At 35.7% G+C, this 144,179-nt stretch overlaps 5 protein-coding genes and 2 non-coding genes across 15 annotated transcripts; 4 read left to right on the forward strand and 3 right to left on the reverse strand.

The window, feature by feature from the left end:
* Positions 1–368: 368 nt before the first annotated feature.
* LOC129947728 (ras guanine nucleotide exchange factor V) lies at positions 369–4,404 on the forward strand. Its single transcript, XM_056058392.1, has one exon. The coding sequence runs from the start codon at positions 684–686 to the stop codon at positions 4,326–4,328; it is 3,645 nt and encodes a 1,214-aa protein (XP_055914367.1). The 5' UTR covers positions 369–683; the 3' UTR covers positions 4,329–4,404.
* A 3,203-nt stretch (positions 4,405–7,607) lies between these two features.
* On the reverse strand, positions 7,608–10,395 carry LOC129946671 (protein mitoshell-like). The gene is made up of 7 exons (XM_056056932.1): positions 10,287–10,395; positions 9,984–10,130; positions 9,562–9,912; positions 9,436–9,496; positions 8,351–9,380; positions 8,157–8,300; positions 7,608–8,094 (listed from the first exon to the last, which is right to left on the reverse strand). Exons 1-7 carry the CDS (start codon positions 10,312–10,314, stop codon positions 7,945–7,947), a joined length of 1,911 nt encoding a protein of 636 aa, XP_055912907.1. The 5' UTR covers positions 10,315–10,395; the 3' UTR covers positions 7,608–7,944.
* A 2,293-nt stretch (positions 10,396–12,688) lies between these two features.
* LOC129947402 (leucine--tRNA ligase, mitochondrial) lies at positions 12,689–15,792 on the reverse strand. Its single transcript, XM_056057942.1, has 7 exons — positions 15,603–15,792; positions 15,084–15,539; positions 13,937–15,025; positions 13,674–13,878; positions 13,369–13,610; positions 13,071–13,304; positions 12,689–12,991 (listed from the first exon to the last, which is right to left on the reverse strand). Exons 1-7 carry the CDS (start codon positions 15,696–15,698, stop codon positions 12,746–12,748), a joined length of 2,568 nt encoding a protein of 855 aa, XP_055913917.1. The 5' UTR covers positions 15,699–15,792; the 3' UTR covers positions 12,689–12,745.
* Positions 15,793–20,561: 4,769 nt separating this feature from the next.
* On the forward strand, positions 20,562–55,937 carry LOC129945740 (dynein heavy chain, cytoplasmic). 9 transcript variants are annotated; one of them, XM_056055623.1, is made up of 24 exons: positions 20,562–20,940; positions 25,517–26,932; positions 26,997–27,196; positions 27,260–27,663; positions 27,734–27,839; positions 33,308–33,346; positions 33,642–33,797; positions 33,859–34,182; positions 34,252–34,637; positions 34,705–34,919; positions 34,980–36,934; positions 37,008–37,130; positions 37,186–38,238; positions 38,363–38,389; positions 38,593–39,365; positions 39,422–39,795; positions 39,857–41,130; positions 41,194–41,303; positions 41,370–42,094; positions 42,264–42,459; positions 48,607–48,724; positions 51,874–52,225; positions 52,299–55,273; positions 55,333–55,937. In XM_056055623.1, exons 1-24 carry the CDS (start codon positions 20,697–20,699, stop codon positions 55,765–55,767), a joined length of 13,980 nt encoding a protein of 4,659 aa, XP_055911598.1. In that variant the 5' UTR covers positions 20,562–20,696; the 3' UTR covers positions 55,768–55,937. The 9 variants fall into 9 exon arrangements, with proteins under 9 accessions (XP_055911598.1, XP_055911597.1, XP_055911599.1 ...); XM_056055622.1 differs by lacking the exon at positions 42,264–42,459 and adding an exon at positions 47,929–48,127; XM_056055624.1 differs by lacking the exon at positions 42,264–42,459 and adding an exon at positions 47,929–48,127 and having other exon boundaries at positions 25,520–26,932.
* A 1,589-nt stretch (positions 55,938–57,526) lies between these two features.
* On the forward strand, positions 57,527–57,598 carry Trnaq-cug (transfer RNA glutamine (anticodon CUG)). The gene has a single exon. It is a non-coding gene; the product is annotated as a tRNA-Gln (tRNA).
* A 518-nt stretch (positions 57,599–58,116) lies between these two features.
* Trnaq-cug (transfer RNA glutamine (anticodon CUG)) lies at positions 58,117–58,188 on the forward strand. Its single transcript has one exon. It is a non-coding gene; the product is annotated as a tRNA-Gln (tRNA).
* Positions 58,189–126,306: 68,118 nt separating this feature from the next.
* Positions 126,307–130,296, reverse strand: LOC129945183 (uncharacterized protein K02A2.6-like). Its single transcript, XM_056054842.1, has 3 exons — positions 129,730–130,296; positions 129,540–129,657; positions 126,307–129,098 (listed from the first exon to the last, which is right to left on the reverse strand). The coding sequence occupies exons 1-3, from the start codon at positions 130,294–130,296 to the stop codon at positions 126,307–126,309; spliced, it is 3,477 nt and encodes a 1,158-aa protein (XP_055910817.1).
* Positions 130,297–144,179: the final 13,883 nt, after the last annotated feature.

Below are 144,179 nucleotides of genomic sequence, written 5' to 3' on the forward strand. Positions count from 1 at the left end.
TATTAATATTTATCGAAAAAATAAGTTTTAAAATTTGTATGCTTTGTATTCCCAAACACTATGTTTCGTCTTTTAAACATGTCTTCAGGTGCATGTTTGTGTTAGGACATACAAAGAGATACGCTCGATCGATTCATGACATGTCACAAGTCCTTAAAGACGTCATAAACAAGAATTATCCTCATTTTTTTAAACCACCAACAGTTTATAATCTTCTATCTGCACAACAATAGATAAGAAGGAAACGTACATGCAGTATAATGATTACCCATTAGATTATGAACAACACAACCCTCTCGACACAGGGCAGAGTATTGACTTTATTATTATTTTATAGACGAACACTGGAATGTGTATATTTTCTTAATAGAAAACAACTCAAACGTTGCACGATGACTATAGCAACGGCGCATATAGCCTCAATAAACAAACCAATAAAATTAATTTAAAGTTAAAGAAAATGTAAGACTCTGGGTTAGGAAATTCTTTTCCTGTTGTCTTTAGATCGACCAACTAACTCTTGTTTGAACCTTTTTAGTTAAATTTGATAAATAAGTGAATTAAGGGACACAACTTATGTGTCTTTGTTTTCACCCCACTCCAAACTACCAATAAGTTCAAGTGTAGAATAATGTCAAGGGTGTTATGAAACCATCATCAGCTTTAATGACCGATTCACGTAAATGTCTATTTCGAAGCTGCGTGGTAAATCAGCCCTTGGAAGAACAAACTGTGAAAATACCACAACTAGCCATTGCACAACTTTAGCCAACAATAATAGCAACAACAGCAACAGCAACAATAACTCTAGTAACAACAATAAACTAACCAAGTCCTCCTACATACCTCAGACGTCACTGCTGAAAATCGAACCATTTGTTCCTAGTCTCAATGCGAGACTCCGCCGACCAATACACAGATCTTACAGCACTCTTAGTTCTAGTTACTTTAAGAAGCTCACAAATCAACAAAACCATCATCGTTTGAACGGACCAAATGCTGAAGCTTTAAAAGCACGAGGTAAAGAAGTCACATCATTCCAAAGGCAAAGATCTAAATCATCGGGTTCATCATCGTCTTTGGTTAATCAATCGGTGGCAGCAACTGTTGTTACCCAGCAACCGAATGGAGTGTGTCGAATTGTACGGAGTCCTAAGGAGCAAGAGAAACTCCCGGATCGCATCAACTACGACCGTCGTGGATTGGGAGCTATTCCCATCTTCGAGAACGAGCTAAATCTCAGGTTACTCTCGTTGCAGCATAATCTAATAAATGTTTTTCATATTCCACAGCAAGGCGGAAGTAGTGTAGATAAGCAACAGCAAGGCCAGCAGCCTGATGATGAAGGTGCAAGTGGAAAGCTGGACAAAGATACTAACGCTAACATTAATAACAACATCCCAAAGGCCAAATTATCAAATAATCCTCGCAACTCAATAAGCAAGAGATCTTCATCGCCACTGGTCAATGCCGTTCCTTTAAACTCAAATCCTCTCCATCCGACCAGGTTCAGCCCGTCGTCGCAAGGAAATGAAGGCATGAGATCCAATCGCTTGCTCATCAAAAACTCCATAATTCTGAATACTTCTTCGAACACAATAAACACTATGAAGAAGTCGAAGAGCTTCATCTCAAACTACTCTAAGCATCTGTCGAGCTTGAGGAAAAACCTTCATTCCAAATGTTCGGTGGCACGAGCTGTGGACAGCACTGTCCGACAGTCACCAGGTTCACTCGATGTGAGCCCTTGCGAGAGCCCCGTAGATATCCTCAATGTAAAAAACAACCAGTTGCTAACTTCGTATGGTGAAATATTCCAGAACTTGGTCTTTCTCGACCTCTATGACAACCAAATAGAGAAAATCTCTAACCTGGATGGACTGACCAATCTTACGGTTTTGCTTTTGGGTAAGAACCGCATCAACGATATGACGGGTCTGGCTTCTTTGAAGAATACCCTGCGAGTCCTTGATTTGCATGGCAATAGAATAACATCCATCGGAAACAAGATAAACTGCCTCCAAGAGCTGAAATCCTTGAATCTGGCCGGTAATCAAATCAGGCACATAAACCAGAACGACTTCATGGGCTTAATGAACCTTCGCGAGTTGAATTTGAAGCGTAACAAGATAAAACGAGTAAACGGGTTCAATCACTTGACCAGCCTTGAACGCCTATGGCTGTGCCACAACGATTTGCACAAGGTCGAGGACATGTCATCTATAGCCAAAGCCATAAACCTTCTCGAAGTCACCATCGAGAACAATCCGGTATCGCTGGCTGGAGATTGTGTCTCGTTTCTGGTGAGTTATTTGCCTAAGCTGCAAATGCTAAGCCAAATGCCAATAACCGAGCAGGTACGTCGCGCAGCCATGGCCTGGCGCCGAAACAAGGAACTCTCTGACAGCAACTATTCCAATCTGTCGTCAGATGTTTTTAGCAGTATTCGAAGAGAGGAGGTGATTTCAAATGCTCGAACTAACTGGGAACTGCTTCGTTCACAGCAGACCCTTCATAAGAATTTGACATCAATAGCAAATACCGTTCCAGTTTTAATTCCTCCACCTCAAGAGACTGTTTCCACTGCTGCGGTTGTGGCTGTGGAAATCCAACAGGAAGCTGTAAAACTCCCACCTATTCAAGGTCAAAAGCAAAATCCCTTCGGATCGAATGAGCCATCGGAAAAAACACACTCATCTGCTTCCAGTTTGGGACCAAACGTCGACTCATCTTCGAGCTATTTTAGCTCGGACAATGAAGATCGTGACTTGTCAACACGTTCCAAGGGAAAACGTCAACGAGAGAACGAGTATTATAACTCAAAGGAAACTAATACTGTAATAATGAACAAGGAAAACGAGGAAGAGAATAAGCCTACTGAGCACGAAGAAACGGTTGAACACCCAATGGAACCCACAATGAAAATAGTAGTGGATTCATCACCCACCACCATTCAAGATCCTTCTGTATTGATTCCTTTGCAATCGACTGTTAATAATGGCAGCAGCGTACTAAACACAGATAAATCATCAGCGCCGTTATCGTTGGGAACCACAGCAGCCTCTACCTTAGGAGCAGCAGTAGCAACATCTAAATCACAGCAACATAAAAACCCTTCGATGAACCTAGCGGTTCATGTCAACAATAATTCTGGCACTACAGCGAATCCAAATGTCACAACAAAACGCTACATGAATGGAAGTCTAATGAGATCCCAAACAACAAAGCCTGCTACAACCGTCACCGTTTCTGCCGCCAATCGGACACCTGCACAACTAATTCACAACAACTCGACAGCAAATAATGTAGTTGCAGCCTCCGGATCAGGTAATGGCAGTGGTTCTTCTTTGAATAACAACGGCAGTGGCGTAACATCGTCCTGCAACAATGGAACCTCCTCCAATGCCGGCGGAAGTAAAACATCGACAACAACTTCTGCTACCAATATAGCTTCTTCAACTTCTACAACAGGAACTACCAACGCTAAGCAGGCAGTGGAGCGAGAACGCGAACAGGGAGGCGATTACTTGATAGAGATATGCGGTCGTTATCTGAATGTGTACGGAACGGGAGCATTACGTTTTATTGACAAGCAATGGAGCGCTCAGAAAGCCGGTGATGTGCACACCCTAAATTTTAGCTACATTAACTTCAATAGCATAACAGCGGTGCTCGGAAGGGTCAAAGCTCGGTTTCCGCACGCGGAGCACTTTGTTTTCCGCGAAACGAATATCTCTTGCTTGGGCCAATTGAACGCAATGGCCGAACTGCAAGGCATCACTTCCCTGACCATTGATTCGGAAGGCAACCCCATTTGCGCCAAGGAATGGCGTCTTTATGCTATCTATCGATTGTCGCATTGGGGCTTAAAGACCATCAACGGACAAGAAGTGAACGAGGACGAGGTTAGCGCTGCACAGCAGTTGTATGTTGGCCTATCGGATTTGGTGTTGTGGTCGATGCCAGATGGGATGTTGCAGCCCTTACTGGGACGCCTCAGACTCGAGGAGAATTGCTCGTCGAGCAAGTTGACGCCCAAAGAATGGTTACTAAAAGCCGACAATGCGTTGAAGGTGGTTGTGGGAAAAGAGGCCTTACAATGGAAGAAACCACCGAGTGGAGACTTTGAGAATAGCACGACCAGGGAACGTGGCCGTATGCACTTTTCTCTAATGATTGAGAATACGTGCAATGCTGTGGAAAAACTGAATGCGTTGGAGGAATTGTGGCCTAGTTTATTGTTGGACATTGTTAGAAACACTTTGTTGGATTATTCACAACTGGATGTTTATTTGAAAAATTTGATGGCGGAGATTATGAATAAGTGAAAAAAATAATTGCAAAGCGGATTGTGTTCGTTAATAAAAAAGAGGGTGTGTAGAAAAGAAAGTTCGAAATAAAATTTGAATATTTGGTAGCATAATTGAAAAAAAAAATGTTGTTTTGATTTAGTTTGCCTTTAGAGACTTTTGAAAACTCCTTAGACGCATCTGAATTCATTTCTGTTAAATCAGTCAGTATTTTGCATTGTTTATCATAACCTACATGAAAGTTGTTCATAAGTTAAACATACTTACTTAAGTTTTATGGGACGCAATTAGAAGAGGAAGGTACATGTGTACATACGGATGTACCTTTAGGAGTTTGAAGTTTAATATATGGATTCCAACGTAAAAAATACCTTTTTCGAAAGGGTCATGCAATATCATTTACCTCTTCATCGATAGTTTCTGACACACGAATACTAGAATTTTTTAAGATTTCATATTGAACTTGGTTATCCATTTTGCAGTTTCAAGAGTAAACGTAAAATAAATCACATATAAAAAGATTTCTTTCATGATATTTCTTTTTTATAATAATGTTTGAACGTTGATATTATGTGTGCAACACTACATCATTGAAATGACCACCACGCGAACTGTTGCAAGCATCGAAACTTTTCAGATAGTTTTCGACCACTTTTTAACACATATTGGCGATATCTCAGCCGTAACTTGACGAATGTTGGTTTTCAAGTGCTGAACAGTAGTGCTGAAAAAAGTGCGTAGCCCCACAAAAAAATGTCCAGCATTGTCAAATCGCATGATCTTGTCGGCCAGTTGATATTTCCGAGACGAGAAATTACGCGGCCAGGAAATGTCTCTTGCAATATAGCCATATTCGCTCAAGTTGTGATTTATTAAAAAAAAAAACAAGTCGGTTATCATATGACCACCACGCTCCGAATTGACGGTAACAGTCGTTTCGTCGTCGTTTTCGAAGACGAAAGGTCCAATCACCCCTCCGGACCAAAGAGCGCACCAAACAGTGACTGTTTGTAGGGCGCCAGTTATAGCTATCATTGAATTCGATTCGGAAAAATTTTCGAATCGATATTTGATGGTGTTTCCCTTTGATTAGAAATACAAATTATACACTGATCGATCGGAAATCACACAAAGAATTTTGTATGGGAAAAAAGTATTGCTGCGCATTTATTTTTCTCTAAAAATGTATTACTCTATTTTCCGAACGGAAATTCATTTCCTGAACAGCTGATAATTTTATATTCAAAATTAAACGAATCGTTCCACTGATTTGTGTTCCAATTTCACATAATTCCAATGACAGATTTCTATCAGTAAAAATGTTTCGGTTTATATAGTTATAGTTATAACTGGAGCCTTAGGGCCCGGTTATAGCTATCAGTAAAATTTTTGTTTTTAGTTTTTGAACATGTTACAGCTTACAGATTTATTTCTAGCAAAAGATTAATGCAATAAGATGAATCCTATATTCAAGTATTTTTTTTTTTCAAAAAGAAACAATTCATTTAAAAGTTGTATTTAATTTATAAATCCGTTTTGATTTTTTAATGATGAAATTTCATTTTACTGAACAGCTGACTGCCAAAAGCCAAACAAAATTCTTTGTATATTTATTTGAATAGTACTATCATGCAACACAAAATTTTACAGAACGCGGACCATGGGGCGCTGCCTGTACGAAAATAAAGAGCCACTGGAAGCATACAAATATTGAAACAAATAAATAAAATTTTAAAAAATCAGTCGTTGCCAACGTTACCTCAGATTTTTTTATTCATGCCTATCAATGTATAGAAGGTATGCATATACAATACATTTTATTGTATGTGTTTTAGATTTGTTTTCAGAAAATTGTATTCATTTGAGTTTGGATTTTCTATTTTTGTGAAATCTCAACATTTAAAAGCAACATTTTCAAATTTAAGTTTTGATATAATGCTTCGTTACCACATTTTGAATTTTGCACAAAACAAATTCGATGTACATAGGTATTTTTTTAAATTTGTATTTTTTGAATTGCTATGGTAAAAAAATCACGCACTTAATTAGTTTGATGATTCTGCATTACTATCTGTATAACAAAATGTATTTGAAGTCAATATCCTACTTGGTTCTTGAGCTATGGACGATAAAAAGTCCCAGAATTTGCGGACTTATGGTAGCACGGACGTACGTTTACACACGCACACAGACATCTCTAAATTTTTTTTTTTAGTTAGACACAAGAGACCTTGAAGCGTCGAAAAATGTCAAAATGTTCAATTCGACAAATCGGACCAGTTACAATAATTTCCTATGGAAAGTTAATAACATTTGAATTTTCTTAAGAAATTTCTGAAGTTAGTGTACCTTGTATAAGTCATTCTTTTTATATTATTTATTCCTAAAAGAAAACTAAACAAAAAATGTTCGCACTATTATAAGCATGGTTTAAAATATTTGCCCCATTTTAAAATGATTCGAAAAACATTAATTTTTCTAACTGGCAACTACAAAAAGTGAAAGGATATTGTATAAATAATATTACTTACCACGACCAAATGTATTTCGAAATGAAATATTTGTTTTGGCCGCAGCCATCAGCTGTTTTGTTTACATTAATTTGAGCGCTGAATGTTTAGAAAGGTTTTTTTCTTTAGTTCAACTTTGAATTGCTACTAGTTTTCGACAGGTTTTATATAAAACTTAATGCTTACCAAAAATGTATGGGAAAACTTGAGTTTTCGATGTAGGTTTTCTGCCAAAACCGATAATTTCGCGAAAACCGGGTTTTGGACTTGGTGTGAAAAGCCTATTATTCAATCAATTGTTTCCGATTGAAATCAATCATATAACTGACTCCTTAATTTGTCGGATATATGTCTTACTTTCCCGGCTCTTTTTAATTATCAAATCAAAGTGACTCGCCTCAAAATTATCCAGTGTGAATTTCATCAAAGAAAATGTAGCGATTTCAATTCTAAATCAAACAAACACTTGCTCTTTCTCTACAAGAGAGTGACATACAATCAAAGTGAACAAAACGGACCTTAATATGCAAAATCGGAAATTTCAAATCGAACTAACCTAATCGTCTACAATTTTAAAATTCCGAGAATTCGTTTTTTTTAACAAAATTCAAAAATCATCTCGATTCCTTTTTCTATTTTACATTTAACAAACCGACAAAAACGAGGTAAAAGCATGTCGTTTCTTGCTTCTAGTTTTATTTCCAAAAATAATAATATTTTGCACATCTTATTAAATGTATTTCTTTTATTTTCCAAAGATATCAAACAAAAATACACAAATTACATTCGTTTTCTTGTTTTTGTTAACACTCAATAATAAATAGATATATGATTGTTTGTATATTAAAGATATAAAATTCATTTTCAAGACACATTTTGGGGTAAGATATTTTTGTTTTGTATAAAATACGAAAGAACAATTAATTCATATATTTAATATTTTCTTTTTTGGAATTTTTAAAGCAAACCTTAAAAAACTATTATTGAAAAATTATGTATGTATATAAAAATTATTGATATTAGACTGATTGCACAAATATACAACATAATAAAACTTATTATTTATATCCACTGAGAGATCATTTTGTAGGAGTAAATAAACATTTATAGGATTTTTAACTTTTTCAATACTTTCCACTGTTGTATAAAATTTCATTGGGGGCTCCCTTGATATGATCAAAATTATAATTTTCAAATGGTTCTTGGGCAAAGATCATTTCAACTTCCTCTTCGAACATATTTATGGCTTCAACCAGTTTTCCATTGAGATTTTTCTACAAGGATGTCATCAAAATTTAATTAAGTTAACTTACACTCAAAACAAGAGTTATTCTACCTTCAAATAGTCTTTGGTCTGATAAATAATAAGTCGTATATCATGAACAACCTCAAAGATATGTCCATAAGCTCCTGTTTGGCATTTCAAAATGATCTCACGCATGTCCATGAACTCGGGACATTGTGCTATGAAATCTGGGAACTAAAAAAAGACGAATTAGAATGAGATAAAAACAATGAACACCACTTTACATAATTCTGACAGAATTGTATCTTAAAAAAGATATTTCCATTCTTCATTTTCATCAAGCGCTCGATGAGAACATTCAACTTGTTCACCAGATCCTTGCCCAAGGGTTTCTCCACATTCGGATCAAAGTCATTCGAGAAGAGAGATAATTTGTTCTCCAACACTTGAATATCACAACTAAGTTTCTCATCATTCTGAGCCTTCAACGAAGGCAACAAATCATAGACAGACGAAATATTGGACAAAGTCTTAGCGAAGTTTTCATCGAAAAGTTGTTCTATACCCGTTGTCGTCGGGGTAAGACTTTCAGTTGAGCCCAATGACTCTCGTTTGATGAAGTTGTAAGTCCCAGTCTTAAAGTACGTCCCATTTACAGCGTTTTCCCGTTGAGTTAGATCCGAATCCTCAACCATGGTGTACATGTAATTTGTGTTTTGTGTTGCTGTTGGTTCCTTATTCAATCCCAAAAACTCATCCACAGAGGAGCTGGAGTAATCGAATGAATCATCATTACTTGCCTTCATAGGAGTTGAGTTGTTTGCTTTTTGGTAGACATTCTTTTGAGATTGCACCAAATTATCCAAGTTAATGAAAGACTGAATAAGATTATCCATAAAACTAACAGTTGTCTCCTGCCATGCTGTAAAACTGCGAACAAATTCTGGACTTAACGCCGATCGGACTTTATTCAAACCCTCGGGGGTATTGTACACGTAGCCCTTGATTATGATCCATGCATTCATAACTCGAGTGAATACAAATATAAAATCCTTCACAGCCCAAGCGATTCCTTGGGAATTGATATTCGGTAGAACACCATCGGGGCGGACTAGATCTTGTTTCAAACGGGCACACAGACTGTCGATCTTTTTGAAACATGGACGATTGCGGTGGGTGTAGGCGAGTTTCTCTGCGGTTTCGCTGCCCGAGAGAGCAAGTGACTTCAATATTTCAAATGTGTTTATAACTACATCAGTTGGGTCTCCTCCTCCTCCTCCGCCGCCAAGAATCGATGAATTTTCTTTGATGATTCTAAATTAAGTGATAGTAAATGATTTTTGAATTTCTTATCAGTTGAGCAACAAACCTCGAATCTTTGTTAGGATTTCGCATTGGAGCTGAAGGAGAACTTCGCAAATTGAAATCTTCTAAAAATTAATTAAATTTGTTTGCCATAGACTCAATTATGGTTCCTTGTGAATTAATTGCTCACCCTTAACTCCAGACTCTGATGGATCCACTTGAAGATTTATCTTCCCTGTACAGGCCGTCATGTCATTCATTGCATTGATGTTAATCGGATTGTTCTGATTGACGCATTGCACTCCAATTTGAATAGTCATTTTTCCAGGGTCTCTAGTGCCTATATTCTGTTGTTGCTGTTGTTGTTGTTGAGGATGGTTACCACCATTTGCCCCAACAGTTGGTCCATTGGCAATGGCTTGAGTAATAAATGGTAAGGCTGCATATTGAACGTTTGGAGCGAGTGCATATTGCAGAGCCATATTTGGCGCTGGCAATATTGGCGATAGAAAAGCTGCGTATGGCCAAATCGAAGGCAATTCTAAAGGAAGTCGCAGTACATATAGTTGAATGTTGGTTCTTCTTTTTACATAACTTTTTTCAAAAACCTACCCTGACTATTCACGCTTGGAAAACGCACACGATCCATAGAAGTAACCTGAAAAATTTTATCACGATTTTCGGAATAATTTAAATCAGATTTAGAAGGACAACTGGCTGCTGCGGAGAGTTTACTGTTCATTCCAAGGATTTTGCGAGCTTTTAACAGAAAACAAAACAAAAAAAGGAAAATTTTAAAATATCATGAATGTTTTTGTTGTTTGTTTTAAAAACAAGTGCTACTACAATCTATGAGAAATACAAAGTAGTATTTTTAAAATGATAGAGTAGGAATTTGTTTTAAATAAAACTTACGACGGGGTTGATCTTTAATATCATTCATAATCTTATAAAATTTAAGAACGTGCTTTAAGGAAAAAATAAATAGGTAGGTGGGAATGTATTTACGTTTCCAAAAGGAAAATAAACTAAAACTATGAAAAAGAAAGCATTGAAAAGTGGACTTTCTTTAGACAGAAAATGCAACGCCTACTGAGAATTGCATTAGAGATGTTCAAAATATTTATTTATACATAATGTGGGAACTGGGAAGGTACCTATATACTTTTTTTTTGTTAAAAAGGAAAAGGAAATGGCTATTGGAAATTTGAAATTATTTGCTTCGGCAGGGTTGCCAAATTCCGTTTTGACTTTTTAAAACCTTGATTTACTGATTGCTTTTGAAGTTTCAATACTATAGGAAATTACTGGCAGGTTTGGGCGACGTAAGGGACTTGAAAGTGAGGCAAGTTTCTAGTATCTGATTGGCCAGCTGTCAAAAAATTGACTTTCAATTGAGCCAACTTTATTGGAAAGTTGACTGGAAAGTTAGTCAAGAACAATCTCCCTAACTATTAAGTCAATTGAACTTATGTCACAATGACAATTGATGATGTTTTTTAATTCAACTGACAGCTGAACTTTATTTCTCCATGAAATATTTATTTTCTGCACAATTTCATTAAATCTTTTGTGTTAAAGGGTTCCTTGTCAATTTGGAAAAGAAATAGCTAGTATTTCTTTGGAATACAAAATACAAATCGTGATGGACTTGTAGCTTGCTTGAGGAGTTTTTGTGGACAATAATTTGTTTGGTACTTTTGTACTTAAAGTAGAGGTTTGTGAAGTAAAGTTCTGAATTTGAAATTCATGTTTTGTTTTTGATAGTTTTTGTACAATGAATTGAAGGTAGAGGTTAGTGAAGTAAAGTTCCAAGTTTGAAGATTATGACAGTTGAAAAACTAACTGGTTGCATTGGTCCAAATGTACGTTCAGAGAATGCAGTTGACTGCAAATGAAGTCTCTAATTTGTCTGAACATGCCCCTTTTTAATTGATCTGGAAGAAAAAACACCAAACAAATTCTATCCATTTTTAATCGCTTTCTTCACAGCGTATCGCTTTAGTCTGCTGAGGGGTTAAAAGTTTTGCCGTTTGTATTAATAAAGTTTGATTCATTAAAAAAATGATATTCCCTTGGGTGAGTGGAATTTTGCCTAGAAAATCTAAAATCAAATGAATACAATTTTCTGCTAACAAATCTAAAACACATACAATTAAATGTATTGCATGTATATGCATACATACATTCTATACATTGATAGGTATGAATAAAAAAAATCTCAGGTAACGTTGGCAACGACTGATTTTTGTTAACATTTGAGTAATTTATTTTATTTATTTATTTCAATATTATTATATTTCCAGTCGCTCTTAGATTCCACACTTAATTTTCGTACAGGCAGCGCCCCCATAGGCCGCCTTCCGCAACAAAATTTGTTGTGTCATGATAGTACTATTCAAATATATATACAAAGCAACATTGGGCAGGTTCAGACGACATAAGGTCGACGACAAAAGCTGCCAAAAAATATCCTTCCAATTAAGGAAACTTTATTGGAAAGTTATCTGGAAAATTAGTCAAGAAAAATCTCCCTAAATATTAAGTCAAGTCTATTTCTATCAAAATGACAGTTGATCATATTTTTTCCTTCAACTGAAAGCTGAACTTTATTACTCTATGATTTATTTATTTTCTGCACAACTTCATTTAATACTTTCTGTAAAAGGGTTCCTTGTCAATTTGGAAAAGAAATAGCTAGTATTTCTTTGGAATACAAAATACAAATCGTGATGGACTTGTAGCTTGCTTGAGGAGTTTTTGTGGACAATAATTTGTTTGGTACTTTTGTACTTAAAGTAGAGGTTTGTGAAGTAAAGTTCTGAATTTGAAATTCATGACACTTCAAAAAATGAAGTCCCTTATGTTGCCTGAACTTGCCTATTAAAACGAAACGGATTTTTTTGGGCTTTTGGCAGTCAGCTGTTCAGGAAAATGAAATTTCATCATTAAAACAATTAAAATGGATTTATAAATTAAATAAAACTTTAAATTAAATAAACTTAACTTGCATTGTTTCGTTTTTAAAAAAATACTAGAATATAGGATTCATCTTATTGCTTCAATCTTTTCATCTTTTCATCCGCATTAACAAGGTGCATGAGGATTCAATTCGAATTAATATTAAGTAGAATGAAGTTCAGTAAAAATTAAAGAAAAATGTATCCCGGTGAATTGCAGAAAAGGGCAAGCATGTTAGATTTGAGCAGCCGTTCGCTCTCTATAATCTATATGTTCTTATCGGGATGCCTCTACCTACAAGAGGTATTTCTGCCTTAACTCTGTAAAATCTTCAAATCCGAGAAAAAACATTCAGGTAATTTTATTAACTATACTTTTTTATTAAAAACAACATCACTACATTTTTTTCTTAACTAATCCTTCTTTGCTTTTATATCGGCTGTTCCCTCTTCCTTAGTTTGTGTTGCTTTATCTACATAAATATTCAATATCGCTTCAATGCCAGGGTACAACACAAAATTCGTGGTTCGAATCTTTTTGTCTGTTAAATAAGAAGTCACCGAATTTGTATTGAATGCAATGTCCATGGCATCACTGTGCGTGATTCTGTCGATATTGCTGCGTCGAATTTTAATCACAGCATTTTCAAAACCATTAACCTTTAAAAAGAAAAAAGAAAACGCAAATTTTTAAACATAAACGAATCATGGTAATCGAAAGAAAAAGAACAAATCCTACCTTTATAGTTAAGTCTAATTGATATTCACTATCTACATCGGGCCATCTCTGTTCGAGAACATCTTTGTCCCACTGAATGTCTTCTAATTTCTCGTTCAATCGATTCGGTGTTGAGATAAGTTTTGACCATAGTTCGGATGCAAAATGTGGAGCCATAGGTGCCAGCATTATAATCTGAGTGGCTAGGGCGCGTTCGAAATGCTTTCCATACTTTATCACATCTTTTGAAGCCCGCTACAAGGACCGACCAAATTTAAGTCAAAGCCTTTTGAAACCAAAATTAAAATCTAGCACTTACTCTTATGGAGTTTGTGAGTCCCTGCATTTTGGATATGGCGACACTCAGCTGATGAGTGTGTCTGTAGTTGAAGGTGGCACCAGCTACATAATAATTTCGAGCATCGAAGAGCACTGAATCCTCTTGGATGAATTTTTCATCAGTTGGGTTAAACTCGGGACTGGGTGGCTCCTGTCGCAGCTTGTGAAACGTGTCGATTGTTAGCCAAAGTCTTTTCTGCCAATTTAGGATTCCAGGAAAAGCTAGAAAAATTGAAGCGAATTACAGGAATAATTTCAGGAATATATAAGTGAATTCATTTTTACTTGTAGTTGACCAGTTTCTATGAGACGTTGGTGCCACATCCGCCAGAATTATCAGTCTTGTGGTATCAGTGCCATATTCGTTGATCATATCCGATGGATCGACTCCATTGAACTTGGATTTGGACATCTTCTCCCATGACATAACGACGGCTTCTTTGGTATCCTTCGTGATGGCTTTGTTTTTCTTCGCATCAACTATGTCAACCTGATGAGCAAGTCTTATTGAATTCACAATCTACTATCAAATTGCTTTAAGAACTTACCTGATCCTCTGTTAGATACTTTCCGCTTCCCTTCAACCGGAACGATCGTCCCATGACCATACCCTGCACTAGCAGTCGACTGAATGGCTCCGAACAGGGAACTAGTCCTTGAGAGTGAAGGAAATGATTCATAAATCTGGCATAGTACAAATGCAAGACTGCGTGTTCTTTGCCTCCAATGTACAAATCAACAGGCATACATTTGCTTATCAGATCTTTGTCAAAGATTCGATCTGGATTGTTTGCATCCAGATAGCGCAGATAGTACCAGGAGCTATCAACAAACGTGTCCATTGTGTCAGACTCCCTATGGGCATCACAATGTCCACACTTGGGACAATCCACTCTGAGCATTTCTTTCGTCTTCTCGGCAGGAAGCTGAATCGGGAGATCTTTCTCTGGCACTGCCACTGGTCCACATTCAGGGCAGTGAATTATTGGAATCGGAGTGCCCCAGTATCTCTGCCGGGAGATAAGCCAGTCTTGTAGTTTTGAACTCACCTTATACCCACCGATTTGAAGCTTTTTCGCTTTTTCCAGAATTGAATTCCGACACGCTTTGGAAGCCACATCTTTGGAAACATCGAGCTTTACATTTAGTTCCGTGAAAATATCTTTTTCGGATTCCATAAAACTAGGGGCAGCGAGGAAGACATCACACTTGGGGGCAAATTCAGCATCATCACTGTAGACAATAGGAATTGACTCCCCAGTGAAGGGATTCTTTACGAATTCAGGAGGATTTGGGGATTTTTTCAAATAGTGCGTAGTCTTGAGTATGAGATAGGCATTGGGATCCATTAAATGCTCAGGAGATTGCGTCCAAACGCGAAGCGGACCCAATTGAAATGCATAACCATCGCATTCGCCAATCCAATGGCGCTGTAGATTGATTATATCCCGCCAATCCTGCAACGTTGGATCATTCAAACCTTCTAGCAGCTCCTTGGCAAACTTTGTGGTTCGGATAAACCACTGTTTGAGGAGTTTTTTCTCGACTTTTGCTCCAGATCGCCATGAACAACCATTCGCGTCGACTTGTTCATCTGCAAGGACAGTTTTATCAACTGGATCCCAGTTGACCAGAGCCTGTAAGGAAAGAAGTTTTTTAAATGGGAAAGATGAGACATCGATTTTCATACATTACCTCATTCTGGTAAGCCAGACCCTGTTCGTGAAGCATCAGAAACAGTTTCTGTGTCCATTTGTAGTAGTCCGGACAGCAAGTCGATAATTCGTGGTTCCAGTCAAAGGAACAACCAAGTTTTTGAAGTTGATCCCGCATTTGTGTAATATTTTGATTTGTCCATGAGGCAGGTTCAATTCCCCTTTGAATGGCAGCGTTTTCAGCGGGAAGACCAAATGCATCCCACCCAATGGGATGAAAGACATTTTTCCCATTCATACGATGAAACCGTGCAACCGTGTCACTTATGGCATACACTCGAACATGACCCATATGAAGATTTCCCGATGGATAGGGGAACATCGATAGGACATAAAACTTATTCGAGGGAGCATTCTTATTGAACTGACCAGAACTAAGCTTCTGACGCCAATGTGATTCTATGTCACGTTTTACCGAGTTTGTGAGTTGATCCACCTGAAAAACAAATTAAATTCAGACCAAGTTCTTTCAGCGTTTTCTTTTTTCGTAAGAACGTACATCGAAACCAGTGCAACTTTGTGAGACTAGACGATATATTGTCGAAAGAGAGACACGTAATTTACTTGTTTGTGTATATTTTAAGAGGATTTGCATTTTATTTAATTAATATTTAAAGAATTTATTGAAATTGAAATCAGTTAATGAGCAGCACATTTCGAAATTAAAAAACTAGTCGGTGGTCAGTGTCACTGTCAAGTAAATGTCACTTTTCGCAGTTGCGTATTTTTCTTTGATCAACAGATGTTTTGCATTTTTAGTTCATACTGTACGTAAACATAATGCATTTTCGATGTTCTAGCAGTTTGAGATGAGCAGACCTCTAGTACAACTGGATAACGTAGAGATGTGTTTTCGAAATTTATCGATAAAGAGCGCTATCGTAGGGAAAATTTTAGATTTAATATGTGTAGTTAATGTTTTCATCAAATTCAAATCAAATATTTTTTTTCAGTACTATTCTTTTCAAACTGATTTATGATATAACTGTTATTTGAACCCCAAAAAAATATCTTTATTGGGAAGAAGTAAAAAAGCCTAAATTTATATTTAAAAAAATATATATAAACTTTTTTGAAAGATAACGAGTGTATTATTTGCCGTACTGCCTTGTTGCCAAACAAATCATTAATTAAAGCTTGATGATACTAACCATCATGTACCTTGAGTACAGTTAATACATACCACCAGCCCCAAAAAGCGTACCAATGAATAGGGAGAGATTTGTTAACAGTTCTTGTTGGCTATTCCGAGACCTTATAGCGGTAACTTATAAACATAGCCTCTGAATGGACATTGCAGATGATTTTTCGCATTTCATTATCGTATTCGTTGTTTCTGATTATCGAGTTCTTTAGTTTTCTTGTTACCAGATTTTAATTCTTTATGTGTAATAGCAGTGTAATATAATTCCTCTATGATTACGGTCTTGAGCAATATTCTCAGTTGTAAGTTACACCTGATTACGATTCTTGACATTACCCATGTTTATTTTGAGAACCAAGAAAACTTTGACTTTGAAATTATTTGGCTTACATTTCATTTGTATGATGCTCATTTTTTTCTGGTGAATAAATTATCAAACATTCCATTAGTGTTTAATTATACTAAGTAAAAAAGATATGTCAAATATATTAAAAAAAAAAACAGTCTAAGTAAAAAATAATTAAAGTTAATTCCAATAAATAGATCTAATACATTGGCATACTAAATATGTATGAATATTCATATTCCTCTTTAGTTATTCTTGCCCTTTTATAGGCTTGGGAAAAAAATAATAATTCATTTAATAACGCCATCTCTTGCTTCTATTTTTTCGAAGAAACTAAGATCTATTTTTATAAAGTTTGACAAAATAAACAAAATACAAAAATTAAATTCAAATGGTGTCTCCATATCTCAGCTGAACTAATGCGAAGTTGGCTATTAGTAGGTCATTGATGTAATCATTCTTTTCTATTTCATTTTTTAAAATTTGCTTCACAACGCGACGAACCAAAGTACTTAAGTGACTGTAACTGAAAATTTTCACTATATTTATAATTAATTTTGCATTTTTATTAATGGTGAAATTAATAATTGGTTAGTAGCAAAAAATGACAAAAAACGCTACATATAAAATCTATAATAATCTGATGGAAATAAACTACATAGGAAAAGCTGGGCAGCCGTTAAGGAAACTTTTCCTGTAAAGTTAAAGTAGGTGTAGATTCCGATACTGCTGAATTTTTTATTCATGGGTATTGCTAGGTGCCATTATTCTTCTCACACCATCTCTCGCCATATATATTAGGAATGATGTTGCATATTAACTTTACCACAATAAGGCTATTGTACCAACTCCCTTTTTAATTTTATGTGGTTAAAACTTTCTGTGAATAAGTACCTCTATTGTTTTCTTTATCGGAGCCCAAACCTAGAAAGAGTTTCAACTTCTCAGGAATTTGTTGACTCCATACAAAGAATTGTCTCCCTGTATCCTCACACTGAAATCGTTATTACGGGCGATTTGAATGTGCACATTTCTTCGTGGCTTCGCCATTCGGGAAAGACAACGCCCGATGGAATGTGTGCAGAGTTAAACCATCTTACTCAGCTTGTCGATGAGCCTACGCGTATATCAGACGTTAATAGCCGAGCAGAAAATACACTTGATTAGTTTCTCACTTCTGATTCTGATAAGTACACAATCAGTGTATTGACGCCTCTAAGCACATTGGACCACAGTGTCATATCTGGTAATTTCTCGTGTCAAACAAATCCAGTTAAAAAAAAACTCCAAAGAGAACCGTTTGGCAGTACGAGAAAGCCAACTGGGACGGTGTCAATAATTTCTTCAGTATATTTAACTGGTCGCTATGCTTCCTCGGTAGCAACGTAGTGCAGATATGATTTCTAGTATGATTCATTTGGGAATGGAAATGTTTATCCCTAATAGGGTTAAAAGTATTAAACCCAAGGTTAAATCATGGTTCGATTCGAACTCCAAAGAGGTTATCAAGGAGAAAGAGGTGAGCTGCCGGTGTTTTAAAGCCAACCCAACTGAGAAAAACCGGAGAAGGACCAAATTTGTACATGACCAAAAATTACGCCGAAAAATACATTTGTAAAAAATATGAAGAATTCTTTCTCTTCTTAGATGCCTACGCTTGTTGACAATGACTCTCCTTTACGTTATTGATAAAGCCAACTTATTTGCAAGGCAGTTCCCGAAAATTCATGACTCCCCAGTTTTTGAACGCGTGAATGATTCAATGGGACCAATCTTTTTTCGTACTCGAACTGTTGCGAGAGCTCTTAAAGATCTTTACATTCATAAATCCGCTGGCCCAGATGGTATCTCCGATATTATTCTAAAGAGGTGTTCTTCCACGCTAGCAAAACCAATGCGTAAGCTTTTCCATCTTTCCTTTTCTTCTGGACTCGTTCCGATTCGTGGGAAAACTGCATTTGTTCAGGCAATCGCAAATAAGGCGAATCTTCTTCTCCCACAAATTACCGACCGATACCACTAACGTCCCTTCTTTCTAAGGTCATGGAAACGCTGATTAATTATCAGCTTAAGAAATATTTTGAGGAACGGAAGCTTCTTAATGACCGGCAATACGGCTTTCGTAGCAATAGGTCCTAGGTGATCTCATGGTTTATCTCAACGAACAGTGGAACAAATCTTTACATCGTTTTGGAGAAAGTAAGATTATTGCACTTGATATTTCAAAGGCATTTGATAAAGTCTGGCATCTTGCTCTCTTATCGAAAATGTGTGCCTTCGGTATCGACCAATCTCTTCTTCTTTGGATTAGAAATTTTCTTTTGAACCGTTCAATACAAGTTGTTTTGAACGGATTCAAGTCTGAAACCCATAAAATAAATGCTGGTGTGCATTTTGACTCCGACCCTCTTCATCATTTTTATAAATGATCTCCTGTCTGCTACTTCTAATCCAATACATTGTTTCGCTGACGATAGCACTCTTAGCTTTTCATATTCGTTTCCAGACTCACAACTATCCTCTTCGTATGTGCAACAGCAAAATATGTTTAGCTCATTATATTGCGACCTATATGGCTGAATCACATACACGCTTCAGCTTCGGCTTCGCCTGACGTTTACGAGTTCAGTTCTAGGAATTCAATGCATGCTATCACAATGTAGCTTCGACCTCACGTTTTGTTTGACAATCGTAAGGAAAAGAATGTAATGTGACTCCAAACGGAAGCTCTATTTCAATTTTCTGAACATTTGCTTTGTCTGACAGCTCATCAGCAGGAAAAAAATGTCAACAAACAAAATATTTGCTCTTTGGAGGGATGAAATAATAGAAATGTCATTCAAAGCAACCTCGAAGCGGGCCTAACGTAATGGAGACTAAGCTGAAGCGTGTATGTGTTTCAGCCAATACAGTCAATCGTGTGGAATTGAATGCTTCGAAAACGCAATGCTCTCTTCTATCGTTAAAGCTAGATAAACATTCTTTGCCACTATCTATGAGTAGCACTTGCATCAACGAAACAGAAAATCTTGACATCCTCGGAATGTACATCAGCAACCACCTTTTGTGGAGCGAATACATAATGTTGCCAAAAATGCCGCAAGATGTCTAGTTTTTTCGAGACGTTGCAAAAAAATTTGTCTCTCCGTCTGATCTGGCTACAATCTACAAAACCTATATACGTCCTAACTTATTTAAGCTTCTAAGACAGTATTCAAAAAAGAGCTTTTAAAATGAGCTGACATTAACATCATCAACTCGTTTACGTCACTCGAACATCGACACAAGGTTTCTTGCCTCACCCTTTTTTACCGTTATTTTAACGGACTATGCTCTAGTGATTTGAAATAGCCAGTTTCATTCCTCCTCTTTAACAATTTAACCGTAATACCTGCGCTTCTAGGAATGCCCGTCCGTTTATCCTTGAGCCCAACTTCGGCCGTACTATGAAGTACAGAGAATATGGACACGAATGTGGAACGCCTTGCAACGCTCTATCTCTATCTATAGTGTTCGCTAATTATAAAAAAAAAAGAAAAACAAAAAATGGGAGTATTTTACGGAAAATCAAAATTTTAAAGCAAATCAATCGAAATATTTTATATGGTTATCTGCGTATCTACTGAAAAGCAACTAATCTAGCTCCGCCAGCAAAGAACGAATTTTGTATGCAATAGTTTCACACCTCAATTTTGTAGAACGTTTATTTTGAACGTAATTTCAGACCGATTTGTGTACAATTTTATCCGAAAAGGTCGAAAAAGTTGTAATTGTAATCATTTGGATTAACACAACTAAAAACAAATCAAACAAGACCCAAAAACAAGAAATCGATAGTTTTTTCACTAAAATCTAATATTGTACTAAATCGATTATAGCTTCTTTGGAGCGCACATCACTAACCTGACATTTCGATGCATTCATTTTCGGAATTTCTTTTTGTTCTCGTCATTCTGAATTCAAATTTCGCAGAGAGTAGACGTGTCGTCTGTGAATTCAGAACAGAACAAAAATTATTAAATTGTGTTCAAAAAATCAATAAATTCAAATAAAAAAAAAACTAACAAAGTGTGAATAAGAACAATTATAGTGAAAAAACGATAATGGGAGATTCCCTAGAGAACTCAGAAGCTCCCGTCGTGGACACCGTGAGTGTAACAATTGTCGATTATGGTGCTTTCGCCAATTACATCCGCAAAGCTGTGACCATTCTATTGCCTGAAGAAGATGTGGTTCCACCAGCATTGAATTTGGCTCTAGAAGACACCAATAACCAGGATTGTATTAAGAAATTCCTTAGTGATCCCCAGGTGCAGGCATTGTACATCCAAAGGAATTGCTTAAAAGGTAAAAAATGGATTTAAAAATTTGCAGAAAATAACTTTTCACCTTGCAACACGCCCAAGATGGCCGACTACAAAAATCGATTTCTCCCGAAAGAAGAACCCTTCTGTTAGGAAATTTCAATCTTTTTGCATTTTAATTTTTTTTCCTTATTGGGAATGGCTGAAATTTTCATTTAAATTTGAAAAAGTAGCAAACTTTTGAGTGGGGAAAGAAGAGAACATTTTTAGAATAAAATTTCTAATTAGAAAATTCGCATTGGGCTCCATTTTACACTTTTCTCTATACTTATTTGCTACTTGCCTTTCTGATGATGTCATCCGATGATACACCGTTTTGACAAGCGGCACATTGGTTTTTGACGTTTTCTTTTGAAATGCATTTCTGTTAAAACTACTGGAAAATACGACGTCATATTTTGGTTTGTTTTGTTTTCCATCTTTCGCCGGCTTTTTCTGGGGTTGATGTCTCCTTCACTATCTCTACCCGGCCAGCCGGTATGAAAGAGTCGTCACCGGCATAAACAAAACAATTACAGCTGGGTTTGTTTATATTTACATTGAAAATGACCTTTGTTGTGAACAAGTGATAAAAACAGAATAATTATTGATCATGCGTGTTATTTTAGCAAAAGAAATAAATACAATTAAACAGGTGCCGGCATAAATTGTTTACATAATATTTACATAATTGAAGGTTTACTTCAAAGAAGATGAATGTAGCACAGAGTTAATGTTTTCTGCTATTTGTAGGTCTTTTCCCATGCTACTAGTGCACTCATTGAATAATAAGGCAAACATACAAGTTTTTATTGAAAATGTAATAATATGATTGAGATCAACGTCTAGCGGCTCGTCCCAGCTTAGCATGGGTGGACATTATAATTGAAAATAATCATCATTATTATATACAGAAGTGCAAAACTTTTTCAACTATTACCGCCAAAACGAACATTCGTGTATATTAAAGTTGTTCGAATCAAATTATTTTTATTGCTCTAGACTATTTTAGGTGTCACCTTACTGTTCATAATCTTAAAGCACTGAACCACAAGCAAATTCTACAAATGCACTGTTTTTACAAAATCAATAATGATTTTCAGCTGTGCAAAACATTTGCAACTAGTGGCCATTTCTCTTTTCGTCTTATTTTGGATAAAAGTTAATCTAATTTATTTTGAGGTTGGTAAATTAATGCGTGTAGCATGATTTGTTTAGTTAGTTCTACGCGGGACTTTGATAGATAAAGAGGTTTTTTAAGGATAAATTGTTTTTAAATTGAAAAAAAAAGAAGATTTTTTTTTTTCACAAATTAACTATTTGTTCATACAGAAGGAAGGCCTCGAAACACCACAGCAAAATATGATTCAAAAGTAACAATTTTTTTCCGAAGAAACCCCACCGGATTGCGTGGTTTTCAGAGAGCAAAAGAGCCATTTAAAAAAAATATCGTTTGGCTTTTGCTAAAACTCATCTCAATTGGAGTCCCCAAAAATGGGACACGGTCTTGTTTTCTGACGAATCATCGTTCAATATGCGAGTATCGGGTGGAAAAAAACATGTCAACAGGCCGAGAGGTGAGAGGCTAAATCCAAAATACACTAAAGGGACGTTGAAACATGGTGGTGGTTCAATTTGGTCTTGGGCTGCTTCTCTGGCCAAGCAATCGGGCTAATTCGACAAGTGGAGGGCATAATAAAGTCTAAAGGCTATGTAGGCATCCTTTGTAACTCAATTCTGCCTTATGCCCATTGGAAAATAGACGTTCCAACACGATAATGATCCCAAACACAAATCGAAGTTGACTACAAAGCGGATTGCAGAAAAGAAGATTGAGGTTTTACCATGAAGAGCCCAATCCCCAGACATAAACCCAATAAAGGACCTGTGGGAAATTGTAAAGAGAAGAATTGGAAGCAACATTTTCCAGCACAAAAGTGACCTATTCGCTGGAATTCAAAATTAGTCGAATGACATTCCAAAAACGGTTGTTAATACCTTTTTATCTATGAAGCCCAGAAGATATACAGCCGTTAAAAAAAATAAAGGCTACGCAATTAAATGTTAACACTTCCTTGCCTTGAAATAAGAAAATAGTTTGGAATTTAGTTCTGAGGTCTAAGTTGCAGTGATTATAAATGCAATATCAAAACAAAATTTATAAAACTAAAGAAAGAATTTTGCTGATTGATTTTCTAAACAATTTTTTTTTTAATGAAAAATGTTGGAGGTTGGAGGAAATTACGTGTCACGATGTTTGTCCGCGATGGACTCCTAAACTAATTTACCGATTTAAATCAAATGTGTACACCGTGTGCATTTTGTTTCAACTCGAAAGATAGCTTACATCTCACGCAATATTATTTTATTGCAAATTTGTTGTCTATTATTTGATAGTCTCAAAAGATTCAAGCAAACGACAACATTAAGTAATTGTTATATAGATGGCACTATGTCAAGCTTCCAAAAGTTTCATATAAGCTACAATTTAATAGCATAACCATCATACCACATGTTCACATCTTGCTGAGGCCAAAGTGTATGTTTGAGTTTTACTTTTTCAATTTTGGGTGTTAGCAATTAAAGTGAATATATTACAACCAAATACGCAATGCATTAAACTGCCACACAATTTCTGCATCATCAGGAAAACAATGATTTGATACAGAGTATCTAGAGAGTTCTGGACATACAGAGTAATTACTCGAATCATAACTGGTTCGGTCATCGAACAGCCAAAAATGTTGATGTTGACGAAATAACTTACAGATACAATAGTTGTTACCAGGCGATCTGATGTCTTTTAAATCAATCGATACTGTTGTTAATGAAAATGATAGTGTACATTTTTAATTGAATTCACTAAATACATGTATCTGGAATGCCACAAAATAATATTCGTTTAAAGAATATGTGTACCTATTATTCTCCTGCGTAATTTGAATCCACCTCAATTATGCAACGGTACACGTTTGGTCATCAAAAAGATCACCGGGCAACCACTTTAACAGGAAAGTGTAAAGGAAAAGTGGTCCTGTTGCCACGTATTCCAATGATACCGTCTAATTGTACCATACCCTTCAGAAGGTCACAGTTTCTAATTCGTTTAGTTTTTGCCATGTCAATAAATAATCCTCAAGGGCGAACAATGTCCATTTGTGGTTTAGATATCGAAAATCCATATTTTCCTCATGGCAGCTATATATTTATTCACGTGTAGGAAAACCGTCGAACCTATTGGTGTTATCGAAAGATAGGTTAAGCACAAATATTGTGCGTCACTTTATTAAATTAAAATTAAAAGTATTTATAATACAACATAATAAATATTATTAGAAAATTGGAAACTATACGCCCTACCTACCTTCTTTATAAGTTTAACTATCGCATGTTATTTACTAAAAACTTTGTAATATACTTATTTGTTACAAACTTCAATAAAAATAATAAATTCTAATTTTAATGCTTTTGTATTGATTTTCTCTTTACGTTAACTATACGAACATTTTGATCAATTGTGTTCCAAGTCCTTCCCCTTGAAATCCCAAACCAGTAAATTTGTATACCAGCTTTAACGTGTCCTTCTTCGTTCGTAAACAATAATTTCATTGTTATAATAATTGGTAACGGTAGCAGAATATCAGTCATGAAGGTCTCGCCATGTTTTTTTACAAATGACATCTGTTTTAAAAAGCATGGTTAAGCCCATGTCTGATGTTCTCCTACCGTTCCCTTTAAATAGTTTACAACAAGTATTTGAGGTTATTTGTTATAGACTTACGAAAATTCAGGAAAAAAATTATCTCTTTATAATTTTTATAATTAAAAAAAACCTATTCCCATTAGTTTTAGGTTAATTTGCTACTATCGTGATTTAAAATTTTGTATAGAATGTTTTCCCGTCTTAAACTTTGGCACTTAAATGACGCTCAAAACTTTTCCAAGGAAATTGAGCTTTGATTGCATTGAATTTTTGTCCGAGGAACATTTTTTTGATGAATACAGGAGCCAATTCTGAGGGAAACAAGATTTGCAGGGAAATTCAGTCTTGAATTGAATCGGATTTTCGAATTTAAAAAATAATTAGATTCGGTGGGATTTTGCCACTTAAATACTTAAATTATTTAAAACTTTGTCGATGGCTTTGACTTTAGCTGAAGGATTCTTTGGATGGTATTTGCCTTAAGTGTTTGAGTTGTTAAAAAGAATCAAATCGCATCTGCAAAGCGGTCCACACGACCAAAGTGACTGTTGCGAATATCAATCTCGGGGTGGGTGCTTCATTTTGGCCAAAACTTTTTTTTGGAGAACATTTACTTTGGAAATGAGTTTTCAGTATTTTCCAACGCTGTTCACACGTAAAGCGTTGTTCCACGGATCTATAATAATTTTGTTAAGATTTCAATCGGGAAACAGTTTTCAGTGTCAAAAGTGACACTTGATTCTATGAGAAACCACTAGATGGCCCTCCGTGTAGACGTTGCTCTTTCTAGAATTCAAATATTATTCATGCTAAAAAATAACAAACTTTGAATTGAATAGAAATCTAATAATAAAAAACTTTCCCTTTTTTTACCTAGAAGATGAAAATGAACAACCTGCTGAGGGTGAAGAGGAGAAGGAGTCTGTTACTTATTACATTAGCAACGATGTCCACTTTAGTAACAGCCGAATGGCATCGTTGGCTTGTATTAAGCGTGGTACAGTCATCGAAGCGGACAAATCCATTCATTCGCAACTGCGATTGATAAACTTCTCGGAAGGCTCCCCATATGAAACTCTTCATGCCTTCATCAGCAAGTCTTTGGCTCCATTTTTCAAAAGTTATGTCAAAGAATCGGGACGTGCTGATCGTGATGGTGACAAAATGGCACCATCCGTGGAAAAGAAACTGGCCGAACTGGAAATGGGATTGTTGCATTTGCAGCAGAACATCGACATACCAGAGATAACACTCGCCGCTCACGGATCTGTAGCTTCTGTTATTCGAAAATGTGCCGAGGAGAATCGCAAGGCTAAAGTTGCTGATTTCGGCGACAAAGTCGATGACTCTACATTCCTCAATCAGCTGCAGAACGGCGTAAATCGTTGGATTAAGGAGATTAAAAAAGTCACTAAGTTAGACAGAGATCCGTCGTCGGGAACAGCTTTGCAGGAGATATCTTTCTGGCTGAATTTGGAAAGGGCTCTTTATAGGATTCAAGAGAAGCGGGAATCTCCAGAGGTTGCTTTGACTTTGGACATCCTGAAGCATGGTAAAAGATTCCATGCGACGGTGTCCTTTGATACCGATACGGGACTTAAGCAGGCCTTGGCCATGGTCGCTGATTACAACCCCCTTATGAAGGATTTTCCAATCAACGATCTCCTGTCTGCCACCGAGTTGGAGAAAATTCGTCCAGCTGTGCAGCAGATATTCTCGCATCTGCGTAAGGTTCGCAACACCAAGTATCCAATTCAACGGTGCTTGAAATTGATCGAAGCTATATCCCGCGATTTGAGTCAACAACTTCTGAAGGTACTCGGAACACGGCGTCTGATGCATATTCCCTTCGATGAGTTCGAGCGGGTTATGAATCAATGTTTTGAAATCTTCAAGTGTTGGGACGATGAATACGACAAGCTGCAGGGTCTGTTGCGTGATATTGTGAAGAAGAAGCGTGACGAGCACTTGAAAATGGTTTGGCGTGTTTCCCCAGCCCATAAGAAGCTGCAAGCTCGAATGGAACAGATGCGAGATTTCCGTCGTCAGCATGAACAATTGAGGACTGTTATTTTGCGTGTGTTGCGCCCAACCAAGCAACAACAAAGTTCCGCTCCAATTGATGCTCAACCGGAGGTTAAAACTTCCTACAGCTTGGAGGCAGCCGATGCTAATGCAATCGAAGAGGTTAATTTGGCCTATGAGAATGTTAAGGAAGTTGATTGCTTGGACATTACCAAGGAAGGTTCTGAGGCTTGGGAAGCTGCAGTCAAACGTTATAAAGAAAGAATTGGTAAGGGATTGTTTAGAAAACCCCAAAATCCTTAACTTAGGATTGTTTTTGTTTTGTTTTTAAGATCGTGTGGAAACTAGAATCACCGCTCATCTTCGTGATCAACTGGGAACGGCAAAGAATGCAAATGAGATGTTCCGGATCTTTTCTCGTTTCAACGCCCTGTTTGTCCGACCACACATCCGTGGGGCCATACGAGAATACCAGACCCAGTTGATACAGCGTGTAAAGGACGACATTGAAGCTTTGCATGAGAAATTCAAGGTACAAGCTTGTGACTTTGTTGAATTTGGGTGGGAAAAATATTAAATTTTCTGTGTTTTTTAGGTTCAATATCCACAAAGTAAATCATGTCGTTTGTCAGTGGTTCGAGATTTGCCACCTGTAGCTGGTTCCATTATCTGGGCTCGTCAAATCGATAACCAACTTACGATGTATCTAAAACGTGTCGAGGATGTGCTTGGCAAAGGCTGGGAATCGCACATCGATGGACAGAAATTGAAGGCAGATGGTGACAGTTTCCGAGCTAAGCTCTCCATCTCTGAAGTATTCCAAGATTGGGCAAGAAAAGTTCAGGAACGTAACTTTGGCATCAACGGACGTATCTTTACAATTGAGTCGGCTCGATCTCGCACTGGACGTGGAAACATTCTTAAGCTTCGTGTGAATTTCCTTCCCGAAATAATCACCCTGTCCAAGGAAGTCCGGAACATTAAGAATTTTGGATTTAGGTAAGGAGTTTTTATTTCTTCTTTTTCAAAAAGCAAAGCTAATTATTGCATTTGTTTTTTTTTTTTTTAGAGTTCCTTTGACAATCGTTAATAAGGCTCATCAGGCCAATCAAATTTACCCTTATGCTATATCTTTGATTGAAAGTGTCCGCACTTATGAACGAACTTTGGAAAAGGTAAGTTACAAATTCACGAATTTTAAAAGTTTCTTGTAGACTTTTTTTGATTTTCTAGTTTATTTTCTTTTATTAAATTATTTTCATCAGTTTTGTATACTAAAAACACATAATCAACAACATTTTGACACGATATTGAACCACGTTTGTTTTTTCAATTTTGTTTAGTCAAAAATAATTGGTCAGTTGTTTTCTTTTTACCTGCACCCAAGTGCTTGTTTATTTATTCCTTTCTTTCTGACATTTGTATATTTTCCTATTTTCGTTCTTAACCCAAGAAACACAAACCACTAATTTGATTTCCTTTTTTTAACTTGATGTAATGATCATATGAAATGCTCAGTGTTTTGTCTGGAAGACAGAATGTCTATTGGCATGACTTTTTTGTTTCAATTAGAAAGTTTAAACTTTTGAAGGCATTCATTTAGCAAGAAAAAAAATAAGAACGTGAATAGATTTTTTGCATTCAAAATTTATATTTTAATTGGCTGATTAGGAAAAATGCAATGCTTTTAATGTCGTAATAATTTCAATTTAGGAAAATTGCAAAACAAGATAAAACAAATTTTCATTCGATGAATGAAAAAATCGCCAGCATAAAAGGTAAATTATTTTAAAATCAAATTATACGGTATTTGTCATTTAAGAATTCACTGCATACAAATGAGGATGTTACAAAATTTTACCGAATCGAAAAATTGTCAAATATAATAACTTTAAACTTTAGATGTCATCGGAATATTTTATTATTCTTTTAAAAAGTCTTGTTGGGCATCCAAATTGTCCTATTCATCACTATTTTGCATAATCAAAGCTACGGGTTTTGTTGGCTTTTAAGGGGTGCTCTAGTTTGCAACTTATTTTTGTAGACATATGAAAACAGACAAAGAAAAAATCCAAAATTGTTTTTCACGTATCCATTCATGAAAACTACAGTCAATTTCATGCTTATGTTAAGGATATTTTCCCTACCCAATTTAATTTGACCCAGCAAATAATTTTTATTTTTGCAATTATTTCTATTCACATAGATTTTCTATGGAGTTTAGATCTGGAAACTATGCTGGCCATTGTAAAACGTCAATTAGTATTGGGCGTGTGCTTTGGGTCGTTGTCCGGATGAAGTATCCATTTCAGAGCCAATTGATCCTAAACGTTTGGCAGCATTAAATTTTGCAAAATGTCACGAACTCACGATACATAAAACGATCAATTGTACCATCTATTTGGTGAATCGGCCCCAGTCAATGCCCTGAAAAACATCCCCACACTATTACCTTATTTCCCCCGTATTTCACACTAGCTTTGGTGTAACGTGGGTTTAGTGCATCTTGTCTGGTCTGGAAAACGACGGAGACTATCGAAACACTTGAAATTGGATTTGAAATGTGTTGAAATGTATTACAACACAAGCAGTCATAATGATGAAGAAGCTAGAGAGCGAAATATTACAAAGGCTCAATTAATTGTACAAATAGGGCAGTGAAGCGTCGATCGGCATCTGCACTTGTAGCCTGAATTTGTTTTGACTTATGTATGTCCGGATCATGAAGACGTTGAAGTGGTTGGGAGCTGCGATACACCAATTACATTTCCACTCGGGTTAACCATCTGTTTATATTTAAGTAGATTTGCAACAGCACCATCAACCGCAGAAAGGATGTGCAATTGGTTTGGCCCTCCTCCATTTCCTTTCACTTCTTTTTTGTTGTTCTGAACAATTTTTTTTACTTTAAATTCAATGTCAGCCCAAACATGAAAAGGCAAATATTAAAAATGTGTTAGTGTAAATAGAATAAACTGATTCAAACCTTTTGCCAACCATCACCATCTCTTATTGGATGACCTTTGCTGTTGAGTTTATCAGCTATTACATTCCATTCTTTTTTAAAATCGGCTATGTTCATACATTTCAAAAATCCCCTAGCCAACTGCTCGTTGCTCTCCATCAGCTCGACGAGGGCCTGGAACTGGTTCTGATTTGTTAATTTCAACTGCAAATGTGAACAAATATTTTGTTTTTATTTATCGCAAATAAAGTATACTAATAAGTTCCATAAAATAAATTATTTAAAAAAGAAACTTAAAGCTTTGCGTACTTCCATTTCTTCGTCGTGAGCAAATTTTCAAACGAGGGATACCGTCGTTTTTTTTTTTTCATTGTCGTCGTTTCCTTTCGTCTTACAGAATACTAAATTAAAGCGTTCAACACACTTGACGTTTACACACGACAACAAAACGAGTGACAAAAGTTGAAACGACTCATGGAATGCAGATTGCGTCGTGTCGTATATTTTGCTATCGGTTACGACATCGGTAGTAGGGGTGATAATTTATTTAGTTTTAGTTGCCAATGTTTTGGCCATATAGAGCTAGCTTAGGCTGTACATAGAGCTAAAAATGAGGTTGGGTTGTGAAGAATTTTGGGACGTTTAATCTAAAATCATTGAAACGACATTCACGCTTGCAATAGGCTTAAGATTTACGGTAGTTGGGAAGATAAATTTCTCATATTTGTGTTCGAGTTATAGAAGATGGTGTTATCAAGAGTAAGGTAGTTAACAGAGCTTAGAAAGTAGCGATATATAAACACGATAACAGACTTCTGTCCACTTTATCCCAACGTTTTGAGATCATTATCCCATGTGACAGCCTGTATTTTAAGAATTTTTTTCAACGACCAGTAAATAGATACAACTTTATTATCATTTATTCACATAGTTCGTTATTTTGAATTAAATATATTGTAAAGAACACGATTTACACCAGTGTGAACAGCTCCACTAAACGGCCTTTTAATTTGAGTTTTGGGAGACATTTGAAAAAAAAGTCGCGAATTTTGCGTTTTTTTTTTTTGGTTCTATAAAAAAATCGACATTTTTGGAATTTTTGCTTGTCGATAGTTCATTCCATGTGTTTACATGTGCTGAATCCAACCCAACAAATTTCAAGTTATTCGGTCAAGCCGTTTTTGAGATACGATGTTCTGAGAAAAACTCGTTTAAAGATTCAAGTCCTCTTAACTATGAAAATATCAACTTACCTTTCAATCGGTGATGCCTGGTCCATATAGTATTCCTTCCACTTCTTCTATTTCAAACGGACTCACTTACGAGCCGCTTAGAACGTGAGATTCGATTTTCATCACGTTTCTCAACAAAAGTATGGGCTTCGAGGCCTATTACGCATCCCATAACCGACATTACTTTCAAATTAACTTCAAAACCTTCATTAAAGATTTCCTGAATAACTTTATCCGTAAGTTTACCTGGTCCTTTTCCACGGATTCCTTTATTTGTTGTATCTTTTTTAACAACACGAAGTCGTATTTTTAAATTTGAAAAATCCCTTTACTACCGTATTCTGGACATTAAACTAGCAATTTATGAAAAAATAAACAAACGATTTTTAGAACCCATCACATGGGATGACACCCTTAATTATTAAATTAACTATCTGAACAGGGTGATTTCTTGATTTCTTTAATGGACAAAAATCAGAGATATTACATATGTTAGTTGAGTTGTCGTTAGCTTAAAGTGAGATATTTAAAATACAAAAAAAGTCTTAAATTAAATACGCAATTTTGAAGACCAGTGATCGACAAGTGCCTATTTCGTGAATGGTAACACTTAGCTCATGACTGATTTGACAGATAATTAATTTTATCCTTCCGCTTAACGAATATGGTTGTTTATACGCTTGAACAACGCTTAGAAAAGATGCCGATTTTGCCTAAAAAATCATCTTTTATGATGAAGCTTGGCGGATATGTAAACAAGCAAAATTGTAGCTTTTGGGGCACAGAAAACCCTCACGAATATATTGAAAAGCCGGTACACCCAAAACAGCCCATTCTACCACTTTTGGCAAATGTAAATTATTGCTAATGCAAGACGCTATGAAGAAGGCAAAGACCAGGTGGAACAACATCACCACGTGTCAGGTCACAAAAAAAAAAACATCTGGTCAACACTAGATTTAAAGCGATCACGGTGCTTGCTATCTCTAAGCGGGTCACATATAAGCTCGATAATATGTGCCATAACCGGACACTGTCTAATAGGAACGCATGACACGCGGCTAGGCGTATTCTCAAATGACTTGCATAAGCTGTATGGACGAGGAAGAGGAGGAAACAGTTCTTCACTTCTCTGTAAATGCCCTGTCCTAGCTCTAAAATGCAAGAATTACCTAGGAGAATTCTTCTTTAACGATCTAAATCATATCAGCATAATCAGCCTCTCGTTTCGTAAAGGACTCAAACTGGTTCCATTGAGCTTAGGAGGAAGCCTCAAGATTCATGTGGTATCACTATGAGCCATTAAACTGGCCTAAGTGTTTCCGATTCCATCATGGACAACCACTTTAACCTAATCTAACCTAACATCTAAAACGAGTCACTGTTTGATGCGGATTTTGGTCCACAGGCATAATTGGGCCATTTTTCTTCGAAAATTAGCAAAGAGTTATCGGCCCCTGTTGAACGAATTTTTGTTCATACAAATTGAATAGGAGGATATTGAGAACATTTGGTTTCAACAGGATGGTGCAACGTGCCACACTGCCGAAGCTACACTCGATGATTTTATAGCATTTTCAAAACAAAAAAGAAGTTATTTGGCAGACCCTTTATATTGCCAGCTAAACATTGTTCATTCTACAATATTATATAATTTAGCATGTTCTCCGAAACAATGAATACACTTTTCTAACCGTTTCCAACAATTTTATAAACAGTTTTGTCACTTCGGCTAATATTAACTTCTTCTGGATTAGCAAATCTTTCATCAGACTTACATCAATGTCGGTTCGTTCTTATACCCTTCTTCGCTAAAGTACATTTTCTATAGGTTGTCGTTTTCCATATATTTAGAGGCTTTGATTAAGTTTAATGTTAAAAGACTCTCCTGGAATTGTTTCCAGTTCTTTGAGATTATACGTCGTATCTACCTAAGAGTTAAGATCGCGTGTGGAAAAGCGCTGGGAAATGCCATAGGAAGTGGTCAGTGTCTTTATGTTTCCGTCAAACAAATCCTTGTATACCGTCATCATATCATATCAGTGGCAATGTAAAAAATAGTCTAAAATACATCAATCAAGGGCAAAAATAAAAACAACAGCTTCCGTCCGTATTTATTGAATCAGTCGACTCAAATTTATTAATCTACTACACTATAAATAGTCCTCTTGGTAGGACGATCATATAATTCTGGTAACGCTATCTCCCGATCGTAACTACTGTGAAAAAACTGAAAAATCATTCAAAAATATCGTCAAAAAAACACCAAAAGAACCTAAGAGAAATAGAAAACTAAGCAAAAACATGATCATTACACACACACAATTCCATTCCGCAACATCCACATTATGAACTTTATTTATTTATTTATTTTTTCAATAATAATGCAAGCAAAAGAAAAAGGAAAAAAAGAACTACTTTTGTTTAAATAATTTTTTCCATGCAGCTAAATAATAGGAGTTTAGCACAAAATTCTGTATTCAAGGTAGATTTATATAAAAATTATAAAAAAAAGAAATTTTAAAAGATTAATTATCTCAAATGTCCTGCTTTGATTAAGTTTAATTCTTTTAAGTAGCAAAAAACGCTAGTTGTAGAAATTAAAAACCTAAAGAAAAAACAAATAATTGCATGCACTATGCCCATTTTTAATTTTAATAATAAATAAAAATCATCTTTCTCTGCAAAAATGTAAATTAAAAAAAGCAATGGCTGTGACTGTTAAATTATAAATCTTCCATAGGAACAATATACATTTTTAAACTTTTGTATTTACTTAGATTGAGGATCGTGTAAGTATTGTTCCTCTTGTTGCTGGTCTACGTAAAGATGTCCTGAATTTGATCTCCGAGGGCATTGCTTTGGTTTGGGAGAGCTACAAATTGGATCCATATGTCCAGCGATTGTCTGATTGTGTCACTCAATTCCAAGAAAAGGTTTGTTTTTGTCTTTTCTGAGGTAATGAAGAATCAACTAGAAGAGAAACTTCTTCTACAGGTTGAGGACTTGCTTGTTGTCGAAGAACAACTGGATGTTGATGTTCGATCTTTGGAAACTTGTCCGTATAGTGCTGCAACCTTTGCAGATATTTTGGAGAAGATCCAGCACGCAGTCGATGATCTATCACTGAGACAGTACTCCAACTTGAACGTCTGGGTAACTCGGCTCGATGAAGAAGTTGAAAAGAAATTGGCTCTACGTCTGCAAGCTGGTATCAATGCATGGACTGAGGCTCTTACCGGAAATAAGAAAGAAGTTGACTTGTCCATGGACACTGATGCTCCAGCTCAACCAACTCATAAACTTGGCGGTGAACCACAGGTAGACCTGAGTTTGCCTATCGTCGTACCCTATCCTCCTTAAATATGTTTATTTTTTTTTAACTTCCAGATCCTGAATGCAATTCACGAGATTCGTATAACCAACCAACAGATGTACTTGTATCCATCGATTGAAGAAGCTCGTTTCCAAATCATGCAGCAATTATTCGCCTGGCAGGCTATTGTAACATCTCAGGTCCGCTTGCAAAGCTCCAGATACCAAGTGGGTTTAGATAAGCCAGTATCTCAGACCTATCGCAATTTGTTGACCAAACTGCCCGAAGGCAAGATCCTCGAAAATGCCTACGGATCGATTGAGGATAAGATCAGTGAAGTAAGGAACTACGTCGATGAGTGGTTGCGTTACCAGAGTTTGTGGGATTTGCAAGCTGATACACTCTATGGACGTCTAGCTGAAGATGTCAACTTGTGGATCAAGTGTTTGAATGACATTAAGTAAGATCCTTAAAGCCTCGGAACATTTCTAAAAATAAAATTAAACTTTTGTAACATTTTTTTACAGAAAATCTCGAACAACATTTGACACATCGGACACTCGACGGGCTTACGGTCCAATTATCATTGACTATGCAAAGGTTCAAGCTAAGGTCACGTTGAAATATGATTCTTGGCATAAGGAGGCTCTTGGTAAATTCGGAACTTTGTTGGGTACAGAGATGACAACCTTCCATGGAAAAGTGTCCAAGTCTCGCAGTGATTTGGAGATGCAAAGCATTGGTATTATTGTCCTGTGAGTTTATTGCGTTCATTTTTATTAAACCTTAATTTTCTTTGTAGAAGCGGCTAGTACATCAGATGCCGTTTGTTTCATTACCTACGTGCAGTCTCTCAAGAAGGACATGCTCGTGTGGGAGAAACAGGTTGAAGTATTCCGTGAGGCTCAACGTATTTTGGAACGACAACGCTTCCAATTCCCCAACAATTGGCTTCATGTGGACAACATCGAGGGCGAGTGGTCGGCATTTAATGAGATTATCAAGCGCAAGGACACAGCAATCCAGACTCAAGTAGCCAGTCTGCAGGCTAAGATCGTTGCCGAAGACAAGGCTGTCGAAACTAGAACTGTTGATTTCCTTAACGACTGGGAAAAGAACAAACCAACAGGCGGCAAGACTCGTCCAGATGACGCCCTTCAACAATTGCAAATGTTCGAGAGTAAATACTCGCGTTTGAAGGAAGAGCGTGATAATGTGGCCAAGGCAAAGGAGGCCTTGGAACTGCAAGAATCTGCTATACCCAACAACAGTAGCGAACGCATGAATGTTGCCCTCGAAGAACTGCAGGACTTGCGTGGAGTGTGGAGTGAGTTGTCAAAGGTTTGGACTCAAATCGACGAAACCAGAGAGAAACCTTGGTTATCGGTGCAACCCAGAAAATTGCGTCAACAGCTTGAAGCTATGATGAACCAGTTGAAGGAGCTGCCCGCTCGTCTCCGCATGTACGAGAGCTATGAATATGTTAAGAAACTCATCCAAAGTAACATCAAGGTGAACATGCTGATCGTAGAGCTGAAGTCCGATGCCCTGAAAGAGCGTCACTGGAAACAACTGACAAAGCAATTGCGTGTAAACTGGGTTATCTCCGATTTAACTCTTGGTCAGGTTTGGGATGTAAATCTGCTGAAGAATGAAAACATCGTCAAGGACATCATTCTCGTGGCTCAGGGAGAAATGGCGCTTGAGGAATTCTTGAAGCAAGTCCGAGAATCCTGGCAAAACTACGAACTTGATTTGATAAATTACCAGAACAAGTGTCGCATCATTCGTGGCTGGGATGACTTGTTCAACAAAGTCAAGGAACATATCAACTCGGTTGCTGCTATGAAACTATCGCCTTATTACAAGGTCTTCGAGGAAGAAGCTCTCACTTGGGAAGAGAAGTTGAATCGGATCAATGCCCTGTTCGACGTGTGGATCGATGTTCAGCGTCGTTGGGTGTACTTGGAGGGCATATTCTCTGGCAGTGCAGACATTAAAACCCTTTTGCCTGTGGAGACTTCTCGTTTCCACAGCATTAGTTCTGAGTTCCTTGGACTCATGAAAAAGGTGACCAAATCCCCAAAGGTCATGGATGTCTTGAACATTCCAGCTGTGCAGAGATCATTGGAGCGTCTAGCTGATTTGCTCGGAAAGATTCAAAAGGCTCTGGGAGAGTACTTGGAAAGAGAACGTACTTCCTTCCCCAGATTCTACTTTGTTGGTGACGAGGATTTGTTGGAGATCATCGGAAACAGCAAGAACATTGCTCGTCTGCAGAAGCACTTCAAGAAAATGTTTGCTGGTGTTGCTGCGATCCTGTTGAACGAAGACAATACTGTTATTTTGGGTATTGCCTCAAGGGAGGGCGAGGAAGTGAAATTCATCAATCCCGTGTCGACTGTGGACCATCCAAAAATCAACGAGTGGTTAAGTTTGGTGGAGAAGCAGATGCGCTTTACGTTGGCTTCATTCTTGGCCCAGGCAGTTCAAGACATCAAACAGTTCCGCGATGGACAGATCGACTCACAAAAGTACATGGAATGGTGTGACAAATACCAAGCTCAGATTGTTGTTTTAGCTGCCCAAATCTTGTGGTCAGAAGATGTCGAAACTGCTCTCCAACAGGCCATGGAGAACAACAGCGGGAAGCCATTGAATACGGTACTTACCACTGTCGAGTCCACTTTGAATGTGCTAGCTGATTCGGTTCTACAGGAACAGCCGCCACTTAGGCGCAGGAAGTTGGAACATTTGGTAAGGTTTTTAGGCAAAATAAGACAGAACTAGAATTAATTGCGTATTTTCTGGTTTTTCTTCCTTTGCAAAGATCAACGAGTTTGTTCACAAGCGAACTGTGACTCGTCGTCTTATTTCTAATGGAGTCAACAACCCCAAGTCTTTCCATTGGCTCTGTGAGATGAGATTCTACTTCGATCCACGACAAACTGAGGTAAGTTTTGCTGGAGCTGACTGATTTTTTAATTCGGCATGAACTTCCCTTTTAGGTCCTAAAACAACTTACGATCCACATGGCTAATGCACGTTTCTACTACGGTTTCGAGTATCTCGGAGTTCAGGATCGTCTAGTACAGACACCGCTGACCGATCGTTGCTATTTAACCATGACCCAGGCCCTGGAATCCCGCTTGGGAGGATCTCCATTCGGTCCCGCTGGTACCGGTAAGACAGAATCGGTGAAAGCCCTCGGAAACCAGCTTGGTCGCTTCGTGTTGGTCTTCAATTGTGATGAAACCTTTGATTTCCAAGCCATGGGAAGAATCTTCGTTGGTTTATGCCAAGTCGGTGCATGGGGTTGCTTCGATGAGTTCAATCGTCTGGAGGAGCGTATGTTATCAGCTTGCTCCCAGCAAATTCAGACCATTCAAGAGGCACTAAAATACGACATGGACAGTAACAAGGAGAGCATAACAGTGGAGTTGGTTGGCAAGCAGGTCACCGTCTCGTCTGACATGGCCATCTTCATAACCATGAATCCTGGCTACGCTGGACGATCCAATCTGCCAGACAATTTGAAGAAACTTTTCCGCTCTTTGGCCATGACCACACCCGATCGTCAGCTTATCGCCGAAGTGATGTTGTTCAGTCAAGGGTTCCGACAGGCCGAAAAACTCGCCTGTAAGATTGTGCCCTTCTTCAAGCTGTGTGACGAACAACTGTCGAACCAGAGCCATTATGACTTTGGTTTGCGTGCCCTAAAATCGGTGCTGATCTCAGCGGGTAACGTGAAGCGTGATCGTATCATGAAAATCAAGGAAATGATGACTGCTCGTGGAGAACAAAACATCGACGAGGCTTCAGTTGCCGAGAATCTCCCCGAACAAGAGATTCTTATTCAGTCGGTGTGCGAGACAATGGTTCCGAAATTGGTTGCCGAGGATATTCCACTGCTCTTCTCGCTGCTTAGCGATGTCTTCCCGAACGTCGGATACACCCGTGCCGAGATGAGCGGTTTGAAAGAAGAAATTCGCAAGGTCTGCAACGAAGAGTATCTCGTTTGTGGAGAGGGCGACGAACAAGGTGCCGCCTGGATGGAAAAGGTAATTCCTGTGGCATTGCACAAAATGTCCCAATTTATAGTTAACCACAATTAGAAAACTAGTCCTAACCTCAATTAACGTTTTAATGCATTCGAATCTGTAACTGAAAACCATAATATAAAAGGGATTCGGTGAAACTTGGGTCGAAAAAGTAAGATCAGGCTGAGATATTTTTTGTTGTAGTTTTGTGATTTATTTTTGTGTGTTTTCTTCTTTTCTGTTGACAATCCTTCCATAAGAGAATGATAATAGTTTCCAATTGAGAGATTTCTTTCCTCATTTGGATTCTTTTAAGAGTCGAGTTCTTGACTTTTGGATATTTAATTTTAAATGTTGTGTCTGTTCTCCTCAAAGGTTCTGCAATTGTATCAAATCTCCAACCTTAATCATGGTTTGATGATGGTGGGTCCATCGGGATCTGGTAAATCCACCGCATGGCGAGTTCTTCTGAAGGCTCTTGAACGTTTCGAGGGGGTCGAGGGTGTTGCCCATCTCATTGATCCCAAGGCCATTTCCAAGGAGGCTCTGTATGGTGTAATGGATCAGAACACTCGTGAATGGACCGACGGATTGTTTACACACATTTTGAGGAAGATCATAGACAATGTGCGTGGTGAGATCAACAAACGGCAATGGATCATCTTCGACGGTGATGTGGATCCCGAATGGGTGGAAAACTTGAACTCCGTGTTGGATGACAATAAGTTGCTGACACTGCCCAACGGAGAGCGGTTGTCGCTGCCTCCAAATGTGAGAGTGATGTTTGAGGTGCAGGATCTTAAGTTCGCAACACTCGCTACGGTGTCTCGTTGTGGAATGGTTTGGTTCTCGGAGGATGTTCTCTCGACGGAAATGATCTTCGAAAACTATTTGTTACGTCTGAGGAATACTCCATTGGAGGATGGAGATGAAGAATTCGGCATGATCAAGAGTAAGGATAAGGAGGATGAGGTTTCACCTTCGTTGCAGACCCAGAGGGAAATCGCAATGCTGTTGCAACCATACTTTTCGGCTGATGGCATTGTTGTCCGTACGTTGGAGTATGCCATGGATCAGGAGCACATCATGGACTTTACGCGATTGAGAGCCCTCAGTTCGTTGTTCTCGATGTTGAATCAAGCTGCAAGGTGATCATCATAATACTCATTGCATTTTGGAATGTTTTAATTTTGTGGTTTTTCAGAAACATTTTGAATTTCAACGCCCAACATCCTGATTTCCCATTGAGCCTCGATCAACTGGAGCAGTATGTTCCCAAGGCTTTGGTGTATTCGGTTTTGTGGTCATTTGCCGGAGATGCTAAGCTCAAGGTACGTATCGACTTAGGCGACTTTGTCCGCAGTGTGACAACAATTCCGCTGCCTGGAGCTGCTGGAGCTCCGATTATCGATTACGAGGTTAATATGGCTGGCGAGTGGGTGCCATGGTCAAACAAGGTGCCTGTTATTGAAGTGGAGACTCATAAAGTTGCTTCGCCTGATATTGTTGTACCCACATTGGATACCGTTCGTCATGAGTCTTTGTTGTACACATGGTTGGCTGAACATAAGCCATTGGGTAAGAATTTTTAATTACTAAGACCTTAGGGTAATCCCTATTTCTCGATCCCTTCTTTCAGTTCTCTGTGGTCCCCCTGGTTCGGGTAAGACAATGACTTTGTTCTCGGCATTGCGAGCCCTTCCTGACATGGAAGTTGTTGGCTTGAATTTCTCATCGGCAACCACACCCGAATTGCTTCTGAAGACCTTCGATCATTATTGCGAATACCGTAAGACACCCAATGGTGTGGTATTGGCTCCAGTGCAGATTGGAAAATGGCTTGTATTGTTCTGTGATGAAATCAATTTGCCGGACATGGACATGTATGGTACTCAGCGTGTGATTTCATTCTTGAGGCAGCTGGTTGAGCATAGAGGATTCTACAGAGCCAGTGATCAAGCTTGGGTTTCGTTGGAACGCATTCAATTCGTTGGAGCGTGTAACCCACCTACTGACCCCGGACGTAAGCCGCTCAGTCACAGATTCTTGAGACACGTTCCCATAATATACGTGGATTATCCTGGAGAAACTTCATTGAAACAGATTTATGGAACCTTCAGTCGTGCGATGTTGCGTTTGGTGCCATCGCTTCGTCGCTATTCCGAACCTTTGACCAATGCTATGGTCGAGTTCTATTTATCGTCGCAGGATCGCTTCACTCAGGATATGCAACCGCATTATGTCTATTCTCCTCGTGAGATGACACGTTGGGTGCGCGGTATTTGTGAAGCCATTCGCCCGGTAGACACAATGTCAGTGGAGGGTTTGGTGCGTTTGTGGGCTCATGAAGCATTGCGTTTGTTCCAAGATCGTTTAGTGGAGGACAATGAACGTCGTTGGACCAACGAAAACATTGACAATGTCGCCATTAAGCACTTCCCAGGTGTGGACAGAGAAAAGGCATTGATGCGTCCAATTCTCTACAGCAACTGGCTTTCCAAGGACTACATGCCAGTTAACCGTGAAGAACTACGTGATTATGTTCGTGCTCGTTTGAAGGTCTTCTATGAAGAAGAACTGGATGTGCCTTTGGTACTTTTCGATGAAGTCCTTGAACATGTTTTGCGTATCGACCGAATCTTCCGGCAACCGCAAGGTCATTTGCTTCTCATTGGTGTATCTGGGGCTGGCAAAACAACTCTGTCACGTTTCGTGGCTTGGATGAATGGCTTGTCTATTTTCCAAATCAAAGTCCACAACAAATACACCAGCGAGGACTTTGACGAAGATTTGCGTTGTGTGCTGAGAAGATCCGGTTGTAAGGATGAAAAGATTGCATTCATTTTGGATGAGTCGAATGTATTGGATTCTGGATTCTTGGAAAGGATGAATACACTTTTGGCTAATGGAGAGGTTTGTTTTTAAAATCATATTCCAGGAGTAGGTTGTTAATTTGTTTGGTTCTTTTTCGGGTAGGTTCCTGGATTGTTTGAAGGCGATGAATATACCACTTTGATGACTCAATGCAAGGAGGGAGCTCAACGTGAAGGACTCATGCTTGACTCCAGTGATGAACTTTATAAATGGTAATTTTATACTTAAAACTGAGTCTAAGAGTGGTTTTGTAAAGAAAATTGTTTAATTTTGTTCAGGTTCACGCAACAAGTTATGCGCAATCTCCATGTAGTCTTCACAATGAATCCCTCAACTGATGGCCTAAAAGACCGTGCTGCAACTTCTCCGGCTTTGTTCAATCGCTGCGTGCTCAATTGGTTTGGTGACTGGTCTGACTCGGCGCTCTTCCAAGTGGGCAAGGAGTTCACAACTCGTGTCGATTTGGAGAAACCCACATGGTCGTCGCCCGACTTCTTCCCATCCGTATGCCCACTCGTACCAGCAACTCCATCCCACCGCGACGCTGTTATCAACAGTTGCGTCTATGTTCATCAAACATTGCATCAAGCCAACTGTCGTTTGGCTAAGCGTGGTGGTCGCACTATGGCCATAACCCCACGTCACTATCTCGACTTTATTCATCATTTCGTCAAGCTATACTCGGAGAAACGTAGCGAGTTGGAGGAACAACAGCTGCATCTGAATGTCGGTTTGAACAAAATCGCCGAGACAGTCGAACAAGTCGAGGAGATGCAAAAGTCCTTGGCCGTTAAATCACAAGAACTTCAAGCCAAAAACGAGGCAGCCAACGCTAAGCTAAAACAAATGTTCAAAGACCAACAAGAGGCCGAGAAGAAGAAGATTCACTCTCAAGAGCTGCAAATTATGTTGGCCGAGCAGACCATCAAAATAGAGGAGAAACGTAAATATGTCATGGCCGATTTGGCTCAGGTAGAACCGGCAGTTATTGAAGCTCAACAAGGTAAATGTTTTGTTATTCCATTCAATTTAACTCTATCTGCAGCCATCCAAAAATGCACCCTCAGATTTTGATTTTAATTTTCATTTCGTTTTTTTTTTTTAATTTTTTTTTTACCGTTACCACTCTTTATCTCTCTCTCTCTATTCCCTTGTACTCTCGATCCCATTAGCTGTGAGTTCGATCAAAAAGAAACAATTGGCTGAGTTGCGTTCGATGTCTAATCCACCAGCTGTGGTGAAATTAGCCGTAGAGTCGGTTTGTGAACTCCTTAATGAAAATGCAACCGATTGGAAGTCGATTCGAGGAATTATGGTTAAAGATGGCTTTATCTCGTCCATTGTTAATTTGGAAACGTCCAATATCACGTACGAACAAATTAAAAAAGAATATCTTATGAAAACAAACGAAAACATAATTTCAAAAAAAAAAAATCTGAAATCAAAAATCAAAATCATTTCATTAATCATATAAACACAACATAATCTCGCCTTCTAATAATTTTATTTTGTATTATTTTTTTTCCATTAAATGCATTTATTTTATGTTTAAAATTCTATTTTAATCAATCACACCAATCATTCAAATATCACTCACAAAATAAAGAACACTACAGTAACAGCAGCTAATTTGCAAATCCTAGATCCCAAAAACGTTATGAATCCTTAATAACTCCAAATCCTAAGCCTTAATCAATTTAATTTATTTATTATACACTTTTTTAAATTTATTATTTACTCGTATTTACTTACCTATGTTGTAAAATGTGTAACACAATGTTTATGAGATGTTAGGCGTGAATATTAACGAACGGTCTAGAGAGATGTTGTAAGTAACTAACAAAAAGCAAACCGAAGATGTCTAGCAGCGGATATCGGTCGGCAGCAAAGCATGGACCGATCAAAGTTCTTCTCTTTCTTTCTCTTTGGAAATTTTTCAATTTATTTTAAACAAGGGATAATCCTATTTTTATGGCTGCTGCTGTTGACCAAGATGAATTTTGTATCCTTTCGTTTTTCTTTTTTCTTCTTATGAAAATCACTTCATCAATCGAGCACAGCCTTCATTAATAATATTGGCCCATAGGGATGACGGGAAAAGGGCAGGTTTGGGGCTATTCTCTGTTCTGATTTCCTTTGCTTCTTGGTTAGCCATTTATTTAAATTCATTTACATATTTGTATTAAAAAAATATATCAATTTTCTTTTTTTTTCTTATTTTATTGGTTGGGGTTTAGAATTACTCTTTTTGTTTTGTAAATTCAACAATTTATATTAAGCTTTTGTCTTTAAAGCTCAACGATTATTTTTATTGAAACAAAATGTGTCTTAAATAAATTCAAATACTAGTTTTGTAAAATTTAATTTACTTTATTTCGTCACCTTTCCTAAATCCCAAACAAGACCATTTAAACCTCCGATTGCAGAGAAGCCTTAAAGCAAATAATTTAAATAAACAAAAATTATGAAAGGTTGAAATTTTTTTTACAAAAAAAAAACAACATTTTAAAATGGAGTAAACATGGTTTAAATTTTCAGTTTAAAAATTACCTTTACCATAAAATTGTTGTTCGGCTTTAATATAATTATTGTCCTAGTTCACACCACGATGCATGCGTCGCTGTTAGTTCGATCTATAAACAGCAAAATTCTTTGGATATTAAAACTTTAAGGACCTCAGATTTTTTTTAAAGGTTTACTTGTCATAATCGTCTTTTTAACGCCTTAGAAAATTTTGTTTATTTTTGTGGTACATCAGTCCGATCGTCTTATTGGTCAATTCGATTTCTTTAAAATCAGTTTTTCACTTGTAATATTTTGCTTATTTATAATTTTAGTAATGCATTTGTTTTACGTTTGTGTCTTTTTTTATGAGTAACAACCTAGGTTGCAAAGAAAAACATTTTCTTGAAAATTTCGCTCATTCACTTAAAGCCTTTCGTAACTCTTACAACTAAATGCAGAATTATTGTGTAAAAGTTTCATATTAATAGATTTATTTAATAGCAAGAACACCAATTTGTTTACTCATTCAAATGACGTAATCTCAGTTGTATAAGATGGTTTAGGAAGAAACTATTGATGAGTAGTTCTAGTACAAAAAACTTAATTTCGGAAATATAGGATTTTTTTTATATTTTTCAGATTATATTCAATTGAAAGCTTTAAACACGTTTTGTCCTTTTTTCTATTTATGAAAGTCTTCAAGAAAATATGCGACTTGTATTAATTTTCACGTAAAGGACCAAGAAAACTTGATTTCTTGATCCAATCCAATTAATTTTGTTGTTTACATTTGAAAGAAAAAGCCCAATAAAAAAAACTAACATGGACAAACAGAAACTCCTCATATGCCTTACTTAGCCATCCAATAATTCTATGCATGATTTCCTTTCGTATTATATTTAAAACAAATATTTAAACATTTTTCGGTGGATAATGTTTTCTGCTTTACTATTCCTCCTATCCGAAGAATGGTGTCCACTGTCCCAAATTTTCTCCATATTGCCTGGTTTTCCTAATCCAAAAAAACTATTTTTAGAACGTTTCTAAGGTTTTCTTGGATTAAGGTCAAGGCATTGGTCTGATCAACACCTTCTTTATTTTCAAATGCTCACACCATGTCATTGGTATATCTATACCAACTGGTATTTTCATGTGATTTCCTAAGAAGCCCGCTTGGCGAAGGGAGCTTGGATATAGGTACTTCACAATTTGGAAGGTATAAGCATTTTATAAAAATTGTAAACGAGCAGCGTTTAAATTTTCGCAACAACCAATCTAATGTCCCATAAGATCACCGGAACATCTTTCTAAATGTGTATTTTTATATATGTATGTATTTCGTTCATTATTTGGGTTTATTCTGGTTTAGTACGGAGAAAATTTAAATGTCTTGATAAACTTTATCTGGTAACCTAACAAAAAAATTGTCGGGTTCAGGCAACATAAGGGAATGCGATCTTCTTCTGACAAGCTAAAAGTCCAGCACGTAAAGTAATTTTACTAATTTCTCTACCAATTTGAGAAGGAACCCTTTTTTACAATACATTTAATGGAATTATTCAGAAAATAAATTATAAAATAATAAAGTTTAGCTTTCAGTTGAATGTATAAAACACGATCAACTGTCATTTTGACATAAGTAGAATTGACTTGATAGGGAGATTTTATTTGACTAACTTTCCATTAAAGTTGCTTTTAAGAAAATACTAGAAAATTGCCTTACTTTCAAGTCCCTTATATCGCCCGAATCTGGCCAATTTCTTTTTTTAAGTATACATTGGGCAGGTTCAGGCAACATAAGGGACTTCATTTGCAGTCAACTTCATTCTTTGAACGTACATTTTGACCAATGCAACTAGTTTGTTTTTTAACTGTCATAATCTTAAATCTTGGAACTTTACTTCACTAACCTCTACCTTCAGTTAATAGTACAAAAAGTACCAACACAATTACTGTCTTTAAAACACTCCTTAGGCGAGCTACAAGTCCACCACGATTTGTATGTTGTATTGTAAAGAAATATTAGTTATTTCTTTTCCAAATTGAGAAGGAACCCTAGAAAGGATTAAATAAATAAATCATAGAGTAATAAAGTTCAGCTTTCAGTTGAATTAAAAAAACTTTATCAACTGCCATTTTGATAGAAGTAGACTTGACTTGACAGTTAGTTAGATTTTTCTTGGCTAACTTTCCAGTCAACTTTCCAATAAAATTGCCTAAATTAGAAGGTAATTTTTTTGCTGGCCAATCAGATACTAGAAACTTGCCTAACTTTCAAGTCCCTTATGTTGTCCTGCGCAATTTGAGCTCGCATAAACAGAACTGCAGAAGTGAAGTAATGAAATATCCCATTTCCTCTGTTAATATCTTAGTGATCGAGGCCGAAAATTGAACCTAAAACTTTTACTAACTCCTCCCTCAATAATCGAAATAATAATAAATTGAGGATAAGTCATCACTTCTACATATGTTCTGATCCAATCTAAGAAGAAATTTTATAGTTTGCATTTAATCTCGAGTTGGATAGGCTATCCTGAATTTATACATTTTTAGATACATTATTGACCGTATCCTCGTTAAATTAGCTGGCACAATAACAGCTGGATCCAAGGCCCGATTTAGAGGCCTCGGGGCAATAAAGAAGCGGAGGCCACATAGCCCCAAATTATGTACAAAATAAAGTAATCCATTTTTATTCACTCGAGTTTTTCAATAAATAATTTATTGCACATATAAATACAAACGGAATACATATTACCAAGACTAGGCTCTTAATCATCCGGATACACTTTCAACAATGCCTCTGTTGCAGCGTGCAACTTTTCAGCATCCATCTTCTCGATGTGATTCAGGAATCCAAATCTCAAACCTACAGCTTCATAGGCATGCAATCTTTCAGTAAGAGAAACGGATAGCTGGTCAATCACTGGGATGAAGGCAGATTCAACCTCACATTTCTCGTTCTGGTGCGGGTGCGTGATTCTTCATTATTCTTCGTCATCAGATATTTTTTTGTGGCTGCTTTCTCGTATTTATCAAAATCATTTCGTTTGGATTCCACGAATGATTTCAATGATTCTAGTGCAGCATTGCCGATTCAAGAATCATTTTCGGGTCTTGCAAAATCTTGTTTCTACCGTTGAAACGCTCCAAGATATCGTTTTAAAATGTTGCAAACAAAGCGGTTTCAAGACCACTCATCTTCTGTAAAAGGTGCGTTGCTTCATTCCTTACGATGTCTTTTTGCTTTTAATTGGAAGATATGCTGGTTAGAGCTTCGATTTCCGAATAGCCGTTGACTTAGGCTTTTGTAGCTTCAACTCGACAAGACCAACGAGTGTAGCTAAACCCCGGTTGCCCTCCCCTGGCTGGATCAGCTGTTCTTTCAAATACAAAACAGTAATTTAATACTTTCTCTTTTACACGGATACCGTATCTGTAATTGAACACAACCTAAATCACTGCATCATTACGTCCTCCACAAACTGTCAACATCAGCACGTCTCTAATACATTGCAAATATGTTTTTAGAAAACGCTCTTCTTAGGTACCGTTTTTAATTTTTAAAACACAAATTGTTTCCGTGTGTTACTAATATATGTCGAAATTCCAATATTTGTAATATCTTTTTGTCTATATACAATTCCGATCTTCAGAATTCTAGGGAAAAGGCATGAAATATTGACATACATTAAAACGCATGTCAAAAAGGAGAACATGCTCTTTGTTCTGTAATAATGGTTTAAAGACCATACTTTATAACTTTTAAAGTAGTGGTTCTCGGGAATTGCAATGGAGAAATTTTGATCCATGTTCCTAATCAACCCGTTAACATTTTTTAGAAAAGTTACATATTTTCTGTCGATGTTGTTTTTTTTTCTAAATACTTTTTCTGGCCAACTTCTTTTACATTTTTGTATTCCTTTTCGAAACGAATTATTTAAAAAAAAACCTCATGAAATTGATCAGTTGCTTGTTTCTATAAAATTCAGAATATTGTTTAACAAAATGACTTCGTCAGTAAATACAAAACTTTTTATGTTATACAAAACTTGATATTGTTATCTTCCTAGCTTCAAAATAAATTCCACTCAATGTAACCGCATGGCTAATCAAGAAGTTTTGTTTTTGTAGCGTCAGTCCTCTTTTCGGCGGCGGAGAAATTCAATTTTTAATGAATCGTTCCTTTTTGATAAATTATAAGTTTCTTAGTTAAATTTAATTCCCACCTTTTTCGATTAAGTAAAAAAAAAGTAACATAATAAAAAAAAATAAAACAATTATTGAACAAACAAACAAAAATGAAATGAATTGAAAATCATTTTTCTTCAGCTGTAAAATCGATCAAAAAGCAACAACTCGTCGAGGTGCGAACAATGTCCAATCCACCAGCTGTGGTGAAATTGGCTTTAGAGTCAATATGTTTGCTCCTTGGAGAGAATGCGTCCGATTGGAAGTCAATTCGTGCTGTTATAATGAGAGAAAACTTTATAAATTCAATTGTATCTAACTTCGGTACTGAAGATATAACGTAAGCATGTTAACAAATTAATTAATTAATTAATAATAAATTGAACTTTACACCTTAATTATTTTTTGTATGTTATTTTAGTGTTTTTTTTTTTATTTAATTCTTCAAATTAATTTTGTTTTCAAAATATATAATATTGGTATTTTGCTTAAAGACAATTTTTATTTTTATTTTTGGTGAAGGAAAATTTCAACTAAATTGTAAATAATTATCGAAACTAAATTTTAAAAAATCAAGTGAAAAGCTTTATTTTGTGTTTTTCTTTGTACTTCTTCTATAAAATAAAATAACATCAAATTAAACAAAAACAAATAAAAAAATGAATATTCTTGTCAAATATTAAACTAAAAATAAAATAATCAATGCTTCTGCTTGTTTTCATCACGTTTTCGATTTTTTTTTAAATAATATATTATTTAGTTTTTTTTATTATTATAATATAAGGACTTTTTATTAATCATTTTTTTTAATTTCCTAAGCGATGAGGTACGTGAAAAGATGAAATCGAAGTACTTGAGCAATCCAGATTATAACTTTGAGAAAGTTAATCGCGCCAGTATGGCATGTGGTCCTATGGTTAAATGGGCTATTGCACAGGTAAGTTGTTGATTTTGATGCTTTTTTTCTGAAAATATAAATTGAAAATTATATATGAGGGATCTGGTTGTAATAATGGTTTCATTCATAAGTACTAAGGATGTTTTCATAAACGTCGAGTATCTGCGTTAGTACAACCGTGTTTCTGCTTTGTTGCATTAATGAACACACTTATTCTGTAGAACCTTTGTAGGCCTGCTTGAGTACGAATTTAAGAAGACACAGAATGTTCATAAACGTCACCCAAAAATCGAAAAAAAAAAATTTTGATAACCAAAATATCAAAGGAAAAAAATGTTTCAACTTTCTTAATTGACTTCTTCTTACGATTAAAAGTTAAATTTATTGAAGCAGCTTCTTTTTTCCCAATAAAACTTATATATTTCTCATATTCGACGAACCAAATTTTTGCATGATCAGAAATTAAGGCAAAACAATACTACAACATCCCAAAGGTAGTAAACATTTTTGGCCATTTGTAAAAAACGTACGAAACACCACGTCATCCTCGGTTCCAACGCTCGTCCACAATGACACTCCCTATATAAGCTCGATTGATAAAGCCAATTTGCTTGCAGCACAGTTTGCTGTTAATTCTACGCTACCGGAAAGTGTCATGAGTCCTCCTGTTCTTGAGAGCGTAAATGATTCTATGTGACGAATCTTCTTTCGCACTCGTGCAGTTGCAAGAGCACTGAAAGACCTTGACATACACAAATCCGCTGGCCCGGACAGTATCTCCCCAATTGTTCGGAAGAGGTGTTCTTCATCGCTGGCAAAATCACTGCGTAAACTTTTCAATCTTTCCTACTCTACAGGTCTCTTTCCGAGCAGATGGAAAATAGCATTTGTCCAGCCTGTCCCTAAAAAGGCGAATCCTCCTCTCCCACTAAATATCGTCCAATAGCAATCACGTCCCTTCTTTCCAAGGTCATGGAAACGCTGATTAATTATCAGCTCAAGAAATATCTTGAAGAACTGGAGCTTCTTAATGAGAGTTTGGCACCAAGTTCTCTTATCGAAAATTCGTGCTTTTGGTATCTCTTTGGTATCGAATCTCTTCTTCGTTGGATTAGAAATAACCTTTCTAACCGTTCTATACAAGTTGTATTGGATGGTTTCAAGTCTAAAATGCATAAAATAAATGCTGGTATCCCCCAGGGCTCCGTTTTGTATCCGACTCACTTCCTTATATTCATAAATGATCTTATGTCTGCCACTTCTAATCCATTGAACTGTTTCGCCGACTACAGTACCCTCAGCTTTTCATATTCGTTTCTAGATTCACATACTTGTCCTTCGTGAAACTTCAACGGCAGCGTATGAAAAGCTGATTAAATTCTGATCTTGACAGCATTGTCCAATGGGGAGTCAGAAACCGTGTAGAATTTAATGCTTCGAAAACTCAATGCTGTCTCCTGTCGTTAAAGCGTAACAAACCACCGATGCCACTATCTACGAATGGCACTTGCATTCAGGAAACTAATCAACTGTCAGTACTCGGTGTGTGTAACACAGATCACCTTTTATTTTATGTCTAACGCAGGTCTAAGTTAGGCAGACGTTTATAAAAACACCCTAAATCAGCAACTGTGGACTTAATGTGAAAGGACTCAAGACAAAAATATTATTTAAATGTCATAAATGCTGTATCCCTAAACAAAGCTTCCACAGTAAAATATGACAACTGTTCAAAAATTAAGTTGGAATTAAAATATTAAGCCTAATGTTTGACCAGAGGCCATCCAGTGGATGGACATACTAATGTACGCAAATATTGAGATAAGCACGTTTAATATTGTGGCCAGACTTAGAAAGGGAAACTTACTTTTAAAAAAAACACGAACAAAATTCAGAGATTAATATGTATTGAAGCGAATAATGCCATGACAACAACTCATACAGTAGCTCTCGAAACATTTCACTTACAAGCCCTACTCTATCTCTTCATAAAAAAAATGTTTACAAAGTATGGCTGACATTTTCAGACTTTTTTGAACCAGAATAGTACTATTACCATACTTAGCCATTTTGTTTTTCTTTGAAACTAAGAACAAAAATAGAACAGCTGCTGTAGCTAATCAGGACTCGAATGTCCCTTTTGGTTGGTATCCAAGGTGGCCTTTGAAAAACATTGTTCGATAATCTCTGTGATGATATCTCCCTTGCAACTAAAAAAATAAGATTTCTTACATAGTATCTATTTTTCTTTTCTTTTCCCGTTATGTTGAATAATTGAATATGTTGCTCAAGTTAAAAGTTTAGTCTTTAATAACAGGTTAACTTGGAATAACCATGTCGATACAGCTGTGTCAATAATTTGTGCTTCACTTAGAGGACTATCTGTTACTAGATCCGTACTACCTTCCCATATTAAATTACACTAGTAAAAGCACTTGTCCTACATATAGGAACATACGGTAGTGAGCTGTTTGCTAATCTTGATTCTCAATCAGCTCACACATTAAAGGTGGCATTTAATGCAATAGGTTTGTTTTAACCGGTAGCTTTCTTCAAATATCGTTGTTGTTATCTTAAAATTGAATGTTATCTCCAAGTTATCTATGTAACAGACTTAATTTTTGTGTGTCTAGCTGTTCCATTTTATGCTCTCGTCCATCTTTACGTGTTTGACATCGCGCGGGAAATTTTTCGTTAATGCTGTTGGTCTGTGGAATAACCTTCTCAGTCAAATGAGGTCTAGAATCGAAAACAGAAAGTTTAACTTGATGTAGAGCCGACATACAAATAAATAAATATCAAATATCGAATGAATTTCTCGAGAGTCATTCTAGCAAAGAAACTTTGCTTTCTGCTCTCCAAAATGTTGGCCCATTTGTCGTTAACAACGAATCATAGTCTCTAAATAGACTTGCCCACATTTTTTTATAAATTCATAGTTTGCTTTGTCTCTTTTAAAAAGAACCCGACAATTATTCTTAAATTTCTTGACGTTTCTACTCCGTTTTTTCCGGGTTGTTGTTGTCCTCTCTTCGAACTCTTAAGCCTTAATAGTGGAGGAAACATAATCTTTTACCATCTTCCTTTACTTTCTTTGGGCGTTATCGATCCCAAAAAAACACCAATATTTCTTATACAGTATCAAGATATCAATTTTATATATTTTTGTTTCTTATTCTTTTCATTAGATTGAATACGCTGATATGTTAAAACGTGTCGAGCCTCTGCGTGATGAATTGCAATCACTTGAAGACCAAGCTGCCCTCAATATGAAGCATGCTAAGGACACAAAGGATCTCGTTACCCAATTGGAGCAATCGATTGCCGCTTACAAGGAGGAATACGCCCAGCTTATTTCTCAAGCTCAGGCCATTAAAACCGATTTGGAAAATGTCCAAGCTAAGGTAGATCGTTCAATTGCTTTGCTCAAGAGTTTGAATATTGAACGTGAGCGTTGGGAAAGCACCAGTGAGACCTTCAAATCCCAGATGTCAACAATTATTGGTGATGTTTTGCTGTCCGCTGCTTTTATTGCTTATGGTAAGTGTTAGAAAACTTGATTGGATAAAATCAGTTCTCTTCAAATTGCTTTGTTTTGATCTGCCTCATTTAGGTGGTTACTTTGATCAGCATTACCGTCTGAACTTGTTCACAACTTGGTGTCAACATCTACAATCGGCAAATATACAATATCGACCGGATATCGCACGCACAGAGTATCTTTCCAATCCGGATGAACGTCTGCGCTGGCAAGCAAATGCTCTTCCTTCAGACGATCTATGCACAGAAAATGCAATTATGCTGAAGCGCTTCAACCGTTATCCTCTGATCATTGATCCATCGGGTCAAGCGACCACGTTCTTGTTGAACGAGTACGCCGGAAAGAAGATCACAAAGACCTCCTTCCTGGATGACTCGTTCCGTAAGAATCTCGAATCGGCGTTGCGTTTCGGAAACCCATTGTTGGTTCAGGACGTGGAGAACTACGATCCAATTTTGAATCCGGTCCTCAACAGAGAACTTCGCCGAACAGGTGGTCGTGTGTTGATCACTCTCGGTGATCAGGACATCGATTTGTCTCCATCATTCGTTATATTCCTCTCGACACGTGACCCGACTGTGGAATTCCCGCCTGACATTTGTTCGAGAGTGACATTTGTCAACTTCACCGTCACCAGGAGTTCATTGCAGTCGCAGTGCCTCAACCAAGTATTGAAGGCTGAACGTCCGGATATTGATGAAAAACGCTCTGACTTGCTGAAATTGCAAGGAGAGTTCCGTCTGAGGTTGAGGCAGCTCGAGAAGAGTTTGTTGCAGGCTCTGAATGATGCTAAGGGTAAGATTCTCGACGATGACTCAGTGATTACCACTCTGGAAACCCTCAAGAAGGAAGCCTTCGACATCAACATGAAGGTCGATGAAACCGACAAGGTTATAGCCGAAATCGAAACTGTGTCGCAACAGTATCTGCCTCTGTCAGTGGCATGTTCCAACATTTACTTTACCATGGACAGTCTCAACCAGGTGCACTTCCTTTACCAATACTCTCTTAAGATGTTCTTGGATATCTTTGGCACAGTTCTGTTTAACAACACGAAACTGGAAGGCAAAACTGATCACACAGTTCGCTTAACTATCATCACCAGGGATCTATTCCAGGTTTGCTACGATCGCGTGGCTCGAGGAATGCTTCATGCAGATCGCCTAACATTCGCACTGCTCATGTGCAAGATCCATCTGAAGGGAACATCCGAGGCTAATCTGGATTCTGAGTTCAACTTCTTCCTACGTAGCCGAGAAGGACTCCTGATGAATCCCACAACAGTTGACGGATTATCCAGTGAACAAATCGAGAGCGTCAACCGCTTGGCTACTCGTTTGCCCATCTTTAAGAAACTTATCGAAAAGTTGAAGTCTATGCCCGAAATCGGTGCCTGGCTGCAGCAGAGTTCTCCCGAGCAATGTGTTCCACAGCTGTGGGACGAATCGAAGGCCCTTTCTCCGGTTTCTTCGTCGGTTCATCAATTGCTGCTGATTCAAGCCTTCCGACCGGATCGTGTCATTGCCGCTGGACACAACGTCGTTAATACTGTCCTTGGAGATGATTTCATGTCGACAGCCGAGAAGGAATTGGACTTCGCTCAGGTGATTGAGAAGCAGTTGACCTGCAATACTCCAGCTTTGCTTTGCTCAGTTCCTGGATTCGACGCCTCAGGAAGAGTGGATGATTTGGCAGCTGAGCTTAATAAGAAGATCTCAAGTATTGCCATCGGTTCGGCTGAAGGTTTCAATCAAGCTGAACGAGCCATCAACATGGCTTGCAAGAGCGGAAAGTGGGTTCTCCTTAAGAACGTCCACTTGGCTCCGCAATGGTTGGTGCAATTGGAGAAGAAACTACACTCTCTTCAACCTCATTCTGGATTCAGGTTATTCTTGACCATGGAAATCAGTCCTCGAGTTCCAGTTAATCTACTTCGCGCTGGACGAATCTTCGTCTATGAACCACCACCAGGTATTCGTGCCAATCTTTTGAGAACATTCTCGACTGTTCCGGCCACACGAATGATGAAGAGTCCTGGCGAGCGAGCTCGATTGTACTTCTTGCTTGCTTGGTTCCATGCCATTGTACAAGAGCGTTTACGTTATGTTCCACTTGGTTGGTCTAAAAAGTATGAATTCAATGAGTCTGACTTGCGAGTAGCATGCGACACATTGGATACTTGGATTGACACCACTGCAATGGGACGCACAAATCTGCCTCCAGAGAAGGTTCCATGGGATGCTTTGGTGACACTTCTTTCTCAGAGCATCTATGGTGGCAAGATCGACAATGATTTCGATCAGAGATTATTGGCATCGTTCCTGTCGAAGCTCTTCACTGCACGCAGCTTTGAGGCTGACTTTGCTTTAGTGGCCAACGTAGATGGCGGCGCAGGTGGCCAGAGGCACATTACCATGCCTGATGGAACTCGTCGTGATCATTTCTTGAAATGGATCGAAAACTTGGCTGATCGCCAGACCCCATCATGGTTGGGATTGCCTAATAACGCTGAAAAGGTATTGTTGACTACTCGCGGAACTGATTTGGTAAGCAAGCTGTTGAAGATGCAACAGTTGGAGGATGATGATGAGTTGGCCTACAGCGTAGACGAGAACCAAGAAGCTGTACAGACGCGCAACGAGGATGGCAGACCATCGTGGATGAAGACATTGCACAATAGTGCCACCGCATGGTTAGAACTATTGCCAAAGAACTTGAATGTACTTAAACGTACTGTGGAGAACATCAAGGATCCTCTTTACCGATACTTCGAGAGAGAGGTGACGTCAGGAGCAAAGCTTTTGCAGACAGTTATTTCAGATCTTCAAGATGTTGTGTTGATCTGCCAGGGCGAGAAGAAACAAACGAACCATCATCGTTCCATGCTTTCAGAGTTGGTGCGTGGAATCATTCCGAAAGGCTGGAGACGTTATACTGTTCCAGTTGGATGCACAGTTATCCAGTGGATTACTGATTTCAGCAACCGTGTCCAGCAGCTGCAGAAAGTTTCTCAGTTGGTCTCGCAAGCTGGAGCTAAGGAATTACAGGTATGTTTCCATTAAAGATCGTTAATCGTGTGGTGTTCATAATTATTTTATGCTTCTAGGGTTTCCCTGTTTGGTTGGGTGGACTGTTGAATCCTGAAGCATACATCACAGCCACAAGGCAATGCGTGGCACAGGCAAACAGCTGGTCCTTGGAAGAACTTGCTTTGGAAGTGACCATAACTGAAGCTGGATCGAACTCAAATCAAAAGGACAGCAGCTTTGGTGTGACTGGATTGAAACTGCAAGGCGCACAATGCAAGAACAATGAACTTTTGCTTGCTTCAACCATCATGATGGATCTACCAGTAACTATTCTCAAATGGGTCAAGGCCAACAGTGACATTCGCGTTAGCAAGCTGACTTTGCCAGTTTATTTGAACTCAACTCGCACAGAATTATTGTTCACAGTCGATTTGGCAGTTGCTGCTGGACAGGAACAGCACAGTTTCTACGAGCGTGGTGTTGCAGTTCTCACCTCGACTGCTCTTAATTGAAATTAATTTGTAACTTGAATATAAGCTAAGCTTAGTATTCGTAGTCGCTCAAAGCGTTTTAAAGTATAATTATATTCCTTTTATTTAAGTCAATATTTTGGCATTCAATTATTACTATTCAAATATATTAATTAACAAAGTAAAACAATAAAATGTTATTAACCAATAAACTAGGTCTCTTGTTTATTATTATGGAAAAGTCTAGAAGGATTTAAAGCTCCTAGAAATACAAGCTTGGTGAAGATTTACTGTGACTTTAAACATAATCATTTGGGTTCAATGATAGATGTACAGACATAATAAAAGAAATGGAACTAATCATCAAATTAGGCCACGCCTACTAAATTAGTTATGTTTTTTTTTTATAAATTACGCCCACAAGTTAGGCCACGCCTTTTAAGTTTTTTTTTTATTTTAAATAAACCACGCCCAATTATACCATATCTATGAAATAAGCCACTCCCACAAAATAGGCCACGCCCACAAATAACGCCACACCCAAAATGGGCTACGCCCACGAACTAGTCCCCACCCAAACATTAAAGAAGCCAAAATAGGACACACCGCGTATACACAAATTTCAACGACCAAATAGCTGGAAATTTGTTCGATTTTCAGTTCAAACATTTTTAAAACACTTTTTTGAAGTCTGTGGTTGACGTACAATAATGTTTTACACACCAAAATGACCGTCAATTGGTTACAAATCTAATGAGATGTAAAGTTTGAAAATCGGTTCTAAAATAGACTTGAAAATCACCGTTTTCTGAAAAAGTTGACTTTTTTCCTTTTGCACCCCCTAACTCCATAAAATAATATAGACACATGTACATTTTTTGAGTTCAAATAACGCGTCAGCAATTTTCCTTTCGATATACATCTCCATTTTAAAAATCGGCTTCGTATTTTCCGATTTATAACAACTTTTATGCAGATGAAACGAAGAAAAATCACTTTTTCATACATTTACCTGCTAAAAAATCGAAGTTCAACGTTTGTAAAAAAACATGCAATAAAAGTTGTCCTAAGGGTAGTTTTTTGTAAGGAATTCAAATTTGTTAACTATTTTTCCCTATCAACTCTTGTTTTTATGTTTTTTGAAGAGAAAACTAGAAAACTAGCACTTCCAAAAATAGGCCACACCCAAACAGAAGTCACGTTCACAATTAAGCCACACCCACAAGCTAGTTCGTACTTGTAAAATAAAGCTCCAACAATCTTTAAAATTTTGTGATGTAAGAAACTTTAATAGGCATTATGTCTAAAATGTATGACCGTATGACGCACAAATAACATCCTGGGTGTTGTCCGCTAGCATACCAGTCTCACGGGCAAGTAACACAAAACTTGCTTACAATTGCAGAGCCCAAATATTCCAAAGAAATAATTTTTTTGGCATCGCTCCCCATTTTTTGGCAATAGTGTTCAATATTTCCTAACTTTTTGTAAGCGAAAAGCTAATTGTTCCGCGTAGGTATGATACTGATTTTCTGACAAGATTTAGAGTTTTACGTACGCTTAAAACTATAGGTCCCCTCCATCCCTGAAAGCATTACTAGCACACAGGAATAGTTTAGAGTTGTAGGTCACTAGGCCCTAGTTCTCAAAGGACTGCTGCGGCACCTAATTTATTTGTATGTATAAAGTACCAAACTTTCTTTAAATGTATAACCGGAAAAGACACTACTCTCAAAATCCTTGTACCATATCCTGAAAATAAACAATATGAAATTTTGTAATACAGTGAATCCTGTCAGTCGGTTCCATGGTGTAATGGTTAGCACTCTGGACTCTGAATCCAGCGATCCGAGTTCAAATCTCGGTGGAACCTTTTTTCTTGCCCCCAAACCAGCAACAGTCCCCAAAATCCCCAATCCTTACTCATGTATAGACATGTACCTACATAAGTCTGATAGTTATTGCGCCAGTTCGTTTTTTCTCTATACAAATTATAATTAATCGTGGAACCATAATATTCTCAGGCAGGAAAGCTTAAAAAAAGTATCCCAATCATGTATGTAGTCTTCAGGTCTGTTTGAGTCCCCCCACCCACACCTAGAAAAGCGAATAAAATTAAACAAATTAATCGAAAATACACTTGGTTACTACTTGCTACTTACAAATAAACATTTATTTTCTAAAATTAAAATATATTCAGAAACAGTTTCCGAAATAGAAGGTACCTAGCCCCATCTATAGCTTTCTTCTCACTGAACTTGATTTGATTCATCTCCCTTCTGAAAGTCTTTTGTTGCCAAAAAGTGCATCACTCTATTTATAGAACTTGCATTTTTTGAAAACATCAATGATTGGCTTTTAAGCTGGAAGTTTGACATCATTTTGAAACATGGTTCCATGGTGTAATGGTTAGCACTCTGGACTCTGAATCCAGCGATCCGAGTTCAAATCTCGGTGGAACCTTGATGGAATTTTTTAAAATTTATCTTGGTTGTATTTTGTAAATGGAAGTTGTTATAATTTATAAGAAGGTTTATTTTATGAATTAAGGAAAGTTAAGGACTGAATGGAAATAAAAATTAGCTAAAAAAGAAGTAAATTTAACTTTATTAAAGAGAGAAATAGTCGATCTCATAACCCGAGCTCGTAACTCCACGTTAAAAATTATACCTAGGTATTTGAAATTCATTTTATGGAACTTCACTGTTATTATATTTCTTAATATAGTTTAGCACTTAACTTGCTTCATAAGTCCAAGAGTTTAAAATTAATACAAACATTTTTTAAATACGAATCTCTCGTTTTTTGGTGAAATTTGCAATTTGTGAGTTAAGAGGTTTGATTTTGAGGCCGACAAAATGTGAAAAGAATTGAAGGGCGAAATGCAAGGGAGTTTTAACTTTGGAGAACTTGAGTTGTGAATTGCTAACACTTATATACAAAGAGTCTTAAGCTAACCATTAGTTTTCAACTTAATTACATACTTAAAGTGGCGCTACAGTCCTGTGTGAACTAGGGCCTCATCCAACAAACTTCTCCATCTAGCTCGGCCCCTAGCATCTAGTCTCCAGTTTCGCGCTCCAAGTTGGGTGTGGTTACTTTCCACTTTCTACTTCGTTGTCTTGTGGGTGTGGATTCAAAGACTTTCCGGGTCGGAGCATTAGTTTTCATGCGCTCTACGTGACCCAGCCCATTAGTTCTCAACTGGTCCTACTTTTATAAATTGACTAGCTGGCCCGGCAAACGTTATTCTTCTATTTTTGTATTTAAGGTAATTTGGTTCCAATAATTATAACGGCCACACTAAAGATGAAAAGGCATTTTTTTAAACATACACAGGATAATTTTTTACACATTTACACTATACCCGTTTTTGAAAGCGAACTTGTTTACGTCTTTTCTTTATAAAGGAGAAAAAAAAATCATAAAATTGGAATAAATTTGAAATTTTAAAATATTATTAAAAACATATATATGGATATAAAAAAGTGCTTCACTATATGATGAGGCCACATACAAAACTCAAGTTAGTGATATGTATTTAATATTTCTGGTTTTGAAAGATATACTTACAATTTTTTTCCAAATTTTCCTCCACTTTTTGATGTAACATCTAAAAACAGTTTTAAATAGATTCATAGTTTTTCAAGAATAGTAGTATGAAATTTGGTCCCAGGCATCGTTTATAGCTTCGATAAAGGTGTATTTTTCTTTACTTTGTATGCCGCCTTCATAAGCTTTTACAAGACACAAAGTGAATTATATTAGGTAAGTCCGGTGAAATGGATGGTCATTACAAAAAGTTCCACGTCTTCTGATTGATTGTATTTTCTAATATCTTGTTGAAAAATTCAAGTTAGAGGTCCCAGAAAGTTTAACGGGTTTGGAAATAATCGTTCCAACAAACATTTGTAGTTGTTTCCGTTTATTGTTGTGGACAAAAGCTTTAACCTCATGGCACCTTATGTAAGGCTGTAACTCCTTCGATAATAAGTTGGCTCTTTCTCAGATATGTAATAGGATTTATAATGGAGAACGTCAAAGTAGAACTTTGTTCTTATCCCAAAAAACAAGGCGTTTCCATTCACTGCTCCAAAAGATATGTTTTCTTGCAAAATTCATTCCATGCTACTTTTGCACTTTTTCAATATCCTCTTTTGGATTATACCTATCGCTTTTTCAAGTATTCTATGGACTGATTTTATGCTAGCTTATACTCCAGTTATGTCGGTATTGCTGCTGTTGTACTTCTTTTTTCCAATATTTTTGTGGTTCTAGAAAATAACTGTAATAATATCAAAAAAATTGCTTATGTTTAATAAAGCAACCAAATATTTACAACAACTTCGTCCTTACTCCTTATGATACACTTATATTATAAACTGCTCACCATTGACCTCTTGCTTTGAATGCTTAAAATGGACTACCCCAATCCCAATCTCAAAACTCAACATTTCGTCCTCGATCCTGCAGCTGTGGCCTGACTTTTGCTACTTTTCGGTCTACAAGCTTATCGACTCACTATGGAAAAGGGTGTGCCCTAAATCACACCATGTTGGTTGACCAATCCATTTGCTTCACGGTTGCAGGTAGCGCTCATCAATGCACTATGACGAGGTTGTCTATCGTGCAGCTGCGCACAAATTTGGTTTCCATCGGTTCGGTGGTGTTGCGGTCGCTTCCTAAACCATTTTTTGATCGAAAAGAAACTAGCTGGTGATTATGTGGTTCGGTTTTTTGTATGTTTTTGCTAACGTGAAAGTTTCTGATCGTTTGTAAAAAATTGTATATTTCAATTGAATATCTGACATTAATCTTACAGTTGAATGTGAAACTAATTTTCTTACAATCAATTCTGAGGATTGATATTTTTCGCTTACAGATCTAAAAATATTGTAAGATAGGTACACTGCCAACCACTAGGGTGAGGCCACACATTTTGGAATCGATTTATAGCTGGTGGAAGAGTTGTATACCCGGAAACTTTTACTACCTGTGAATAGGCACGTATGTATGTATTTCACCATAACCAATTCATAGAATTAGAAACGAGCATTGGAACTTGGAATTTCCCAATATCAAATAATGAACTACTAAAAAAAGCGTATAAAAAATGCTTCACTTGGATGAGGCCATTGAGAATATTTCTGTGTGGAGTTTTCTATTGCAAACTTTTTTAGAGAATACATACAGTTGTGTTAAAAAAAATAGGAGTGCCTGTTCTTTTTAGATTAAATCGTGACTCAAAAGTTGTAGGTATAATTTTTTAAATTTTGTTTTTCTTTTGTACAAAATCGGTCCAGTCTTTTATTATTATGCTTAACATGAATTTTATCAAAATAAAGCCAAAACGAATTGTTCAAAATAATAGAAGTAAACAAAATAAAGTATGAAAAACTAAAAAAAAAATATTCAATATTAAGATTTTGTTGTCAGTATTTTGTGGAAAATCCTTTGTTTTTATAATTGCTGCACATCTGCGTGGCATAGAGTTCAAAAGGGCCTGACAACACTCAATTGGAATTTGGTTCCATGTTTCCTCGACTGCGTCCCACAACTGCCTCGAATTCAAGGGTCTTCGTCGAGAAACACCCTTTTTCACATCTGCCCCTAAATTTTCTATGGGATTGAGGTCAGGTGAATGAGCTGGCCAGTCCATGACCTCAACCCCATTGACTCGAAACCATTCCTTGGCAGACTTACTGGTGTGTTTCGTGTCGTTGTCTTGTTGAAATACCCATTTAACCGGCATATTCCAACTCGCATAAGGCAGCATCACACTGGAATTATATCCACATAAACGCGCTGGTCCATCGTGCAAATGATTTGTTGTATGGGGCCAACACCAGCACATGAGAAACTGCTCCATGCCATCCCTTTAGCACCTCCATGCTTTACCGTGTTAATGGTGTACCGAGGCTTAAACTTGGAATTTTCTGGACGTCGGACGTATTGCCTAGAGTTCCACCGAATAAAACAATTTTGGTCTCGTCAGTCCACAAAATATTTCGCCATTTCTCTGCAGGCCAATTAGCATGGCTTCTTGCAAATTTCAAACAAGCGGCTACATGTTTTTTGTAAGCATCGGCACTTTTCGTGGACTGCGAGCGGAAAGATTGTGTTCCACCAATGGCCTTCTTATTTTTATGCTACTTACTGCCAGTCCTAGATCTTTCTGGACCATCTTAGAGGACGCAAAAGGATCCTTTCGGCTGTAGCGAGCAATACTACGATCGTCATTTTCACTCGTTTCTCGTTTCCGTCCCCGGGTTTCGACTTTATTTTCATATTTTACAGCATTGGCGATCATTTGGTCAGAGCACCTCAACATCAACTTTATATCCTTATACGTTTTTCCTTCATTTTGCAACTTTTTTATGATTTCCCGTTTTTCGTCGGTGCAGTGCTTTCCTCGGCCCACTAAATAACCAAACTTGTTTAGATATTCGATATTCCAACTATTTAATATTCCTATTTTAATTTAGTTACTTACTGTTTATTTTTTTAAGTTTTTGATTTTTTTTTTACGTACAATATAACTCACACTCCTATTATTTTGAATAGACTGATTGAGAGTAAAGATCATTTGATCACTGGTTACAAATGTAAACGGTTATGAATTGCAAACTAGTTCATTGTTTTATCATCTTTAACGTCCCGTTATACTTACCGGTAGAGAAATGGGCTGATTACGAGTACACACATGGTAAGAAAAACACTTGAGCAAATTTTGTAAAAGCACTCCTATTATTTTGAACACAGCTGTATGTATCTTTCTTAAAGAGTGTTGAAAACAAATGTTTAAATTTAATTTGAAACTTGTCTTAAATTCCACTCTACCAGTGACTAAAATAAGGGGCCCTACTCTGTATTTCGTTCCGAAAGTGAAAATTTCCGAAAACGAATACTTTGGACTCTCTATTCCTAAGGAGGAATTTTCGTACCTGGCAGCACGTTTTTAAACGTCAAAAGCATTCTAATACGGAAAATTTGTTCTACAGCTAATGTGATAACGAAATTGAGAAGGAAAGTCTTAAAATGTAATTTTTTTTTTGGAAAATCTGAGTTATAATAACAATTGAAGTAAATAAGTGAAATGTGCATACAAAGCAAAATCAATTTGAGATGTTGATGGAGTTTCTGTGTGCTCATCCTGATTTGGCCAAGGGACATTTGAAAACTCCGGACGCCAAGCAAACATCCAACAATTTGTGGCAGAGACTTTCGTCACAATTGAATGAAGAAGGACAACCGATGCGGGATGGAGTCGCCTGGAAAAAAGTAAGTTAAGTGCCAAAACTATCGTTGAAAATTAAAATTAATGAAATCAAAGATATTCGTAGGTATGGACAGATCATAAAGCTTATAAAAAGGCAAAGCTAAGGAAAAATAAAATTGGCATTTCAAGGACAGGTGGTGGACCTTCGAAGCACTGCTCGTTCACCCCTTCAGAGGAGCTGGTAATAACATTATTAAAAATAGACGAGTCCATAAGCGGAATATCGACAGCTCGGGTTTTCGGTGTCCACATGGACAATACTGACCGTTAACAAGTAGTAGCTGAATCAACCGAGCGAGTGGACATCGAGGAGCACGAGTCGGATATTCCAGTTCCAGTACTTGAAGGACGCAGAGTATCAACTCGGTCTACTCCCCGGGACAAGGAAAACCTTTTAAAAAAAACAAGTAGACAACTAAATGGGATAACAAAAAAAAATCATGTCGCATGTTTAAAGACATGAACGAAAATTTGGCAATAATTGCAAAATATCAAAAAAGGAATTATGATTTAAAATAAAAAAAGTACAAATTGGATAAGGACAAATTTGAGCACCGAAAAGAAAGGGGCAAAATCTAAGTATTAGCTAGAATGATAATTGTTTAAAGGATAATACAAACAAGTTATACTTTACAGAGAAGAAAACTAAAAAATAAAATGACGTGCCGTTGCACAGTGTTTGCACTACCGAACAAAGGCGGCCATAATTACCTAGTAACTCACTTGATAAAATCTAAAAATGATTGAATGATGAACTATCTCGTCATGACTTTGAGATACGTTCGGTTGAAGATGAGTTTAATATAGTTGTTTTATTTAAATATAATTTTTTCTTTCTTATTTGTACTTGTTATAGGATGCATGAGTTATTTTGTACATGAATGGCATTAGCCACTAGCTATTCATTAACCTGTTAGTTAAACGCAGAAACAACTCTAGGTACCGGCATTCAAATTTGAGTTTATTTATTTTTTTCAAATTAGTTTTAATTAAACAAATTTTTGTATACATAATAATACAAAAAGTAAATATTTATCAAAAATTATTTTTAAAATTAGAACCATTTCAATGTATTATTTTTTAAGTTAAAACAGGATATACACTGCCGCTCATCTGAATAGGTTCACAAATATTTTCACCTTATTGTTGGCCTCTCTTCATCTGTATTACAATATTACATCTTTTTTATGTATATACATATGTAATGAAAGAGCATCAATGTTCTTGTTTTTGGAGTACAAAATTTGTCTTAAAGCTTACCGTTATCCTCACGCGGTAGCTCTACTAAATGTATTCAAAAAAACAAGCAATAATTTTGGCTCATCTGAATACGTTCAACGGGTGAAATGGAATAAAACAATACAAATTATTTGAATTAAAAGATTTATTTTACCCTTTTGTATTGTATGGTTATTTAACAGAAGTTAAAAGTGAGTGTTGGCACCTCTTTTTAATATAGTCTCGTAAATTCGATATGGAATGGAGCTTTACAATTTTTCCAGGTATTGAAGCGAAATTTCTGACCATGCTTTTTTAATGGCTGCTATAAATGAATGTTTGTCTTCGAATTGCCACCCTGACTCGTATACATTACGTGAGAGAAGTTCCCACACATTCTCTATTATGTTAAGGTCAGGGGAGTATATGGGACACAGCATCTCTACATTTTGACTATCAATCCACTGCCTTACTGTCCTCGCTGTATGGAAAGGGGCATTATCATGTTGGAATGTCCACGATATTGGTCCAAACAGATCAGAAATCTGTGGGAAGGCCTTTTCTAGCACACCTTTATAAGAATTTGCACTCATTCTCGATGTAACAAATTGGAGTTCTAAGGCTCCGTAAGGAAATAGCTCCCATAACACCATAACACTGCCTTCACAGCTACAGCCGACTTAAAAAATGCTCCTCTTTTCGAAGGTCATGAAAGTAATAATCATAGCCATCAGGGCTCTGACTTCGACGACATGTATTTCTTACAGAATTGGAGACGAAATTCTTTTCTATATTCGTTAAGTGGTGGTTTTTACTGATTTATTTTTCTTTTCAAATGAGAAGCATTTTTAATCACGCGTTTTACCGTAGCTAAACTGCAATTGACACCAATTTGGTCTGAAAAAGGGTCGGAATGCCAAAGAAGCTGATGAAAAAGATCTGTATTGCAAACTATTCTTGACACTCTTCTTGTATGGTCTCGAATAAACAGTTTGAAGTTTTTGTTTGTAGCGTCTGAAGCCGCTTCAGTAAGTTCTCCTATTGGACAAAGAGCATGATCCATCCTGAATAATTTTTAACAAGAAGGCATCTTTTTCTTTTTCTATTTCTATTTCGTGTGGACTGTTTTCAGCTCATTTTAACCGTTTAATGTAATAATCGCTACAGCAGCTTTTTTAACTTCCCATAGGAAGTTATTGTAATGGATCCGATTTGTCAAATTGAAAATTTTGAAAATTTTGACATATCTCGACGTTTCAAGGTCCCTAGAGTCGAAATAAAAGATTTTTAGAAAGATGTCTGTGCGTGCGTGTACGTTCGTTCGTACGTCCATACGTTCGCTACGTTCTTTTCGTTGTCCATAGCTCAAGAACCAGAAGAGATATCGATTTTAAATAAATTTTGTTATACAGATAATAAGGCAGAAAGATGCAGAAACGGCTCTCAAGACAATTGCATGGGTGGTTTTTTTTACCATAGCAGTTGAAAAAAAGTTGAAAATTTTGGTTAACCCTAAATATCTTACGAACCAAAAACGCTAGAGACTTAAATTAAATTTTATATAATATATTGTAACGTGATATCAAAGAAATAAATTTTTTGAAAAAAATCCATTTAAAGGTTTTTTTATAAATCAAAAAAAAATTTGTCACCTCCAAAATTTTACGACTAAAATGTGATTTCATCTCCAAAACAATTTTGCGCAATGAAGAATAATGTTTTTGGCATCTGATAAAAATCGAATTGACAGTTTTTTTTTTATAAAAAATAAAAATCTAAAAAAAACATTACTCAAAGTTCGCAAAAATTGAATATCGATTCAAATATCTTTTCAAAAACTTGAAATTCAGGCTTAAAACTTATTTTTTCTTATAAGAAATATTGTCTTCAACATTCTGAAAAATATTGAAAAAAATCGAATTGACAGTTTTTTTACAAAAAATAAAAACTCTAAAAAAAATGTATAAAAGTTGGTTAAAATTGATTTTCCACTCAAATATCTTTTCAAAAATTGTAGATATTGGCTTTAAACTACTTTTATCTTTTTTTAATAAACTATTGTTGTTAACATTCAGTAAAATTTTGAAAAAAATCGAATTGGCAGTTTTTTTTACAAAAAATAAAACTAAAAAAAAAACAATACTAAAACTTAGTAAAAAATTACTTTCGACACAAATAGCTTTTCAAAAATTAAAAATATTTGCTTCAAACTTATTTTATTCCACAAAAAATATTGTTTTCGATATTCAGTAATTTTTATATAAAAATCCAACAGTCCGTTTTTTTACAAAAAATAAAATCTACAAAAAATAGTACGCAAATTTGGTAAAAATTGATACGAGTACATATAGACAAACTTTTAAGCAAGACAAATCGACAGACGGGATGTGAAGTTATCAGCGTGGTCGCATCCCAGCCTCTTTTTTTTTTATTTATTTTGCCATTTAAAGGCGTTACTGAATATTCTTGCTGATGTCTGGAATATTTTGGTAAGTTTTTATCTCCAAACGCAGTTTTTGAATACGTTTTCGAATTGTTTCGGTGCAGTGTCTTGACCGTCCCATTGTTTATTTTTAAGCCAATATTTTTTAATTTTTTATATACTAGTATGCTAAAAATACTTAAAACTTTAAATAGTAAAATATTTACTTACCGAAAATTAAAAAAATAATGAATTTTGAACCTTCTTAATTATAAAATCAAAAGCACTGCTATTTTTATGAACACTCTATATCCAGAGAGTTTGAAATATTGTGTGTTCTCCACAAAAATAGAGTATAACTTTAAGCTAAAAGTCTCTAATATGAAAACGAAAGACCGTTAGATTCAAGCAACATATTAATTTTTTTTGTAAGAATTTCCGTTCTTAAAATAATTAACAATCTTATAAAATGTGATCAGCCTTGCTATTTTTATGAATACACCTGTATAATGAAGCATATATAAGTGTCATACACATTTAGATGACATTTAGTGACTTTTAATGCTACCCACACTACCATAAAGACCAAAAATCAAGTTTGTCATTAAGTTCTGGTTTGCGTTCAATGTTCAAAAAATGAACAAAATTATGTATTTTAGGGTTCAGCGAAGCTAGGTACTGAAATTCCGTTGATCGTACGCATTGGCAATAAGCGACTCCCTTTTATAGCCGCTTCAATCCACGAAATTTAGAAATATCGCATAATGAAAACCCATTATCAAACCCATTTATGTACCTGTATTACACCTAAGAACACATGTATACTTAATTATATTTAAAAGCTTTTCCCAAATGTATCTATGTACATAAGTATTTCATAAAAAAATATAAAAACTAGAGAAAGAACAAAAAGAACTTCTAACCCATGCCTTTAGGTGGTAAAACCCTATTAAAAACGCTTCCCTTTGTAATGTGTGCACATTTTTATCGTTTAACGTTTATACCTTAAAAGACCAACTTCCTTGTGGGTTTCTCCATAAAAATTGCTTAAGGACATAAAAAGTTCCTACCTTCCTGCCAAAACCGAATACATATTATAAATGCTCCTATGTACCTACCTGTCTTAGCTAATATAAAAAAATACCGAAATTTCAATGATTGTAAGATAGAACAGATACCCATATAATAACTTAAGATAACTCTTCCAAGATATAGCTTTTCCTTATAGGCAAAGGAATTATGTAATGAAGGTGTTGTCTTAAATCAGCGCAAGAATATGGAGGGTATGCATTTAATGTACGCATATATCGTATATTCATTACATTTTCGCTTATAAGAAAATAACCAAAACCCACCGAAGTCTCACCAATTTCCTTAAACAAAAATATCATTCCGTAAGCCAAGGACCCACATCTCACAGAAAGGTATGACTTGATTAAAGAAGAAATCAGTATTTTGTCGAGTGAACTCTTCGTGTCACATGTAACATACTCGCAAGTCGTTTCTAGAGAATTGTTGTTTGTTAGCAAGGACACCTTTGTTTTATAAATTGTATCGTTAGCCTTCCTCAACCATGCCCCATATATACCCTCCATTCGGTGATGAATAAGAAAGTCTTCCCATTTTCAGGGGCAACACCGCATAGACTACAGAGGTAAGTAAAGTACCTACCACAACGCAATCAATGACTATCTTGTGTCTGGGCTCTGTACGTCTTCGTCTTTCGTCTTTGGATTTGTGGCTATGGGTTGGATTTGAGCAAAACCAAATCCCATGGAACGTGTGAGGAATTTCAAATTAAATACGTTTTGGGTGATGCTGATGAACATGATGACGTGTGGATGAAGGCTTTGACAATAATTCATCATATAGGTGTAAGGTTCGGGTTGGTGTCTTACCTATAACAAAGAGTAAAATGGATACTGGTAGCATATTTTTGGTGAGCAAAGACAGTCGGCCGTTTGGTTATGGGGAGCATCATATTTTAGTTCGTCCATTAGTTTCAGTGCGGATAATTAAATTTTTTTGTCTTTGTCGTAAAGCCAAAGCCAAAGTCGTTAAACTTAACCCCACATATCTTCTTCATCTTTTGTCATAACGACTTCTTTTCGTTTTGGAACGTAAGATCGAACTAACGTGTTTCTATTTTAGAAGAATCCATCTTTGTATCGACACGGTTAAATTTTAATTAAAATTTTGTCATTAATTTTTTGTGAAATAGTCCTGGAACTATTGTTGAACATTTGGCCTGGCACCCACTAGACAACTTAAAGTAGCTCACTCACTTATTTACGTATCTTTTACGAATTTCCGTCGGCTTGTTTCCAGAGGAATGATACACACATAGTTATCATAGAACCGAAATATAATTAATAGAAATTTCACTTCGTCTCGGTTACCAAATAAATTTGAAGTCAAAAGTGGGATCAGACAGGGCTGCCTATTTTCCTCAATTATGTTTATATTGGTTATCATTGATTTGCTTCGGGCATCTTCATAATATACACATACATATTAATCTTTGGCTTCAAGGCGGGACATGACACTATGCATGCTGCGTCTAAGCTTGTTTCTGATATCCAGTGGAACAAATCCAAAAGACAATGTACGGGTGCTTGTCTGGTTGACTTGGCGAAGGCCTTCGACACCGTATGGTTAGAGGGTCTCTATTTAAAGTTAAACAGTCTTGGCATAATTAAACCACTGTTGTATATGCTTAATATTTAGTAGACGGTTTATTGTCAAAATTGGCAATGCAACATCTACCAAAATCTTTGATATTAAAAATGGTCTTCAACAGGGAGCGGTTAACTCGCCGATCTTATTCAGCATTTACACCAGTGATCTGATAGCAAGTCTGACTCATGCAATAGCGTACGCCAACGACCTAATTGCGTACAGAATGGCCCCAAAAATTGAAGTTATCAAGACACTTCTGTAGGTTGACTTTGACAAGATTCAGCAATATTGCAATGACTGGAAGTTGGAAATCAACATTCAAAAATGCGAAACTATTCTGTTCAGGACACCGCTGTATGGAGCCTCTTGGGATATGAGAAAGAACTGGAAAGATCTAGTGATCGTTGGACCAAATCGACAGCCACTGGCGAATAAAAGTGTAATAAAGTACCTTGGCATCAGGTTGGATCAGTACTTGTATTTCGACAGAGATATGAGTGTTGCTCTGGCCAGAGCTAGGGAGCCTTTGCCCTGACATAAGGGTCGTTTTTTAGCAGCCGTCTTGACAGTAGGGTGAAGGTGATTTGCTACATGGCCCTTATCTGGCCGATGATTGCCTATGAGTGCCCGGTATGGTTCAACGTTGCCCCATCTCAAATGGAAAAGATTCGGGTGTTTGAGAGACAATGTCTGGACTACACAGAATACCAGAGTCAGAGTAAAAACATTACTATTGTAACCAGGTTTTATACAACAGAGCCAACATAAACAGAATAGATAATTTCTTGCTGAAGCTTGGTAGGTGTCGACTAACAGTTTAATTTTTGGGGCTTACCACCTCAAGAATGAGTACTACGAAAGTGCTCGTTCAAGAGCCATTATTCTCTATTTATAAAATCGAGGGCTGATACAGGATAGGGAGGCGGTTCCGCTAATCTACAACGTCAGCCGCAAAACTGTAGATAGGCGACTCCTTTACAGTCGAGATGTCCTCGCACTGGGCGGAGCCGACTGCTTCCGACAGGGACCGAACAGATAGGGCGAGGCAGAAGAAACAGTTTTGGTGGCTTCATTTAGTTTTAAGTTTTGTATAAAATAAAAAATAATGATAAAGATACCAAGTTTTTTTTTTAATTTTCTTGCTTTTAGATTTAGTTCTTGTTATTTAGTATTAAAATGGTTCTTAGGCCGAAAAGCCTAATGGAATAACTTAGAGCACCCGCATAGGGCCAGTAGTGCAAGTTTTAGAAATGTACGCTAGTTTTTTTTTAAAGAATTTTTGTCTAGTTTTAAGATTTTGATAAAAAAATACATAATAATGTCTTTTAAGCGAATGGTGAGATTGAAGAAGAGCTATGCTTCTTCCACAAAATTATTCAGTGCAGGAAAGATAAGACGTTTGACTCTCATTCGTTTTGCATGTTGAGGCTTTTAAGAAAATCCACTGATTAAGCTCTTTGCGTGCAATTAAAAGGTACAATGGTAACTCTGTTTGCAGAATGACGATGAAGAATACACGCTGCCCTATCAAGCTCGCAAAACATCTCACCGATGAATTTGTTGTCAAAAAAGGTTTAAGGCAAGGCGATGCACTGTCATGCGACTTCTTGTGCAAAACTCAACCGTCAACACTAGAGGCACAATCTTCCAAAGGTTCATCCAATTACTCGGATACGCAAATGATATTGACATAATTGGAAGATCAAAGCGTGATGTCAGTGTAGCGTTTTTAAGTATTGCGACAGAAGCGGAGAAGATGGGTTTAGTGTTGAATGAGGGCAAGAACAAGTATATAAAAATAAATAAAAGGACATTGAACGACGACGTCTTGGACAAAACTTCACCATAGACAGCTTTAACTTTGAAGTAGTTGAGGACTTTGTCTACCCAGGCACCGCTATTAACACAGACAACGACACCAGCGCTGAAATAAAACGAGGAACAACTCTTGCAATTCGCTGCTTCTTTGGACTTAGAAGGCAATTGAGTACCAAAGTCCTCTCTAGAGCATCTAAAATCACCATCCGTAAGACAAGACACTTATTATTCCGGTTGTCATTTATGGCGCTGAGGCCTGGACCCTGTCAAAGAAAGATGAGAGCGTCTTAGAATGCTTCGAGAGTAAAATTCTTTGGGTAGAGGAGAATGGAGGAGAAGATATACCGAGAATCTCTACGGGCTATACAGTGACAATGGACTGGTCAACAAAATTAAAGACTTAGATGGCTAGGTCATATAGAGCGAATGGACATCAACGTTTCAGGCCGGAAGGTCTTCGAATCCAATCCCGAAGGACGGCACAGTAGAGGAAGACCGCGGCGCATTTGGGTGAAGACCTCAACCAAATTGGCGTGCGAAACTGGAGACAGCTAAGGACCGAGCTGGCTGGAGACGCATTTTGGTTGAGGCCCAGGTCAGCCCCGGACTGTAACGCCAACTTAAGTAAGTAAATAAGTAATTGTAGCTCTGTTAAGATGTATGCAGATAACAAGCGCACGATTGCAATGCCAATTTGACAGTATCTAATCAGCGGTAGCATACAAATGTCAGTGGCTTGCATATGTTTTGTAGGGGCATTTTTAAACTACTCTGCAATCAGCCGCCATTACTTTGGAAAAATCTCGCCCACAAGGATTGTAAAAACTGTTTTAGTTGAATAGAGTATAGAAGGAGCTTAAACAAATTGTGGGAAAACGCATTCTATATTCACCGGGTAGGAGTAGTTAGCAAGTCAATAGAGATATCAAATTTGTTTTTCACCTGTGGTTTGTGGATTTGGTGAAGAAAAACTAATTTTAGTGGCTTTCTGTTATCGGCAACTTGAACCAACTCTACGATGTCAGCAACTATGTAAGTATAGCTCAGCATAGTGCATAGACATGACATGCGAAAATGCATCTTTTTGAGTAAGTCGGTAAACAGCTTTGAGTTTTCGAGTGGGCGAAAGGCTTCAATAAAGAAAATGTGTCACCTCCTTACATCTCAGACTATAATTGAATAAGTTTCACGCAATTCCACGTAATTCATCTAGCATTTACCTTGTAATTGAATTGAAATGTCTTAGGATTTAAGGCGTCTCATCTAACAACACCATATTATACACGACGTGATAGACTGAGACAAACATTTAATCAGCTGTTTTCTGTGGTAGAAATGCGTATATAATATGATGACTATATGTTGCTATACCTAAGGTATATTACCTGATACCTTTATAGTACCTATTTTAGATGTAGAGTGCTTTTACCATAGCTTAGGTTTATATATTTTATGTATTAATTCATCTCCTAGAAGTTGATGATGCTTAATCAGGCTAATGCAGATATCTGTAGCCTTGTAGGTAACCTATGTAGGATGGAATATTAAAATGGAAATTTTTATTTGAATTTGAATAAATGATTGAAAATGTTTTTGGAGCAATAAAATGTTCAAAATGACTTCGTAAGTAATTCGAACGAGAATTCAATCGCAACCGCGTTCCTCTGATAATCTTGGCTATGAATTTACATATCAGATTTTTGTGATAAAATGTCACGTTCGTATAACGATGTCAATCAATGCATCGTACTAGAATAATTAAAATGCTGAATGTACTCGTAAAACGAGCGATTTTATAACTTTGGGAATTTAAGGTTTTTGTTTAGTTAATTCCAAAATAACCAGCCGATGGACATTTTAGACACGTTAACTATATTTCTAGAAATTTTCCTCCCACATAAACAAGTCGTACAAGCCAAAGCTTATGTCACCAACTTTCATCCTAATTCCCAAGATGTAATGGCGAAAAAGCTAGACAGCGCTCCTCTCTCCGATGCTTCTTCCCACCCTAGGTAACCTAGCTCAATTGCTGTTTACCTATCCTAATCATTTTCTTACATATCAGCATGATCTGTTTTACATCAACTGACTCCTTACCCCATCTCTTCCTTCCAACCACCTATTATCTTTATTGGGCTGGATCTAAGGTGTTAAACGACCCATGCCGATGATCACCCTGGCTGGGGGGCCAATTAAAAAATAACTTAGTCTCTAACGGAGTATCCGGATACCTGGCGACTTTCGGGTTAACTAGCCTTATCTGTATAATGAGAATCTCTGTACAGACGGACTTCTCTTTCTTCGCAACTCGTGAGACCAAGTATGAATATAAAATAAAAAAAAAAATAAGAAACAAATGATGAGACTGGTATCTCTTCAAGACCGGGCGGCAGTTTGGCACCAAAGCCTGTTGCCGTATCTCTTGGGGTCAACACAGAGAAGGGAGTAGTGACAATCCATGGACCGTCTTCTGCTGTTTTTAGAAAGACAGTAGGAAGGTAGCGATACCTAATTAAAGTAGTGGCAGGGTTGTGTAGAATGGCCCTACAACTACTAGTTTCAGTGACGTCACGAAGGGCAAAGTTGTGGTTGCGGTCATTGACAGGAGCGCTGATGATGGCACAATATCAACTGATAGTTGGCAGCCGGTCAAGGTAAAGGTCTCGGGTGGCTTTTAAGCATTTTGAGAGAGCTTCCAGGACGACTTCCACATAAGCGATGGGGGTTGGCATCAAGGTTATGTCAAACGCATGGTTTGTATCGATCAGAGGTCTTGTGACTTGTACAAGCTTGCTCACCATCATCCAAACCTTACCGGTTAGGTGAGGTTTTGATGACGAGTCAATCCATTTTTATACAGATGGTTCAGGTGTGAACTTTGAACGACTAAAATTAAGTCTCTCATTCTGCCTTTCCAATTATTGTAGCGTGTTCCAGGCGGAACTTTTGGCACTAAAAGAAGTCTTGTCCTGGCCACTATAAAAAAATCTCCGGACTCTGTCTCTACAAACCCTTTATCAGTCCATAACTGTCAATCATCTCTTAATGGTCTAATGGAGATGGGACAATAGTTTAATATTCACCTCTGCTGGGTGCCGGGCTATAGAGACATTCCAGGTTACTCTAAGGTAGATGAACTGGCCAGAAACGGTACATTAAAGCCCATTTTACCACGTACATGCCCTGATCTACTCAATAACTCAAGAATTACCTAGGAGAATGAATCTCTGTACTTCATAGTACGTCTGAAGTTGGGCTCAAGGGTAAACTTATGGACATTCCTAAAAGTGCGAGTATTTAAGTTTATTTGTTTAAGGGATGAATGCAACTGACTATTCCACTAGAGCATAGTCTGTTAAAATAACGATAAAAAGCGTGAGACAAAAAACTTTCCTATGATGTTCGAGTGACGTAATTGAGTTGATGATGTTAATGTCACCAATAATTTTAAAAGCTCTACTTTTAATACTTCCCAAGGGGCTTAAATAAGTTACTAGTGCGCTAGCCCAGAGATGGAAGTTATATTCAAGTTTTGGGCGTATATAGTTTTTGTAGATTGTAGCCAGATCAGGCGGAGAGAAACATTTCTTGCATCGTCTCAAGAAACCTAACATCTTGCGGCATACAGACGATATCGAGATTTTAAGTTTTGTAGATGCAAGTGCCACTCAAAGAGGGTATATCTCGCTTTAATGATACAAGACAGCATTGGGGTTTCGAAGCTTTAAATTCAACACGGTTTCTTATTCCGCATTGTATAATGCTTTGCAGGTCAGAATTTTTTGAGCTTATCATTTTTTTAGTTATTTTTGTGAGTCTGGAAATTAATTTAAAAGCTTAGAGTGCTATCGTCAGCGAAACAATTAGATAATTAGATTAGATTTGAAGACAGGAGATCATTTAAAAAATGATGAAAAGGATCGGAAACAAAATGCAGCCCTGGGGCACACCAGCATTTATATTATGGATTGCAGACTTGAAACTTGTATTGAACGGTTCGAAAGAAAATTTCTAATCGATTCCAAAAGCAGTGTAAAGATTTGTTCCAGTGTTCGGTGAGATGAGCCATGCTACGAAAGCCGTACTGCTGGTCATTAAGAAGCTTTCATTCTTCAAGATATTTCTTAAGCTGATAATTAATCAGCGTTTCCATGACCTTAGAAAGAAGGGACGTTAGTGCTATTGCTCTATAATTTTCTAGAGAAGATGATTCGCCTTTTTTGGGATTGGCTGAATGGATGCTCTTTTTCAATTACTTAAAACGAACCAACAGTAATAGGATAGATGGAGAAGGTTACGAAAGGGTTTTGCTAGCTTGAAAGAACACCTTTTCAGAAAAATAGTGGGGATATCATCCGGACCAACGAATTTATGAATGTTGAGATCTTTTAGGACTCTCGCCACAGTTTGAGTACCTACATAAAAAGATTGTTTTCATAGAATCATTAACACGTTCAAAAACTGTGGGAGCCATGACACTATCATCAGGGAATGTGGAATTTTCGGCGAACTACCTTAAAAACAAGTTAGCTTTTTTAATAGAGCTAATTAATGGAGCGTCATTTACAATAACTATTAGAATTTATTAGAATATCTCAGTTTTTTTTTACAAATGATACAAAATTATTACTGCCTTTGGAATATGCAATATTTTCATTTCGTGAACAATTTATTAGATCTAGGAAAAAGCACGAATTTTTAAGAAGATTTACATATAAATAATATATTTGGTCTCTTGAGTCGAAAATAAAAACTAATTCAATGTATTTTTGGTCACTTCTAAATACTAAAAAAAATCAATTGGAATTCCTTCCAGTATTTCTTACAATGGTATTTTTTCTGAAAATTTAGAAGTTATTTGTAATAACTTTGCTTAATTTTTACAATCGAACTTTTCTAAATTGGGTTAAGATTATAATGAAACAGTTAGTTTCAATTCTTACATTAATGTTGGTGACCTTTCTTTATCGACGGTCGATGTATTAAATGCTTTATCGTCGCTTGATAACTGTTTCTCTGCCGCACTTTTAGTTTTAAAATTTTGTAAATATAACGTCTAAACCCCACTTTGCTTTATTAACTTCCCATAGGAAGTTATTGTAATGGGTCCGATTTGTCAAATTGAAAATTTTGAAATAAAATATTTTTAGAAAGATGTCTGTGCGTCCGTACGTTCGCGACGTTTTTTTCGTCCTCCATAGCTCAAGAACCAGAAGAGATATCAACTTCAAATAAATTTTGTTATACAGATAATAAGGCAGAAAGATGCAGAAAGGGCTCTTAAGAAAATTGCTTGGGTGTTTTTTTACCATAGCAGATTGAAAAAAGGTGAACATTTTGGTTAACCCTAAATATCTTATGAACCAAAAACGCTAAAGACTTGAAATAAATTTTATATAATATATTGTAACGTGATACCAAACAGGTATATTTTTTTTGAAAAAAATCAATATAACGGTTTTTTTTTATAAATCAATTAACTGAAAAAAAAATTTGTCACCTCCAAAATTTTACGACTGAAATATGATTTCATCTCTAAAACAATTTTGTACAACGAAGAATAATGTTTTTGACATCTGATAAAATTTTGAGAAAAATCTAATTGACAGTTTTTTTTATAAAAAATAAAAATCTAAAAAAAACATTACTCAAAGTTCGTAAAAATTGAATATCGTTTCGAATATTTTTTCAAAAACTTGAAATTTGGGCTTCAAACTTATTTTATCTTATAAGAAATATTGTTTTCAACATTTTGAAATATGTTGAGAAAAATCGAATTGACAGTTTTTTTTACAAAAAAGAAAGAAAATGTATAAAAGTTTTTAAAAATTGATTTTCGACTCCAATATCTTTTCAAAATTTTGTTGTCAACATTCAGTTAAAGTTTGAAAAAAATCGAATTGACAGTTTTTTTACAAAAATTTAAAAACCGGAAAAAATTAACAAAAGTTGGTAAAAAATGACTTTCGACTCAAATATTTTTTAAAAACTCTCAGATAATAGCTTCAAACTAATTTTTTCTTATAAAGAAATATTGTTTTCAACATTTGGTAAAATTTAAAAAAAAATCGAATAGGCAGTTTTTTTACAAAAAATAAAACTCTAAAAAACAACAATACTAAAACTTGGTAAAAATTTACTTTCGGCTCAAATAGCTTTTCAAAAATTAAAAATATTGGCTTCAAACTTATTTTATTTCACAGAAAATATTGTTTTCAATGTTCAGTAATTTTTATATAAAAATCCAACAGTCCGTGTTTTCATAAAAAAATAAAATCTACAAAAAATAGTACGCAAATTTGGTTAAAATTGATACGAGTACATATAGACAAACTTTTAAGCAAGACAAATCGACAGACGGGATGAGAAGTTATCAGTGTGGGTCGCATCCCAGCCTCTTTTTTGTTTAAGGGATGAATGCAACTGGCTATTTAACTAGAGCATAGTCCATTAAAATAACCGTAAGAAATAGTGAGAAACGATGTTAATGTCACCAATAATTTTAAAAGCTCTAATTTGAATACTTTCCAAGAGATTTTAATAAATTACTAGAGTTATATTCAAGTTTTGGGCATATATAGTTTTTGTAGATTGTAGCCAAATCAGGCAAGAGAAACATTTCTTCCATCGTCTCAAGAAACCTAGACATCTTGCGGCATATAGACGATATAGAGATTTTAAGTTGTGTAGATGCAAGTGCCACTCATAGAGAGAATTTCTCGCTGTAACGATACATGACAGCATTGAGTTTAAGGAGCTTTAAATTCAACATGGTTTCTTATTCCCCTTTGTACAATGCTGTGCTGGTCAGACTTTAATGAGCTTATCACATTTTGTAGTTACAAATCCACGACTGAAGAAGAGGGATGTGAGTCTGGAAATGAATATGAAAAGCTTAGAGTGCTATAGTCACCGAAAGAATTAGACAATTAGATTAGAATTGGATTAGAAGTTGCAGACAGGAGATCATTTATAAAAATGAGGAAAAGGATCGGAGACAAAACGGAGCCTTGGGGCACACCAGCAATTATATTATGGATTGCATACTTGTAACCTTCCAAAACAACTTGTATTGAAATTGAAATTTATAATCGATACCAAAAGCAGTGTAAAGATTTGTTTTAGTGTTCGGTGAGATGAGCCATGAGATCATTAAGAAGCTTTCGTTCTTCAAGATACATCTTAAGCTGATAATTAATCAGCGTTTCCATGACCTTAGAAAGAAGTGACGTTAATGCTACTGGAGAAGATGATTCGCTTTTGGGATTGGCTGAATAGATGCTATTTTCCAACTACTTAAAAAGAACCAACAGTAATATGATAGATGGAGAAGCTTCATCTGTTCAGAATAATTGCGGGGATATCATTGGGACCAGTGAATTTATTCATATTTAGATCTTTTAGGACTCTCGCCACAGTTTGAGTACGAAAAAAGATTGGTTCCATTGAATCATAAACACGTTTAAGAACTGGGGGAGCCATGACACTTTCAGGTAAGGTGGAATTAAAGAACTTTAAATAAAAAAAAATAAATTTGACATAAAATTAAAATCTACCGAATCCAGTAAGAACCGTGCGCAGTTTTCACCAGGAGTCGCTGCAGAAGTGAGTTCAATAAAGAAACAAGGTAAGTAAATGTAAAACAACTTTTTAAACAAATCATATTTTATTAACTTCCCATAGGAAGCTATTGTAATGGGTTCGATTTCTTAAATAAAAAATTTGGGCATTTCTCAAAGTTTCAAGATTTTTAATTAGATGTCTGTGCGTGCGTGTGAACCTCCGTACGAAGAAGAATTATATTGTACAAATCTTCCTTACTATAAACTTATTAAATTTAAGTTTTTTGAATGGAATTTTTATGCAGTATTAATCTTTTTTATGGCAGTTTTTGGTTTCTAATACAATACAATTATCGATGGTCCAGGTTTAGTAAATTTGATTTGTTTTGTCTGCGTAAGCTTTTCCATCTGTCCTATTCTACTGGTCTCTTTCCGAGTGAATGGAAAACTCCATTTGTCACTAAAACAGAGCGAATCCTCCTCCGCCTCAAACAATCGTTCAATTGTACTTACGTCCCTTCTTTCCAAGGTCACGAAAACGCTGATAAATTTTCACCTTAAAAAATATCTTGAAATAAGGAAGCTTTTTAATAACCGGCAGTATGGTTTTCGTTGCAATAGGTCCACTGGTGATCTCATGGTTTATCTCACCGCACAGTGGAACAAATCTTTACATCGTTATGGAGGTAGTAAGATTATTGCACTTGATATTTCAAAGGCATTTGATAGAGTTTGGAATCAAGCTCTTTTATCGAAAATGCGTGCGTTCAAGCAGTATTGGACGGGCTCAAATCTGATATCCACAATATAAACGCTGGTGTGCCCCAGGGCTCCGTTTTGTCTCTAACTCTCTTCCTTATATTTATAAATGATCTTTTGTCTGAAACTTCTAACCCACTACATTGTTTCGCTGATGACAGTACCCTTTGCTTTTCATATTCGTTTTTAGATTCTCATCTCAGACAGTCAGGCAGCTGTCAAAGCCATTAACTCGGCCACATCCTCATCTCAATTGGTCCAGCAATGTCGCGATGAGCTTGCGAGCCTGAATATTAACCTCGGTGTCTCCCTGATCCGGGCCGTTGTGATATCGTGGGAAATGAACGGGCTGACGAGCTAGCCAGGCAAGGATCGGCCCTTCATAGTTCACTTGAGGAAATGGTTACCATTCCTCTTGGTACTAGGAAGGGTAAAATTGTTTCTATCTAACAAACTGAATCAAACCGAAGGTGGAGCAATTTACCCAACTATGAAAAAACCCGTACAAACGATCTTCTATGCAGGCCAAGGCAAGGCATAGCCAGGATTGTTGCCGTTTTATACCGGACATTGGCCTATAGGAGTTCATGCAGAGGAGTTGGGAATCTCTTACAACACCTTTTGTAAGAAACCATAATCCATTCCCTCTGCAAATATCCTGCTTAAGCAAACACTAGAATGAAATACTTTGAAAAATCATTTTTTCACGAACTTGATGAGCTTTCTGAGACAAAGATTGGAGACCTAATCTTTTATCTCAATGCTATAAAATGGCTCTAACAAAATCGCTATAAAGCTTCTCTATAAATCTTGGTATCAAAACGGCGCACTAAAGCGCTAATTGGATCTCAGGCTAGGTTGCCTTGAGATCGCCATTTCTACCTACCTACCTAACCTACTGTCATAAATGCGTAAGCCTCCCCCAATGCCACTATCCATGGGTGGTACTTGCATCGAGGAGATTGAACAAATAATAGTCCTAGGTATGTGCATCACAAACCACTTGTTGTAGAGTGATCACATATTTGACATCGCCAAAAATGCTGCTTAGTGTTTAGGTTTTTCCCGAAGATGCAAGAAGTTTTTTACCCCTTCTGATCTGGCTATAATTTACAAAGCTTTTATTCGTCCAAAACTTGAGTATAACTCTCATATTTGTCCTGGTGCTCCAATAACGTACTTAAGTCTTCTGGATAGAATTGCAAAAAGAGTTCTAAAAATGATTTGAGATCGTTCTCTAACCGAGACATTTGCTTCTCTTGAACACCGCCGCAAGGTAGTATGCCTGTCATTGTTTTATCGTTACTTTTATAAACAATGCTCTATTAAAATTGATTTTTTTTTCTTTAGCCGCACTACACGAATGTGGAATGCTTTACCAGGCTCAATATTTCCCACTCATTACGATGTGCAGAATTCAAAACCAATGTGCATCGGTTGCTTCTTTCTAATCCTATCCTCTTTCTTAACTGCTCGCTCTGTGTTTAATCATTATAAGGGTATTCATAACCCTTTAGTGCGTGCATAATATAAAGATGTGAGATCAAAAGAAGGTGATTGAGACTTTCAGCGGGATAATGTAAGTAAGCAATTTTTAATTAATTTTTCAGGTTAATACCAATTCTTTTTATGTATTCAGGACATGAGGGGAGGGTATAAACCTCAGGGAACACTACCACTTTCAACTAGTAGGACTATGTTTTCTTTATGTTACCTAAATTCGGGTTCCACAACTTTTAATACCATATAATATATTTCTTGAATAACACAGTCCATTTTAAGCAACAAGATCTCGCCCTGTCAATCAGCTAGGACGAACGTGTGTTAGCAGGCCTACCCGTCGCTAAAGGAAGTGGACAAACATTTCATTACCGTTCTTGAATGGTCTGTTTCAGCGGCTATTTTTCAATTTAACTGTCATGCAAATATACAAGAATACATCAGCAGAGTCTTTAAAAGCTCTCGTAATAAGGTCTAGACTAGACATTGTACTACAAATTCGAATTGAACAAAGTCTAGCAACTCTATTTAGAAGTTAATTTTCCTATGCAAAGTAAAATAAATAAATAAATACATAAAAAGAACTCCAATTAAATTTTAATGGAATACCTTCGAAGTTGACTCACAAAATTAGAATAAATGTACAGTTTTATATTTTTTCATGCGTGCATAAGCTTTGTTTTGTTTCTAAAAAGTCTCAAGTGTACTTTTTCACAACAAATTTTTGTGTATTTAAATTTAATTCTTATAAAATCAACATTTACAAATTTCATGTTTTTCCATTTATGAAGTTTCACAAGGACATTCCCTTAGAAGTCCTCAATTCAAACCCATAATAGAATGTTTTTGTATTTATTATTCTAGTTTACTCTCTCTTTTTTTTTAAATCATAAACATGGTTTGTTTGGGTTTTGGTTTGACTTCCAGAAATTTTTTGTAAATACATATAAAAGTTGTGGACTTAACATTTCAGTTTAGGATAATCCTTGTCGGTCGTTGCCAGTTAAGGGAAAGACCGAGTTTGAATGGAAATGTATACAGAAAAAAAAAGTAAAACTAAACTTAGTGAAGCCAACAATCTAAAACCTTATGAAGTGATGTTTTTGTTGAATTGAAAAGCGTACACCAACATTTAATATGTAAGGGATGTATGGAAGTACATAAGAGCTAGGGTTTTATGAAATTTAAATAATATTTGTGTTAGAGAAGTTAGTGAACGTGGCGTGGCCGTTGCGGTATTTCTTCTTTTCAAATTCTTTCTTCTAAATACTGACGGATTATACAAAACTCACATTTCAATGAATTCCACTTCTGACAGAAAAAAACGCGTGTAAAATAATCCAGATTTTTTTTCCTTTACTAACGTGTGGGAAACTTGTTTTGAAGCACGTACTACGCCATATGGTTTATGAAGTAATCCTTCCACTTGTTCGTCTTGCCCTCTTCAGCTTGAATAGATTTTTTTTATAGAAGTTGTCTTAGAGATACGTTGCACATTCTCGATGGACAATTAGTTAAACGCAGTTTAGGTTTCCTACAATTTATATTACCCGTGTTTTTTTGGCATTCTAAAAATAATATAGTAGAAAATTCAAAAGAAAAAGCATCGGCAGTAGTCAGATTTTTGTATTTTGTATTTCAGAATAATAATAAGAAAAGAGGATGTGATGCGACCCACACTGATAACTTCCCATCTTGACTGTCGATTTGTCTTGCTTAAAAGGTTTGTAGACTTTCGAGTTTTGTTAAAAAAAGTTGTTAATTGAATTGTTCTTACACATTTTAAAATTACCAACAATATTGTTCATATAAGGAAATAGTTTTGTTTGAAAATCTAGTTTTGTTAAAAAGATTTTTAGTCGACAAATTTTGTTTACCAATTTCTTAATTTTTACAAATTTTAATTTTTAAAAGCTTTTTGAGTCGTAAGTAAATTTTTAACAACTTTTAGTTTTGTTTTTTTTGTTAGGTTTTTATTGTTTTGTAAAAAAACTGTCAATTCGATTTTTCTCAAATTTTTTTCAAATGTTGAAAACAAAATTTCTTATAAGTTAGAATTAGTTGGAAGTCATAAATTTTTGAAAAGATATTTGAGTGGGAAATCAATTTTTACCAACTTTTGTTAAATTTTAAGTTTTTAATTTTTTTAAGAAAATTGTCAATTCGATTTTTTTCAAAATTTTACTGAATGTTGAAAACAATATTTATAAAACACGGAAGTAGTTTAAAGCCAATATCTCAAAGTTTTAAAAAGATATTTGAGTCGAAAAGCAATTTTTACCAACTTTGAATAATGTTATAATAATAATTGCCAATTCGATTTATCTCAAAATCTTACAAGATGTTAAAATCGTTATTTTTGTATTCGTAAAATTTTTGAAGTGACACATTTTTTTTCAGTTTTTTTTTCGATTTACAAAAAAAATAATTGATTTGATTTGTTTCAAAAATATATTGGTTTGAAATACTCAGGAAAGGCTGTAGAAGGCTTTTCAATCGAGCAAAAAAGACTAGACACCCCCAAGATTTTGACTCCTATGAATAATCCTTCAAAAAGTATAAACAAGAATTGTGAATAGCCAACAGATCCTAATGGAGATCCTTCTATAGCTCAATTGAAGAATCCTCGGAGACATCAAGGATAAGAAATGTTCTCTCGACAAATACAACCATGCCTAGTTGTCTTAAGAACTCACATGGTACATGGACTAACTCTTGCGAACAAACGCTAAACTTGCTACTAGACACCCACTTCCCGGATAGCTCCAAATCCGTTAATACAACAGACCGTCTTGGGTTAGGTATTAACTTAATTTTTTCTCAAGGTCTGGTTACAAAAGAAAAATTGACATGGGCTCTGACAAGTTTCAAACCTTATAAATCTTCAGGTCCAGATGAAATCGTACGAGCTGAGCTACAACTTATTATTGATATAACTTTGCCCATCTTGAGATGATCTTCAAAAGTTATCTAAATCTGGTCTATATACCTCAGCGATGAAGAGATGTAAAGGTAGTTTTCATTCCCAAGGCGGGCAAATGCTCGCATGTCAACCCTAAACATCTGAGACCTATTAGCCTATCATCATGCATTCTCAAAACTCTGGAACGATTGATTGATATCCATGTACGTAACAGCATTGATAAAAGACTACCGATGTCTCAGCATGCTTAGTGCAAAGGGAAATCGGTAGAAACAGCCTTGCACACTCTGGTAAGAACTATCGAATACTCCCAAGAGCAAAAGAAATATGCTATACTATGGTGACCTTCCTGGATATTGAGGGCGCTTTCAACAACGTTGACACATAAGCTATCACTTCTGCTATGACGACCCTAAACGTCGAATACTCAATCTGTGAGTTGATTAATCTAATGCTAAAAATATGAACTCTAAGATGGGGGATTTTTGTACGAAAAGGTCTGTCGGTAGAGACACTCCGCAAGGTGGTGTTCTGTCCCCTCTCCTGTGGAACATAGTGGTTAACAGCCAGATCAGAGGGGGAGAAAAACTTCTTGCATCGCCTTAGAAAACCCAAACATCTTGCGGCGTTTTTGGCGACATCGCGTATGTGATCGTTCTACAAAAGGTGGTTGGTGATACACATACCAAGAATATCCAGATGTTCAGTTTCCTCGATGCAAGTGCCATTTATGGATAATGGCAGGGGGGGTATATTTCGCTTTAACGATACAAGACAGCATTGCGTTTTCGAAGCATTAAATTCCACGCGGTTCCTTATTCCCCATTGTACAATGCTGTTTAGGTCGGAATTAAATGAGCTTATCATATTTTGTCAGTGCAGTTCCACATCCGAAGAAGAGGGGTGTGAATCTGAAAACGAAAATGAAAAGCTAGGAGTACCTACTATCGTCAGCGAAACAATGTAAAGCACGCATTTTCGATAAGAGAGCCTAATGCCAAACCCTATCAAATGCTTTTGAAATATCTAGTGCAATAATGGCTGGACAAATGCGGTTTTTCCAGCGTTGAAGAACACCTCTTCAGAACAATAGCGGGGATACCATCCGGACCAGTTGATTTATGTGTGTTTAGATCTCTTAGAACTCTTGCTACAGTACGAGTGCGAAAAAAGATTTGCCCCATAGAATCATTAACTCGCTCAAGTACAGGCGGAGTCATAACACTTACTGGCAGCGTTGAATTGGCGGTGAACTGCCTAGCAAAGAGATTTGCTTTCTCTAAAGAGCTAACAAATGAAGTTTCATTCACAACGAGCGTAGGAACCGAGGAAGAGAAAGAATTCCTCATATTTTTTACAAATGACCAAAAATGTTTACTGCCTTTGGGACATTGCAGTATTTTTTGCCGTAATTTTTGGTGATGTAAAAATTTCGTCCTCGAATATGGGCGTTGCGGTCCTTCCTGGCTTGCTTGAACTTATTCCGGTTTTCTTCAGTTGGATTGGCTTTTTCCTTAGGTCTGATGCTTTTAACCCTGTTCGGGATAAAAGTTCTCATTCCCAGGTGAATCAAACTTGTGATCATATCAGCGCTGGCGTCAACGTCACTATCGAGGAAGCATAGTGACCAGTTAAAGATCCTGAAGTAATTATTGAGACCGTCCCAGTTGGCTTTCTCGTATTGCCAAATTTTCTAGGGAGCTCTTTTTTTAACTGTAGAGTTTTTACATGAGAAATTTGCTGATATGACACAATGGTCAGATGTGCCTAGAGAGACTTCATATTAGCTCCCGAATAGGTGTCCTTACGGGACACTGTCTTATAGACAGACATGCAATACGACTTCGTGTAGCCTCAAATGACTTCTGTATTAGATGTATGGACTAAGAAGAAGAGGAAACAATCCCTTACCTTCTCTGCACTTGCCCTGCTTTTTCACTAAGGCGCAAACTTCATCTGGGAGACTACTCTTTTCATAATCACAGTGAACTAGCTAAAAAGGATATCAAATATCTTCTTCGCTTTATAAAAAGCTCAAAATGGTTCGACTAGGAAGAAGTAATTCTCTAGATTCATGTGGTATCACAATGGGCCTTTTCTTTTGGCCGAATCCTGAATCTGAATCCGCAGCCAGTTTAACCTTACCTAACCTAACATATGAGGACGAAATCACATAAGATTCATTCGAGACTCGTATAAATGTCAAAAACCTATCTACTTTAACTTTTATCGGTAGTATTCATACTGCAGATGTTGTTTTCGTTATTCATGTAAAATCACACTATTTATAGATTTTCCAATAAAACACATGTATTGTATAATGGTCATAGTTATACGCCATGCCGTTTGTAGGGTTCCTAATTCAGTTCTTAAGTTAAAGATCTTGAAATACGTGTATAAGGAGTACACATAGGTCAAAATAAATTAAGACTCTCTATTCCAGTTAAGTACATTTCGGGTCTGACATTTTTTGGAAATACTCATGTAGAAGCCACTTGATGTAAATTACCTAAATATTTACATGCATATTTATTACCTACTTTTAAATAATGTCAATACAATAAGAGACATAATTAAATTTGATCCTGTTTTTTAGATTGTGCTCTATTACAGCTTTGAATATACCCTAGAGAGGATTTTACAAAATATCTTCAATTAGGAATTTCAGAGCTACTTGTCACAAGAGGCAAATTAAAACCAAGAATAGCCATTTCGACGTTTTCTTTACTTTTTTTGTGTGTGTGTAAGTAAGTTGAAAACAACCACTTATTTTATTCCTGGAATTGGAATAGCTTTATTCAATAGCTCTTTTGAAGCTCGTATTTATTTGAATATATAATAATAATTGTCCACTCAATACTCTTGAATATCTCGACAAAGGTATAGTTTTATAGGTATACCAATTTGTTACCTTTATGACGGCGCGATGACTACTCAAAGTCATCGTCTTGTCTGTTTAAAAGTCCTTAAAGTGATTATCCCCTCCATATTTTTTTTTATATATGTACGTATACCTGCCTAGCTACTTCAGTTTTCTTTTAAAACTGACAATTTAAAAGGAGGAAACTTATGTTTTTTTTTCTTTTCTTCCAGTTGGGGATACCTTTGTACCTCGCTTACCTACCTTACTTAGACCTACGCTATACGTGTTCTTATTTTTTTTTTAATCATAAATCTTCTATTCTTTTATGGGCCCTAAGGAGAATTTATGAAATCTCCGGTCCGGTCCGAATGGGTAGCTATAGATATTAACTTAAAATGAAAAGGAGCATTAAATAATACACCTTCATCATTTCAAGTTAAATGTGAGCGATGTCAGAGGAGTGTCGGATTTTGTCCTTGTTATTATTTTCACGTATCATAAGAAAATATAAAACAAATCGTTGCGTCACAATGATAGTCATCCCTGTGTTGTCGTCACGAGAATTAAGCTGAACCAACTTTATGAAGTTCAACTCGTATACACTTGGAATCACTTGAATACAGTCAACATTAAAACATAAATTCTGAGCTTTTTTTAAACATAGAAGACTTCGAAGGTGAAGGAAGTTGCAATTTAAGAGCTTTATGTAGCTCGATTTACAGCTTTTCAGAAATAGGACTTAATTAACTTTTACCTAAGATTCAGTGATTTCAGGTTCTAAGAGAGTTTATGACGAAAAAGAATCCAATAAAATGTTAAGATCCCTCATCTAAAACGGGGACTCTTTTTAAGTTATGAACTAAATGCAGTGGAGTGTATGCGTTTACGTTTTTGAAGAAGTAGATATTTGGTCGCTTTTCTTTAGTATATTTTTTCTCGAAATTTATGCTGTGGGAATAAAGCACTTGATATTTGGGAATTGGGAATATCAACTTTAGTATATCCGATGTGCTACGATGGCACGAGTAAACTGTAAATTGAGTGTTTAATGCTTATATACTGTTTTCTTTAAGTGTTGATGCTTATGATGTACAATGATGTTGACACAGAACATATCCGTTTTAATTTCAGAGAATACAAATTAAAAAATGTCCTTAAAGTAAGATGTCATTCCTACATTTTGTTTATTTTAACAGGCTTTATGTTTTAAGTTTCCATAATTTTTCTTAAAAATGTATTAAATAATAGTTCTATATTTCAATTAATACAAAATGGCGAGAGTTTTTAACTTCGTAATTTGATAAATCAAACTAAAACTAAAGCAAAAACATTCGAAACGTAGGACGTATTTAATTAGGGGCAAAGTCCTTTTTGCTGTAGAATTTTGGCATAGATTTTCGGCTTGCCTTCTGTGTTTTGATGAATCCTTGTCTGCTTAAGCTATCACACACAGTAACTGAAGCTCCAGTCACAACTTTTACTGCCCGTTCAACAGCTTGAGTGTGACAAGGAAGGCGCATCCAATCTAAATTTCCATCTCCTTTTTGTTCAACAAACATTCTGCGATTTTCTTCGGTTACTTACTTACTTATTTAAGGTGGCGCTACAGTCCTGTGTGAACTAGGGCCTCACCCAACAAACTTCTCCATCTAGCTCGGTCCCTAGCTAAATGTCTCCAGTTTCACGCTCCAAGTTGGGTGAGGTCACCTTCCACTTGTGTGCGCCACCTGATCCGCGGTCTTCCTCTACTGCGCTGTCCTGTGGTTGTCGATTCGAAGACTTTCCGGGCCGGAGCATTGGTTTCCATGCGCTCTACGTGACCCATCTAAGTTGTTGGACTTTTACCCTTCTGGCTAAGTCTACGTCGCTGTAAAGCCCGTACAGCTGGTCGTTCCATCTTCCCCTCCACTCCCCTTCGATGCATACGGGACCGTAGATCACACGAAGAACTTTTCTCTCGAAGCGACCCAAGGTGCTTTCATCCGCTTTTGTCATGGTCCATGCTTCTGCACCGTATAGCAGGACGGGGATGATAAGGATCTTATATAGCAACACTTTGCTCCATCGAGAGAGGACTTTACCACTCAATTGCTTTCTTAGTCCAAAGAAACAGCGGTTAGCAAGAGTTATTTTGCGTTTGATCTCAGCGCTGGTGTTATTTTCTGCGTTTACAGCGGAGCCTAGTAGACGAAGTCCTTGACTGCCTCAGAGTTACGTCTGTCGATTGTGACGTTTTGACCAAGACGTCGGTGTTGTATGTCCTTTCTTGACGACAGCATGTTCTTTGTTTTGCCCTCATTAAACCCATTTTTGCCGCCTCTGCCTCAATACTCACAAAAGCCCCATTGACATCACTCTGAGTTCTTCCGATTATGTCAATGTCATCAGCATATGCCAGTAATTGGTGATACTTTTGAAAGATAGTGCCTCTAGTGTTGACGTGTGAGCTCTGCACTATTCTTTCAAGCACGATGTTAAAAAAATCACATGACAGCGCATCACCTTGTCTAAGACCTTTTTTGACATCGAAAGGTTCTGTTAAGTTGTTTCCAATCTTTATGGAGCAGCGTCAATTCTCCATGGTCATCCTGCACAAACGGACTAGTTTGGCAGGGATGCCAAAACTAGACATGGCTCTATACAGCTCGTCCCTGTAGATGCTGTCATATGCGGCCTTGAAAACGATGAAAAGATGGTGATTTGGTGTTCTTGGATCTGCCGTAATGTGAATATTTGATCAACTGTGGACTTTCCTGGTCTTAAACCACACCGATAAGGACCTATCAGGTTGTTGACGATGGGCTTTAGACGTTCACATATTAGGGCAGCGCAGATTTTATAGGCGATGTTAAGTAGACTGATTCCTGTATAGTTGGTGTAGTTTAGAGGGTCTCCTTTTTTTAGGATAGGGCAAACAATACTGAGGTTCCATTAATCGGGCATGCTTTCTTCCGGCCATATCTTACAGATAAGTTGGTGCATGCTCCTAACCAATTTATCTCCAGCTGCTTTAAAGAGCTCGGCATTCAAGCCATCCGCTCCAGCGGCTTTATTAGACTTCAACTTAGATATGGCAATCTTTACTTCGTCTAAGTCGGGAGGACGGGATTGTTGGCTTTCGTCGTCTATGTTGAATGGGTCATCCTGCCTGACAGCGGAATTCAGTTTTTCGTCGCCGTTATACAGTCTGCAGAAGTGGTCCTTCCATATCCTCAGCATTGACTGCGGTTCCACTATGATGTTTCCACTTTCGTCATTGCAGCCTTCGGTTCTAGGTTTATGTACCTGTGAATTTCGTTTCACCTGTTCATAAAACTTTCGAACCTCATTCCTGCTTTTATACCTCTCAACATCTTCGACCGCACGCTTCTCATGCCCTCTCTTGTTCGGCGTTCTCTCGCCTCTTCTGCTCATAGAGCTCACGAGCAGCTCTCGTCCTTTTATGCAGCGTCGCTTTGCGTGCCTCATCAAACCAGTGGTTCCTTGTTGTTGGCTGTTTGAAACCCAGCACATCAGAGGCGGCTTCTCTGACTGCATCTGGTTTTCGATACATTGTGTTGGCGGCAGAGAACTTAGAGAGAGGTTACTTGTAACTCGGTCGGAAAAGGATTAGGTGATCTCTGGCGATTGTAGCCGTTCGACGTTGTACCTTCTCCCAGCACCTCCCTGTTTTGCCTTGGGTCTGGAAATCCAAAGTGCTACCTTGGCTACAACGATGTAGTGGTCCGAGTCGATGTTAGCTCCTCGGAAAGTTCGTACATTCATAATGCTGGAAGCGTGTCTTAGGTTATGGATTTTAATATCGGTGGTTCAGTAATTTTGTCTTGCCAACCCAAAGGATCGTAATATGTTAAAGTATTGAAATTTATTTTTGGGAGTTGGAACAGGTGCAATTTTTTTGAAGTTGTTGATTTAGCTTTTAACATTCGACGAGCAGCTAATTCACGAATACGTGGCTGGGGATCTGTGATCATTGCAAGCAATAAGTTTTTTTGATGTGCGAAATAGCTGTTCATTTGAATAACTGGGTCGATAACAGCTTTTAAATTTATTGGTGGATATCTGGTTTGCAAGATGAGTTTGAAGAAGTGTCTAGATCCATCTTTACAACCGGGGTGAGTTTTAATAGAAAACCATACCGGAGCGTAAACATTGACGATGTAGAAGAAGCAGAAGCAGACTCTGTTGAAGCATAAAGCCGAAGAATTCTGTTGGCACGAGTTAGTAATCGTGCATGGGACATTTTGCCTGGTGATTTGTTTGCTAAATCACTAGGAATTATGCCGGGTGAAACTGCTTTAACTATTCTCTACAAGTATTTTGGTCCGTTGTAATATCATCAACAGAAAGTGCAGGTAAGTTCGTCCGAGTATGTTGGAACTGAGTTATTGTTAGTTTCCAACATTTTTCGGGATCTTTGCCAATAACGTCTGAAAACGTCTGTGGCCCAGAAGTACTGCCATCAATATGTTGAAAGAGATGTCTAAATCTAAATCTGGATCTAAACAAATGATCCACTACAATGGCCTATTTAATCTTTTTTCCATCATCTGTATATGATTCCGCCGTTCTTACCAACATTTACATTTGTGACATCACATCAAATTGCAATTAAATTATCCATTGATATATCTTCATTTATACAAAAATTGAATATTTCTTGTTCTATACACTTTGCAGTGCCTGAAGAAGGTCCAATGTACCCTAAAAGCTTCGCGTCAGGTTCTTTTATCAATGAAATGTGTTGCTCTAGTATGCGTTGTCTGTATTTTTTTTGCCATATTTTTCAGATAAAGTTTAAGTCTGGTCCTTTCTTCCATCAAATTACAATGCAGGAATCAGTGAAACAGTTTGTTGAAATCACATTTTGCCAAGTTTTTTGTCTTTCTCGACGCAGCTTATTTCTGTCTATTATTTTGTCTGTCGATGCATGCAGAACTGCTGAGGCAATGGCTGCTCCCGCCCTGTCTGAAACTCTAAATCTATCGCATGTTTTTGAAAGTAAAGGCAAATCCACTGAAATTTTGGAAGTGCTAGCTGATTCAGTCACTGGAGACGCCAATCCAATTCGAAAATTTGGTTCCTCGCGATCCGTTTAGACACATCCGGATTCAAATGTACTACTCAACCTTTCCGTGCATAGTTTAGCTACTTTTTGTTGTTTTTTCTCTTCTCGTAACGATTTTCTTTTCAGCGCTTTTGTCATCTCTTGTGCTATATTAATGTCAATACCACCTATCACCTTTTGCCTGGCTGTTCACTGGTCTATTATAAAATTGCGTTCCCTAACGGGTACTTTTTTGTTTCTAGAACAAGTACATTTTAGTAAGTTTTGGCATTTGCAAGCCGAATTATCAAATAAGACTTTGCTCTTACACGAAACTCTTCTAACTTCTTTTCCGGTATTTTTGGGTAAGACTTAAGAAGGTTCTTGCACTTTTAATGATATGTTTGTAGCATTACCTTGATTCGTTTCGGTTCTACTGTAGGAATAGAAGATTTCGCCCATACGTCTGCCAATTTCGCAACTGCCACAGCTTCTATATCTTTATATGTTGCTTCTTTTTTGGTTTCACTTTCATATTTAATTTTATGTCGGGTCCACTCATAATCACCTCGTAGGTTGGCAATATGTTGTCTTTTAATTCGCCAATCTAATATTACCAAGCAAAGGACGCTTCCAACTATTTCGAGCGCGTTCAATTCTTTTGACAAAACAAATAAACTTTTTCTATAACTTAATACAGAATGAAATCAATAATAATCGGATGTATTAAGAGATCAAAATTACCTTTTTTCTTAAATTCAAAAGCGAACAAACGGACAAACTAAAAGTAGTGATGAGTGGCGCATTTATTTGTTACTCGAAAAGAATGAATATTTATTTAATTTGCTCCTTCTTCTACGTTTGAATTTAGAAAATTAAAATTAAATATGGCCGATGGGCGCGTGATTTGAAATGTATTCCAATAAATAATAATTTCCAATAAGTACTTACAATAATTAATGTTTTTAATTTCAACAATGATATTATACATTATAATAGTAATATTATTTAGTTTTCGAAAGGTTTTACCAAAAAATCAGGCCTCACTTCTAGTGAAATCTGAAAAAATAATTGGATCAAAGGATGTGAGATTTTAAGGCGAAATTCAGCTTTTTTCAAAACTTAAACAACAATCCGGATGCACTTAGGCTTGAAATAATAAAACGACACTTAACGTATAAGCTAACTGGACCATTTAGCACCTTTTAATCGCTGAGCCCTGTTAAAAATCCAAAAAAATTAAATTCGACCCACCCTAATACATACATGTAAAGATACATACATAAATGATTTTTAACAAAAAACAATCTTTTCGTTGTCGAAAAAATATAAATAAGTACAAATAGAATAATCTCCTCTTAAGGCACGATACTTGGCTGTGACAGAATCACAATTTTGGAAGTAGGTTTTAACAATTTGTAAGCGTTATGCGAAAGGTAAGTGATGAACTTTCTTAAATTTCAGAATTTCAACTGAAAAAATAAAAATTAGTTTAATAAATTTGTTTGACAGATGTTGAATTCCTGCGCTTTACTTTTGAAACATCAAAATGGATAACCCCATAGGACGTTATTGTAATCGGTCCGATTTGTCGAATTGATATTTGATTTTGATATTTCTCGAAGTTTTAAGGTTCTTAGAGTCGAAATAAAAGATTTTTAGAGAGATGTCTGTGCGTGCGTGTGTACCAACGATTGTTCGTCCATACGTCCATACGTTCGCTACGTTTTTTTCGTAGACCTCATCTTGTTATAGAGATAATAATGTAGCAAGGACTCTCAAAGTTGAGTGGGTGGTTTTCTTACCATAGCAATTTTAAATTTAAATTTTTGCGAGGAATTGACAAATTCTCCAAGAGTAATTGTTGTCCTGAAAAGTGAATTCTCAAAATTAGCCGTTTGGATTCGGCACTTAAAACTTTAGGTTCCCTACATTCCTGCAATTACTCGCACACAGGAAGGGTTGAGAGTTGTAAGTCACTAGCCCCTGGTTCTATACGGACTGTTGCGCCACCTAATTTATTTATTTAATATTACAGTTATGAAAGGGAAAGCGCAAAACCTTGATCCTTGTAGATCAGAGTATTGATTGAACAAAATGTGACAAGTTCAAACTGCCTTGGAAAACCTCCCCAAAAACATTATTGACAATCTAATTGCATCAATGCACCATTAATATTAGCAGTTCAACTTTGAAAATGAAAATTAGCTTTGTACCACTTTTTGATGAGTTTTTTTTTCTTTTTATTTTTTTTTTAATTTTAAACACAATTCGAAGTTGTAAAAAATAGAACAATATTTTATAAATAAGTTTTTATTCTGATGTTTACAAATTGATATTTTTGTACTTTAGTTTTGGCCATCAATGTATGTAATTGATATTCATTGAGAACTTTTTTCAAATTTACAATGCTGACGAATTTTTATTAAATAACGTTTTTTTTTCAAAATGGTGTAAATTTTTAAACTCTGCTCAGGTAGAAAAAAGAAAAATCATTTTCCACACTAACTCATATTTCTCGATTTTTGTTTGATAAAGCTTAAAATATTTCTCACTAAATTCTGATTTTTATATTTTGAACTAAAAGTCTTAATTATTACAAATTATTAATCTTGAAATAAGACAACCAAGGCCTTCAAAAATTAACATAACAAAAATTATATAAGTTCAATGTTGTACGTAAGCACCTTCCTAATTAAAAACGATTTGTTTTGTTTTTCTTTTTTCAATCCCATTCTGTTTGTGTTTAATAATCAAAAGGTAGCTATTATAATAAATAGAAATGAACGTAATTTAATTATTTTTTATTACCATTCTATCTTATTTTTAAATTCATAAAAATTAATAGTAGGAATATTAAAAAGTTTTTAAGTCATTATTATCCCTTTTTAATATAGTCATGAGTTGTTCTTTGTATTTGTTGAATGGTATTTAATGTTTGCCAAGATAGACTAAATTACGGTCAATTGTTTTGTTTCAAAATTGTTCTTCAAGAGGATAACTGACATTCTGATCTTTCGAGTTGAATACTCATTCCCGGCCCACTTATAAGATTGAAATGTTTGTATTTGTATTTTGTCAAATAATGTTTCGAGTGGTCGTTTGATATTGCAAATAATTTGTCTCTTATTGTTTCTTAAAACTTCTTTCTATAATCCCTAAGGAAGGCATATTATTTAGTTGGTTAAATTGCTGTCTACAGTCATTTTTAGAATGATAATGAGCTAAAACAATTGGTTATGAAATATTTGCGTATTACTCGGCATAAACCTTAATTGCTTTCTTATCAACAGAACATTAAAGTTTTGAATAATATTGCCTTGAAGGTTAAAGTTTGTCAACAGTGTTAGGTAATTCTGTAATCATTGATTTAAGAACTGCGAAGACTAATTTTTCTGCCAATTCAGACAAAATTAAAGGAAAGTTACAACATTGCCATCAAAACAAATAAACCCATTTATATCACAAAATGTCCTCAAGTGGTTTCCATTTCAAAAAAAAAAGGAGAAAGTTTTAAATATCCATACAAACATTTTTAGTCTACACTATGAACATAAAAAAGATTAAACTGGTTTCAATAGAATTCGACTAATCATCCATTAGTTTGGCTCTATGACCGTGTTTATACACATTGAAATTTCAGGCTTTTAAATTTTGATGTTTCATCAAATAATCTGGATGGCTTACTTACAGTTATGTTCTTAAAATAAATTTAACGATACCAAATAATTTTTAAGCACTAAAGAGAATGGGTGTTGGTTTGACTTCAAATGAATATAAAATAAAATGCACGACTGGGTCGCACGAACTTGCTCCTATATGAAAAGAGTCTGTTTAAAGTACCTATATAAGATTTAAAAATATACGTGTTCAATAAGTTTGTCATCAAAGATATAAATGCCATTTGACATGTCAAAAAAAACGAGCGATTCATCCCAAGACACAACTCATCCTAGGACATTTCATCCTGGAAATCAAAAATACTTGTAAGCATACTTAACGAAAACAATTGTGTGTGTATTCAACTAGTTCGTTCAAAGCTTTTTCCTTTGGATAGCTTATTTTAATTTCATATTAGAAGAACCAGGATGGAAAGATAAGAAAGAGGCAGAACATGTATGCTTAGATTGTAAAGCGATCGCCCATTGGTTTTGTAGTTGATTGATGTTCTCAGCTTTATGCAGATAGGTAGATAAAGACATGTTTATGATGGTAAAGAAAGAATTTTATTGGTAGGTAGCACAAAATAGAAAATATATCTACTCGTTCTGGGGGGTTTCTTAAACTTGTTGTAAGTATTTATTCTTTTATATAGGCGAAGGTAAGTAAAATATATGTGAAACAAAATTATTCGCAAAGAATGATATTTTAAAATCATATATACTATATCATATAAATGTATATATATATACCAAATGAATTAATTTGGATAAAAGATAGAATTGTAATTACAATTTTGTCAAAATAATGCACTCTTTGAGGCTCATGCAATGTTAAAAGAATTAAAAAAAAAAACTATTTTAAGATTCAAAATTTTACCTGAAAAATAAGTTTGTCTTCAAAAATTTAAATGCCATTTTATAAATCAAAAAACCCTTGATTTTTCAATTTTTTTTGAATAATCGTTACAGCGTTTTTTTAATTAATTTTGTATATATAAAATTTTTCAATTTTGTTCAAAAATATTTTTGGTACGCAGTTAACCCGTTTTTTTTTTTAAATCCAAAAAATAAAAAAATTGCACTTTTGATAGTCAAATATTGTTAAGGCAGTATAAGAGCTTATTCAAATAAAAAAAAATTATTGAAATCGCTTCATAAGTTACCGACAAAATTAAAAAATCATAATTGCGGTTTTTTGAGCGGTACCCTTTCTGAGCAATACGAACATTTGTTTATCTTATTAAAAGAAGCCAAGTTTAAAAATAAAATTTTAAAGAAAATTAAAAAAAATCTATCAGTTTGTTTTTAAGAAAATTCGAATTTTCGTTTTTTGACCAAAAAAATTGCATGGGGGCCACTGTTAGTTTTGATCTTAAAAAAAAAAATGAAAAAAAACGCCTAACGCTAATCTACTCAAAACCTTAACTTCCAAATTTGTACTCAATCGACCCAATGGCTTAGGTTGTAGGAGCATGGACAGGCAGAGAAAACCGACCGGACGGAATCGCGGGACCCACTTTTTTCGACTTGTCTACCATCGTAATATCATGTTTGATTAAAATCTCGAGTTCGAAATTTTGCACGAATGCAAAACTTGCTATATAGTTCCTACATGGCGCAAGTAAAAATATAGTTGGTTATTTTAAAATTTGTAAGAATAATTCAACTGACAACTTTTTTAACCCACCACGAAAACCTACAAACTTTTAAGCAAGAAAAATCGACAGACGGGAAGTTATCACTATCAGTGTGGGACGCATCACAGCCTCTTTTTTGTTTTGTTTTAAAACCGCCAAACAACTCGATACTCGTTCGAAAGTAAATTTTTTTTTGAAAACAAATTGTTATAACCGGCATCTGATTCTACTTAGTACGATTTGAAAGTAGAATCGGAAATACGTTTCGAAAAGAATCAAAAGTAGAATCGAGTTACATAGTATGTCCCTTGTACCAATTTTAAATTTTAAAATGTACCAACACAAAATTTTGTCTACGTTTTTGTAATTTTAGTTTTAAAATATTTAAAATCTGTATTTTTTAAAAATCAAAAACAATTATATTTTTAGTTATCAAACATAATTGATACAGACGGTATAAAGGCTTTTGCAGAAAAAAAAATTGTTTTAAGAGGGAAGCTCTTTTGAGCATTACAAACATATTTTATTATATTGAAAGGAGCCAAACTAAGAACAAATATTTTAAAATATTTAATCAAATTTTGACCACACAAATTTGTAAAAAAATCAGGAACCAGTCTTCTTTAAAATCGTAATATCACGTTTCATTTAAATTTCTAGTTCGAATTTTTTTTACGATTGCAAATTTTCCATATCCTTTATGTCCCAAGAAAAAATAACAGAAGGGTTCAACACACATTTGATAAAAAGGAATCTCACTGCAAATGCAAAGACTCAAGCGATTTTTAATTCTCTTGGATTTTTATAAAAAAAATTGAGACACACAAGATTGATAAAGAGAAAAAAGAGGTAGATTCAGACTATTTTTATAAGAAGAGGTAGAAACACAGACCTTAAAAATGAAAGAAATGTCAATATTTTTTTGGAAGTAGATTTGATTTTTTTTTTTTTTAAGAAGTGGATGTTAAGTTAAGTGGCAACTCTGGTTGAGATCAAGGTTTTGCGCTTTCCCTTTCATAAATGTAATATTGCCTTTATTACGATAATCCTTCACTAATTTAGCGGTATGCTTCGGATCGTTGTCATGTTGGAAGATCCATCGCAACTGCTTATTATCCTCCGCATACGGAATCATGACGTTTTATACCATTTTTTATTTTATGAATTCGTCCAACTCCTTGACTGAAAAAATATCCATAAACAATAATGCTTTCCCCATCAGCTATACAGTTGCCGTGGTAAATCAAGAATTGAGACATTCGGAATCATTCCGATCCTTTTAAATTAAACTTTGATTCATCTGAGATAACGACCGTTTTCCACGCAGTTAAGCTGTGTCTTGGAAAATTTTTGTCGTTCACTTTTATTCTTAAGGGAAATAAATGCCTATTTTGCACCAATTCGAGAGAAACTTCCAGATTTCTATACCTCCCAGATAATTCTGGGCGGATAGGACATTTTTGGAGGATGAGTCAATCCACTTTTACACAGATGGGTCAAAAACAAAAGAAGGGGTTGGTTGAGGTGTGTGCTCTGAACGACTGAAATTAAGTTTCTCATTCCGCCTTCCCAATCATTGTAGCGTGTTCCAGGCGGAACTTTTGGCGATAAGAGAAGTCTTGTCTTGGCTCAAAGAAAACGTGATATCAACATCTGATATCCGTATTTTCTCTGATACAAACTCTATAACAGTCCATAACTGTAGATCAACTCTAATGGAGATAGCGCAAAAGTTTAATATTAACCTTTGCTGGGTGAGATATTCCAGGTAACTGTAAGACAGATGAACTCGCCAGGAACGGTACAGTACAGCCCATGTTACCACGTTTGGCACATACTGGCGTACCAATCGCTACTTGTAAACTGTTGCTAATGCAAGACACTGTGAGGAGGGCAGGCACCAGGTCGAACAATATCACCACCTGTCAAGTCACAAAAAACATCTGGCCAACACTGGATGTAAAACGTTCAAGGTGCTTGCTCTCTCTAAGCAGATCGCATATAAGCTCGATAATAGGTGTCATAACCGGACACTGTCTAATAGGAAAGCACGCCACGAGACTAGGCGTATTCTCAAATGACTTTTGCAGAAGCTGTATGGACGAGGAAGAAGAAGAAACGGTTCTTCATCTTCTCTGCACATGCCCTGCTCTAGCTCGAAAACGCAAGAATTACCTAGGAGAATTCTTCTTTAACGTTCTAAATCATATCGGTATAATCAGCCTCTCACGTTTCATAAGGGACTCAAGCTGGTTCCATTGAGCTTAGGAGGAAGCCTCAAGATTCATGTGGTATCACAATGGGCCATTAAACTGGCCTAAGTGTGTCCGTTTCCATCTTGGACAGCCACTATAACCTAACCTAACCTAACCTATGGGGCACGCTTGCAGAAGACGCTAAACCCAATTTTCTACGTTTTTCAAGCATAATTCGGCCGATACTGCTGCAATTTCAGGTTCGATATTCGTACGAAGTTCATCAATCGTCGCTGACCATAGACTTGACATAGCCCCACAGGAAATAGTCTAACGGAGTAAAATCGCACGACCAAGGAGGCCAAGCCACTAGATCTTTTCGTGAGATAACAGTTTCTCCATAACTAGGTTTCCAATAAATTGATTGTGACATTCGCTGTGTGGCACATGTTCTTCAAGTCCATAACATACAATTGGGGCCAAATATATCTGGTTATCATTGAACGCTGCAGAGATTCCCATTCACAGTAACGTGCCGGTCTTGATCATCACAGAAGAAGTACGGCCCATGACGCCGAAGGACCATGACGCCGCCGGACCATAAACCACCCCAAACCGTAATTTTTTCGGGATGCAATTATGACTCATGAAGTACGTGTGGATTTCTGCTTGACCAATACCGCATATTTTGTTTATTGACGAAGCCATTGAGCCAGAAATGAGTCTTATCGCTGAAGATGATTTATTGATAAAAATCTGAACCAGTTTCAAGTTGTCCAATTCACAAACATACGACCCTTTTGGTGGTTAAGCGGCTTCAGTTCTTTTTTTCACAAAATTCGCCACAACGACTTCACAGAGATGCCCAACGCTTGGCTTGAGAACGACGTATGAGAGACTTTAATTTGGACTTTCTGCAACTGAAGTCTCAGCGACAGCAATATTGCCTGTGCGTTCAATTCTCTATTGTTGATCTGCTAGGACAATTATGGCTACCATAAATTGCACGTAGGGCTCTTAACCTTGAGGCCACTGACTCCGAATTTCGGTAGTAGATTTCTATAATTTCACTCGTTGTTGGCTCGTATATCTTTCCAGCACAAAATGGCAAACCTTACTGAAGCGAAATGTCAGAAGAGCGGCAAAATATATGGCGTCGGTTGCTGTCCCTGTCAATTTACCTTTGTAGCGTTCTTCAAAATCTTCATCTTCTGAAAGTTAAAGGAGCCATTCCCTTAAACTTTGACAATGTTAAGAGAGAGTAAGATGTTTAAATCGTTTAAAATTAGCTAAATCAACTTTGTATCTTTTAGTGAATTGCTAAAAATGGCTTTGACATTTACAAAGTTGTTTAAATTTTTGCGTGACTGTGTTATCTCTTAAATGTCATTGGTCTCAGTTCTGAAATGATTGTGATGTTACTGTTAATGAACATTGCTAAAAAGTGTTCTTAATGTAATGGTATTTCAAAGAATTAACTATAATTGTTTGTGGTTTCGAAAAGACTACACACCGGGTTTAACAATCGACTTACTAAAAACTAATTTCTATGAATTAGTTATATAAAGCTCCGGATTTTTGTATGGAACAACTTTAATTCATTGATTTACGCTAAAAAGTTGACCTTCTTAAAAAAGGTCAGAGCATTACCAACAATTCACATGAAAATAGAAATTCTGAATACATTTAAATATTATGATTGTATTCCAAAGTTCAAACTAATAAAAGAAACGGTTGCCTATGAAAGTGCAAAAAAAAAGAAAAATTTGCTTGCGTACACGTATCAAAGGCATAGCTTACACAATTTTTGCAAATCTAATCAAAAGGTGATAGTTGTCAGGTTTACATTGAATCAATTATTTAATGAACATTGTGGTTATAAATAACAAAAGTTTGTATGAAATGTATGGCAAAATATCAACATTTTATTTTTACTATTGCAAAAGGTTTAAGTTGAAGAATCTTGTACGTGATTATGACGAAATCTTCCATGTGTAGGAGGTATAGCGATCCTTTCCATGACTATACGTATAATGTCAATAAGGCAATGACATTTTTTGATACCCACGGGAGTAGGTTAAATGTATAGATACCACCTTTACAGGTACCCAACTTTGATTTCTACTTATTAAGAGAAAGTGGTTCCATGAATAATACGAAAAAGAACGACTTTTTTGTTTTTCTTTTTCTAATTTGACATTTATTCCACTTGGAATTCATCTATACAACCATCTCAACAACTTTTCAAGAGCAACCTTTTGCCTTTTTTATGAAATAAATTCCGAAGAAAAACAAGAAAAACTAACTAAGATTGGATCTTAAAGGGTGTTTGTTTTAGCTATTACCTTTTTGGCAAAACTGGTTTAAACAGCTAACGCACGTTTCGTGTTTTGTTTCACAGTTAAACATCTTCAATTTGGTCTTTTATTTAACCGTAAATCGTTTATTGAATTTTATTATCAAAATTCGCGGTCTGTTAAGAAAGTTCATCGCGCGCTCCTTCAATTTTAAAGTCAGTTCAATCGACTCACTGAAGCGGCTATTCGGGCTATTGTGACTAAATTTCGCATCAAATTTACATTGCTGGACCTTAACAGCAGTTGTATTGGCCAGTGTTAATGATGATCTATTATCGATTCGTCGCTTCAGTTGGTTCTCTTTTACTCAACAACGTTGAAAATTTTGCAGGATTAGGTGTAATGCCTTTCAAAATACAGCTGGTAAAAGAATAGAAGCCGAACTGCCTACTATAACTTAATATCGGCCGAAGTTAGCCAAATATCCACTTTTTTTTTCGAAAAATTGTGATCAGCGACAAAGCTCATTTTTGTCACAATGGGTACGTAAATAAGCAGGATTGCCGATTCAGGAGTGAATATCAACCAGAAGCATTGCAAGAACTAACAATGCATCCAGAAAAAGTAATAGTTTGGTGCGGTTTATAGGCTGGTGGCATCATTGGATCGTACTTCTTCAAATATGGGTGCTACCGTGAGATGACATCCAACTTATTCTTGCCCAAAATGCAAGAGCTTGACTTATATGACATGTGGTTTCAACAAGCCGGTGCCAAATGCCACACAGCACACGCAACAATGGACTAATTGAGAGGCGAGTTCGGTGAACATTTAATTTCACGTTCGGGACCGGTCAAGTCGTGCAATTTAACGCCTTTAGACTATTTTTTGTGGGACTATGTTAAAGCTCATGTCTATACAGACAAACCCGCTTCAATTCACGTATTGGAAGACAACATTGAAGCATTTATTCCTGAGATACCGGCCGAAATGTTGGAAAGAGTATGCCAAAATTGGGCTAAGCGGATGGACCGTTTGAGGGGAATTCAGGGTCAACATTTGCATGAAGTATCAATTCAAATAAAGATTTTATGCTTTTTTTTTAATTGTATGTGTTTGTTTTTGAAAATGTTCCTAGCTTTTAAAAAATCACCCTTTATAATGATTTGCTTAATATTCATTTTTTAAGTGCGTGTTTATTTATTTTATCTACTTGAGATAAAACACAAATTGGTAAGGTGTACCCTTAATTAAAGATTGTGTTACAATTTCGTGAATGTATTTTAAGTCAAAGACAACCAACGATTTCGAAAACAGCTATTTCGTGATTATCTCCGTTTCTGTACTTCCAATAATTTTAGCACCTTCTACAATTTGGCTTAAGTTGCACTAAACTAACACATTCTGCATCATAGAGTCGGCAATACAGTGGAATGCTTTCCCAAAGGCGGATCCAGACTTTTCATAAGGGGGGGGGGGGTTACACACTTAGATGGGTTTTTACAAATGCTGTCTAATGTTTTGTAAAGGATGCTAACAAAATTTAATAATTGCTAAAATGACAATTTTACTTATCAAATTATTTAGAACACTGTTGTCCAGCAAGTTATGGTCTAAATATGTCATATTTAAGAGCTAAAATCCAATAGCGTAGAGGGTTCTTGGTACATTTTGTAGGAAATTGTTTTGAAACGATTTCTTTTTTCCAAAAACAAAACACGCTTTTCTTGTTTTCATTTCTATTAATCCGAAGAACGCTGCAAAAATTTAAAAATTCAGAAAATGAGAGAGGATCTGATATGTACAAATGTCGGACTTTTTTTGACGTAGTTTTTTCGAACTCAATTTCCTGGAGTCTCTTATTACTACCGTTATCAATCTGCTTACTCGTATTTGGATCTTATAAAGGCGTCAACAAAACTTAAAAATTGTAGAAACAAAAAGGTTTGGTTCTTGAATTTGAGGAGATAGTTGTATTTAAGAACATAATTTATCTAAAAAAATTAAATTAAAACAAAGTAAGGTAAGTAAACAAATAAGTTGGGAAGAAAAGTTTTGTAGCACTCACAAATTACACGTTTCAAAACTTTGTATTTCAATGGATATGGAACGTTTATTATGTTTTTACTTAGCCAATAGTTTAACAAAAGTGTCACTTGATTTTTTGGGACATTTGTATTATTGAAATTCATGTTTGAATCTCAGTTCTAGAGCATCCAAAGCAAATTCACTTCAAAAGTAGATTTATTTAATTTTTTAAGATCTTTTGTATTCAACAGAAAACCAATTTTGAAAGAAATGAAATGCAAAACTGGGTCGCAAGAACTTAATAATTTCTTCCAAAAAGTCTGTTTAAAAATATTGCCTATATTTTAAGATTTTAAAATGTACCTCCAAAATAAGTTCTTCTCAAAAATTTAAATGCCATTTTATTTGTCAGAAAATCTAGATTCGAAAATCATTATAAAAAAAGCTTATAAATATATGAACATTTTACATTTAAATTTCGTAAAAAAATGTTGTCCCCTTTCTGAGATATCGAGTTTTGTAAACAAAATTTGTATTTTATCAAAAATAAAAAAAAACATTTTTGATCATAAAAAATCATCATCAATTTGATCATTGACAAGAACTTGCACAGAAAGAGAAGAATTTTGAAATCGTTCTATTAGTTCTTGAGAAAACTTAAAAACAAAATAAAGATTTTTTGAGGGGTACTAAAATATGTTTTTCTTGTAGAAAGAAGCCAAATTAAGAACACAAAATTTTGAGAAAGTTTTAGAAAAATCACATATTTGAACAAAAAAATTTGTGTGGGGACTGCTGTTATTTTTTGTATTAATAAAATGATAAAAACTCCCTAAACTAATCAGCTGAAAATCTTAATTTCAATCAGAACAATTGTTTGGACTGTAGGGCCATGGAAAGACAGACAGACGGAAGGAAGCGAGGTACCCACTTCTTTCGACTTCGCTACCGTCGTAATGTCATATTTGATTAAAAAATCTAATTTGAAATTGTTTACTAATGCAAAACTTGCTATATACATAGTTCCTATATGTCGCAGTAAAAATCACTTCAATAATCATTTTTTCTGTGTGTGGCAAAAAAATGTAATAATAAAATTGAAGTTTAAGGAATTCAAAGTCAACTTGATATAAAATTGATGATCTCTTATTCAAGGTCTCTTCTTAAGAACCTGAATATTTGCTCTTTTTCTTAGAAACAATTTTTATGAAAATAATTTAAAGCATGACTAAAGTTTTTTCAAGTTCTAAATTGAGCGAAAATCAAAATTTGAGTTGTTTTTGACCGAAACATTCTTAGAGGAATCTCACAGGTATGAGGTGGCAAATGAAATCAAACACTTCAAAGCTTCTAATGTTAATTAAGGGTATTCTTATTTCCTTTTTAACCAAAATATATCCAAATTGACATACTTGACATACCAATTGCAGCATCCCATCGACAGATAGATCCAGCAGACTTTCCTTGAGTTTGATTGCCAAATTTGCTAATTTACAGCTGCCCAATATTCTTCAATATCTCATCTTCAATATCTCTTCCATTGAGAAGTAATGACACGTTTCTTCTTTCAACTTTCTTAACACCATTTTCATACCAGGAATAAATTCCTTAATATTTATCTCACATCCGACTTCTTCAATAAAATATTGTGGCGAGGAAAATGAATGTAAGTGGTTTTGACTAAGAGACGGTGACCAATAGAGTTATTAAAAATGGAGCGTTACACGATAGAACAACGTGTCTTCATTATTAAAGAATATTTCAAAAATAGTGAAAGCTTGGCTGCTGCAGTTCGAAAATTTCATACAAAATATGGTCGGTATAGTGTTTTAACTTCGTCAACTGTGAAGAGATTAATTGAAAAATTCATGGAGACACACTGGTCGTCCAAAAACAAGCCGTTCAAATGTGAATGTCGAAGCAGTGCGTGAGAGTGCTGCTGACAATACAGGAACCTCAATTCGACGTCGTGGACAAGAATTGCAAATTTCAAGAACCTCTCTACGGCGTATACTCAACTCACCAAAGATCTGTGTCTTCATGCTTACAAAATTCAATTAACACAACAATTGAAGCCTAATGACCATGGACAGAGAAGAGAGTTCGTTGAATGGATTATTGAACATCAACAAATGGACCCTGATTTTTCGAGAAAAATCATCCTAAGCGATAAAGCACATTTTCATCTTGATGGCTTTGTCAATCGCCAAAATGGCCGCATTTGGGGTTCTGAGAACCCACATGTGATTGTCGAAAAACAAATGTATCCACAAAGCGTGACTGCATGGTGTGGATTTTGGGCTGGAGGCATAATTGGGCCATATTTTTTTGAAAATGATGCTGGTCAAGCAGTGACTGTTACTGGTGCTCGATATCGCGACATGATTACACAGTTCTTTCTGCCAAAATTGGATGATATTGATGTGTCCCATAAGTGGTTTCAACAAGACGGTGCCACATGTCATACAGCCCGTGAAACAATTCAATTACTGAATGAGACACTTCCAGGTCGTGTACTCTCTCGTTTCGGTGATCAAAATTGAAAAAAACACTGCTCTAGGTAATACCCAAGGACTATGTAGGTCTGAAGACTTGGGGAAGTAAGTAAGATATCAAATGAAAGCAATTATTAATAATGACATATAATATTTGATATCAAATGATTATTACTAGCTAGAATGTAATGAGTTTAATTTACAACATTTCTGTTATTTCTGTTACTAAAGGCTAATGAATATACAATAAAACGTTAATTATCTTTTTGAAAAAAAGTTGGTTACGGAGAATTTACTTATAACCACTCCCTGGTGTGTATTTCATCGAAACAATTTGTACCGATATTGTAAATGATAGTTAATGTTACCACGCCAACTATTACTTCTTGATTTCTGGGAAACATACGATTTAGCAACAATCTTCGGGATTTTCTTGAAAATTAATGAGACCAAGGTTGATACCATAAAATGTTTTATTTTTGTGGGGACATCTCTGAGAAGTACCTACTCTAGTGAAAAATTATTTAATTCTTCTTAAGAGTGAGTTCTACCGAGTCTGCCAAAAATCTTTAGAAAATATAATGGCTCTGCTTGTTATCCTTATATTAATTTTTTTCAAGATTTTAACTATTCTAAGTATTTTTTTTGTTGGAAAAATAATTCTAAATAAATGTAGTACAAACTCTTGATCATTCTTAAATGCCTTTCGTCTTGTGTCTAATAAGAAACGTTTAGTCGGATTTGTCCATCAATTCTAATTTCCTTGTCAAAGTATTAAGTACTTTTAACGAATAATTTATCCTGAATTTAAGACACTGTCTTGAAACTGTGAACAAATTGTATAAGAAATTTCAAAAAGAAAAAAATAAAAACTGTTAAATCAAATTTATGAACGCGCTTTCAATGTATTTATGCTATGAAAACCCATATTGTTTTCGATTTGTATTGAACTTAACAGCGAGTTATCAATGAGTTATCTTCCGAATATACCGTAACAAAAATAGAACCAAATCTTCTTTAAGCCAAAAGGAAAAAAAACTTTTCATTCAAACTCACATCGAATTAAGAAGTAAGTTAAAACTAAATGAAGACTTTGGCTTAAATTCATATTTGGAGGTGCATACGCTGATCACGACTTAAGGGCCGGCAAGGACGGTATCAACGTAAGTATTTTCAGCCAAATTTCGTCAAGTCTGTAAGCACTTTGGTATAGGCTTTAGGTCATCAGAAAAGTGGCTTGCTTACTTTTACTCTTTCCAAGAAAGCGCTGCGACGAAATGCCCAAACCATCTTTACGGCTTTAAACTAAAGTCTTCATATTTCTTCAACTTACCCCTCGAATCTTAAGTCGTTTTGACTGAAATGTAGGCTTAATATTGTTCTATATTAACATTTTTAAATAAAGGATTTAGTATAAAAGTCTGAACGACTTTTTTTCAACGTATTCGATATACGACCGAGTCTAGAAAACTCTGAACGAGTTTTAAAGTTCTGCTTTTGATTTCCATATTTGTAGGTAGGAGTCTGAACGACTACTTGTGTTTTTTTCAACGTTATTTAATTTTCTCGTGATCTCAAAACTCTTAACTAGTTTGAATAAATATTTTCGCGATTTAAAATTAAAAAAAAAAACTTATAAATCTTTCAAATTTTTAAAACTTTGAACGAGATTTTCGATTCCACTGGAAGATTACTAATTTTACTGTCAAGTCTCAAAGGTATAAACGACGACGCTGACGGCAGTAGTGGGTGGCCTTAAAAGAATGTAACGATTGAACTCTACTGGTACAAGTATTGCGAAATATAAAATCAAAACGTTCACAGTTTCAGCGTTCTTGTAAGTACATACAAATTGTTGAAATTGTTACTTCGAAAAAAAGGTTTTTTGAAGCATTGAAGTCGTTTTTAAAAAATAGTTTAAAAATAATTAATTTTATTTCCATTCAGAGAGAAAAATAAACGATGGATTTATACCTTAGTTTAATTTCTCGCTAGAAATATCTTGTTATTGAAGTTATGAGTATTTGTATGTGAATGAATTTTGAACACTTTAAAATCGCTTAAAATTTTTCATTAAACAAATTTTCAACAATTTTGTGTTTAGTAGTTTCTAAGAAATCAAGAAGCAGTTAAAGTGCTGATTTAATTTCTAAAAAATTAACAAAACATTCGTTTACTCAAAACTAAGTAATTTTTTTTTTTTTGAAAACTTATATTTTTAGAAATCTTTAGAACCCATGAAGTTTTGGAAAGTACATAGTTTCGAAGTGGTAATTAAATGTTAATTGAATTTTATCCTTATATAAGAAAGACGGTGAATACCAAACCCTTAAATTGAAAACCACAATTGTTCGAGTTTTTCCTTCAAATGCCCTAGATAGTTTTGCTGGTTTGGATTTGAAGGAGGGGGTATCCTCAACTACCTCTGGTTTGAAAACCACCTGAGTTTGTTGGAAATTAATCGTGATTTGAGATATGGCATCCCTACGTATATAAATAATATATGCACTCAGGGGCATCTTTATAAAAATCATAGAAGCTTAAGTTCTAAGCAACTTGAAACATCAATAAATGTCAAAAGGATTTATTTGACAAACACGACACATTACAACTATGTACTTCAAAGGGATCTTAAAAATTCACAATTAAAGTTAAATTATATTAACTAAGCAAATTTTTTAATTTTAGTATAAATATTTTATAAAAATAATTTCTTTTCCAGACTCTTCCCATTAAAATGAGGCTTTTGCTGGATTCAATTTCATTTTTAAAAGTAATAAAAACAACTTACCATTTTCGAAAAATTTGTTTCAGCAATCCTGCAACTTTCATGTTATGTCCTGTTTATTCTTGCTACAAAACCGTCAATCACTGAAACGAATTAATTTTTGCCTTAAATTTAATTTTGTTTTATTTCATCATTTTTTGCACTATGTTTAAAATTAATTTCTTATTTATAATAACAGCACACTTATTTTTTATTAACTTACTTGTATTTGTTATTTTATTTTTACAATACACTATATATTTTTTTAATACATTTTAATTTCCGCAAATAGTCAGAGCAAATCTATTAACAAAACCGCACTGGCACAGGGAAGACAACGACTGCGCCATTTCTCGTTTCTTTTTAATATTCTACTAATCTCCTTACTCACTCCTCTCCTACATATATTACTTTCACATACAGATTAAATACAAAGGACAAAGCTCACTCAACTCAGCAGCTCAGCGCATATGGCTTAAGCTGAGATTGAGAAAGACTTTTTCATAGAGAAAAGAGAGAGAAAATGAGATAGATGGTGAAAGGTGAAGGCGATAGGAAAATTGTGATTTAAAATTACTTTAGTTAGAGCGGCCAGAAAAAAAGGGACCAATATATAAGTGGGTGGTGATAGGTATAATGTATTAGTGGGTGGTAAGAGAATTGGAAATTTTTTTTAAAGGATGATTCACAATTTGTCTTACTCACTCCCATGTTTGATATTTTACGTTTTGAATGATGTTGTCATTTGTCAAATTAAATACAAAACAAAATGAGTGAGTTTAATATTTCTACAGAACAAAATGAGTGAGTTTAATATTTCTAATTATACTATTGTAGTCCATGTCCAGTCCCATTGAGAGGGATTTTCTAGGTGCCCGTAAAATTCAATATATTCTATATTCATTGTCAACATACCTATTTCCACTTATTTTTATGGGCCCGAAAATTTAAAATCATTCATGCTTTCCGAATCGGGCCCCTGTTTGCTTGTTATTTATCAATCTATCTATTTAATGAAAAATTGGGCAACTCTAAACTATTGAAAGAAAGTTTTAATAAGCTGTTTTGCTTTTCTTTTTTAACTTAAGTGAAGTCGATTCAACGGAATGTTGTACTGCCGCAATCACATTTGTTGGTGTTGTTGAAAAGTGTTTCAACCTGTTTAGCAGCAGTGCCCAACGTTGGGAAATTCTTAAGAAAAATGTTCCTGGATCCCTTCACAAACTTTTCGATACAAGATGGTCAGCTAGAAATGAGAACCTTAGAACATCATTAAAAACCTTAATTGATATTAATTTAACAGCTGAACCTCGAAGAGATGTAAATAGTGTTTTAAAATATATGCGCAAATTTGAATGCGTCCTGATGTCTTCGATTTGGTGCAAGGTTCTTAACGCTATAAATGAAAGAAGTATCATTCTTCAAGCCAGACACCAGAGACTATTGACGTTGAAATTCGAAATCTCGACAACTTGGTTTCCGATTTGAACATCATTCGAAACGGATGTGATCAAATTTTATCTGAATGCAAAGCAGTTGCTACTGGATTGGGGCATGTTCCAGAATCGTTCCCATCGAACCGAAAAAGGCAATGAAAAAAATGTGAGCAAATTTTAAATTAATAACGAATCCCACTTACTTTGACTCTATTTGCAACCCAAATATATGGCCCGAAGAGACTTTAGTCAAAGAATTTACTCAAATTCAAAAACAGGGTGTTTCTTTGAAAAACAAATCAAAAAACTTAACAGGCTTACGCTCTTCTACCAAAACGTAAGGGGACTTCGTAGCAAGACTACTGACATTTTTCTTAACTCCCAATCATTTCCACACGACGTATTCGTTTTGACAGAAACGTGGCTTAATTCAAGCTTTTCCGACACAGAACTTTTTAGTCAAGAGTTCGAAGTTTACAGAAAAGATCGTCATGTTGGTAATGCAAAGGATTTAGGTGGAGGTGTTCTCATAGCGGTAAAAAATACATATTTTTCTTCTTCTGTATCTTTTCCATTTGTATTATCAATTGAACTGGTATGTGTAAAGATAATGGTACAGACTAAGACTTTTTTCATTTTAAACGTTTACATTCCTCCAAAAAGTTTGGAGTCTGTTTATAACGATCTCTCCTTGGCATTAGACTATCTTATAAATTTGTCCAGCCTGACACCAATATCTTACTTTTAGGTGATTTTAATTTACCACACATTGACTGGATTCCATCCGAAGACGAATCCTGCCTTGAAGCCTCTCCTTCTTCTTCACAAATGGAACTATCTCTTCTCGATAAAGTCCTTCTTACTGACTTACAGCAAACAAGCTGTATTAAAAACTCAAAAAATCGAATTCTCGATTTAGTCTTTTCTTCTGACGCTATTAGTACTCTTGTTCTAGAGTCTAGATCAGGAATTACTAATATTGACAAATATCACCCCCCTTTGGACATTTTTTTTGACTTAAGTAATCACCTTACTAATCACAGTAATTCTTTTGATTGCTTATATAATTTTGATTTCAGAAGAGCCAATTTCCAGCAGTTGTCTGAAGATTTAACCATTTCTGGAATTGCTGATACACTAGCATTTTCTAACATTGACGAAGCAGTTTCAACTTTTTATAGGATCCTTAATTGTTGTTTTGAAAAACATGTACCGATAAAGAAATCAAGAAATACAAACTTTAGCCATCCTTGGTACACGAAAGAATTGCGTTTACTGCGTAACAAAAGAAATAAGGCATGGAAAACGTATCTCAAAACTCTGTCTCCAGTCAACTTCTCTTTTTATGTTGAACTCTTTAACCAATTTAAATCTCTTTCTAATTATTTATATGCTTGTTATGTTACTGATATGGGCACCTCTTTGAAAGAGAATCCTAAAAAATTTTGGAATTTTGTAAACTCAAAGAAAAAATCAGATGGCTTTCCAGTTATCTTCAATTACAAGAACCTTTCGTTAGATAAAACTTTTGATATCTGTAACGCTTTCGCGACGAATTTCCGTGAGTCATTTGTTAAAAGCCCTCAAGAAGTTGATAAAGTATATTTTCATAATAATCACACTTTTTCGCAAACTAGCTGTAGCCACATACCTGTACTACAGAGTACGGTCCTTGATCTTTTATCTACGTTGAATGATGACTGCTCAGCCGGTCCTGATGGTATTCCCCCGATAGTACTAAAAAAGTGTAGTAATGTTTTAGTTGAACCCCTTACGTTTTTATTCAAACTTTCCCTAAAAACAGGCAAATTTCCCAGTATATGGAAGAAGTCATTTCTTACACCAATTTTCAAGAAAGGTAACAAGTCGGATATAAGCAACTACAGGCCCATTGCAAAGCTTTCTTGCATTCCTAAAGTATTTGAACAAGTTGTTTGTGAAAGCGTAGCATATTTTAGTAAAAATATCATTTGCGAACAGCAACATGGTTTTTTGAAAAAAAGATCAACCGTTACTAATCTCCTCACATTCTCAAACATATGTTCAAACGCTTTAGAACAAGGTTATGAAGTTGACTGTGTATACACTGACTTTTCTAAAGCTTTTGACCAACTAAGCCACGAAATTATTTTATTTAAACTTAAGGCTCTTGGTTTTCCACCATTTTTCTTAGCTTGGATTAAGTCATACCTTGAAAACAGATCCTACGAGGTAAAATTTAGAAATTGTCATTCTGAACCTTCCGTTGCTCAATCTGGTGTTCCCCAGGGAAGCCATCTTGGCCCTTTTCTGTTCATCCTGTCTATTAACGACGTATCGTCATGTCTACGCTAAAGTGAACTTCTTATTTTTGCTGACGATATGAAGATTTTCAAAATAATAAAGTCAAACCATGATCGTATTCTTTCACAAGCCGACATTGATAGTTTCACATTTTGGTGTGGGAAAAATAGCCTCTTACTCAACCCTTTAAAATGCCAGACTATAACTTTCACTAAAAAACTAATCAGTAACGTATTTGACCACTGTATATCACAGCAAAAACTCTGTCGTGTCTCCACATTTAAAGATTTAGGTGTACATTTCTGTTCCAACTTAGAGTTTACACATCACATCAATGTTATTGTTAATAAGGCAAGTTCTATGCTTGGTTTTATAAAACGCTGGGCAAAGGAGTTCAATGATCCCTATGTTACCCTTTCTTTGTATAATTGCCATGTTCGTCCTCATCTTGAATATGCTTCGCAGGTATGGACTCCCTATTACGAAATTCATAGAAAACGTATTGAATCAATTCAACATAATTTCATTCGCTTTGCTCTAAAAGGTCTTCCTTGGGAAGATCCCTATGATCTGCCTCCCTATGAACATCGTATTCTACTTCTTCAAATGCAATCTCTCCATCAAAGGCGTGTTAATAATGACTTAGTATTTTTTCATCAACTCATTAATGGTGAAATTGATGCACCTTATTTGCTATCTTGTGTACATTTGAATTACCGGGGCGGAACTCATCACCTGCGCACGTTTGATTTTATACATATTGACTTCCATAGAACTAACTATGGCAAGAATGAAGCTTTAAGTCGAATGAGCATTTTATATAACTTAAACTGTTCATCGATAGATTTAAATTTAAATAAGGTGGGATTAAAATCATTGTTTAGAACCAGTGCTCCACTATCGTAATTTTTGTTCTGTAATAGTTAAATGCTAATTTTGTTTTGTATTTTGTGCGTGTGTTAGGCTATATTTGTATTATTTTTTACTAACAACTAACACATGCACTTATGATGAGCCTCTGATCGTAGTTTGACGCTTGCTATAAGCTTACTACTTTCTGAAATTCTGAAGTGTAAAAAAAAAAAAAAAAAAAAAAAAAACTGAAACAGGAAAAGAAATACATTTCAAGAGAAACACCTTTAACGTCATAGTTGATTCAATTACATCTGAAGATTTTTAGTCGGTTAGATACGATACGATGAAAATTTTAAATGCTACATTTTCATTTGTATGACAGTTTTCAACAATAGACAAAATCGAGATTAAAAACTCCGCTACAAGGTTCATCCAAAGTCTCAAGAGTTGAAAGAAAAATAATTCATATGAAACACATTTATATGAAGCCACTTTTGAAGCAGAACTTCCACCATTGAGTTTGCTCAATCCTATTTATTCCCAGAACTTGTAAACGACTTTCAACAACATTTGTGTTGCTTTCCGTGTTATTTCCACCATAGCTGCAACCGGACTAGTGCCGAACGTTTATTTAGCTGCCTTTCCAACGAAGAATTGTCATCGTTCGTACTCATCAGAAGATCGTGTTTACGGACTTGCTACACTATGCATCGAAGCACCTTTGGCAAGGAAATTTCGATGCGATTATAAATTGTTTTGCTGCTAGGAAAGCTCGTTTGCAAAAAAAAAATATTTCATTGAATTCAAACTAACTCTAATGAAAACATTGTGATAATATGTAAATATAAAGAAAAACAATAAAGAATATTTAATATACACCTTTTAAAATACATAGTTTTTTTTTAAGACAAAATTTCAAATAGTTTTACTTCGCTCTATTTTATTTTCATAGTAGTTAATGCTATTTTTTTTGAATAGTTAATCAACCGTATTATCAGTTAATAAAATGTCGTTTAAAATATCGTATTGAATGTATGATTCTATTCGGAATTTGATCTAGTCGTAACTAAACTGGACGATACCCGTGAGACAAAAAATTAGTATTTCCATTAATTCCAACCAATTTCATAGAAAAATGGTAAGTATAGGGGGGAGCAGATTTTTTGTTCCGGGCCTGGAATTTCTCTCGACGGCCCACAGTGTGGCCCGTTTATGCAAAACTGCTTGTAATGTTAATTTTTCGAGTGGGTCTATAATGCAAAACTTTAAGTTAACTGGATTCATAAATACTTGGAGCTCCAGTAATCGAAAAAATTATTCAATTTAGGTTATAGGTGTGCCTTATAGAGCAGGCTAAAGTTGAAGATTTTTTATGATGATCATGTTTTTTATTTTTTTTTGATTTTTTTCTTAACTTTGAATGTAAAAACTAGAAAAGACCTCTGAAACGCTTTTCGTTTTTATTTTCATAATATGCTGTGCCATTATTTTGATCGATAATTAAAATAAAAAACATTTTTTAATTGTTTAATTTAAGTTTTTTGGAAACACTACTTTTTGCACACTTTTTCGTCTTCAAATTGGGTAAAAAAAAGGTTCAACGAGTGGTGCTAAGATCTCAACTGATTCAGGATCCTTGTATATTTCTTAACATAAATCCAAGAGATCAACTGCTTCATTTTTTTCCTTCTTTTTCCATGGAAAATTCTTTGGAAGTACGATTTCTCTGTTTTGTATGTGTCGATTTAAAAAAGATGATTTTCTTTAAAAAAAAGTTTTATCATTTTTGTTTTATGTTTATTACCTAAGATTTTCAAGAGCCTTAGAGCTTATTTTTCTAATCCTGTAATAAAATATTTTAAATAATCCATTTCTTCATTATGTTCCAGTATGTCAAAGAGACTGGTGACATCATAAATAGCACAATCAATAATATTAAAAGTCAAATAGCAGATATTCAACCAAAAATATATAAACTTAATAAAGAAAAAACTATAACTGTGAATCACGAGTTCTTTTAAACTATGAAAAAGTGAAAGTGATGTGTTACTAAGCGGACGTGCGTGACTGAGTGGGAGTTTTAAGTTGAGTTTAAAGTGGTTGGTTTTCCGTTCCAAGTCCCTTAAGTTGAATATTAATGCTATAAAATAACTACCGAACTCGTTTTTTTTTGCAACTTAGAATAACTTTAATTGGTTAAATAAATTAATTTTAAATTATACCCAAATTGTCAATCTTCAATTAAAAAAAAAAAAAATAAACAAAAACTGTATCCGTCTCACTCACCTTTCATCAATTATTGCACATAACATTTCCCCTTATAACCTATATTAAAGCTTTAAATGGGATCACGAAGCAAATTACGATCCTCCGATTCACCTTCTCCATCTAATCCGAAAATAACACCATTATCAAAAGCGCAACCACTATCACAATCACCGGCAACAACGACTAGAGATAGCAAAAAAAAAGCTCTTGAAGAAAACTTTTCCACTATGGACTTGATTGCTAAAATTGAGAAATCTATGCTTGCACAAACCGAGGCTATCACGTCACAGATTACGTCACAGATTGCTGATTCCGAAAAAAACAATCACTGATAAAATAAGCAAAGATGTAACTGAATTAAAACTCTCTATTGAAAATATAAATACACGGCTATCCCTGATTGAAGCAAAACAAGCAGAGTTTGAACCCTTAAAAGAGGAAATTCGAGAGCTTAAACAACAAATACTTGAGCAAGATGATAAAATTAAAACTATTTCCATGCAACTGGAATCCAATGATGATCACCAGCTGCTTAAAGAAACGATGAGTGATGCACTCTTACACGGCGTTCCACTCTTGCCAAATGAAAATCTTCGTTTGATCTTTAATCAACTTTGCACTAACCTTAATTTTAAATCACCAACGATAAAAAGTATTTTTCGTATAAGATCAAAAACCGACACCGAATCTCCATCGCCACCAATTATTATTAAATTTTGTACACCACACGATAAACTGTTTGTCTTGCGATCGATTGCCGAATACAGAAGAACAACAAAAGTACCGCTTCAGCTTCATGATCTTGGCCTTCGCACTGACAGTGAGAATGCAACGGGAAAATCAAATGTTTTCATTCATGAGAGCTTAACACCCAAAAATCGCTTTATAATGCAGAATGCGTTGAAAATGAAACGCAATAAACAGCTACATTCTGTTTTTACAATTCGTGGCCTGGTTTATGTGAAGAAGAGTAAAGATGAGGAGGCACAATTGATTGAGACCACTGATGACTTAGCTGATACTGCCATGATGACGCAAACAACGACAACAAACGATGCAGATAAATAGTACACTGAACAAAATATTTTTCGCTACTTGTAAATTTTGTTTTTTTTTTTTATTTTTTGCAAGCTTCTAATAATTATGTTTTCTTATATTATTCTACCTTTTTTATATTATTATTTTTCTTTTATTTTGAATTAAAACATAAAATAGAATGTAAACTTTTCTTTTTCATGTCTCTATTTTCTTTTTCTCTTTTTCTAATATCTAATCTTTGTCCTCTTCGTGTCTTAGTTTGCTCTTTTTCTGGAACGGGTTATGCAATGCTCGGTGCAGTTTATTGGGCACCTCTTATTTATGTCATTGACGTTTATGGAGTATCCTAATGAGCAGCATATAAGGGATTCTGTACAGGCTATCAGTAGGGATAATATTAATGTTATATGCAATGAACATACTGGTTTGCAAGTTTGTCATCTTAACACACAAAGTTTGAGATCAAGAGAAAAATTGGATGAATTTAGATACTTTTTTGCTAGTTCTAAAGTTGATGTGATATGTGTTTCGGAATCTTGGTTTTTAAGTGATGTTGATGACAGAATTTATAATTTAAGTGGTTATGAACTTTTTAGATCTGACAGAATCAATCGTGTTGGTGGAGGTGTAGCTATCTATGTTCGTGAAAGTTTCGATTGTCAACTTGTAAAGAAAGCCCCTCATTGTAGTGAAATGCAATATGTTTTTATAAAAATAGCTTGTAAATTCAATAAAATATTATTGGGTTCTGTATATCGACCGAATGCTTCAATTCAAATTTCACCGTTGATTGCTATTTTAGATGAGTTAACGTACGTATCAGCTTTCGTTATAATGTGTGGAGATTTCAACAGCAATATTCTTGAAGATTCGTCCTTTGTAAATAGTATGAAAGCTTTTAATTTAGATGATAGTTTTCAAGAAATTTAATGTGTATATGTATATTAAATTGTTTTGTCTTTATTTCTTTTTCTACTGTTTGACTTTTGATATATCACCAAAATACATTATGTGCTGTTCAATACTGGAATATAAAAAAAATCTATTAAAATTAAAAAAAAATAATTTCCCACTGTGCTTTTTCTTTTTGCTCTACTGTTTCAATTCACTCAGATTACTTAAAAAATTGATTTTGACGATTGCATATAAAGAAACCAACGAAACTACTTTCATGATGGACTTAGCTACAAGGACATTTCTTTAATTTTTAAAGCAAGATGTGAACTTATAAGTTTAAATGCTAGACCCTATAACGGCAGCTTCAATCAATTTTGTACGTTATGCAATTTAAAATCAAAGGAGGATTGTTATCACTTCATAAGTGTATGTCCAATATTTTACCAACAGAAGCTAGTGTTTTTTGGTAAAAATACATTAACCATGCAAGAAACACTCCAAATTTTGAACGAATGTGATTGGAAGACCTTAAGCAACTTTTTAAAAGCCATATTTAAGTATAGATTCTTACTAATGACGGAATATGTTTGATTTTTATACCAATTTAAGATTGAAAAATGTGAATTAACAAAACATGTAATTTATTTATAAAGTTTGCTAACCAGGCTGACGGCTAAGCCATAGCTTATCAATTCATTTACTTGTAAATCTGTATATATAAGAATATAAATAAATGAATTTGTTACTTACTTACTTACTTACTTATTAAAGTACCGCTATGTTTATGACCTTTATTAAAATTTCTTATCTTAACACAAATTTCTGAAACACCCTTGGAAATTTCCTTCAATATAAAAAAAAATTAAAGCAATATCTTTATTCGATTAGGAGATATGGTTTTTGCAACCAAGTAGTCAAAACGGGCCACTGTGCGGCCCTTTCCATGTTTTAAATATATGTTTGCTTTGTAACTATGTACATATGTGCAATGGAAAAAATTCAAAAGTATGACATTTTAATTGTAGTTTAAGCCGGGCTGAATGCATTAATAAATGACAAATTGTTTGTTATTGTATTTCATAGAAATTGTTATATTATTATTGTTATTTATTGAACTATACATAAATGTACAATACAATACTTAAAAGCTAATAGCTACCAGGCCTTCTAGCTGAAATGATTAAAGTTGTATTTTTGGATGTCATAATGCTTTAAATTTGCCAGCTGCAGGAACGGTCGAAATAAGTAAGAGCAATAGGTCTGGCTTACTCCGACCGCCTCCGCAGGGCCCCACAGGTGTTTTTGATAAATAAATGTTAAATACTCTGACAAAGATTTAAAAGTTTTAAAATTTTGAAAATTTTTGTATGTTTTGTTCGGAAGGAGATTTTTTAGACTACATTTAAAAAATTTGTTACAAATTTCAATGATTTTCGGGCAGTCTGTAGTTAAATGGTTGATGGTCAGCTGGATATTGAGTTGGGAGGGGTGGCAAATGGGTTGGGGATCTTTCTTGAATAGATGACTGTGGGTGAGCTGGGTGTGTCCAATACTTAACCTGCTGAAGCATTTGTTCATGATTGCAGGGGTAGAGGTGGGGTAGATAACTGTCCTGCAATTTTGGTTGATAGAAGAATAGCGGTGATAATAACGAAACCATTCTATTATTTTTTGATTAAATAAAATGGAGCAAGTCAATTTTAAAATATTGTTTTTGAAAGGTTGGTATTTTGATATTGCTAAGTTTCTGTTCCGCGCGCTCATTGACTATTACACCGATGTGACCTTGCACCCAAAAAATCTTTATCGCTTTTTCAAGTTTGATGACGTTGTCTCTGATATTGCCGATGTAGGATGATCGATTGTTGACGTTTTCGATGGCGGCTAAAGTTGAAAGACAGTCCGTGCAAATCACTGTTTTTTTTTCTTGAATTTGCACGCGTATTGCATGGCTTTTAAACCGCTAAGGCTTCGGCTGAGAATACAGAGAAAAACGGTGGTAGTTTTTCTGAAGAAATTCAGAAATCAGTAAAGAGGATATTCCAATTATTTCTGATGAAAGAATTCATTAATTCATGCAAATGTTGCAGATATACCTCTTTCGGAGTTGAATCTTTTTTAAATAGAGCGATTGCAATGTTAATGGATTATTATTTATTATTATATTCCAATTCACAGTAAGAGTACACTTATAAATTTGTGAAAATTAAAAATATTTAAATTCCTTCGGGCATAGCAAAGGATTTTTAATTTTTGGTTCAATGCCGATTTTTCTCGCATACATAAAAGTTATGTAGAGGGCTGATAGTTTTTCTGGTTTCTTTAAGCCTTTAATGATTTTCGTTGAGTCCAAAAGAATTGGAGAGTCATAGCATTCAAGTTTTTCCTACAAGTCTTGATGCAAGGACTCCTTTTCATTTTGCTATCGACGAAAAACCTCCCTCAGCTAACATATTTTTTAAAGGACTTGTCTGAAAAAATTTGAGGCTGGCTCTGATTGCGGCGTGATATGCAGATTGAACAGGTTGGATGTAGGATTTTGCGCATTTGCCATATATGTATAACAAGACCATAATCAATTTTTGATAATATTATAGCTTTTGTAACATTGATCAATGAATTCATATGGGACAAACTATTTTTTGATGCTTAATATTTTATGATGTTAAGCCTGGTAGCCAAGTTAGTTCTTAAAGCTAAGCAATGTTCCTTAAAGCTAAGTTGACAATCAAATACAATACCTAGTATACTCAATTTATTAACAGAAGGAATAATAATATTATTTATGTTAATAACATTACAAGAACATGTATGTTTTCTACAAATGTGTAAATATTTACTTTAGTTCAAAGAAATTTGAGCGCCGGATTGGACGCACCAAGAGCTTATTCGATCAAGGATATCTTTGAAGGAATTTTCTGTACGAGAATTTTCTTTAAACTTGGAAAGAATGTAGAGGTCGTCAGCGTACAGGGTGTGATCGATGTTCTTGAATTGCAAATTATTTCACTTATATCGTTGTAGGCTATGATAAGTATAGTTATGTATACTATTATACAGCTGAATCAGGTGTTGTTTTACAGCAGGTGGGACATTACGAATCATTGGGTAAGAGATTTTGTCAAACCCTGGAGTCCGACCTTAGACGGCGCTGATGCAGCTTTCAAATTCCATCGTATTTATAGAGGTTTCAATGGACTTGGCAGATGAGCTAAGGTATGATGGAGAGTAGGTGTTGTTCATAGCTATGAGTTTGGATTATCGGAATGAGGAAGAAAAATTGGAGTCGCATGAATATGGGGACCAACATTTGGTAAAATGATCTGAGATTTGGGACAAGTCTGTCAGAGTAACGGAGACTTTATAGCCTTTATGGTGTAAGGCGAACAGTTGCCAGTGAGGGTCCTTAATTCGGACCACATCTTTTTGCTTGGGGTTTTGGGATTGATACACTCTGTAATTTTTTTAAAGCTCTCGGCCTTTAATAACTTTACTTTTTTCCTAAACTTTGCGGAAATTTATTAAGTTTATTTTCGTTTTTTCGTTTCTTGAAACGTAGATCGTTAAGTTCGGAGCTCCACCATGGAACAAATTTTTTGCTCAAAACGTTTTTTTCGATATTATGCATTTTTTTTAAAGGCTGCTTCTTAATTGACATTTTGTGATTGCGTGTGAGATTCGATCAAGACGTTTGAAGTGCGTTGAAACACACCCCAGTTAGTGCGGTCTGTTTTAAATTTTGGGATGGGTTTTGTATTGAGTTACTGGGTACCTAGATTGATTGAAGTTACTATTGGAAAGTGGTCACTACCATTAAGAAAAGAGTTTCTCTCAAGAAGTCGAAGGCAATAGTTGAGAGGTCAACATGGGTAAACGTTCTATGTGTTGAAAAATGAGTAGGACTACCGTCGTTCAACAAGGATAAATCTTAGTTTGTAAGGAAGTTTTCTATAATTTTGCCCCTTGAATTAACAGCAGTGGAACACCATAGGGGGCTCCATGAAATTTTTATTTTTTAGTTTTGAAAGAACCAAGAATCAATGTAGTTTTTAAGAAACATAATTGGTTATAAGGTTCTTAGCAAAGGTTTAAACAAAAATAATTTGGATATTTTCATCCACAAAACAGAATACTTACTAAATAACCCCAATAAATTTAATTCAGCAATATTTTAATTGCAGATATCTGTCAGTATTATGAGCTGTTTTGATATCACACTGTTAAAAAGGAATTGACATTGAACCATCTTCCCAAATTTTTTTTTGTTTAATATTTTTTTTTAAATAACAAAAAAAAAAAACACTTTTTGGGTGCGTTTTTATTTATTTTATCTTCTTGAGATAAAATACAAATAGGTAAGGTGTATCCTAATTGGGGTTAAAATTTTAATTGAAAAGAGTGTTAACAAAAAGTTTATGTTTTCAATAATTTGAATTCAACAAAGCACTTTTTTTTCTAATGGTCGAAAATTCACTTAAACAAAATTAAAACCCATCTTTATGCTTGTTTTGTTCCAAAGAAAATTCAGGCGTTAAAAAAAGCTGGGGAAATGTTAAAATATCATTATAAAAAAAGTTTTAATGAGATTTTCATCCTCAATAATATAATAAAAAAGATCCACTTTTCATTTATATTTTCACCATTATCTTTTTACCTACTCGCTCCTACACATAGAAAAATAAAGTTATGGAAAGCGTATAAAACAATTTGGGGATCAAAAATTGATTTTCTAAAACCCTAACTGCCATTTTGCATTGAATAAAGGATAGAATTATAGTCCCTTAAAAGCTGACCATGTACCATAAGGGTTCAATAAAAAACCTATAAAAGTTATGTTTCACGTTTAGGTAGGTTAGGATCGTAAAACTATTATCGACTATAAATTAATGTTTCCAGGCGGATAAATGGTTGTTCTTTCAATCTTTTTTTCTGTGTGCTTATGCAGGGTTTGGAGATTTTGTTTTATGTGCTTTTTGGATTAATTTTGTTTATTTTTGATCCACATAAAGGTTTTCAATCAATAACAAACTTTTATTTGAGGTCATAGGAGTTATTGAGTTATACAGCTTAGCTGTGTGACATGTTATTGCTATTTTGAATAACGTAGTATAAGGCTTTACCAAATTTAGTTTAAGATTAGATCTTTTTCTTATTAAGGTTTAAAACTAATACTGATTTGTTAAAATTAACAGTTTTTTGATATACATAAAACACTTTTTACAGATTGTTGGGGTTTTTAAGTTCCCATTGGAAGTTATTATAATAGGTCTGATTTGTGGAATTGAAAATTTTGAAATGTACGCAAATGCTATTAAAATTGGTAAGAATTAGTTTTCGACTAAAAATCTCATTAAGAAAAATTGATTTTAAAATCAAACTATTTCATCATTTGGAAAATATTGTTGGTCATTTTTAAAATTTTTAGAATAATTCAACAGCGTGGGACGCATCCCAGCCTCTTTTTTAAAACTATTATTGACAGTTTTTTTACATACAGTTAACACTTACAAATATTTCAAACTTTTTACAGATTTTTGGGTTTTTTTCTATTAAGTTAACGACACTTTTTTTGCGTCAAAGATAGAAATATGTATTACCTTAGCTATGTAATAAAATTAACATAAGGACGCGTCAAAAACAGGGAGGATTGACCTGGCGCCGGAGATTATTTTTGTATGAAAAATGTTCATAAAAATATGACCGCTTAAGGGAGTACATTTAAAATTAAGTTTTTCTAGACATGAATTGATATTGAAAGAACCCAAGATGTCAAAATTATCCTGCTTTGTTGAGTTCACAAGAATTTTGCGAGGACCTTGAAGTCCAAAAGCGCTTCAAAAGAATTCTACATTTATTGGATCAATAAAATAAGGCTTTACACAACTTTCATTAAAGCCTTATCGTCCCGTCACCCAATATATATATATCCTAGCCTAAAAAACAGATTCTATGCATTATTCAATGACATTTTATCGACTCGAACTTTTCCACATGACTGGAAAAGAGCAAAACTCAAGCGGATTCCTAAAAGCTATAGAAACAAACATGATTTTGGTGAATATCGCCCGATCTCACTTCTCTCCGTTCTCTCCAAGATTTTCGAAAAAATCTTAGCGAGACGAATTAGTTGATTACTAGAGAAAAAGGTTAGCACCGAACAACACGCTTACAGGTCAAATAGAGGAGTACAAACGCTTTTGCATCTATTGTAACATAAACTAGTTCAAAATTTGTCGAAAACTAAGCACATTATTGTAACATCATCGGACTACGAAAAAGCTTTTGACAGAGTAACAATGGTTCTGGTAATCGAGCAGCTTTACAAATGGGGTGTACCTAAGAAAATACTTAAGATTGTTATATCCTATATGGCTAATAGAACCCTTAAAGAAAACTTGGATGGATACGATTCTATTCTAAGGAAATTGGATAGTGGCACACCTCAAGTTTCACCACTTTCTGGAGTGTTGTTTAACTCATTAAAAGACTCCTTGATAACTGAGCTATCACAACCCACTTACAATCTCGATTTTATTGGAGTTTATATATTCTTCAACAAACTGACTTGTCAATGTCAAGATGGACCCTTAGAAATTGAGACACTGCATCTCTGCAGAAAAAGAAAATGTAGTTGCATTCTACTCTCCTTACGTAACACTCCTATTCCATTAAAAAAGAAGCAAGGATTCTAGGAGTTATATTTACAAAGAACTTGAAATGGGATAAACATGTAAACAAGGTGATAAGCTGCTTAAAATCAAGGAACAACGAATTAAAAATGATCTGTTCAAAGAAAAAAGGACCACATATAGAAACAGCTCTTTGAATTTCTAAGGCTCTGGTGAAAGGGACATTACAACACAGCTTAACCCTCTTCATGTGTGCTACAAAAAAGTACATCTCGAACGGCAACAGGTGCCCTTAGATCGTCAAACGTTGAAGCACTCAGAGTTGAAGCAGGTTATTATGCTTTAAACATCTCGCTGAAAAAAGGGCAAATAATCTTTAAAAAAAATTTCAAGAAGCTATTCTTTCAAACACAAATAGAAAAAGTAACTCAGTATCTGCTTTAACTAACATTTTCACTTTATCTATATTCCCCGAATCGCTCTAAAACATGATGTGTTAACAGTGTCTCACAACGCTCCAAAATGGAAACGAATCTCTCTACAAATAAACATCAGTCAGGCTAACCACAAGAAAGCAAACAAGCCCGACGCTATATACAAAATGATACATGAAGAACTTATTGCAAAGATAGGAGCGGACAGAATCTTTTACACCGACGGTTCGCAAAAAAAATCATTGCAGCTCCTATGCTGTCGTAGAGTTCCAACACAATGCCCAATTCTCCACTCTTCACCAGGCTCTACTTCCAGAATATGCAAGCAGTAACATAGCCGAGCTAGCCAGAATTTACAAAGCGATCTCTGTAGCTCAACTAAATTTATGTTCTTACAATGTTAGCTAATCATGATTAATAAAATTCTAAATTCTAAATTCTGAACGTTTCTTAATCCTCACCGACAATCTTGGTATACTCAAGGGGCTAAGCAACGTTAATAACAAATGTCTATCTCTAAAAACTTTAAGAAGCTGCTTGTACTACAACACACATCACTTTAGCTTGGATACCCGGACACTGCGGAATAAATGGTAAAGATGCCGCTGATCTTGCAACAAAACACGCTATTCGCTACCCTCAGATACTTGAGTATCCTAACCTACACCAGCTTTTAAAAACAACTTTCACACATTTTCAAAAGTTAGAACTTTCAGACAAGTGACAAGTGTAAATAATTTTTTCCCTATGCCTTAGTAACCTAAAAACGGCATCGCATGGTATGGTAACCCTGATGGCTTAAACAGGTTTTTGTAAGTTTAAGTTAAGTTAGGTCATAGTGGCTGTCCAAGATGGAAACGGATACACTTAGGCCAGTTTAATGGCCCATTGTGAAACCACATGAATCTTGAAGCTTCCTCCTAAGCTCAATGGAACCAGCTTGAGTCCCTTACGAAACGTGAGAGGCTGATTATACCGATATGATTTAGATCGTTTAGATCGTTAAAGAAGAATTCTCCTAGGTAATTCTTGCGTTTTCGAGCTAGAGCAGGGCATGTGCAGAGAAGATAAAGAACCGTTTCTTCCTCTTCCTCGTCCATACAGCTTCTGCAAAAGTCATTTGAGAATACGGCTAGTCTCGTGGCGTGCTTTCCTATTAGACAGTGTCCGGTTATGACACCTATTATCGAGCTTATATGCGATCTGCTTAAAGAGAGCAAGCACCTTGAACGTTTTAAATCCAGTATTGGCCAAATGTTTTTTGTGGCTTGACACATGGTGATGTTGTTCAACCTGGTGCCTGCCCTCCTCACAGCGTCTTGCATTAGCAGCAGTTTACAAGTAGCGATTGGTATGCCAGTACTTGCCAAACGTGGTAGGATGGGCTGTGTGGTATTAACAGAAGTACGTTTTAGGCAAAAGTGACATTTTATTGAATTTCAATTAAAGCTTAACCTATATTACATAATTCAATATATATAAAGAGAGAGAGAGTATACACCAGCCAATCTTACTTATACCTTATACAACATCTCCCGCAACAATTGGTTACAGATGAGACATGTGCAATTGTAGCCACAGCTTTTGTTTTTACGGTTTATATAAATCAGGTTTTACACATTTGCGCCCGTACCTAGTGATGTAGTGATGTTGCTTGTGATTGTTAGTTGACGAGGTCGTTGGCTTTTCAATCGGTTGTGACAAGGTAGGCTGCTTAGGAGTTTCAATTTGAGTTTCAATTTTATCTTCAGTAACTGAATCTTCTGGAGGCTTAAATTGTGGCTCATTATACGATTTGCGTAAGTGTAAACTATTTCTGCGTAATATCTGATTGTATTCATTGCGTATTAAATAGGACCTAGGAGATTCGGCTGCTCCTACAATCTTGGCTGGTTCCCATCTTCCATCCCTCCTATAAACAACATTATCCCCTTTTGTAAGACTAAATTCGTAATTCCTACTATTTTTGTTATACCAATTCTGTTGTTTCTCTTTTATAAGGGACATCTTGTCCCTGACTTCAAAGGGTACGGTTTTTGGTATAAGTAGGCTTTTAGCAACAGGATGTTTTGTTTTAAGTAACTTACTATTTAATAACTGTGATGGGGTATAACCTAAACTTGGAATGATTGTTGTTCGATATTCAAGTAGAAAAATGTTAATATCCTTATTACTTTCCTTAGACTTCCTCATCATAGTTTTAGCAATATCAACTGCCTTCTCTGCTAGTCCATTAGAGCGAGGATAGCGCGGACTTGAATAATTGAACTTTAGACCCCAGTCGTTTTCAAAATTATGGCATTCAAACGAATTAAATGGCTGGTTATCACAAACCACCATTTCCGGTATTCCATGAGTGGCAAAAATTTCTTTTAATATGTTAACAACACTTTTGGCTGTTTTATTTGGTAGCTTTTTTAAATCAAACCAGCGCGAAAAATAATCTATGACAACTAAAAATGATTTTCCTTCAAATTCCAAAATATCGCAACCAACTTTTTGGTAAGGATACTCTGGGATTTCATGCGGATGCAAACTCTGTTTTATATTTGAACTTCGAAATTTTTCACAGATTGGACACCTGTATATCATATTTTCAATATCCTGAGCCATCGTTGGCCAGTAAAATAACGTTTTAGCCCGTGAAATAGTTTTGGTGATACCAAAATGATTTTCATGTAAAGCCTTTAACGTTTCATTTTTTAATGTTTTAGGAACAAATATCCTATCTTCGTAAAAAACTAGTCCATCTTCAAAACAAATTTTATCTTTTATATTCCAATAGAATTTCATATGATCTGGTAATTTGTTCTTAGAGTTAGGCCATCCTTTATTCATAAGTTCTATTAAATTGCTTAAAATTTCATCTTGAGTAGTATGTTCTTGATACTGTATTTTCTTAGGGTCACTCATGCTAACGCTATGGACAACATCTGTTAAAATGTTTTCTAAATTTATTTCATAATCAGGTTGTGAGTTTCGAGAAAGCAAATCAGCTATATGAAGATCTTTACCTGGCACATATTTGATTTCAAGATCGTATTTAAAAAGTTTGACTTTCATACGTTGCAATCTGACAGAATATGTTTTTTCTAAAGATCTATTTATTATGGACACGAGTGGCTTGTGGTCCGTATGGATAGTTATGTGCCGGCCATAAATATAATCATGAAATTTTTGACATCCATACACGATCGCCAAGAATTCTTTTTCGATCTGTGCATAAGAAGTTTCAGTTTTAGTCATGCTTTTTGACGCAAAAGAAACTGGCCTTCCTTCCTGGAGTAAGCAACAGCCTAGTCCATTCTGTGATGCGTCTGTCTGTATAATTATTGGTAAATCGGGATCAAAAGAACGTAACGTGCTAGCATTGACAATTGCATTTTTAATATCGTTCAGTGCTTTCTCATGTGCTGGTGACCAGCGAAAAATATTTTCTTTCTTAAGTAAATCTCTCATAGGAGCTGATAACTCAGCTAAATTCGGAATAAACGAGCGTAGATAGTTAATCGTGCCTAATATTTTTTGTAGGTCATTTTTATTAGAGGGTGTCTGAATATGTCTAATCGATTCAATTCGTTTTGGATCTGGCGATATTCCCTCAGATGAAAAGATGTGCCCTAAATACTTAACCTTCTCAACCCTATACTGAACTTTTTTCTCATTAAATTTTATGTTTATCTCTCTGGCCCTTTGCAATACTCTATCTAAATTCTTATCATGCTCTAATAATGTTTTGCCTCCAATAATTAAATCATCAATATATCCAAATACACCAGGCAAGTTTCTAAAATATTTGTCATTAAGTTTCTGAAATTTCTCAGGGGCGGTTTTGATACCAAAAGGTAAGACTTCATACCGGTAAGTTCCAAACGGTGTACTAAATACCGTGAGATTTTTTGATTCTTCATTTAGTTCTAGTTGCCAGAAACCCTCTTTAAAGTCCAATATAGAAAAGAACTTCATGCCTTGCATTTTAAAAATAAAATCTTCTATTTTGGGTATCAAATGATGTTCTTGTTTTAATCCTACGTTTAAGTCTCTTGGATCTAAACAAATGCGAATAGATTTGTCACCCTTTTCCACTATAACCATATTATGTGACCAATCTGAAGGAGTCTCAACCTTTGTAATTATATTTTTCTGTTCCATTTTCTTAAGAGTATCGTAAACCTTTGCTCTTATACTAAGTGGAATTCTGCGGGGTGGCTTACTAACCGGACAAGTTGAACTATCTAATTCCAATGCACATTTGTCAGGAAATCTACCCTGACCCATGAAAACATCTTTATTCTTCTCTATAAAATCACGTAACACTGAACTTTTAGGCTCAACTGAATTAACGCGACTTATAAGGCCTAACTTTACGCAAGATTCAAGACCTAAAAGTGGTTTTGAGTTGCAATCAACAATAACAAAATCGAGATCAAAATTTTTTGTCCTAAACATCGTTTTACAGCTTGCTGTTCCCAGAGCACACAATTTAAAACCACCATAAGCTTCAAGTTTTTGATTAAATGTTTTTAAGTTCGATAAATCTTTAAATTTAGTAAAAATATTTTTTGGCAGAATATTAACTTGTGCGCCACTGTCTAATTTAAATTCAATAGGCACATTTTCAATGTGCAGCACTTCTGTCCAGTACTCTAATTTATTTGTATTGATTGATTCAACCACGTGATCAATATATAAAAAATCATCGCTCTCTTCAACATTTTCACAAGCAACATCACTTACCTGACGATTCTTATTTTTGCATACTGACGAATAGTGGTTTCGTTTACCACAGCAATTACATATCTTTCCAAACGCTGGACATTTACCTCTCACATGACTCAAATTACAGTACTTGCATATGTTTCCTGATCCAGTGTTGTATCGATTATTATTTCCTGATGGCTGGTGCACACGTCTCTGTACAAATTTATTGGAATGTGAATTCTGAAATTTTTTAGAATTATTATTTTCATTAGCATGTTTTAATTTATTATTGTTTAAATTTATATTTTTCACTGCATGAATCTCCGATTTAGGATCCTCCGATGTCCTCTGCATAACCTTGCTTTGCTCCATTGTCGTCTCTGCGATTCGGCATGTTTCGATTGCTTTCTCTAGTGTCAGGTTCTCAATTTTAAGTAGCTGCGTCTGGGTATTCTGATTGATGATCCCAATGACAATTCTGTCCCTCAGCATGTCGTCTTTGTGACCATCAAAGCCACAGTTCTCCACTAATGTGGCTATGTCTTTTAAGAAATGATCGAATGGTTCGCCTTCTTTTTGTGCCCTTTTGTAGAATACGTATCGTTCGTAGACTATATTCGTGCGTGGGTTACAATATTTTTCGAATTGTTCCACCACTTTTGTTGGAACTTTTCTATCAGCTTCGGTCATATTGAAGGTTTGGAAAAGTTCAATAGCTTCTCGTCCAGCACAGCTAAGTAGTCTCGCCACTAGAACTTCAGCATCTTCTTTATTAGTTTTTGTTGCGGTTGAATATATGTCGAATTGTAATTTAAATCTTTTCCAATTTTCTTTTAAGTTTCCGTCCAAACTTAATGAATGTGGTTTGGTAAAATCCATGTTTTTTTTCAGTTGATTTTATTTTATTACTTAGAATATTAACTTTTTGTATTTCTATATTTTATAATATAAACTTTTACTTTTTGAGTTTCTATATTTTATAAGTATAAACTTTATTCAAAATTCGGCTGCGCCATGTGGTATTAACAGAAGTACGTTTTAGGCAAAAGTGACATTTTATTGAATTTCAATTAAAGCTTAACCTATATTACATAATTCAATATATATAAAGAGAGAGAGAGTATACACCAGCCAATCTTACTTATACCTTATACAACAGGCTGTACTGTACCGTTTCTGGCGAGTTCATCTGCCTTACAGTTCCTGGAATGTCTCTATGGCCCGGCACCCAGCAAAGGTGAATATTAAACTGTTGCGCCATCTCCATTAGAGATGATCTACAGTTATGGACTGTTATAGAGTTTGTAGAGACAGAGTCCAGACATTTACAATGATTGGGAAGGCGGAATGAGAGACTTAATTTCAGTCGTTCAGAGTACACACCTCCACCAACCCCTTCTTCGGTTTTTGACCCATCTGTGTAAAAATGGATCCTCCAAGAATGTCCTTTCCTCCCAAAAAGATCTTTTAGGTATAGAAATCTGGAAGTTTCTATCGAATTGTAGTTGGGGGATGGTGTAATCTGTGTGCTTTGGAATTGATTCTAAGTACCTTAGAATTACGGAGTGGACAATGTTGTTGTTAGTCCACTGCGACGAAGCATTGAGGCGAATAGCAGAGCTCGCAGCTATTTGTTTGCTAAATATGTCAAGAGGTGTAAGGTAGAGCAAGGTGTCCAGTGCCGCAGACGGGGTCGTGCGAAGCGATCCGCTTATACATAGGCAGACTGAACGTTGGACATTATTTAGCTTATCCCTGTTTATACCTTTCTCTAAAGCAGTCCACCATACTGCCTCACCGTACATTAAAATCGGTCTGATTACATATGTGTATAGCCAATGCGTGATTCTGAGTTGTAAGCCCCATTTATTACTGATAGCTTTTTGCAAGAAAATATAGCTAGAAAGATTTTTTGACTCCTTCCTGTACGTTGAGTTTCCAATTTAGTTTTGTATCTAAGACAAGACCCAGGTATTTACACTCGTCTGAGAATTTTAATTGAATTCCTTTAATATAGGGAGGGTTGACAAATGGAATTTTGTATCTCCTCGAAAATAAGACCAGATCGGTTTTGTGTGGGTTAACACCCAGTCCACACCGATCAGCCCAAAGTATTAGTCTGTCCAAGGCATTTTGTAAGAGTTCTTTTAGGATATTAAGATGCTTTCCTGAGACTGCTATAGCAACGTCGTCCGCATAGCCTATCACTCTGAAAACCTCCGCATCCAGACTAGTTAGGATTTCATTCACCACTAGGTTCCAGAAGAGAGGGGATAGAACACCACCTTGCGGTGTCCCTCTACTAACGAATATTCTGCTAGAAGAGTTGCCCAGTTTTGAGTTAATTATTCTGCTAGTAAGTAAATGAATTAACTCCCGAAGCGAACTCTCTACATTTAGAGATGTCAGTGCAGATGTGATTGCAGATGTGTCCACGTTGTTAAAGGCACCTTCGATGTCAAGGAAAGCAACCAAAGTGAACTCTGTAACGCTGTTTTCACCGATTTATCTTTACAGTAGGCATAGGCATGTTGAGACGAAGACAGAAGTCTTGTATCGATACGTGCCCTTAAATGGATATAAATCAATCTTTCCAAGGTCTTAAAAAGGAATGATGATAGACTTATAGGTCGTAGATCTTTAGGATTGACTTGGGAGCATTTACCTGCTTTAGGTATAAAAACAACTTTAACTTCTCTCCATGCCGAGGGAACATGGACCAGGTAAAGACAGCTGGTAAAAATTGCCTCAAGGATTGGTTAAATTATATCAGAAGTCTTTAAGTTTAAGTTACTTCAATAGATTATTAAAAAACTTATGCACTGTGTAAAGATTGTCATATTAACCTCTTGAGAGGTATTTTAGAGAATAATTTCTTTTCTGTACCTTTTTTTTCAAAATGGTTACCAAATGCAGGATTTTTAAAACAAAATATCAAAGTTTTTACTCGAAAAAAACTTTTCCAACACTTCACTTGATGGATCATCAGGGTCACATGTTTGTTTTAGAGGTTAACCAAAAATTACTGAACTGATATATATTCTTGTCAGACAAACATTTGTACCCTAATTTATTCTTAATGTATGTCTATAAGTTCATAGTTTAAAGTTATATAATACAAACCTCTTTTACCTAAATCTAAATAATATTCCATTAAAAGGTTCCATCCATGTGTGTGTTTTGAGAAAATTTAACATTCTACCAAATCCTTATTTAACTTGATACTTGGTATTGAAAATGTCAATAAAGGTAAACCTTCCTTAGAATTCGATGTACCTCTCAACATAACTATAGTTGTATGAAGGTGTATAGATATCTTTTAGTTTATGGTTTCATTGAACTTCATTTGCGGTTAAATCCGAAAATCTCGACAAAAAACCTTTAATTTATTTTGTCTACCACCCGCTTTAAGTGATGTTGTTTCGCCTTTCAAATGCTCAATTACTCTTATACACCACAACCTTAAATACCTAACATCATAATATACACTACTCGCATAGTATATATGGGTTTACACATTTATCAACTCAACCCAGATAAGCTGTCATTTAAGGGCACATAAAGCTCATGCCACTATTCGACTATTTATATGTACTTTCTTACTATCTATTATGACCAGAGTTTATGGACTTCTTGTATGGAACTGATTGCTTTACAAGCATTCCTTCCTGAAGCTACTGATACTCCTTTTAAGGGCCCTATCTAAGCCTTGTTTTGTTATCCTGATAATAAAGCCTATCTATCTATAAATGTAGATCTATTGATTTTGATGTTCTTTTCGACACATTTTGTTTTGAAGATTTATAAGGAACTTCATATACGTCAAGCTGTAAATTCAAGTTCAGTAGACTTCGATTGTGGATCGATACGATATGAATGTCGTAATGGAACATTCTATAAACGCTTTGACAAAGTACAAAATAATGAACAGAGGAAATATGAATTGATTGCTCAACGAACATTGAAAGTATAAACCTTTTTGCGAGACGATGATGACGTTTTCGACAATAGGTTCACCAGCTTAGTAATAAAAGTTTTACTGCGACCTAATACTCCATTTTTACGACTAGGGTGAGGATGAGGATATAGACGAAGTCATAAAAATATCTGGGGAGGGGATTTTGAAATGTCAATCATGCACAAAATTATATACAAAAAAATAAGAAACAATTCGACAATAAAAATAAATACGTCTACAAGAGGAAAACTATATTTGCTTTAAAGTTGTGCTTTGAAACAAGATGCGTACAGACGGACATATTGGTTAGTTAAGTTATAAAAGACAAACATTGAATAAAAGTTTTATAGGTTATTCAAAAAAAAATGCGAAACTTTTTTATATTATTTTTTTTATTGCAAAATATTTGAGTTAGATTTGTTTTGATGGTTTTGTTCATTTAGATTTTAGAAAGATGGGATAGTCATGGACAGTCATAAATTTATATTTTTCTTCTTTGACTGAAAGAAAAAAAATGAAGACATTTTAAAGCATCCCTAATGTCTCATAAAACGATGAAGCCTAAAAGTATTTTTTGTTTCTGTCTTAGAAAGGTTCGTATTGATATAAGCGTGTAAGATGTTAGGTATACAACTCAGAGATATGAAATGTAAGTAAATTTGTTTCAATTCATTTTTTGAAATTTATGGAAGATAATAATTTATGTAGTTTTTTTTTGCTTGTATTTTCTTTTTTGGTTTTATGGCAGCCCAAGAATATTTTTCTTCATAAAGTTTTATTTATTTCAACGCGTGAAAGTAATTAAAACCAATTTGTGATATTAATGTAAATGGAATTTACCTTTAACATTGCCTATGTTCATTCTTATTTTGTGTTTAAAAGGAAAAACCTAATTACTGTGTTTATCCCTGAAGATATACCTTGCAGTTAAGATTTAATAAATCTTTGTCGTTTTTCAATGTTTTAACTGAAACAGATTTACGAGTATAGATTAAATTTGACAGATCTTTTAAAATAAGGAAAACTCGTAAAGAATCTGTTTTGTGTTTTTGACGGTGATTAAGAAACAAACCTAAAAATAACTTATAGATATCTATCAAAAGATTATGACTACCAGTTTATCCAACTTCTCAGGTGTAAGGCGGTGTAGAGACAGCTTAAGACTTCCTAGTTTACATACACGAGAAGTACAAATACAAGGAGCAACTTTTTCTTGTTGGTGAAAATTGACAATTTGACATATAACATATAAAAACCACTTAATAAAACAATTTAAAATTTGGACTTGCGAATTTGTTGTCACAGGTAGTGCACCCTTAAACCAAACTGTCAAAGTCAAAAATTAAGTAGTTTGGTGTTATTGACTCCAACATTTTAATACTGTTCATAATTTTCTTTGTAATTTTATCTTAAGTCTTTAAAAAGTTTGGTCGATGGCCGTATACCAGATCACACACAGGAATGGTTGAAAGTTGTAAGTCACTAGGCCCTAGTTCTCAAGGGACTGTTGGGCTACCTAATTTATTCAAAAGTAATACTAAAAAAACGTCTAATATAAGGTTTTCAAAAATTAAATTTAATAATTTTGCAAATAATTTTGTGTACCCTAAAAACTTTCATTGATTATACATGTTCTGCATCGTAAGGCAATCAAACAATATTTGTATAAGATCCCACCTTCGATCTCAATTCATCAATTGTATGGCTTCCTCTAGATGGAGTACATCAATTCCAAAGTATCTCTTGTGGAATTCTTTCAGAATTTGACAAACTCCCAAAAATGCAACACGTCTTCACGATCTCTCCGATTGCATAGATCACACCAAAGAGGAAGATCTGGACGGTGAGGAATAAAGTTTAAGCTGAAGGGTTCACCTCTGACTTTAAGGATTGTACTGATATTGCGCATGGTGTGATCGGCCAAGAAGTAGGTCTTTTTTCCAATAATTGGTTCTTTTTACTGTAGTAAGCTCTATATAATGATGATTCCGCTTCCTCAGTAAACTGAGCTTACATCCTGTTTTCGATTTTCATCAACAAAACATCGAATTTCGAATTAAGGTTATCTTCAGTTGATATTGAAAAAGTTGTTAAGCAATCGTTCTCCATTTTATACCACTACCCTCTAGAATTAATAATGTGACTTAGCAAAAGCCTCGGAATCCTGTTTTCTCCCATCTTCATAATTCTTACCACATAATTAGAGTTTAATTTGAGCCTATCCAAGAAAAGGGGGCCTGTTCCTGTTTTTAGGTGCAGCATAAAGTTGGGTGTTGTACTCGGCAGCCGAAAGCTGACATGAATCAGCTAATTTGCGCCCCGTGGCATGATGGTTAGTGCGTTGGACTGTCATGCGAGATTCGATCCCTGCCTATGCCGCCTAAAGTTTTTTTTCACGGGTACTGCCTCTTGCGAGGAATTGACAAATTCTCCAAGAGTAATTCTTGTCATGAAAAGTGCTCTCTATCAAATTTGCCGTTCGCATGCGGCTTAAGACTGTAGGTCCCTTCCATCCCTGACAACAGAGGTGTCTATGGAGCTTCAGGTTCGGGGTAATCATTACACCCAGATACTTGCCCACTCATCTTTAACTATTTCTACGACTTTTTCTTCAAAAGTCCATTTTTCATTCTAAAGTATCTCACTCCACCGCAGCTAAATATAACTATTTCGGACTTTGATAAATAAACTGACGGGTTCTATACTTTTTTTGAGTTATAGCCACAATTTGATGTTCAAATGGTAGACCTGTGCATTCAAGAGGACACAAGCGTGCGCAGGTTTTTCTCAAAACCCACCCCTGTCTATCAACTTCTACTCTCACCTCCCAGTGGTGAACATCGGGTGCCTAGTACCTCAAATGGAAAGTTGTTGGAGGCAGCAAACGTGAGAGAGAGGGGAGAGGTGTTTCCACTAAGGCATCTCTCCTTATTTAGACGGCAGCGGAGGAATTCCCTAGATGAAATCAATGGAAGTCTGACCTTTCCCAGGAGCTAACATCGACTCGGAGCACTAACTTGGTGTAGCCAAGGTCGCACTTAGAGTTTCCACACCCAAGGCAAAACAGGGAGATGCTGGAAGAAGGTACAACATCGAACGGCTATTATCCCAAGAGATCGCCAAATCCTTTTCCGAAAAAGAAAGGGCATGAGAAGCATGTGGTTGAAGATGTTGAGAGATTCTAAAGCAGGAATGAAGTTCGAACATTTTATGAAGAGGTGCAACGAAATTCACAGGTACATAAACCTAGAACCGCAGTGGAAACATCATACTGGAACCGCAGTCAATGCTGAGGATATGGAAGGGCCACTTCTACAGGCTGTATAACGGTGACGACGAATCAAATTCCGCTGTCAGGCAGGATGATCCATTCCCCATAGACGACGAAAGCCAACAATCCCTTCCTCCCGACTTAGACGAAGTAAAGATTGCCATATCTAAGCTGAAGTCTAACAAAGCCGCTGGAGCGGATGGCTTGAATGCCGAGCTCTTTAAAGCAGCTGGAGATAACTTAGTTAGGAGCATGCACCAACTTATCTGTAAATACTTAATGCAATAAAAGCTTGTCATAAAAGTAATAAAGAAACTCATATCGTTAGTACGGGGGTGTCGCACTAATAGCAGACTAATAACAAGTCAAATTTTAGAGCGTGACTTTGGCCTCCACAAAATTCAAATGATCCGGGACATGAAGAACATTTATTAGGCTCTGGCGTTGGAAACCGGATAAGAATCACAAAAGTTTCTGAGATTACTTATCTGAATCGAAAATTTTACCAAAGGGTCAGTTGCTCAAAATGAGAAATAATTTAAAACTGGAGTAAAAGTTCCAATTTGTTAGATATAATAGGAATTAATTTAACTTATTGTTTTCTATTTATATTATATGCTACACATTTGGACCCATCCACATGTACCCTCAACATTTATATATTTTCCGTTTTTACTAAGTAATTTTTTTAATTAATTTTTAAAATTTATAAACTAAGTAGAGTTTTTGTCTATCAAGCAAAAATTACCAATAAACTTCATAATCACACACGAGTTTAATATGTAGCAAATGTTCATTACTTAGAACTTCATTGAAATACGACAAAATAAAAAGCATTTTTCGGGAAAATCTTATTCATCATGTTTTCCAATTCACTGGAATGTAAATGCACTACACATTATAACATAAAGATATTTTGTAAATATTTTATGCACTTATTTCGAATTGACTGATTTTTCATGCATATCTGAATTCAAATTATAAATAATGGTTCTCAAAATCCTCTTAGAGAAACAATACCATTAACACAGACATAGGTAAATAAAGATACGTAACTAACTCATCAATTAGATGACCAACAGTTATTTGTTTTCTATAAGCCTTAATATTATAGCTTATTCAGTAAAACCAAGTTTCTCTAAATTTCAAAATGAAACTTTAATGTACAAAAGACTATACAGGGTAGGTCTAAAGTTTCTTCCTAGCTTGAAAAAGAATTCATAATTCTCTTCTGGTTTTAGTTTGGCTCTTTTCTTTTTTACTGCACTGCTCGGACATTAGCGTATGTGAAACGTATTTTTAAAAGTGCAATGGAGAGTTTAGAAATATTTTTATGAATGCCTTCTGTATGTTCCGCTGGCCATATCGCCAGGACATCTAAAAGACGAGTTGCAGCGGTTTCTATACACAAACCAATTTAAGCAAGATTTAAGGCAGTTTGCTTACAATTATTTTATGCATCATCTCTACTTAAATTGAACTATGGGTACTATGAACCTAAGGTTGATCCACCCACGGGGATCACATTCATTGAAGTGTACTGCCTAGTGTGGTGTAACTTCAGAAACAAATATGGGGCTATTTTTCTTTTCTTTTCGTTGAAGATGCAACCATAAATGGTGAAGGATATTACTTACTTTTGTTGGGGCTACAGTGCATTGTGCTTCTGGGCCTCAAGTAATAACTTTTGCCGGCTTACTCGATCTCTAGCTTGCTGCCTCCAGTTTCGAATATCAAGTTGACGTGCGTCGGCCTCAACTTGATTACTCCACCGGAGATGAGGCCTGCCTCTGCTTCTTGTTCCCTCAGGCTTGGCGTTGAATACCTTACGGGCTGGAGCTTCGATGTTCATTCGCTCGAGATGCCCTAGCCATCTTAAGCGTTGAACATGCAGTTTTTTGATCAGTGGCAAATCGTTTTACAGATTGTATAACTCATTAATTATATTTTCTCCGCCAGATGGTACTTTGCCTGTCGACACAAATCGGACCATAGATCGTACACAGAACCTTCCTCTCCAATACCGAGAGATCCTTCATCCGCCTGGGATAGGGTCCATGATTCTGCACCTTACAGCAAGACTGGGACAATTAATGTTTTGTACAGTGTCTCTTTGGTACTTAGCGATAGGGCCTTTAGCCTCAACTATAATAGACTTAACCGAGCTTATGCCAGCTTATGGGAACGAACCAATAACCAGCCTTAAGGCCCAACTATAATAGAAGTAACCGAGCTTTAGCCAGCTTAAGGGAACGAACCAATAAGCAGCCTTAAGGCCCTACTATAATAGATGTAACCGAGCTTTAGCTAGCTTAAGGGAACGAACCTATACGCAGCCTTATATGTCACTAACCATAATAGACGTCCTGCTCAGTTTCGTTAAATTTCGCTAACTTTCGCGCAATTACGCAAGAGCCATTTAAATGGCTCGACCTTAAGCAAATGTCAAAAATAAAACGCATTTCGTTTGACATTTGCTTAAGTTACTTAAATCCATTATGGTCACTTTTTGTTTTGACGATAACTTCTGATAACTTTTCGTTCCGTTTTGAAATTAGCTCACTTTCGGTTAAGGTGTACGTATTCAGTCTATTATAGTTGGGGCTTAATTCCTCAACTGCTTACTCAGGCCAAAGAAACAGCGATTAGCAAGGGTAATTCTGCGTTTGGTCTCCGCACTGATGTCATTTGCAGAATTAACAGAATAAACAAATTCGTTTATAACCTCGAAGTTGAACCTATCAAATGCCATATTTTGACCAAGTCTACGGTGTGAATCGACTCTATTTGACGACAGTAAATATGTACTTCGTTTTGTTCTCGTTTAATGTCAAAACCCTTTTTTTCGCCTCAGACTCGACATTAGAGAAAGCACCCGTCATCTGCATACCCAAGATATTGTGTGGATCTTTGAAAGATGGTGCCACTTGTATTGGCGTTGGTGTTGCGCACCACTCTTTCAAGAACAATATTAAAGCAGCTACATGACAGCACATCGCCTTGTCGAAATTCTCTGTTGGTTTCGAAGGTTTCGGTCGAGTCTCTTCCAATTTTGACGCAGCAACGAGCATTTTCCAGCGTCATCCTGATAAATCGTATCAGTTTGGTAGGGATACCAAAACTAAACATTGTATGGTATAGTTCGTTCCTGTACACACTGTCATAAGCTGCTTTAAAATTGATGAAAAGATGGTGTATTTTGATGTTATTATCTTGGGTCTTTCCCAGGATTTGACGTAGAGTGAAAATTAGGTCGATGATAGATTTTCCAGGCCTGAAACCACACTAGTAAGGGCCAATTAGTTCGTCAGTACATAGCTTCAGGCGTTCACATAACACTCTGGACAAGATCTTGTATGCGATGTTTAAAAGACTAATGCCTCTGTAGTTACCGCATAAGTTCCACTCGTCGGGGATGCTTGCATCCGACCAAATTTTAGTAACTGGCTGGTGCATGCTCTTACCAGATCTGATCCAGCGTACTTAAAAAGTTCCGCCTGCAGACCTGCTGCTTTGTTTGACTTGAGCCTGGTGATGGCTAGTTTGTCTACCGATTGACCTTCCAAAGATGCCTTCTTTACCAATTTTGGCGTTAAAATCCCCCTGGACTCAAACTCGTATGTTTTGACGAGGAGCTCATAGAATTCTTCTTTGGTCATCCTTCTCTTCCGTCGGGGATGTGGATTGTCGTTACTCTTTCGCTTACTTCATGAAAGCTTAAAACTCTTTGCCTCAGTTTCCCTCTGACACCAAAACCACATCCAAATAAGCACTTTCTCCCATCGAGTAGAAACTTCCCATAGTAGAAATCACAGCCTTCAATCTTCCTACTGCCTGGCCCATTCCATCCCATCTCCTGGAGGGCTGTCACAACAGCTTTGATTTTGGCGAGGGCATCGGCAAGCTGCTCTGCTTTTCGTGTACGGTTGAGTGTATGCACATTCCATGTACATACACGTAAATCGTTGTCCGTTTTTTGTTTGCGGGGGGGGGGGGGGGGGGGGGCGGTTATCAGTTCGTTCATCCGAGGCTATTACTTGTGTTTTCATCACACTTTAAAATTTCCTTTCAGGGTCAGCTTGTGAGGCCTGCGCATGACTGAGATCGTTAGAACTGGTTCTTCAGAGTGATATCTGGTCTTTTGCTCCTACTTTCTGAGAAGGTAACTCAGGCGACACAGCTCTGGATCCGATGGATCCAACGTTAGCCGTTAGTTCACCTTTCGGCTATCCAGCGGGCACTACTAATATGCACCAAATGAAGGATATAGGGCTATCAAAAATCGATGTAGTTTCAGCAGGATGGAGTTCCTAGCGACATTCCTTGCACCACAAAGGAATATTTGCCGGCACCAGAATTTTGTCTGTGTGGTTGTTTGAAACGTAAATAAGCCCACCACTATCCTGCAGCTGGAAGGGAACAATTATTATGGAAACCACTATAGAAAAAGTCTGTGAAAATTGGGCTGGTGCCCATTTGAGACACATTATATTCCATACTTAGCCCAAACTAGATACCCATAAATCATATTTGTGATTATTAATGAAAATTTGACTCTATTAAAATTATTATCACTTCAAATTATAAAGACACTTTTGACCCACCCTATTCAAAAGATATCGATGTAATGTATGAGTGTTCATACGAAGTTCATAAAACATACTTTTGAATTAAATCCTACAAACTCACACAGAAATATACAACATCACTAACAGAATATGAAATTCGTCCTTTTCATTTTGGTTTATTGAATAATTGGTATTCAGCAAAGGTATCCCTGTGACCCTAATTGATTTGACTACTATAGTGTCTTAAGGTGTACGTATTCAGTTATACGTTGTATACAACTTTGTACATCATCCACACTGGAACCCTATTGCCTAGCCAACTCCATACCCCCCACCCACACATTTTGTCCTTTATTTCCGTAACAATCACAGACTTTCAGGAAATTAGTCATACAAATCGAGAAAAATACTCGTATCTCTCTGCTGTGCTTTGCTAAGCTTTGCTGTGTTGTTTTTGTTAAAATAAGAAACTTTTTGAAAGGAAAACACGTTCGTTTCTACGTCTACCACGTCTACAATAGCTATAGCTTTCTGCCTGCTAGATATCCTTCAATCTGTGTATAGTTGAAGTTGTTACTAAAAACAACATTTCTACTTAAAGCCCCTGCAGGAAAACAATCTATAAACTAACAGAAAAATAAACAAACAAAAAGAGGAATAAGTTTATAATGAAACTAAAGGACTCACTATAGGTACAGACATCATCAAGGATGTTAGATGTTCGTCGTTCAATGTTGGTGTCTTGCATCAGCTATTAATCTCTTGTTCTTACCTACTCTCTTATAAGAGAATTCTTTCTATTGAGTTGCATTATATTTGTTGTCGTCTGAAAGAAGGACATGAATTGGATTATCATCCTCAAGATTCCAGAATAACAAAGATAGATCCAGACGGACAGACAGACAGACGGACGGATGGATACAGATTGAAAGGATATGCTTTGAATTAGTAAACATGATCCATTTCAAAAACAATGAATAAATTATTCGAAAACTTAATATTTCCGAGTAGGTCTAAGTATAACCCACAATCTATATCAAAAATTTATTCCAAAGACCAAAAAGAGCAATTTTCACGTTAAAAGGTGAAAAGGCTTTGCTATAGTTAACTAGTCGTATATTATCATCATCGTATAAGGTTTATGATCCCTATACACAACACACATTGGTTGAGATTTTCAAAATTCATAGGAATTTAATTTAAATTAAATTTTCCTTCTTTAACCTTAGCTCAGGGATGTATTTTTTTATTCTGCAGTCCATAGATCAGAACTGTGCAACAATTTGACTGCGGGCCACATGATGATGATGATGAAAGGTTTTTTAGAAAAAACATTTGTTTTATCGATTTTAAGGGTGCGTGTTATGCTAAGGGCATAGTTGCTATTATTACATGTAAAATACTGCTATTTTACGTGCTCTGCTCCATCAATGGGAAAAGGGAAACTGCTTTAATGAGGTCAGCAAATTTCACTGAAGAGCAAACATTTAAACAACTATTGGTCAGTGTAATTTTAAGTTTTAGGTGCGAAACAATGATATGATGTTGAAAAGGTTCATAGCAATGCCCTTGAAGGTATTAAAATGTTTTGCAAAATGGTACTTTCAACCTTCAATACGAAAACACACTTTAACCAATGACGAACCTATAGAATAATTGTATTGTTGAGGTTTTCTTTTTCGTTGAAGGCCAAGACGTTCACGTTGCTAATAAATAATTTTCATAGATATCGGCATCGGTTAAGCCATTTCGTAAGTAACTAAACCAACCAAAGGTTGTGGTACTTTCAAAATATGTATTTTGTTGCTTTAAAAAACTTTATTTAAGTGGCTACTGTAACTTTTAGAAACTTGCACTAGTAAGTTAATATAATTTTAAAATTTTAGAATAGAAAATGGTTTCCATTCTATTAGAAAAATAAAGTGCTTCTACAAGTTATTCCAATAATAAATGCAATGTTAATATTATAAAGAAGGATATTTTTAAGGAAAGAGAAAGGTATGAAAACAACAAAGGAAAACGACTTTCCCTGCGTTTACATGATTGATAAAGCCTATTTGCTTGTAGCCCAGTTTGCTGTTAATTTCGGCGCTTTCAGAGAGTGTCTTGAGTCCTCCTGTTCTTGAGAGCGTAAACGATTTTATGGGATAAATCTTCTTTTTGCACTCGTGCAGTTGCCAGAGTACTGAAAGACTTTGATATACACAAATCCGCTTGTTCTGAAGAGGTGTTCTTCAATGCTGGCAAAACCACTGCGTCAGCTTTTCCATATTTCCTACAGGTCTCTTCCTGAACGGATGGAAAACAGCATTTGTACACCCTGTCCTAAAAAAAGGCGAATCCTTCTCTCCCTCTAACTAACGTCTTATAGAACTCACGTCCATTCTTTCCAAGATCGTGGAAACGCTGATTAATTATCAGATTAAGAAATTTCTGGAAGAACGCAAGCTGCTTAATGTCTTTCGTGACAATAGGTCGGTCCACTGGTGATCTCATGGTTTATCTCACCGAACAGTGGAACAAATCTTTACATCGTTTTGGAGAAAGTAAGATTATTGCACTTGATATTTCGAATGCATTTGATAGAGTTTGGCACCAAGCTCTCTTATCGCTTTTGTTATTGACGATTGCCTTCTTCGTTGGATTAGAAATTACCTTTCTGTCCGAAATTCATAAAATTAAAGCTGGTATTCCCCAGGGCTCCGTTTTGTCCCCGAATCTCTTCCTCATAATCATAAACGATCTCTTGTCTGCCACTTCTAATCCATTAAACTGTTTTGCTGACGACAGTACCCTCAGCTTTTTATATTAGTTTTTAGATTCACATCCTTTTCCTTCGGATGTGGAACTTTAACGGCAGAGTATGATAAACTCATTAAGTTCTGATCTCGACAGCATTGTACATTGGGGAATCAAAAACCGTGTAGAATATAATGCTTCGAAAAATCTCCTTTTTTTAAAGCGA

This window comes from Eupeodes corollae, chromosome 2, assembly GCF_945859685.1.
Source record: "Eupeodes corollae chromosome 2, idEupCoro1.1, whole genome shotgun sequence".
NCBI lineage: Eukaryota > Metazoa > Arthropoda > Insecta > Diptera > Syrphidae > Eupeodes > Eupeodes corollae.

Coding starts and splice junctions, on each gene's coding strand:
- LOC129947728 (XM_056058392.1), top strand. CDS start 684: ATGTCTATTTCGAAGCTGCGTGGTAAATCAGCCCTTGGAAGAACAAAC.
- LOC129946671 (XM_056056932.1), bottom strand. CDS start 10,314: ATGAATGATATTAAAGATCAACCCCGTC. Junction 9,381..9,435: donor AATCCTAACAAAGATTCGAG/GTTTGTTGCTCA, acceptor CACTTAATTTAG/AATCATCAAAGAAAATTCAT. Junction 8,301..8,350: donor TACAATTCTGTCAGAATTAT/GTAAAGTGGTGT, acceptor GTCTTTTTTTAG/TTCCCAGATTTCATAGCACA.
- LOC129947402 (XM_056057942.1), bottom strand. CDS start 15,698: ATGCAAATCCTCTTAAAATATACACAAACAAGTAAATTACGTGTCTCT. Junction 15,026..15,083: donor GTCTGGCTTACCAGAATGAG/GTAATGTATGAA, acceptor CTTTCCTTACAG/GCTCTGGTCAACTGGGATCC. Junction 12,992..13,070: donor AATTAGACTTAACTATAAAG/GTAGGATTTGTT, acceptor TTCTTTTTAAAG/GTTAATGGTTTTGAAAATGC.
- LOC129945740 (XM_056055622.1), top strand. CDS start 20,697: ATGGGAGATTCCCTAGAGAACTCAGAAGCTCCCGTCGTGGACACCGTG. Junction 27,197..27,259: donor CTTTGCATGAGAAATTCAAG/GTACAAGCTTGT, acceptor TGTGTTTTTTAG/GTTCAATATCCACAAAGTAA. Junction 39,366..39,421: donor ATGTTGAATCAAGCTGCAAG/GTGATCATCATA, acceptor GTGGTTTTTCAG/AAACATTTTGAATTTCAACG.
- LOC129945183 (XM_056054842.1), bottom strand. CDS start 130,296: ATGGATTTTACCAAACCACATTCATTAAGTTTGGACGGAAACTTAAAA. Junction 129,658..129,729: donor CTAAATCGGAGATTCATGCA/GTGAAAAATATA, acceptor AAAAAATTTCAG/AATTCACATTCCAATAAATT. Junction 129,099..129,539: donor TAATTTGAGTCATGTGAGAG/GTAAATGTCCAG, acceptor AACCACTTTTAG/GTCTTGAATCTTGCGTAAAG.